This window comes from Podarcis liolepis (genome assembly GCF_965112155.1).
Source record: "Podarcis liolepis genome assembly, chromosome: Z".
Classification (NCBI taxonomy): domain Eukaryota; kingdom Metazoa; phylum Chordata; class Lepidosauria; order Squamata; family Lacertidae; genus Podarcis; species Podarcis liolepis.
In genome coordinates, this window is record NC_139570.1 from 49,615,373 (window position 1) to 49,737,268 (window position 121,896).

At 47.0% G+C, this 121,896-nt stretch overlaps 5 protein-coding genes and 1 long non-coding RNA gene across 24 annotated transcripts in view; 2 read left to right on the forward strand and 4 right to left on the reverse strand.

Moving 5' to 3' along the window:
- RC3H2 (ring finger and CCCH-type domains 2) overlaps positions 1 to 5,379 on the reverse strand; it is a 49,694-nt gene extending 44,315 nt beyond the window's left edge. For 2 of the 4 annotated variants that reach the window (XM_083485760.1, XM_083485758.1), the window contains exon 1: positions 5,257 to 5,379. The gene's annotated coding sequence lies outside the window, so the exon portion shown is untranslated. The remainder of the gene's footprint in view (positions 1 to 5,256) is intronic. The other 2 variants (XM_083485759.1, XM_083485761.1) reach the window with 2 other exon arrangements.
- A 3,670-nt stretch (positions 5,380 to 9,049) lies between these two features.
- ZBTB6 (zinc finger and BTB domain containing 6) lies at positions 9,050 to 18,527 on the reverse strand. Its single transcript, XM_083485976.1, has 2 exons — positions 18,286 to 18,527; positions 9,050 to 13,688 (listed from the first exon to the last, which is right to left on the reverse strand). The coding sequence occupies exon 2, from the start codon at positions 13,676 to 13,678 to the stop codon at positions 12,404 to 12,406; it is 1,275 nt and encodes a 424-aa protein (XP_083342102.1). The 5' UTR covers positions 13,679 to 13,688; positions 18,286 to 18,527; the 3' UTR covers positions 9,050 to 12,403.
- A 3,312-nt stretch (positions 18,528 to 21,839) lies between these two features.
- On the reverse strand, positions 21,840 to 28,859 carry ZBTB26 (zinc finger and BTB domain containing 26). Of its 12 annotated transcripts, none has more exons than XR_014521608.1 (3): positions 28,701 to 28,859; positions 24,879 to 26,337; positions 21,840 to 24,795 (listed from the first exon to the last, which is right to left on the reverse strand). XR_014521608.1 is itself a non-coding variant. In XM_083485943.1 (2 exons), exon 2 carries the CDS (start codon positions 26,325 to 26,327, stop codon positions 24,984 to 24,986), a length of 1,344 nt encoding a protein of 447 aa, XP_083342069.1. In that variant the 5' UTR covers positions 26,328 to 26,337; positions 28,701 to 28,723; the 3' UTR covers positions 21,840 to 24,983. The 12 variants fall into 12 exon arrangements, 7 of the variants coding, with proteins under 7 accessions (XP_083342069.1, XP_083342071.1, XP_083342070.1 ...); XR_014521609.1 differs by lacking the exon at positions 28,701 to 28,859 and adding an exon at positions 28,219 to 28,344; XR_014521610.1 differs by lacking the exon at positions 28,701 to 28,859 and adding an exon at positions 28,214 to 28,315.
- Positions 28,483 to 121,219, forward strand: RABGAP1 (RAB GTPase activating protein 1). 3 transcript variants are annotated; one of them, XM_083485798.1, is made up of 26 exons: positions 28,483 to 28,673; positions 42,362 to 42,562; positions 51,466 to 51,706; positions 52,794 to 52,998; positions 54,720 to 54,894; positions 55,958 to 56,115; positions 57,984 to 58,094; positions 58,885 to 58,951; positions 59,108 to 59,210; positions 61,098 to 61,267; positions 63,378 to 63,552; positions 65,085 to 65,178; positions 69,526 to 69,676; positions 99,772 to 99,885; positions 101,948 to 102,022; positions 106,529 to 106,654; positions 108,158 to 108,301; positions 111,432 to 111,473; positions 112,453 to 112,581; positions 114,341 to 114,433; positions 115,037 to 115,147; positions 116,696 to 116,800; positions 117,253 to 117,336; positions 117,718 to 117,789; positions 118,792 to 118,989; positions 119,275 to 121,219. In XM_083485798.1, the coding sequence occupies exons 2-26, from the start codon at positions 42,413 to 42,415 to the stop codon at positions 119,395 to 119,397; spliced, it is 3,216 nt and encodes a 1,071-aa protein (XP_083341924.1). In that variant the 5' UTR covers positions 28,483 to 28,673; positions 42,362 to 42,412; the 3' UTR covers positions 119,398 to 121,219. The 3 variants fall into 3 exon arrangements, with proteins under 3 accessions (XP_083341924.1, XP_083341925.1, XP_083341926.1); XM_083485799.1 differs by lacking the exon at positions 42,362 to 42,562 and having other exon boundaries at positions 28,511 to 28,673; XM_083485800.1 differs by lacking the exons at positions 28,483 to 28,673; positions 42,362 to 42,562 and adding an exon at positions 49,107 to 49,130.
- Positions 70,944 to 80,935, forward strand: GPR21 (G protein-coupled receptor 21). 2 transcript variants are annotated; one of them, XM_083486001.1, is made up of 2 exons: positions 70,944 to 76,338; positions 78,992 to 80,935. In XM_083486001.1, exon 2 carries the CDS (start codon positions 79,089 to 79,091, stop codon positions 80,145 to 80,147), a length of 1,059 nt encoding a protein of 352 aa, XP_083342127.1. In that variant the 5' UTR covers positions 70,944 to 76,338; positions 78,992 to 79,088; the 3' UTR covers positions 80,148 to 80,935. The 2 variants fall into 2 exon arrangements, with proteins under 2 accessions (XP_083342127.1, XP_083342126.1); XM_083486000.1 differs by lacking the exon at positions 70,944 to 76,338 and adding an exon at positions 76,360 to 78,619.
- Positions 90,698 to 101,086, reverse strand: LOC310698659. 2 transcript variants are annotated; one of them, XR_014521668.1, is made up of 3 exons: positions 100,753 to 101,086; positions 96,451 to 96,571; positions 90,698 to 94,925 (listed from the first exon to the last, which is right to left on the reverse strand). It is a non-coding gene; the product is annotated as an uncharacterized lncRNA (long non-coding RNA). The 2 variants fall into 2 exon arrangements; XR_014521669.1 differs by lacking the exon at positions 100,753 to 101,086 and adding an exon at positions 97,065 to 99,733.
- Positions 121,220 to 121,896: the final 677 nt, after the last annotated feature.

Genomic DNA, 121,896 nt, shown 5'->3' on the forward strand with positions numbered 1-121,896 from the left:
GTCTTGTTTGCAAGACATTTTAAGGATAAAATTGTATCTGCCAGGACTTGGACTCCACTATTGTAGCAGGTCAGTCTCAAGAGGTACCCAGAGTACTGTCCAGTTTTGTTGGACGAATTCTAGCTGACATGGCTTGAGGTTGTGGACAATGTGTTGGTGGATCACTTGACTTCTTGCTCTTGCCCCTCAAAGCTGGTAAAATCTATGGAGGCGGGGTTTGTTAGGCAGGGAGGGGAGGGATTAACGCCTCGTTGCAATATGGAGCAGTCCCCAGGCAACCTGAGATAGGTGGTGTTAAGGTCACTCCTGGTCAATAATCCCTGGACCAGAAAAATATGGACAAAATAGAAGAGTCACTCCTGTCCCTTTCTTGTGCAAGGTTCTCAAGTGTGCGGTCACTAACCAGCAAAAGACAATCTTGGATGGGACTGATTTTCTGGACCATTTCTATTGGAGTTTGTTCCTGCTCTTGGCAGAAAAACTGCCAATATGATGACCTACGTTGGGAGAGATGGGAGTGTCACCCTGTTGATTGTCCTCTCAGTGGCTTTTGATACCATCCATCTTGCTATCCTTTTAGAGTTAAAAATGGGTGGTGCTGCCTTGTGGTGGTACCAGTTGCAGCTGTATGGTTTGCTCCAGAAGGTGGTGTCTTTGGGGGGTGGGTATTGTTTGGTCCCATGGAATCTCCAAGGCAGGTTTCTGCAATGTTCAGTTTTATCCCCCATGCTATTCTACATCATGCTGCTGAATGGAGATATTCAGAGTTTGGGAGTGTGTCATCAGTACTCCAATCCAGTTAAGGCAGAGACACTGTTAGTGGGCAGTTCCTCAGTCTGTATAGGGTGTGTGTGTAACCTGTTAGGATGGGATCACACTTCTGCTGAAGGAGCAGGTACTTAGCTTAGGGGTACTATTGGATCCATCAATGTCACTGCAGACACAAGTGGCTTGCATGGTGAAGAGCACCATCTCTCTGCCCTGTCTGGTGGCCCAGCTGCAACCCCATCTGGATTAGGATCGTCTGGCTTTGGTGGTCTATGATCTAGTAACCTCTAGTTAGATTACTGCATTATATGTTGAGCGGCCTTTGAAGACAGTTTAGAAACTGATGCTTCTGCAAAATTATTGACTACGACCAGCTAGCCCAATGGGGAAGGGTGCTAACAAGCCAAGAGAGGAGGTTGGAAGAACCAGAAGATGACCCCTGACCTGTCACAGAGAACTTGGCACTGCTTCTGCCATTGGCAGCAGACCCACACCCCTGAAAGAAACATGTTCCTTGAAGTGTACCAGTCTCTTAGAGAGTATTATGAGTGTGCTGTGTCTCGCCTTTAAAGGGGTGGGGGCATGATCAGTTGTAATGTCTTCAAAGCTACTGCCTGGTCTTGGACCACTGATGTCATTCTTTAACACTTTAGCTATACAATCTGTTAACTTAACCTGACGTGTACCATTGCAAGCCTTGAATGAGGCTTATTTTCTTACTCGCACATAAGCATTTGAGTGGGAGCCTGGACCATCTTTCTACCTACGAGCCTACCTAGACCCCATGACAATAATCTCAGGTCCTTCTTAGCACACCACCTCCAAAAGAGGTTTGCAGTGAGAGAACAGGCCTTTCCAGTGGTAGCTGGCCCCCAACCCTGCAATCTGCCTGTCACCTGTTATTTTTATGGCACTAGGGGAAGACGTTCTTATTCTCCCATGTATTTAAGCATTGATACTGTGTTGGGTCTTTGGGGGTTTTTCTAGTAGAAACTGGTGCTTACCCTGCTGCTGAATGGGGAAGAGTGGTTTTGTATTCTGACTTATTTTTGTGGGTGAATGCTTCAGTGTAATTTTTAAATACAGTATTTTCTATGGGTTTCTTCAGAACTTCTTTGCAGGAAGCAAAATGCAAATAAGTAAGTAAGTAAATAATAAAAAACATCTGCTTGGCACAGGGCTGGGAAAGACTTGTTTATCATGACATACAAATGCAGCCAGCAAGTGGTATAGAACAGGACACGGAATGGATGCAACCTTTTGTCCTAGAAACCAAAAAATTGCCACTTCTGAGAACAGATAATTCAATTTATTCCACCAAAAGAGCAGCAGCTCAAGGCACACCAAAGCACCACCCTGCTACTTCCATTTATAACTTTGCTTGAACCAAACAAATTTTAAATGAAAATAGTCACATTAGCATTAACATAAAAACATTAGTAACACTTTTTGTATGGCTGTGAGATTGTGCGTGTTAGGGTTAAATTGGGGGAGGATAGTTGGGGATTTTTAATGGTAGTTTAGTATGAAATTTATTCTGTTTAACTCCTTGATTTTTAAATTCTTATTAAATGAATTTTAATTTTTTTATTAAAACGGTGCCAACTTTATTTTAGAAACGTACAAATACATGTCAGAAAAGGAGGGGGAATAAAAAAGAATCAATAAAACTAAGATGGGAAACTGTCAGACTATCTGTCCACACAAGCCAGTATTAACAGACTGACTGGAGCTCTCCAGGGTTTCAGTCAGAGAAGGATCTTTCTCCTTCACCTACTATCTAATCCTTTTAACTGAATATGCTGGGGACTGAACCTGGGACCTTCTGCATGCAAAGGTATGAGCTCTACAAGTAAGCTATGGCCACTTCCTTGAGGACTGCTTCCTTCGAGGTGAAATCTAAATAAATACGTATAGTTATGTATTTCACTTCTCCAACTCTGCTCCCTTCTACATGGGAAGACAGCCGTTCTACCTGAACACTAGCTTGTGAAAAGTCACCTGTGATGGAACTGATATGGCTCAGAAAGTCAAAGGTTATTGGGCACCCCACTGCTGGTGCAAATAACAGAATTCTGAATTACGCAGAGCTCTTCCAAAAGGTAGCGATTAAAAGCTCTTGCTTGCTGAAGAATTTTGTTCCGCTCAGAAGCCTGCTTCCCTCAAAGTCACATAATAATAATAAACATTGCCATAACTATTTTATCTCTCTAGAAATGGTAATGATTGTGTTCAGAACCCTTGATTTCAATCAACTATGCCCCCTTGATGGTTCAAGGCACAGACCATCTCTAAGCAGCTGCAGCAAGCTGAGCTAAATAGCTGGCATCTCTTGACCTATTCTAGCATACATGCTGCATTTTTCTGTGCTGTAAAGTCTAAGCAGTGGAAAGACAAACTGGGCCTTGTTCAGACCACCACGTAGCTAAGCTTCAATACATTTCCACCAGCATTTTGTCTTCAAATTTCCCACAGGATATAAAGATGAAAAGCACTTCTATCATCTTTGAACAGGAGCACAATCAAATTTTAACTCACAAGCTAACTAAGCCCACCACATGTAGGCTTATAAAAAATATTTCTACGCTCACTAGGAGGAAGGTGTGGTGGCAGGAAACTATAATAAAAATAATGGCATTAGGGTGACAAGTTTTGCAAGGATCTAATTTTAAAGCGACCACCTCTGCATACAGAGTACAATGTTAGAAATAATAATTTTGAGAGTTTGAGCAGGTTGCTTGAAATCAGGGGTGGGGAACTTGTGGGGCTCCAAGGCGTTGTTCCACTCTAACTCCCATCATCCCTGACCACTGCTCACATTGGCTGGGACTAGTGCAAGTTCAAGCCCAAAGACACCAGGAGGGCTGCAGATTCTCCATCCCCGATTTAAACTCTCATGAGGACAAGCAGACAAGGAGGCAAATGGTGGCGCCTTTTGCCTAGAATGAAAGGGCTGCTCCGAACACACCAGAATCCCCACATGAAAAACACTTCCATGTGTGAAACAGCATACAATGCACACATAGATCATCACATGTGACATGAACACAATACACATGTAGCCTGGGAAGCAGTGGCATGCGTTGTGTACTGTTTCTTTGATAAAAATTTCCCATGTACAGAAGTTATCATGTCTAAAGCAGTCCTTTGGGGTATTTAGCAACCTGGCTTAACTGTCTGCTCGTGTGCATATACTTGACCCGAACATATTAACATGATGGGCATGCGACCTCACACTTTTTAAAAATCTGAGCTCTTACTGCAGAATCCTGCAGATACATTTTGTGCAACCTGAAAGCTCATACCCAACATTTTAATCATCTGGGGGCAGGGGGTGCTCACATAGTTCTTCTCAAACTTTCCAATAACCAGGGAAAAAAGAAGATGGCAGAACAGGGCTAGGGGATAAGAACATAGCGCCTGTCCTACCATTAGGCAGACTAAGGCAGCCAACCTAGGCAACTGCTTCTGGGTATCAGAAAAGGGCAACAAATTGCTAATTATTTTGTTTGTTGCAATTTCACTGTTAGAAAGAGGGAGAAACAATTTTGGGGATTTCTTCCTCGAGTGCTCCATTGCTCCTGAGTGCTATGCATCAAGATCCAGTGTAGTTAGGGAGAAGAGACATCATCTGCTGCTCTGCCTTGGGAAGCAGAATAACAGGCTAGTCCTGGGAGGGTGAGATGAAACAAAGTGATGTGTTTCAACGGTGTACGACCCCTCTTCTTTTGAGGGAGAAAGTTCCCCTTATTCCTCATACAAACTCTTGCCCCAAGAGAGGAGGGGGGAATTAGTGTGTGTGAGGCACCCACCCAGGGCACCCCACCCCTGTGCAGCCCAGCTATCAATACATAAAGGGTCCCTTGCCAAAGGCCCAACTAGTGCAGCTGCCTGTTTCTCGCAGCAGCTAACCAGAAGGGCTCCTCAGTCCGCAGGCAGGACACAGGAGCACAGCAGCACTCGCCCAGCTCACCACCAGCAACCCATCAGCCCCCAGTGACCACGACCCGTAGGGCAGCCTTGTTCCCGAGAGGGACTGCTGGTGGGGAGCCCAGCCTGTGTGCGCATTGGGAGCGGGGGGCTTCTCTCTTTCTCCCGACCCCACCGACCACCAATACTTTTTTGAAGGGGGAGGGAGAGGGAAATGACATCAAAAACAACAACTCCCCGCGCCCCCCCCTCAAACAATCGCCATTCCCTTTTCTTTCCTTTGGGCTCTGAGTGGGGGGAGGGGGAAGGGTGATGACCCACACTGAATGGAAGCCCCCTCCCCGCACAGCAGCCGGGGGGGGAAACAAACACTGCAGGGGAGTGGGGAGTGGAGGGTCGCCCTTCTTCGCCGCCCCCCCCCCCGCTGGGAACGAGCCACGCCCCCTCCCCTCCCCCCATTTCACCCCCTCGGCCCGCGGGGTGAGAGGGCAGAAGGGGGGCGGGGCCGCCTTCCGCCTCACAGCCGCCGCTGGGCCCCCGCCCTCCCGGGCCCCCTACCTGCAGGAGGGCCCGGGATCTCCTCACACCCCCTCAGGGGCGCACCCCGGAGCAGCCCAGCGGCGGCGGCGGCGACGGCGCCTCCTCATCGCGGTGACAGCCGGGAGCCCCGCCCAGATCGGGCCCGCCCCACCTCTCGCGAGGGTTCGCCTCGCAGCCGCGGCCCCGCCCACCTCCAACCCAAAGTCACGTGGACGGAGGCGCGCTTGCTGGGAACGGAGAGAGAGGATAGGAAGAAGCGTCAGAAGGGCATACCACAGAGATGAAGCGCCCAGATGGGACCGGTAGCGACGATAGATACAGCGCAGCGACGACCGCTCCTCGTTCCAGCTCGCCAGCCGCTTTATAACGCGCGTGCGCCCTGAGCAGAAGTGAGGCCGGCGGGCCGAAGAGGCGACGTGCGCCGCGGCTACGCTTCCTGTAATTCGCGCACGTTCGCACAATCACAGAACGATAGAGCGTTAAAGGGACCCCCGAGGGTCATCTAGCCCACCCCTGCACTTCAGCGCAGTAGAAATATTCGGTCGTGGCTGGTTTTCTTTTTCTTTGCTACTCATTTTGTAACTATACAGTACAATCCTCCCAGGAGTCTTATGGGGATTAAGCGAGGAAGAGGAGAACCATGTATTATTCTACCTTGAGTTCCTCGGAGAATAGAAATAAACGAATAAATTTAGTAACATTTATCATTTCTGTCATACAGCTTTGCTTTTCATCCGTTGCTATAATTGTTCTCTGCGTTTTACATACAGTAAACTAAAAAATGAAACGGGGGGAAAAGCTTTATGAAGAAAACATAGTACTGTATTCCCTCGCCACCCTGTTGTTTTTAAAAGATAAAAGTATTGACAGGCGCCTCCCGCTCATCCTTCAGTGTTTCTCCCCATACATTTGTAGCTCGATTCTGTCTGGAGTGGCAATATAGAAATGAAGAGGGAGAAGATTTGGGGAACACCCACATCATACATTTAAAGCACATGACCCCCCCCCCAAAAAATATAATAATCCTGGGGACAGTAGTATGTTAAGATGGCTGAAAACCATAGCTTCTGTGAGGGTAAAACTACAGTTCCCAGGTTTAGGGAGGGAGGAGTTGTGAGCTTTAAATGGTGCGGATCGGCCTCTGTATTTAAAGCAGGTGGGGAGGAGTGGGAGAAATAAAAGAGGGTAACCCCTGAGGTCCTGAAGTTGGAATACAATAATAATAATTTTTATTTATACCCCTCCCTCCCCGGCTAACACCGGGCTTAGAGCAGCTAACATCAAATGTATAACACATTAATATATCACAATCAGATTGTTGCACTGGATATTTAGTAAAAGCTTAAGATTTCTCTTCACACTAGTGATTGATTTCTAGTAAGACAGCATACTGTTGAAAGGCTATACAGTGGTACCTCTGGTTGTGAATAGGATCCGTTCCGGAGGCCTGTTCGCAACATGAAAGGAACGCAACCGTTGTCTGCGCACGCACAGATTGCGATTTGCCGCTTCTGCACATGTGCGCGACGTCATTTTGCGCATCTGCGCATGCGCGAGCGGCGAAACCCATAAGTACCCCTTTCCGGTACTTCCGAGTCGCCGTGGGACGCAACCTGAAAAAACGTATCATGAAGCAAACGTAACAAGAGGTATGACTGTATATCGAGAGCTACTTGGGTGTTTTGTAGGATCAAGTCCCTACTTTCACTTTTGTTATTTTTGCTATTAGTAGTCTCTCGGTTGTCAGATCTAGACTGGTTACACACCTGTGCACAGTGGTCTTGGGGGAGTGCAACACTACGGTCAGTCTCTTTAGTATTGAGGGAGCTATTTCTGGCCGCCAGAAGCACCAACTCAGCCAGGAGTGACATTACCTTTTCTAGTTTGGTGTTAATTTCCTCCACTTGCAGTTCTTGCAGTCAGCAGACAGTGGTCCGCGAGTATTTCCACATAGAGTGGTGCCCTGTCGGGTAGTAGTTCAAGAGATGGTTCATGGGCGCTCATCTCAGCGTTCTCCCCTGGGTGGTCTCCACCCATTAAAGCGTCCCCACCTATCTAGGAATGAACTCTGTTTGATGTGGTAGGTGCTGGATTCTGGGCTCTTACAAAATCATCCAGTTAACTCTGCTTGCACTTCTGCTATGGGCTCACTTGTGGAGATGAAGCCAATGGCTTCTTTTTCTTAGACATTTTCACAGAGATGCAGCTGCTGCTACTTTCAGCTGTAAATCAGGAAACTCCCAATCCTTCCAGGATTCCAGCGTTTGATCTCCTCTCCTGCTGATAAGTAGTTGGTAGATTGAGTCAAGCTGGAGCTAATTAAGGCTTTCTCTGGGATGTTGCCTAAAACTTTTAGCTTGAACTTTGTGATTAAAATAATTAAGAAAAAGATACCGAGTGATAAAATACTAGAATACTAGTAAAAGCTAATAAAATGCTGATAAAACTAATAAAACCTCCTTTGGGGAGGTTCTCAGGCTGGGTGGAAGGAGAAAGAACTTGCCCATGCAAAGACCACCAAGTGGAAACCCTTACACATATCGTTCTCAATTGTAAACTATATGCTGATCTCCGCCAGCAATTTCTAGATCAGCTCTGTATCCCCAAATGGAAACCAGAGTCGGAGGTCATACATTTTCTGTTACTGGGGAATGATCAGGAGCTAGTGGCTAAATATCTCTATTTGGTTTTTTGTCGTCGAAATACACTGCAGACATCTGATGTCCCTGGAGACCAAGAGATGTGACGATAGACTGCTCTGCCTCCTTCCTTTGAGCAAATGTTTTGTGCCCCTGGGGAAGTGGTAATTCTGTATTGATTTGTTTTGGATGTTTGTATGTGATGCCAATAAAAGGTTTGATAATGATGATGATATTAATATAAAAACAGACAATTTAAAATACATCCTAAAATCAGATCAGGATCAGAATAAAATCCAATCAGATGGCAATTCGCAGATTAGGGTTGGGGACCTTAAATGCTCACCAGGCCCAACTGTTTGTGCTGAACTTATGAGAGCCTGTAGTGGTCTGGAGGCACCAGCCTATATCTGAAATACAGTGGTACCTCGGGATGCGGACAGGATCCGTTCCGGAGCCCCGTTCGTATCCTGAAAGGAACATAAGATGCGACGGTGCGTCTGCGTGTGCGCGGGTCGCATTTTGCCGCTTCCGCGCATGCGTGTGACGTCATTTTGAGTGTCTGCGCATGCGCGAGCGGTGAAACCTGGGAGTAAAGCGCTCCGTTACTTCCGGGTTGCCGCGGAGCGCAACCCAAAAGCACTCAACCTGAAGCACATTCAACCCGAGGTATAACTGTACTATGGTGTGTTTTTTAATTGTCTTCTTAGGGACCTGTATGGATTTGGATACAGCATTATGTGAATAGGAAGAAAAAATATAATTAAAAAGAACATAACTGTTCACTAAGTGCTGTTGAAAATTAATTTATGGTGCTCATACATTTATGAGAAGCAAAATTTTAACACAACACTCATGGCGATTCTTCATATGTAAGTCAAACTGGGATTTGCTTCTTAGCAAGTGCATTTAGGGTTTCAGCTGTAAACTCCCAAGTCTTTTTTTCTTAAGAAATTGGTGCGTTGAAATGACAATATTTATTGAAATGTGAAGCTTATAGATCAGGAGGCACAACTTAAAAAAGCAACATCAAGGAACTTCTAACTAGTTAAGGAAACTGGTATGATTTGTGCAAAAAGGCCTCTCTTCTCTGTGCAAAACTATGTGTTCCAAAAGAGTTCAGCATGGTTTGCAGCCCTTTCAGTTCATTCAAGAGCATCAGAAATATGTCCTTCAGCTGTGGGAAAACTTTATTTTCACTACAAGTCATTTGGAGTGGGATTGGAAATGCAATTCAGCTGGCAAGTCAGCCAAGAAAACAGGATATCAAAGCTGCCATTCCCATAATTATGCCCTGAAGACAAAGACAACTTGTAAAAAATAGCACTTAACACAACTCTTTTACAATGGGCTGGAGAGAGGAAGATAAGCCTTTAAACAGGCAGTAGGACACCACTCAAATACAGACTTTTCTGTTAAGCTAGAGCTTGTAGCATACCAAAAAATTGACATCCAAATTTACAAAAAGCCAAAACCAGCAGAACATATAAGACAGAAAGCCTAGGTCAGTTTAAGGCTGTGAACACACATTATGGGCTGCAGGTGGCGCTGTGGGTTAAATCACAGAGCCTAGGGCTTGCGATCAGAAGTTTTGGAGGTTAGAATCCCCATGTGCTCGGTCCCTGCTCCCTTGCTCAGTCCCTGCTCCTGCCAATCTAGCAGTTCGACTGCTCCCTCGGCCAATAAAGCGAGATGAGCGCCGCAACCCCAGAGTTGGTCACGACTGGACCTAATGGTCAGGGGTCCCTTTACCTTTACACACATTTTATTTTGCATTTCCAGTGTGCTCCCACTGCTGGTTTGGGAAGCAGTGCGTCGTTCTATTTCTTACAAAGTGCTGTGTTTTGATGCATTTCCCCACAAACCAGCTTCAACCCAAATTGAGAAAAAACAACAACTTGTATATGTTATAAGCTGGTAATGTCTACACAGCCTCTGTTACTGTATAAACTGTGTGTATACTATATTTTGTCAGGATAGATGGAGCTGACTAGAAACAAAGGTTGTGGCAAACTTTTACAACAACAGGGGGGAAAGGACATGGCACTTAATAATGCCAAAATTGGCAAGGTGCTACACGACATGATCAAGGCCAGTGCCTCTGCAAGAACACCCCTCATCCAACTTGACCAGTAACAGCAGCCATTGCATCAGATTCCTGTTGGATAAAGCATCGAGGACCCCACAGCAAAGCTATGCGCCATACAAAAGCAAAACCTGCCTCAAAATAGAACCAGATTGGCTGGAAACTTAGGGCATTGTTAGATAATGCACCATAGCGCAAAAACGTGGTTTCAAACCATGGATGCTCAGGGTTTTTGCATTGGCCCACCTCTAACTCACTATCGAATCACACATCATGGCCATAAGCACAGCCTGCACACACAATAAACACAGATCCACGGCTTCCTGGCAACACTGTGGGCGAAAAACATGGTTTCGAAGCACGCATCCTCATGGATCCTCTGGGTTCTGGCATTGGGCCACCCCAAACTAACGATCAAATCACACGTCATGTCCATGGGCACAGCCTGCACCAAAAAAAACACACGGATCCACAGCTTCCTGGCAACTGTACTGTACTGAAAAGACTCAGTGCCCAGACCTCTCACACCAAGCTGCCTCTCATAAAATTAAGATTGTGGGTGACTTGGGTCCCACCAGCACTATGCTTTGCAGCACACTCAAGCACCCTGTGAGGAGGGCAAAATTCCTGTTATAGGAAGTCAGACCATGGGTTCATGCAGCTGAATACGGTCTACACTGACTGGCAGCAGCTGTAAAGGATTTCAGGCAGCAAGTGTCTCTCAGCTCTCCCTGGAGATGCCACCGGGTTTAGAACCTGGGACTTTCTGCATGCAAGTCAGATGATCTACCCCTGATGTAGCCCACTGTACTTCCCCTAAAATGGGGGGGGGGGTGTGTTTCCCTCCACACCCAGAATCACCATTTAACAACATTCTCACTGGCTGCAAACACCAGGTGCTCCCAACATGCGATAGCCCACCAAGTCTAGGGGGAAGAGAGAGAACTTAAGCTGTAGATAGTACCTTCTTTTTTATGACCCAACATACAAAGGTAAGCCAGAGTAACAAATGGTCTAAAGAAACAACAGTGCCATAAATTTCTGGTCTTTTTCACCACCATTTAAATACCAGACCTCTGAGGCCTATTTTCATCAAAGAATTAAACAGCACTTAGGAAATCCACAAGAAAATGAATATATCATATAGAGATAACCTAACCTGTTCACTGAGCGGAAAATGCCAGCACCGACGCACACCAAACCAGTCCACATGTTTCAGCCAGAAGGAGCAGAGCAAAATCTTCAGCTGAAACTGATCTGCTTACAATCACACTCTTGGGCGTCTGATTGGTCCTCCTGATTGCCAGTGGCCTCCCCCAGTTAAAAGTTCTAGCTTCTAAGAGAAACATTAAGCTGTAACCTTCTTTTAAGAAACAACAAAAGATAAAGCGTGAAAGTGGTGTCTCTGCTCCATGCAAACACAAAATCCAACAGCATTCGTTGCAGCTGCACAGTTTTCCTGCCATGAGAGAAATCAGTAACAACCCATTAAATATTTAATTCACAGTTGCCTCCACTAAAACACCAGCGGTCCAAGACTTAATTTTTCTTTCAAGATTTGGGCTCAAGTCGTCTTGCAAAAAGTACTACTACTAGTAATAATAATAATAGCAATAGTAATTAATAATAATAATAATAACATCATAATCACCACCAGCAACCGAAAAAACTAAGTGCTGTGCAAAAGTAAAATAAGTCCCCTAAAGTTTTTTTCTTCACCCCACACATCTGTTCATCCCTTGACAACTCACCCCCCACCCCCGGAAAGGGATGGGGGGGGGGAGAGATGAATTTTGTTCCATTTCCTGTTTGTGTATAGGATGTTCTCATCTCGGATGGGCAACTGGTTCTTCAACAAGCCTCCATGAACATCACCAGCGGAAATGTTGTGCTACATCTAAACACCCATCTTGTAGGGTTGAGATCCAAAAGACAGGTTGACCTCTATACTTGCAAAGCAGCTGACCTTACTGCACACTAGAGGTGCAGTATTACAGTATTATAATATATATTTTTGGAAACCGCCCAGAGTGGCTGGGGAAGCCCAGCCAGATGGGCAGGGTATAAATAATAAATTATTATTATTATTATTATTATTATTATTATTATTATTATTATAGAGATGGAAAACTCCTTTGGCTCAGTGGGCCAGATCTTTACCTCCCCCCACTTCACGGGCCAACTGTGCATTTTGATGGCTGCGGACAGATGGTTGGGTGGTCCCACTTTTGTCAACATTTGGGGTCTACTTTGCAAAGCAGCACCTAGCAGAATTGTACCAGGCGCTCCCACCCATCCACTGATGTCAACCAGTGACTTCGGCAGATGGGCAAGTGGGCGTGGTCTGTGGGAAACAGCCTCGCAGGGTGATGTGGAAAACCCCTCACCTGGTGGGCTGGGGGCTTCCCAAACCTGCTCTACAAACCCTCCCCACCTCCCACTAGTCGTAGTCTATTCTGACTTCCGTAATGGAGTCAAAGGTGGCTTTGTCCATGCTGCTCCTCCCGTGTACAGACGTCAGGTGCTTCTTGAGGGCAGACTTGTGCTTGAAGTCCATGTCACAGCAGTGGCACTTGTAGGGCCGGTCCCCACTGTGGATGTTCAGGTGGTCCTGGAGGGTGCTTTTGGCTGTAAACGTCTTCAGGCAGACCATGCACTGGAAGGGACGGATGCCCATGTGCCCGCGGATGTGCCGGTTCAGGTTCTTCTTCTGCGTGAATGTCTTCCCGCACTGCAGGCACAGGAATAGCTTGTGCATCTTCAGGTGGCGGAGGTAGTTCTCCAGGTGGAGAAATCCCCTGGGGCACTTGGGGCATTGGTGCCGCCATGAGTATGCAGAGTCCCCTGGGCTCTGGAACCCACCTGTGGCCGTTCTGTTGGCTCCTTCCGGATTCTCCCCGCCAAAGTCTTGGAACTGGTCCCTGGGCACTTCTGTGACCCTGCTCTCCACCGTTGAATTGATCAAAGAGTGCTGAGTCTCGGGGAAGTACAAGTTTGATTTGGAGGAGGTACACGGCTGTGGAAACTGCTCACCTTCCACATTAGGAGCGCTGACAGAATCCATTCGGATAATGCAGATTTCGTTGTCTTTATACCCGATCTTGACAGTTGAGATCTCAGGGCTTTTAACGTTCTTTGTTTCTGATAGCAAGCTCTGCTGAAGGTCCCCCTTTTCCAGTTTTATATGATCCTCTGAATTCACAGGGCTGTCTTCAGAAATCTCAATGATTTCACAGTCTTTATCAGGGCAGCCACCACTGCATCCCAGCTCCTTCTCGGAGGAGTGGCACTTCTCAGGGCTGGCCCGGCTGCCCTCCACGGCCGCGTCAATCTCCAGGTACCTGGACAGTGCCTCCGTGCACTTTTCCACAATGTGCACCATCTGCAGGTAACTTGCAGCCGTAAGGTACTTGAGAAGCTCCTTCTTCTTCACCTCCAGAGCCCCCGTGTAGCAGGAGAGGAGCAGCTTCCGGCCTACCTCAGCACTCTGCAAGATGGTGATTCGCACCTGCTTGGACTGGGTGAGCAGGAACTGGTCCCGCATGAACGTGGAGCAAGCGGCGAAGATGACTTTGTGCCCTTGGAACTCGGTGTCGTTGATGTAGATGGAGACATCGCAAAATAGGTTCTGCTGTCTCAGCAGGTTCATCTTCTGCAGCATGGCGCCCCCCTGCTGCTCAAACTGGAAGTGCAGCACATCCGAGTCGGCCGCCATAGTGGTGATTCTGTTTGGGGAAGTGGGGTGGTGGAAACAAAAGAAAAAAGAAAGGTGCATTCCATACAAAGCTCATCAGGTTGTTTATTTTATTTTTATTTATTTATTTATTTATTTATTTATTTATTTATTTATTTATTCATACCCCGCCCATCTGACTGGTCTTCCCCAGCCACTCTGGGCGGCTTCCAACAAAATATTAAAATACCGTAATACATCAAACATTCAAAGCTTCCCTAAACAGGGCTGCCTTCAGATGTCTGGTTGTTCTTGTTCTCTTTGACATCTGGTGGGAGGGCGTTCCACAGGGTGGGCACCACCACCGAGAAGGCCCTCTGCCTGGTTCCCTGTAACTTGGCTTCTCGCAGCGAGGGAACCGCCAGAAGGCCCTCAGCGCTGGACCTCAGTGTCCAGGTAGAACAATGGGTGTGCAGACGCTTATTTGAATATCCTCCACTGCACCCCGACGACAATGGCCTATTTTAGTGGGTCCTACAATATTTGTGACCTGAGGCAGCTGCCTCACTCCATCTCATAGTGGAATCCTGCCAGGAAGCTGAAGGGTGAAATATCCATGACAAACAAAACAAGCAACATCTTCACACAATGCAGAGTTAAAATTATTGAATTCCCTGAGGCTAGATGTGCTGGTGAAGGACGCAGGTGGCGCTGTGGGTTAAACCACAGAGCCTAGGACTTGCTGATCAGAAGGTCAGCGGTTCGAATCCCCACGACGGGGTGAGCTCCCATTGCTCGGTCCCTGCTCCTGCCAACCTAGCGGTTCGAAAGCACGTCAAAGTGCAAGTAGATAAATAGGTAGCGCTCCAGCGGGAAGGTAAACGGCGTTTCCATGCACTGCTCTGGTTTGCCAGAAGCGGCTTAGTCATGCTGGCCACATGACCCGGAAACTGTACGCCGGCTCCCTCGCCAATAAAGCGAGATGAGCGCCACAAGCCCAGAGTCAGCCATGACTGGACCTAATGGTCAGGGGTCCCCTTACCCTTTACCTTTAGATGTGCTGGCAGCCACTTGTTTGCTATTGGGCAAAGTTCAAGGTGTTGGTACTGACATATAAGTTCCTATGCAGCTCAGGACCAGGTTTCTTGAGAGACAACATTGTCCCTCTGTCTACGCACTAGATCACTGCAGTCTGCAGAAGAGCTTCTTCTGTAAGGTCCGAAGACCTCAGAAGCTCACTCCATAGGAATTTGGAGCAGGGCTTTTAGTGTGGCTTCCCCTGTCCCGTGGAAGCGTATTCCTGTTGAGATACAATCAATAACCCACTATGTGCCCATTCCAGAAACAGTCAAAGACATTTTTATTTAGACATGCTTTAGTGGCTGGATAAATGGGTCTTTATCCCAAGTGCCCACCGGTTGCAGCAGTTCTCCACCTGTGGGTTCCCAGATGTTGTTGGACTACAACTCCCATCATCCCTGAGCTCCGGCCTTGCTAGCTAGTGGTGATGGGAGTTGTAGTTCAACAACATCTGGGGACCCACAGGTGGAGAAAGGCTGGTAGGGTTTTAATCTTGTTTTAAATGTATTTGCTGCTTTTGTGTTTTTGACTGTTTTAAATGTGTGTTGTGTGTAAAGCCCTTTGGAACAGTAGTTTAGAATGTGGTTAATTAATTCTAACAGTATTTAGAATGCTTTAAAAGAGTGGTGGCTGACTTTCATCCCAGGGGCTTAGTAAGGCCTCCAAGTGAACGTTTCTAGCAGCAAAAACTCGCCAATTTTGGGAGTGGCAGCAAAAAGAGAAATACAGTAGAAACAGTGTTGGTAGTGGAAAGAGGAGAGGGGTGTGTGTGTGACAGTGTAGAGTGTACACACCCACCGCTGGTATAAGGTCTCACGAGAGTTGGCCAATGGTGGATGCAGCCTTCAAGCCAAAAAAGAAGGCTCTCATTGGCTACTAGTCATGATATGAGAAACAAGTAGCGCTGTGGTCTAAACCACTAAGCCTCTTGGGCTTGCCGATCAGAAGGTCGGCGGTTCGAATTCGCACGATGGGGTGAGCTAGCAGTTTGAAAGCATACCAGTGCAAGTAGATAAATAGGTACTGCTGTGATGGGAAGGTAAACGGCGTTTCTGTGCGCACTGGCTTCCGCCACGGTGTCCTGTTGCACCAGAAGCGGTTTAGTCCTGCTGGCCACGTGATCCGGAAAGCTGTCTGTGGACAAACGCCAGCTCCCTTGGCCTGAAGCAAAATGAACGCCGCACCCCGTAGTTGCCTTTGACTGGACTTAACTGTCCAGGGGTCCTTTACCTTTCTTTTTTTTTTTACTAGTCATGATGGCTATGCGCTGCCTTTAGGATCAGAGGCAATGTGCCCTGGGATACCAGTCACTGAGGGGGGTCAAGAGCAGCAGAGGGCTGTTGTGTTCATGCCCTGCTGTGGGCTCAGGAAGCAGGATACAGAACTAGACAGAGCCCAATGGGACTCTTCTTATTTTATTAAATGACAAGCGGTCCTGTGGCACCCTAAAGACTAACGCATTCATAAGCTTTCGTAGACTACAGTCCACTTCATCAGATAACATGAAAAATCTGTGAGATGCACGGATTGCCACTGCAAATAAGGCTAAACCTTTTGCCTCCTGCCTTTGCAACTGTTTCCAGAGGGATATTCACAACTATCTCTTGCAGAAGAATGCACAAAACAGTACTTTGCAAAATTGCAAAATTCTAGTTGTTTTGGCTTGTAAAGAAAATAAATTAAAACCCTCAACGCAATTTACAAAAAGGGCAAAGGAATGAGATATAAGGAAAAACCGTGAAACAGCTCTTTTATACATTTTAGACATTTAGTCTCGTCAAAAGACAAACTCAGCAGTTCCAGAGTGTAGGTGCTGCCACACTAAAAGATTTCAAATCTGGAATGGGTAAAGTACAGTATTGCACTTTTAACAGACCAGTTCTGCAGATTTAAGCATTCAGTTTGGGATGTATAGCGTGATATATCTATAAGATATATATTCCTCATACCTACGGGACCGCCTCTCCTGGTCTGCCCCACGGAGGACCTTAAGATCCATAAATGGCAACACCCTAGAGGTCCCGAGCCCTAAGGAAGTTAGATTAGCCTCAACCAGAGCCAGGGCCTTTTCAACACTGGCCCCGGCCTGGTGGAACGCTCTGTCTCCTGAGACCAGGGCCCTGCGGGATCTGATTTCTTTCCGCAGGGCCTGTAAGACAGAGTTGTTCCGCCTGGCCTTTGGCTTGTAGTCAATTGGATTCCCTCCCCCTCTTTCATTTTTCCTTTCTCCTCCTGTGATGAGGCTGCATTTTAATGTTTTAATGTTGTATTTTAATCTTGTTTTTAAGTTGTATTCATTCAACTCGTTTTTATTATTGGTTGTTAGTCGCCTGAGCCCGGCCTTGGCTGGGGAGGGTGGGGTATAAATAACAATTATTATTATTATTATTATTAAAGCGATCTCACAGGTAAACTGGTCCCAAACTCTTAAGGGCATTATATACTTAAGGGCATTATATACAAGTAATTTCGTTGTCCCCGAGAGGGGGCAATGACAATAAAGATATTATTATTATTACTAGCAGTTTATTAGTATACATTGAACTTGACCATGCGTTATATATTTAAAACATTCAAGAAAACAGGAATATCAGCCAATAGAGATGGAGTCCTCTGATGCTTTTCATCACTCCAGGTTTCCTCCCTTTGTGCCCCCCACCCCCGCCCCGAACAGATTCATCCCAAGTGCCGGTCTTTGGGATTAGTCACCAAGTTTTGATTTAACCAACATCAAAAGGAAGCGCAGTTCATTTACTCCCCCACTGCTCTAAGCGGGTGTTTGTGTTTGTTTGTGTGTGTGTGTGTGTGTGTGTGTGTGTGTGTGTGTATGTGTATGTGCGCGCATGCTGGAGGTGTAAGTGACTATCAGACTTTGAAGGGCTGGTATAACTGGACCAAGTTCATCAATTTTGTCTATTTAATTAAACTAGTTGACATTCCAATAAATGCACAATTCATTGTGACTATTTTGAACTTTGCTGTGCTACGATCTTCCTTAGTGGGTCATGCAAATAGCTTTTCATAGGGTTGGATAGGAGGCAGTGGGGGTGAGTTCACGGCACTAGGTGTGGTGGAGAACCAAATGGGTTTGGGAACCACTGGCTTAGCAACGGTGCAGCAATATTTAGGGGCGCTTTTAATGTTTGATGTATGACTGTATTTTAATATTTGGTTGGAAGCTGCCCAGAGTGGCTGGGGAAGCCCAGCCAGATGGGCAGGGTATAAATAATAAATCATCATCATCATCATCGTTATATGTGCTTCAGCAGGTGCAGCTAATTTTGCCAGGATGGGGAAGAGGAAAACAAAACAAAACAGCATCGGCAGTCCTTTAAAAATTCCCTCTTCTGCACAACAGCCCTGCTCTCTGCCTCCTGCCTGAGAGGGGTCAGACCAACATTTCCTTCAACGATGGAGATGCAAGCTTATACCAGGAACTCCTTCAGGTGGGACAGCTCCCTTCCAGGCATCCCTTTAAAGCCCTGGGACCTGTCAGCTGAGGCTGCCTTGCACTCTCTGCCACCTCCCCCCCCACCCGCAACACCCCCAATTCCCTGCTCCTTGCTCACCGGTTGCTGCAGTCAGGGGTGTGGAAGAGGTCCAGACTGAATGCTTCCCAGGCAAGGGTGCAGATGGCTCAGGCGAAGGAATAAACTTCCGGCAGTCCCTCCGAGCATCACCTCTTCTCCCACTCTAACCCGGAAAAACATCAGCAGACCCATAGCCTCCCAAAATGCATGCACCTTGTTCCTGATTGGCTGCTCCTGCAACTTTTTCAACCAGCAGGGAGGGAAGAGGTAACAAAAGGCACACCACACACACACACACACCATCCCAGAGGACATCTGCTGACTGCAGCTCTGGATATGTAATTTTTGGCAAGCAGCGCAGAGTCTCTTTCCAATAATGCAGTTCCTTCCCACATTTTCTTATTAATTTCTATCCCTTTTCATATATTTGTATCCCATTCTCCTGTGAATATATGGGACGCAGGTGGCGCTGTGGGTTAAACCACAGAGTCTAGGACTTGCCGATCAGAAGGTTGGTGGTTCCAATCCCCGCAACAGGGTTGCTCAGTCCCTGCTCCTGCCAACCAACAGTTCGAAAGCACATCCAAGTGCAAGTAGATAAATAGGTACCGCTCCGGTGGGAAGATAAACGGCGTTTTCGTGCGCTGCTCTGGTTCGCCAGAAGTGGCTTAGACATGCTGGCCACATGACCTGGAAGCTGTACACCGGCTACCTTGGCCAATAAAGCGAGATGAGCTCCGCACCCCCAAGTCGGTCACGACTGGACCTAATGGTCAGGGGTCCCTTTACCTTTTACTCCTGTGATTGGAACTTAAATGCACCCCCTCACCCCAAATATATGCTTGCCAGTATCCAGACAGCTGCCAGTGCATTCACTATCATTTTATTGTTTATTGTTCGATAGATTTAATCTATCTGCCTCTATGGACAGAGGCAGCAATGCTTCAAAATATCAAGTTGTTTCGTGGGGACAATGGGCAGGGAGAAGGCCCTTCCAGGCTTTCCACAAGCATCTGGGTAGCTACTGTTAAGAACAGGGTGCTGGCCTTGGTGGGCTCTCTGTGGTCTGACCCAGCAGGGGTCTTTTTATGTGCAATAGTATAACTGTGGGATTCATGCTTTATTTTATCTATTTCATTAATAAACTACCTAACACACACACACACACACACATACATATATATATATATATATATATATATATATATATATATATATATATATAAAGCAGCATACTCAGAGTGGCTTTCAACAATTTAACTAATAATACCGCAATATAAAAGCTGAATGCTATGTAAAACTAGGCTTATTTAAATGGGGGGGGGGGCACAGACCCTAAGCAGGGCCATTCCCTGTGAAAGAAAACTAGTCTAAGTGAATGAGACTCTTGCCTCACATTATGGTGGTCTCTAATTTGCAGGCTGAGGATGGGGAAACTGGCTCTTCAAACACTGCTGGGCTCCAGGTCCCGTCAGCCCCAGAGAGCGCCCAATGGCCTCAACCAGAAAGTGCCACGAACAGGCTTTGTTGGGCGGGATGGAGGTCTGCCTAATCTAGGCTGTTGGCCTTCAAATGTTTTGGAGGGAAGCTCCAATCAGCCTCCGCAGCAGGACTGCATGATGCTGGGGCTGACTGTAGTCCCAATCATCTCCCCCCAAAATACTGTTACAGGTTTGGGGGTCAATCTGGATGATACCTAGGGAGTCCCCTGCAGGCCTGTGATCCTGAATCCAGGAGGTTTGCAATCTAGTAGTATGCCAAGCAAGTTTCTTCGTACGATAAGGGTCTTGGTTGACCAACTAAGTCCTGTTATTCACCATATCCAAAGAGGTTGCTGTGCTGCCACAGACCAATGGCTCTGCCATTTCCCCCTCATTTGCCTGGATGCTTTGGGGTTGCGCTTAATGATACCAAGACAACACTGCTTCTGTTCGGAGAGAGCATCTTTCTAATCAGCAGGCCAGAATGGAAAACGACCTGAAGTTAAAATGTGTATTTTTTTTCTACTTTCCTTTTTTTTAAAAAAAGATATTTATTAAGATTTTCAAAGTATTACAAAATAAAAAAAAGAAAAATACAAAATAAAAATAGTTAAAAACAATTCAATCTTTCAATGACTTGTCTTTCATTTGCTTATTTCCCAGACCTCCTCATGCTTTACTTTCCAACGATTCCAAGTACCAGTTTCTGGAAGCCATAAGAGGGGGGGAGAGGGCTCTTGTGCTGCTCAGGTCCTGCTTGCAGGTTTGACCACTATGGTGACAGGATGCTGGACTAAATGGGCTCCCTTTGGCCTGATCCAGCAAGTTATTCTTGACATCCCAGTGCCTCTGATGAGCTGTAAACTCTGGAGAGTCTTTCAGAACTCTCTCCTATAACCTGCTGACCTTTTTCTTTATTTCTAAGACGGCATTATTTTACATTTTGGACAGATGGCTGTGTTTGTGCATCTTTAGATTCTGTCTAAGCTGCCTTGAACATCAATGTCTAAACAAAAGGTAAGGTATAACTTTCAGTGAATATGTAAGATAGACAGATAGAAAGATGATAAAATGGATGTATGGATGGTCTCCTCCCCTCCCCCTGCACTAGTGGTTAGTTATATTAGATTGAGAGGCTTGCAGAATGGATAGAATACACCCCCCCCCCAAGAATTGCACTAGTATGGCATTTGCTGACTGGGTCCCCTCCACTCATTTTAGACTACAACTCCCATCTGCCTCAGGCCACAGCTTTGCCTACATTGCCTCATTCACTTTTAGAACCAGCCCCTTATGTTAGTCCAGTATTATCATTCCCATGTCAACAGGCTGGGGTTGAGAGGGATTAGCCAAAATTCCATCTAGAGCATGCAGTACATGGGGTTCAGAGTACTGTTTAGGGTGACTGGCTGCTTTGTGCATTAGTGCTGGCTGGAGGAGATACATATTTTATAGCAGTAAATGGCTCTAGTGTTTGTGTGAATGGCAGGAGTGGTATTGTGAGTGGTTGCGGTGAGAGTGTGTTTTATGTTAACTTGTATCAGGCTGCCTGCCTAGTGTTTCCCCCCTTCATCTCTAAGTTATATAGACGCAGATAGTATGCATATTCTGTATGTTTGCATTTGGAGTAATCTTAAGGTAAATCACCTAAGCTTGTGATTAGTGTAATTTATGCATTTTGACTTTCCTTACTGTAAGGAAAGCGCTGATACTGGTGAATAACAAGCAATCTGGAAATGTACTGATTAAACAAATAAGGGTCACTTGGTGTGTTTGTGGCTAAGATGAGATTCAAGCAGGCAACCTCAAAGGTCATTAACTTGCAAAGGAGCAAGCAGGCTCCTGATAGTTGCTTTGCAGCCATGTATTTTTCTGTCCCATATCTCATGTCACCTATGTCATCAGCTGTGGGGCAGTAGTTTGTGGGTTGAGGTAAAACGGCCTCAAGGGCCAACTTAGGAGCCCTGCTGGGCTAACTTGGCCCATGGGCCAGAGGCTCCCCACTGCTGATTTAGCCACCCCCCCCCCCCGCTCTCTTGTAATGAATAACATTCTGCTGGGAAACTTCCCCTCCCAACCTTGCAAAGCAGCTCACAATGATCATGGATCACATTTCACATTAGGAGGTGGTGCAGTTGTTTTATTTCGAAGCCACTGTGATGACTTGGCAGACACAATGTCGAGTGGTCTTTTGGTCCTGCATACAAGAGCACATTCACAGATCAAAAGCAGCCTATGTTCTCTCCAGTAGGGGTATTTGCAAAGCTTTTACCCTATGCTAATTCACAAGGGGCCCAACCCACTCGCACTTGCTGACATGGAGAAAAGGGGCGGGGTTATGATGGTTGTGGCTCCACCCACATTTCATCATGAGCCTCCCACCCCACAGTGGAACTCCCATAAGCCCCAGTCAACATTGCCAAAGATCATGGATGAGGGCAGCTGTAGCCCAGGAACATTTGGAGGGCTACAGACCCGCTGCCCTTGTGCTGGACACTTTAAGGAGGATCCAACTGGTAGCTGAAATAGGAGTCACCCCTTCCCCAAATTAATGCTTACAATTCCCTCCTGTCTCACAACAGTGGAAGCAGGAGAGATGAGAAAGTGAGACAAAGACCCTGGTTTGCATGTAAAGCTGAAGAAAACTATGGCTAAGTGTATGAATGGGTGAGTACTCACAGCATAAACAGCCTCAAATGTTCCACCATCTTCCTGCTCTGCTGCATCCTGCCAGAGCTAAACTCCAGGGTGGATACGCTTGACAAACTGCGATCAATAAACTACGAACAAACATTGGCTACAGCTCCTGGCTTGCTTGAAATCAGACACAGCAAACAGCCAATATTAGACCAGAATGCTAAGCCAAACATGGCAAAGCAGCAGCAGGGCTGGTGAGAAGTGAAGCTTGCGAGCTTTTGCTGTGAGTACCTAGACACTCTCTCATTCACATTTAAGTCATAGCTTGGCTTAGTATTACAGTGGTACCTTGGGTTACAGATGCTTCAGGTTACAGACTCTGCTAACCCAGAAATAGGACCTTGGGTTAAGAACTTTGCTTCAGGATGAGAAGAGAAATTGTGTGGCGGTGGCGGCCCCATTAGCTAAAGTGGTGCTTCAGGTTAAGAACAGTTTCAGGTTAAGAACGGACTTCCAGAACGAATTAAGTACTTAACCCGAGGTACCACTGTATGTGTGAACTTGGCCAAAGAGGATGGGAGAACAAACAAGGTGTGTGGGGCGGGAGGGGGGTCTCAGCTTGTGGCACTCTCCTGCTTTTCTTTTTTACTTCTCATGGCACCAAGAATGAGTGGATGTGGCTCCTGTGGTCAGATGCCAGCAGAGGCCCCAGGCGAGGAACAGCGCATGCAGTCCAGGTGAGGCATGGAGGGTGCTCTTCACCCTCCGCGCCTCCTGCCCCCGCCGGGAGAGCGCTTGAGCGCAAAGTGGGGGCAGGAGGTGCAGAAGCGCTGGCCCGCCGGTTGGGGGCCTCCAGCAGTGGATGGGAGAGTGCTTGTGTGCTGCATGAAGCATGGGGAAGGTCATCTTCCCCCTCCCTGGTATGCAGCTCCCGCCACCAGCAGGCTGCAATGGGGATCTATGTGGGGAGGGGGCTGGTTTGTGCCCCCCAAACTGTGCACCTGGGGCACAGCCCCCTCAGCTTTATGAAAAATTGAATGCTATTCCTTCCAGGTCATGGCAGCACGTATCACCCTCCCTTGCAGTTCAGCCTCACAACAGCAGTGAGAGAGACTCCCTCAAGAGAATCCCTGTTCCATTTCCTGCTTCCAGCTCTCAGGCCAGAGTAGTCTGCGAAGAGAATGGTGCAGAGGGACAGGTAGCCCAGGGTCGGCCTGAAAGAGACTCCTATCCTGCTATACAGGCCTGACTGCAGGGTGACACTGATGCTATAACTCACAATAAATAAATATTTAACCATTATTTGACTGCTCAAGCGTTCTTCCCTCCTCACGGGTGTAATCCCAAAGTCAGCTTGGGAGGTAACAATCTGCTAACCACCTTGGGTTCCTGCGCCTTTAAGAGCTCTGATGTCTTGGAGGTGTGGTAGGGGGCCAGTTATGCCAACTCCACCCACCTCGCCACCTGTAACAGGACATCTGAATTACCTCACAAGTGCCTACAGGATTCCAAGCAGCATCCACAATGCAGGGTGAGATACTGGCCCAGGCCCAAGAGCTTGCAGTCAGTGTCATGGAAGGAAGGGCTTGAGGGTGAGGTCAAGGACTGAGGAGGTAAAGGAAACAAAGAGACACTGCAGGTGAGGACAGGAATAGTCAGGTGTGGCAAAGGGAGGCTCCAGGAGCAAGCCTGGAAGCCACACAAAGCAGAAGAGGGGGGAGCCTGGCAGGCCGCTGGACAGAAAAACGGATGCCACTTCCGATGAGAGGAACAACATGAGAGAAAGGCCCAGAAGAAAACAAAGACAACTGGGGCATGCAAGTTTAGCCTTTCTAGTCTAAGCACATACTTTCCACAAAGGGTGGGTTGGGTTGTTGGGGACAGGAACTCAGCCTGGGCAGAGGCACAGAGGCGATTGCCATATTCTGTAGCAGCAGCCTTCACCCATTTTAAATCAGGAAAGCGACTTCACTCACAACAGTCAAACAAGTTTAGGGGTGAAAATGGTCAGCTAGAGGGCAGGAAGAACAGAAGGCAAGTATCCAATGTTAAACAATACAGTTTTAAAAAATCACAGATGGACTAACAAATATTAAGAGCTTATAATTATCCAGTGCTTTCTCCCCATAAGAACTCAAAATCCCCCCTCCCCCCATTGAAAAACATATCTATCACAGGGTATGTCTGTATTTACTCCTTCGGCCCACAAACTGGTAACTGCTTCTTGGAGGTACAATTCAACTACCCTTCAAAAAAAGGGGGCCATCCAGCGCTGCCTTACCTAAATATCAAAGGAGGCAGGCTTATGCCTCTGTTCTTTCCACGCTAGGGACAAAGACACTTGGAGTCACCAAACACATCAAACCACTCTAGGGTCTTCTGAGACTTGCTACAATTTTCAGTTCAGCCCCCACAGCTCATCCAGCAGAGCCTCTTGGGCTGATGTTGTTGTTGTTTAGTCGTTTAGTCATGTCCGACTCTTCGTGACCCCATGGACCAGAGCACACCAGGCACTCCTGTCTTAGGCTGATACCCAAGTCCAAAGCCTGAAGCAGCTCTTCACAGCTCTTCCTGCCCCAAGGCTCACAGAGAGGTGCTCCATCACCCACTTCAACGCGCTCAGGCGCTTTCACTCCGCAAACTGAGCACTGCCTGTGCCAGTTTCCCGGTGTCCAGCACCTGACTGGCCTCGGCCTGCTGGCAGCCTTTTGAGTCTGTGCCTGAGCTGCAGCTGAAGGAGTCAAAATCCACGGCAATGTCCTGGACATTCCTCTCATTGGCGTTGTCAAAGCTGTTCTTGCCATGGAGCTGCTTGAGGTGCTTCCTAAGGACGGGCTTGTGGGCAAAAACCATGTCACAGTAGTTGCATTTGTGGGGCTTGTCCCCACTGTGCAGGTTGAGATGGTCCTGTAAGGAGCACTTCTGCGAGAAGGTCTTCCCACAGATCTTGCACTGGAAGGGCTTGATGCCCGCATGCACCCGCATGTGCCGGTGCAAGTTGCCCTTCTGTGTGAAGGTCTTGCCGCACAGCAGGCACATGAAAAGCTTGTGCATCTTCAAGTGGTTGGCGTAGTTCTCCAGATGCCGGAAAACACGTGTGCACTTGGGGCACTGGTGGTGCCACTGAAGGCCTTTGTCCACCCCCCGGTTGCTGGTGCCAAACATGTCTTTGGAAGCCATGATGAGGCTGTCTCCCCCCATGTACGAGAGGGTGTAGTTGTGGAGTTGGCCTTGCTCCAGGTCACCAGCTCGGTTCTCCACCGTGGAATTGATGAGGGAGTGCTGAGGCTCTGATGAGTGGAGGCTGTTCTGCTGCTCTGAGGAAATAAACTGGTTCTGGTCCTTCTTGCTTCTGACCTCTGCAACCTCCCCAATGGACTCCACCTTCACAATTTGGATGTCGCTATCGTCCATGTCCAGGCTGTCTTCAGAGGGTTGGATGCATGGAGAGTCTGGAAGCAAGGAGTCATCTTCCTCCTCCTCCTCCTTACTCCCCATCCTTGGGCACTCGTTTGGCTCTGAAGAGTCAGTCTGCTGCGGCTGCTTCCCCTCCTCCTTGTTTTCAAGCTGATGTTTCGGCCGGATGAATTTCCACAGGGCCTGTGTGCAGCGCTCCACAATGTGGCTCATCTGAAGAAAACTAGCCGCCGTCAGGTAGTTCACCAACTCCATCTCGGGAAACTCCAGGACACCAGTGTAGCAGGACAGAAGCAGCTGCCTCCCAACCTCCGAACTCTGGAGGATGGAGATTTTCACTTCCTTGGAGTCATTCAGCAGGAACTGATCCCTTAGGAAAGGGGAGCCAGCAGCAAAGACTATTTTGTGGCCGTGAACCTCAAGGTTGTCTATGTGGACCGTGACATCACAGAACTTCTTCTCTTCCCTCAGCTTGTCCATTTTTTGCAGCATGGAGTCCCCATAGTTGTCGAACTGGAAGTGGAGGCTATCAGTTCTCTTGGTCATGTTGACAAACCTGAAAGGGGCAAGTGGATGAATACTGTGAATGCCACAGAAAGAAATAGTTTCAAGACTGTACTAGCTTTAAACCAAAAAAGATTCAGACATCAGAAACACAGTGGCGATCTACGACCACAATCAGAGGCCTGCCACTTTCTTCCCCTGTAGCTCTCGTAATGATCACATCATCACAATAATTACTGTTTTCTCAGTTTCCCTGCTTGTCCCAAACCCAATATTGCTGAAAGAAGTGACTGGACTGTGGAAATCACATTAGCTGTTGGAAAGTACCTTAGAAATTAGGTTATTTGCAGTGCAACCGCGAATGCATTTACTCAGGAATAAGTCTTACTAAGTTCAGTGGAGCTTACCCTCGCATAAGCGTGTACAGGAATCCAGCCTTACAAAGAAACAAAATGGAAAATAAACATAATAATTGTGGGGGGTGGGGAGGTGTTTCTGAGCAATCAAAGCAGCACAGATGCATCATTTCATCCTAAACCTACCAATGACATTAAGCACCGAAAAAGGCAAAGGCATCAACCTCTTCACTGGAGGTTCTGAAAGGGAGGCTGGACAGCCACTTGTCAGGTATTCCTTAGCTGTGATTATTGCACTGCAGGGGGCTGGACTAAATGGCCCTAGATGACACAGCTGGTGTGGGATAGTGCTGAGGCCACAACTCAGAGATAGAGTACCTGCTTTGCACACAGAAGGTACCAGCTGAACCCACTCCTCCCCAGAAAGATACACAGATGCCTTCTTGAAGGTCACCAGCTCCTCACGTGACTGTACTTTGGCTCTTTCAAATTCAACACTGAGAAGAGAGGATCACTACAGTACCTCACTCACAAACATAAGAAGAGCCTGCTGGATAAGGTCAGTGGTCCATCTAATCCAGCAACCTATTCTCACAGTGGCCAACCAGATACCAGAACATGAGCATAAGAACACTCTCCCCTCCCATGGTTTCCAGCAGCTAGTATTCAGAAGCATTATCGCCTCCAATCAAGGAGGTGGAACATAGCTATCCTGCTCAGCAGCCATTGACAGTAGCTTATCTCCTCCATGAATTCAGCTAATTCTCTTTAAAAGCCATCCAAATTAGTGACCATCACTGCCCAGGGGCAAAACACGAGCATAGGAAGAGCCTGCAGGATCAGGCTAGTGGCCAACTCAGTCCAGTCACCTGTCCTCACAGTAGTCAACCCCAAATGCCGAAAAAGGGAAACCCGCAAGCAGGACCCGAGCACAAGGGCTGCAGTCTTCCCTCCTATGGTTCCAGCACCCGGCATTCAGGAGCATTTACTGTCTCAGACCATGACGCAGAACACAGCCATTGTGGTTGACAGCATTATCTCCTCTGTGAATCCGTCCAGCCCCCTTTTAAAGCCACCCAAGTTGGGGTGAAGAAAAGCCCCGCAGGTGAATCAGGTCCAGTGTGTGTGAGGAGGTTATCTAGCCCAGCCGCTGTCCTCACGGCCACCAACCAGATGCCTATTATAGGAAGACCAGAAGCAGCGCTGCTGCAGCAGCACAGCACAAGAGTAGTTCTCCCGTCCACATTAAGCGCGCTGTCAAAACAACCACCACCCTCAAGTCCCACTCCGCGACCCCCACGTCCCCACTCCCTCCTTTTAGCCAAACCACGCCTCTCAAGCTCCGGCTGCATTTACGGAGCAGAAAAACGGCGGCGGACCGCTGTCATGAATGCGGAGGGCGATGGTCAGCTGGGCTCCGCCTCGTAACGCCTCCCCCCCCCCCCGCAATCGGAGCGCTCCTGAGGTGGGACAACCTCCGCCGGGTCTAGTGGCCGCGAGTTCCACCAGCCAACGGCTGGGACGGGAGCAAGCGGGGAGGATCGCCGGCCCCCCACAGACCCCCAGCCTCACCCCACCTCCTCTCCGCCTCCCCCAGGCGGCGCAGCCACGGGGCTGGCCCGAGGGGCGCGGGAAGGACCGCGCGGCCAGCGGAGCTCCTCCGCCACCTCCTCCTCCTCCGCCACCGGAAGCTTGAATCCCCGCAACCCCCCCCCGCAGCCCCACTTCCGGCGCCGCTTCTTTCTTTCCAGAGAGGAGAGGGATAGACGGGTTGCTAAGGAAGAGGACGGGACGGGGGGGCGGGACCGGAAGCCCCGGGAGCCGGAAGTGGCCGGGCGCCCGTCTTCCGGCCGAGCCCCGGTCACGTGACGGCGGAAGGCGGGGAAGGAGGCGGAGGCGGGGGGCGGGATCGAGGTTGCGAGGCGGCCCGACTGAGGCCCGGCGGTGGCGGCGGCGGCGGCTGCGCTGCTGCTGCTGCTCCTGCTCCTCCTCTTCCCGCTGCCCGAGGAGGCAGACGGAGGCCTTCGAGAGGGTAAGCCGGGCGCCGCCCAGCCCGTACCGGAGCGGGGCTGTGGGGCGGGAGGGCGCTGGCCGCCCCTGACAGGATCCGGGGCTGGGCCGGCCGGGGGGGGGGCGGCGGCAGGGAGGGAGGGAGGGAGGGAGAAGCAGCCGCCGCCCTCGCCCTCGGGCGCTGCACCCCCGGGAGGGTCGGCGCTCCTTGTGTGGAAACAGCGGTTGGCCGGGCGCTGAGCCCTCCCTGGTCTCGGGGATCGAGGGGTGGGTGGGGCTGGGGGCCGGCTCTCCATTATTTATTATTATGGGTAGCTATGACATGTATGTGCCGTCCTGCATCCGTTAATCCCAGGGCGGTTCACAGCATGGAAATGAAAGGTTAAAGCACAAAATGCGTAATGACAAGAACAAAACAGACCAGTAACCGCCCCCCCCGCCCCAATTCCAACAAACCCCTTTCCAAGGATATAGCATGTCAGTAAGCTCAAGGCCTGTTGAAGAAGGTTCCTCCCCCCCCCGCACCTAAAGGCGTATAACGATGCTGCCAGGGAGTTTATGGGAGAGCACCCCATAAACGGGGAGCCACCACAGAAAAGGACCGTTCTGTTGTTGCCACCACCCTCTGGACCTCTCGCAGCGGAGGCACAGGTGACAATTGCAGGGTTTGGGTTGATAAATTTGGCCCATGCATAACACTTACAAACGTTTGTCATGTCACCCCTTGGTCACATTTTCTCCAAACTAAATGCTTTCAGGTTCTGCAATCCTTTCTTGCTTGGCTACAACCCCTATGTGGATTCCTGCTGCTGGAGTGTAACAAAATCTTCCTTATATTACTTATTTTAACAATAATTCCTCTTTGTACAGTTGCTTTTTTATGGATCTTCTCAGTAGATACCCGTATAAATGTAGGCATTCATATTATTATTTTGCACCCCTTCGGCTCACCTTCCTATGCGGCGGAACCACCCGCACCTAAATCCTGTGCTGGTAACTCCTATCATTCTTGACCACATTGCTGGGTGGGGCTGATGGGAGTTGGTGTACAGCAATTTATGGAGGACACCAGGTTCTGCATTCCTGACATAAAAGCTACTGCTGTTGTCATGATAATGCTCTCTGGGAGCGGGCACACAAAGAAGGGCCTCATAATTTGGCATACAAATGATGTTAAATAAAAATATAATATTTGCAGTTGTGTTGGGCTCCTGTTGCTCCTGCCAACACCTGGTGTTGCTTTGGTCTTGCATATTCTCTGTGCTGTCTCACCATTCCCAAAGACTCCAGTGTGGTGGAGAGTATGGCATGAGAAGTGGTGAGGCCCAAGTTCAAGTCCCCTTTCAGTCATAAAACACAGTGGGCAACCTTGGGCCAGTCGTTCTCTTTCTCATCCTGACCTACTTCACAGGATTGTTGTGAGCATAAAAGCAGGGGGAGGGGAGTAGGCCCCTGTTTGCTGCCTTGAGCTCCTTGGAGGAAAAGTGAAAGTTAGATTTACAGAATAAACTGGGTTGTTGTTTTTGTTGTTATTGATGATACCGAAAATAATAATCATGACACAGTATTATTAGCAGTGATAACAATATAGTGGCTGTTTGTGTTGTGTTTCCACTAAAAAGTACCTGAGACAAGTGCAGTAAAATTTCCGTAGCTGCGTTTCTTTGTCTCAGGCAATATTTTGGTGTCCATGGTATGAGCCTTCACACGTTTTGGGTTAATAGTCCACAGAACAGCCCTGTAAGTTATGCTGGTTTGAGTAGCTCTGCAGTGTAAGTATGTGTATTGTGGGGAAGACTGAGAGAAAAGTAACCTTCATAAAGGTAGCCAGTGATGCTGCAGCTGGGGTTTTAATTGGGGGCCTTTTTCAGTACAGTGGAACCTCGAGTTGCGGACGTAATCTGTCCTGGAAGCACATCCGCAACTCGAAGCATTCCTATCCAGAAGTGCCACGTCTGCGCAAAGGGCGATTTAGCGTTTCTGTGCATGTGCAAAGCACGATTTAGCGCTTCTGCACATGCACGAGCAGCAAAACCCGGAAGTAACCATTCTGGTACATCCGGATTGCCGCGGGACGCAACTTGAAAAGACATAACTTGAAGCAGACGGAACATGAGGCATTACTGTACAGTAACATCTCTATATGTGTCATATGCATAAAAGGCCCTGAGATGTAGGCTGGTACTGACTACTCATGTAATGGTGAGTTGATAGCTTGAGCTCTTAACTCATGGATCTTCTCAGCTCAGACCCTCATTCTGTACCTTGATTGAGGGGAACCATGGAAGTTAGAAGATTTGGGCTGCTGACCTAGTGTTGTCCCAAATGGAGGAGGAAAAGCTTTGCCAAATCCTTAGGAAAAGCTGATTGAAAAAATATTTATCTTGGATTTTGTATTTATTTATGTAATAAAATTTACACACTGATTTAAAAGCTTCAAAGTGGTTTACAAAAGAGAAAACAGTACACTCGGACCTTGCTTCTCGAATGGCTTAGTTGCCGAACAAATTGGCTCCCGAATGCAGCAAACCCGGAAGTAAGTGTTCGGGTTGGCAGACGTTTTTCGGAAGCCGAATGTCTGATGCAGCTTCTGCTTGAGGGCAGGAAGCTCCTGCAGCCAATCGGAAGCCGTGCCTTGGTTTTTGAATGGTTTTGGGAGTCGAACGGACTCCTGGAATGGATTAAGTTCGAAAACCAAGGTACCACTGTAAAATCAAGAAAAAATTACAACCCCACTTCAGTACATACAAAAGTTAGAATACTAAAGCAAATTAAAATCACCTCAACTTTCTAGGCATCTGGGTGGGCTTTTCTAAACAGGAATGTTTTTAGTAGATGCCAGAAAGAGTACAGTGAAGATGTCTGCTTTATCTCAGTATGCAGGGAGTTTTGAAGCGTAGGGTGCCATGTTTTTCTCTTGTAGGTGAAGACAGAAGAATAGGGAGGTTCTTGAGATGGTTTTCCTTCGTGGTGGTTTGATGTCAACATCTATGGTATTGTTTGCCAACCTGGCATCCTCCACATGTTTTGGATTGCAATTCCCATCAGTCCCAGTCATTGTGGCCATGCTGGCTGGGACTGAAGTGAGTTACAGCCCAAAACATCTGGAGGGCAGCAGGTTGACAAAGACTGGCCTGTGTAGTCTGGTTTCATGCCCCACTCCTCTCTGTTTCTTGGCCCTTCTCCTTTCAGTTACATGGGAGTCCATAAAATTTATCTGAAGGTGTTTTAGAGCTGATCTGCTTCAAATGAAACAACACCATGATGGTAGCCAGGTCTGTGGGATGAAGCACTCATGCTTGCTTCTATAGTTTCTGTAGGGTGTTCGCTTACAAAGCTAGGATGGGGTGGAGAGGGGTGTGTGTGTGTTGCTGGGCTGTTGACAATCTGATTGCTGTAGGAGGGAGAAGTGAAGCTGCAAGGGTGTGTGCACCCCAGAAGTGCCTGGGCTGTGTTAGGAATACAAAGGCTTTATCCATGCAAGTGTGTGTGAGGGGATAAACTTAGCCAGCACAAGATTAGTACTAGTTTGGCAACAATATTGTGTGGTTGGGGAAAGAACGAGGTTTTTCTGACTTTTACAAGAGGGGGTGGTGAAAAACAGTAAACTTGTTGTCTTTTACTTCTGTATATATCTGATTTGGCATTTGGTGTTTCTTTTGGAAGAAGTTTTAAGAGAGGAACTGAACCGGAATTAGAACCGGAATTAGTATCTGAAGAAGTGTGCATGCACACGAAAGCTCTTACCAAGAACTAACTTAGTTGGTCTTTAAGGCGCTACTGGAAGGAATTTTTTATTTTGACTATGGCAGACCAACACGGCTACCTATCTGTAACCGGAATTAGAACAGTACACATACACAAGACGCACACTGCAAAGGCGTGGGGGAGGGAGGGAGAATGAAAATCAGTTGACACCACAGCCATCTGCCTGCCACTGCCCCACCCCCTGAGGCATTTGCTATGCTGGCTTAGTTGGATGAGCATGTTATGCTTAGAATTACCTGATTGCAGGCTGCAACTCCTTTGATAAAGGACTGGGAGTGTTTGTGTAGCTTGAGCACCAGCTTCTTGGTCTCACAATACAGTGTACATAACTAAGAGCGCTACAGCATAATACTGGAAAGAAATTGGTTGTGATGGCAGGGCGAGGCAGAACTCATGGACCACAATCCAGCCAAACCCAAGCATTTTAGACTTGCATTTTTTTTCAGTGGAGGAGTTAAGCACAATGACCAGTCTGTCCCCAGTGAGATCAAGGGGACATAAAAAGTGCTCAACTTTGGCCTTGTTATATGCCTGCCTGCCTGCCTGCTTGCTCACCCCCATTGCAAAATCTTTTAAAAAGGGTGTGTTTAATGTGGTTTTCAAAGGTTAACAAAAGAACAGGGAAATTCTAGAACATTTGACATTTCACAATGGTTCAAGAAATTGCAAAAAACTAAAAACTGACTGTGCAACTAAAAAAGAATAAAAGGGAGGTTGGATATTTGGTCTTGTTTGTAGATGAAGTATGATAGCAAATGTGTATACACTGATGTGTCTCAGGAGCTCCATGTCTGTTGGTATGCGTTGAAACTGATTGCTTTTTGAAGTTCATACACAATAAGGCTTTGACAATTTTCAGCATAGTCTGATGATCACTAATTCCTTAGACCACAGTTTCCCAAATTTGGGTTTCCAGCTGTTTTTGGACCACAACTCCCACCATCACTAGCTAGCAGGACCAACGGTCAGGGATGATGGGAACTGTAGTCCAAAAAGTCTGGGGACTGAAGTTTGGGAAGCCCTGCCTTAGATTATTGAAAGCTTCAACTGTGACCCAGAGTTTCTGAGAAGTAATTGGCATCCAGAGAATTACTGTTTGTTTATAATACTTGTATCCTGTTTTATAGCCTTGAGTGAAGGTTATAAAAAACAAATAAATGTAATGTAGCCTTGCTTTCTCCTGATTTATGCCCCAGACAGTCTTCAGCAGTGTGTGTCAATGAAATTCTTGTATCACTGTTTTGAAGTGGCCTGCCCTAGGAAATACTTTTAGTTTGAAACACCAACCAGAGTCCAAAGAGTTGTCAATTTTTTTTAGGTCCATCTCTGGAGCGGAGCCTGTAGTTCATCATCAGTTTATTTGTATGCAGTTTTTCCACAGTGGACCTGAAAGTGGCTCACAACATACCAAATGAACAATAATTATAACTCAAAAAACCCCATTAAGAACAATTAGGGACAACTATAATATTAATGAACACAAAAAATCAAGCCATACAGAAGTGCTGTAAGTAACCTAACCTAATTTAGCATCTTAAAATTAAACAAGAAAGAACTTCAAGCTTTTCCTGCCCGGTGTTGTTGGGCTATAACTCCCACTTTCCTTGGGTAGCATACCTGTGGGGGTTGCAGTCCAAAATCACCTGGAGTCCACCAGGTTTGGAAAGGGTGCCATATATAGTGTGCATATATAGTTATATATATTGCTGTGTATTGAGTTATGTAGTGCTACAACCCTTTAGGATGTTGGGGTTCTCATTCCCTGCTGAAACCAAATGGAATCTTAGTAGTTGAACAGAATTGCAAGGTCTTCAGGACAGGGACCTATAATCTTGGTTGCACTCAAGCAGAGGTAGCCAGTTTGTTCCCTCCAGAAGTTGGTGGACTACATTTCTAATAATCCATGACTATTGGACATGCTGATAGGAGTTGTGGTCCACAAAATCTGGAAGGTATCATTCGCCTGGAACTGTCTAAATAAATGGCAACAATGATGATCACACACCCCTCTCCCACAAAAACTGCTTGTTTTATTGTCATATATGTAGGTTATATCCAAATATTGTCTCCCATGTATTTTTCTGCTTCTCAACATGAGGCCTAGAATACACATTAAGAAGAGAATGTCAAATTCTCTGGGATCTTTGACTGCCACCATATTTGGCCACTATCTTCTGTTGTCGATGACACTGTTGTGGCCATGTAGTGAACCCCCCCCCAACAAAAAAAGTTGGAAGAGAGCCTAATAGTAGCACTTGGGCTACTTACTAATCCTCAAGATTTTAAGATTAAAGTCTAATTGGTCTGAATGCCCGTATTTGTACTTAGTTTCCCATTGAGTCAGCCTTGTATTTACCGTATTTTTTGCACCATAACACTCACTTTTTTCCTCCTAAAAAGTAAGGGGAAATGTCTGTGCGTGTTATGGAGGGAATGCCTATGGGTGGCATGCCTACGGATTTTCCTCCTCTAAAAACTACATGCGTGTTATGGTCGGGAGCGTGTTATAGAGCGAAAAATACGGTATATGCTCCCTTTGAGACAGCACAGAGCTTTATACAGGTGGGTAAGTGGACTAGCAGGGGAAAGATGAGATGTCAAGCCCCTCTTTACATCTAGCATGGCAAGCAAGAAGGTGAGAAGCCCCCTTTCTCTACATCCAGTAGAGAAATGCAAGAGGGATCTTCTCCCTTCTTGGGCAGTCTCTAGCCAGCTAGTAAATTAAATAAATATCTTGCCTATTATGAAGAGTATTTCAAGGTGGCTTACAGTAGAATCCATTGAAAATACAAAGATAAAATAATAAATCTAGAAGCATTTCAAAACTCTGTTTAACTAGAATAGTTCTGACAAGTGGCTGGTATACTTGATAGCAAAGGCCTCAGTAAACAGGTAAGTTTTCAGCATGTGCCAAAAACTGCGTGATCGCTTATTGTTGTTGTTTACTTACAAGACTGGATAGGGAAATCTGAATTTCTCTCCTGGGTGGCTGAAGCATGCCATTTCCCCTTTCAAAATGACTTGCAAAGGTTCTGGGGGCTGAATTCTTAGCACAGAATCTTTGTGTGTTTGTGGCTTCTCAGATTGAGTGGTGGATCCTCTTTCTTGTTCAGCAAGAAATCTTTATTCTCCAGCTGAAGGGTGATTGGGCAGTGTGAAAAGCAAACTTTTATTTTTATTTTTTATTTAATAAAAAAAGATGCTTTACTGCTTCTTTGGTGTACCACTTTTCTTGGATAAAAAGGAACAAAACTATTGTGCTGATTACTCACATTGAAGGATGGCTGCAACTGTGCTGGGCCAGACTTTACTGCTGGGCTGAAGAGGCATTATATTTCTATGGTATATGCAAAAAATGTTAGACCTACCTTTGAAGCTGAAGTTTATTGGTATTGGCACAGAAGATGACCTGTCCCAAAGATGGTGTAACTACCTGTGGAAACAATGACCTGTCTTGCCAGCTGTTGAGAAAATAAACTTGTTGAGGGAGAGAGCCTTGGTGGGCCAAATGCTGTCTGTCCTTTTGTATTCTCCCTTTAAAGGAGGACTCAGAAAAATCTTTGAATCAAGATCTCTGGCCTGGGTTTTAATAGATGGAATGCTATTGTTGGATATTGTACCTTCTGACAGATTTCTGGTCCTGCCAATGTGGTATATCTCAAATTGTCAAGGAACCGGTTTTTATTCCTCCTTTACGTAGCTGCTGAAATCAGAAAATCTGCCTGGGGAGAGGAATTAAAAACCTCAAAAGCAGGAACTTTTGGAGAAGGCAGCGTTCCATAGTCTTATCTGGCTGGCTGCTTCTGGCTGCTTGCTTCTTTTGTGATCTCCAAAAAGCCTGGGAGAAATCCCAAGCTTCAAGGGGTATAAAAATAATTTGGTATCACCAGCTTCTTCTTGCCGATGCAGTGCTATGAAATCTAGACCTCTGTTATTTATTGGAAGGGGCACAGGAAGGGTGTTTTTCTTGAGAAGCCCTCCTTTCTTTGGGGTGCAGCTATTTGAGGGTGCAAGATCGTGTGGGTGGATGTTTGCCCTAGTTTTGAACTTGTGTCAGCCTCCAGAAATTATTCTAAGGAACAACTGCTGTATTTGGTTTAGCTCTCTTGGTTTGGATTAGCTGCAAGTCTGTTATCAGTAAGGTAGCTGGAGTGTTGAGTACAGTGGTACCTCGGGATGCGAACGGGATCCGTTCCAGAGTCCCGTTCGCATCCTGAAGCAAACGTAAGAAGTGACGGTGCATCTGTGCATGCGTGAGTCGCATTTTGCCGCTTCTGTGCATGCGCGTGACGTCATTTTGAGCGTTTGCGCATGCGCGAGTGGCGAAACCCGGAAGTAACGTGCTTCGTTACTTCCAGGTTGCTGCGGAGCGCAACTCGAACACACTCAACCTGAGGTATGACTGTACAGTAGTACCTCTGGTCACGTACTTAATTCGTTCCGGAGGTCTGTTCTTAACCTGAAACTGTTCTTAACCTGAGGTACCACTTTAGCTAATGGGGCCTCCCGCTGCTGCTGCACCACCTCATCTTGAGGTAAAGTTCTTAACCCAAAGTACTGTTTCTGGGTTAGCGGAGTCTGTAACCTGAAGCGTCTGTAACTCGTGGTACCACTGTACTCCTGGCCCCTCCCTCTCGCAGGCAGGAGCAAAATGAAAAGGCGAATACATTTAGCTTGCTGAATTGGACTATTCTTGGGGCAAGGTTTGTATATGAATGTGTGCCTTATATATGTATGCACACACATGGAAATGAAGCTTTTATTCGGCCAGTGGCGAGGCATGTCCCTGGCTACTTCTGGGGCCCATCCCCTCCCTTTCCCATTTGATTCATGTATGTGAATAAAGGACAAGCGGATTTTCTCTGTCCAAGGAGGAAAATGTAGTTAAATGTTAAAACATCTGAAAACTGGAATCCCTCCCAACCCTTAGCTCTCTGAGTGGTCTGGAAATACCATAACTTGTTTAGATCTTCTTAGGAAGAGACATGGCAATTGTCTCTTGCGAGTTTTTTTTTCCTTACTAAATTTGTCTTGGGCTGCATCTGTGATTGTGCCAAACTCCACTTTTCTGGGAGGTCTGAAGTTATCTTAATTATTTGGCGTATACTCTTGTGGTCTTGCTTAAAATCTCATTTTCACATTCCTCTGGGAGTCAGAGTGCCATGGACTACATGAGCAGCAGACCTCAGCTTTCTAAGTGTTGCAGAAATACTGTGATGATTTTTAATACGCATGCATGGGATGCAAAGTGTGCTGAGCCGTGGAAGTAGCTGCAGTGAAAAATCCTCCCCATTTCTGAGTTCCTAGATAATGAAACCAGAGGTTTGTGAAGTGGATGAATCCCAGGTGAGGCCACAGCAGGAAGAAGTTCTTTGAAAAGAGAGAGCCTAGGGTCCTGGCTCTGGGCCTTCCTACTTGAAGGGAGCAATGGAGATGGCCTCCCCCAAACTGAGAAAGCCTTTCCCACTCCCCACATGCCAGCTTAGTTTGTCCAATTTTCTGTAATTACTCCCTTCCCTCCTTTTTTGAATTTTTGCCTAAATGTGGAAGACGGCCAAGTCTGAAAGAGGCAGGAAGGAGCCGGTTGTGCCAGCTCAATTTTGTATTGGTTTTTTGAAGTGCTGCCTGCCTTATAATGTGTCAGCCAATTGATGCATCAATACACAGTGTATTGTCTGCATTGAACTGCAGCAGCAATTTCAAGCAGTGGATATTCCAAACTCTACCTGGAGGTGCTGGGGTGTGTGGTTAGGCCATTTGGCCTGTGGTGAAGGTGGAATGCTCAGGAGAGCTTTTCACTACTCATTTCTTCCCTAGCTGCTGCAGAATGGCCCTGCAGTGCTGCCAGCTGGACCTTCCGACCCAGTGGTTGCTGTCACCACCAACCCCAAAAGCAAAGGAGGGAAACTGGGAACTGCCAATTAATTGTTAAATCCTGGGATGCTGGACCAGTGCAATTTACACAGAGCACAAGGCCCACTCTCCAGCCCTCTGCTTCTCTCTGAGAATAGGGTAAATTCTACTCTAGTCTTAGACTTCCAATAGTGTGGAACCCAATGCAGTCTAGGTGTGGTGTGGATTCCCAAACCCTGAGGGCGGCAATCACTCGTCCAATTGTGAAATTTTATTAGAAATATCTCTTATTAGAAATAACAGATAACGGAAAAGCAGGCAACAGGTCAAGCAGAATAATACACAATAAACTGTAGTTAATTTACTGCAACATGGTATTGCTAGTCCATTTAGCTGAGGATGGTGAAGCTTCCTGTTGGAAGCCCTGGACTGGATTCCCATCAGCGAGATTAGGAACAAAATGCAACGGCAGCTCGGCCTTTAAAGGCTCCCCTGCAGCTGGAGGCCATGTCTTCTGGCTCATTCTGATCAGTGAAAGCCAGAGTCAATCAGGTAGATCACATCTCCCAAGCAGCCCCTCTGAGCACTCTTCTGCCTTTGATAAAGCTGGAGGGAGACGCATGATAACTAGGGATGGGCGATGTAGCAATACATTGTCCAAAATTGGTTTGAAGTCCACATTGTGATAACAGTTTCATAATACCTCGTGTTGCGTTTGCTTCAGGCTGAGCGTTTTCAGGTTGTGTCCCGCGGCGACCCGGAAGTACCGGAAAGGGTTACTTCTGGGTTTCACCACTTGCACATGCGCAGACGCGCAAAATGACATCACATGCATGCGCAGAAGCAGCGAATCGCCAGACATGCAGATGCAGGTTGCATTCTGCTCATGTTGCGAACGGGCATCCGGAATGGATCCTGTTCGCAACCATAGGTACCACTGTATTCAACTAGGAGATAGATCGCAAAAAAAAGTAAAAAATTGTGATGTGGGATAAAGGGTGAAGCTGGTCATCACTCCTCTCATTATTCCTGCCGCCCCTGTTGCTGTGTACTATAACAAAACAGTTGTAAAAACATGTTAAATGTAAATAAAAATGTATCGGTTTTACACCCCTATGTAGTAGCAGTTGTCAGGACATTGCCCTGTTCGCTTCTACCTAGTTCCATCCTTATTTCAGACATTGTGCCATATTGGTATATCACAATGCTTAGCTGCTGATGTATCACAGTGTTGACCACCAGGCATCGCTCTGCCCTAGTGATAGCCCAGCTTAGAGAAGTGGTGGGGCAGGGGACCGGGGTCCTGCGTCACATGGCCCATCTAGCTCAGTGCTGTTTACTTTCCAGGGCCTTGGGCGGAGTGCCATTCCAGTGCCACGTTATTGGGTCATTCAGCTTGGGGGTGGGAAGCATTTTTCAGCTTGAGGACCTTATTTCCTCGTTGGAGAAACTTCTGAACAAGCCACGCCAGTGGTGGCCAGTGGCCAGAGGCAAATATTTGGTATATCAATAGATGCGAATCCTAACCTTGTATTATTATCATTATTAAAATTTGTATACTGCCCAACATCCATAGATTTCAGGGCGGTTCACAACATAAAATTACAATCTAAAAAACACAAAAGACAGAAATCATTATCATCATCATACCCCGCCCATCTGGCTGTGTTTTCCGAGCTACTCTGGATGGCTTCAAGCAATATACAGTGGTACCTTGGTTTTAGAACAGCTTAGTTTATGAACTCCTGCCAATCTAGCAGTTCGAAAGCACGTCAAAGTGCAAGTAGACAAATAGGTACCGCTCCGGCGGGAAGGTAAAGGGCGTTTCCGTGCGCTGCTCTGGTTCTCCAGAAGCGGCTTTGTCATTATGGCCACATGTCCTGGAAGCTGTCTGCAGACAAACACCGGCTCCCTCGGCCTATAGAGTGAGATGAGCGCACAACCCCAGAGTCGGTCACGACTGGACCTAATGGTCAAGGGTACCTTTACCTTAGTTTATGAACAACTTGGAAATAGAATGCTGCAAACCCGGAAGTAGATGTTCTGGTTTGTGAACTTCGCCTTGGAAGCTGAACATGTTTAGCTTCCTGTTGAGTGTGTTCCATTTGTAAACTGAGTCCCCCGCTGCTAATCAGAGGCTTCCTGTTGAGTCTCTCGGCTGTTGAGTCCTGAGCACCCACACAACATAGAGGTGATATTTGGAGCTTTTGTTTTCGCTATTTTTTGCGTTTTTGTTTGTGTGGCTTTTTCGTTTTTGTGACTGTGACTTGTTCTTCGTTTTATGGGACTAACTTGTGACTGTGGCTTGTGACTTCGTTTTTGTGACTTGTTTTGGTCACTGTGCGGGAACCCAGTTCAGCTACTGATTGATTGATTGTGTGACTGCAGAAATGGATAAAAGCCCCTGTCTTATTTATTTTATAGTACAGTACTTTGATTATTGCTTTCATTTTATGGATCAATGGTCTCGTTAGATAGTAAAATTCATGTTAAATTGCTGTTTTAGGGGTTGTTTTTAAAAGTCTGGAATGGATTAATCCATTTTGCATTACTTTCTATGGGAAAGCACACCTTGGTTTTAGAGCACTTTGGTTTTGGAACAGAATTCCAGAACGGATTAAGTTTGGGAACCAAGGTACCACTGTATAAAAACATAATAAAACATCAAACATTAAAAACTTCCTGATACAAGGCTGCCTTCAAATGTCTTCTAAAAGTTTTGTTGTTTATATGTTTGACACCTGAAGGGAGGGTGTTCCACAGGGAGGGGGTCCACTGCCGAGAAGGCCCGCTGCCTGCTTCCCTATAACTCTTGCAGTGAGGGATAAATAAATAAAAATAGGAACAAAAACAAACCAAAAATCCTCCCTCCCACAACACATTTAAAAGCGCATCGAATGCCAATCAGCTAAAGGCCTTATTGAAGAGGAATGTTTTTGTCTGGTGCCTAAAGGTGTATAATGAATCCTCCAGCCAAACCTCCCTGGGGAGAGCGTTCCATAAATGGGGGGCCACTGCAGAAAAGGCCCATTGTGTTGCTGCCCCCCTCCCGGCCTTGTGGCTATGTTTTCAATCAAACAAAAGCCAGCAGTTTCTACACACGCCCTGAGTGCCTCTTCTCACCCACCATCCATGCAAGCAAGAGGTTGCATTCTAGCCAAGGAAAGGGAAGAGGGCATGGAGCTGGGACAGTGAGGGGTGTGGCCTGCAGCAAGTCCTGAGGTCTACTTGGGGCTTATTGGTCTGAAGTTCCTCTGATATAGATGAAGATGCCAGTAATCTAACCTGGGACTTTTTGCATGGAGTGCGTTATTCCAGGGAGCTGAATTCCATCTCTAGCATGAGGATGAATGGTGCCATTTCTCTTTTAGCAAGCAGAATGGCGGAGGCAACTTGGGAATGTGCTTTATTAAAAACCCATGTGGAGGTTGGGGCAGTGAAGTGGGTGATATCAGCTCTGTCTTGGTTTCAGCACTGTAACTAAAGATAAGGAAAGGCCTTGTGGGCTGCATTCCTCTCCCCTCTCTGCCCCCTTGGAAGATCTGTGTCAGTGCCTTGTGCTGAAATGATGAGGTGTGCCAACCTCTGCCCCAGTTCCTGCTTCAGGGCCATTTCTTAAGGTTTAGGGCAGTAGGGGGGAAGTTGTGGGCCCTCCAGATGTTCACCAGCCCCACTCAGCATGGTCCAGTGGGAAGGGATGATGGGAGTGGTGAGCCAACAACATCTGGAGGGCCATCGGTTTTCCACCCCTGGTTTGTGGCATTTTGCTGTATTTTTAAACCACATAAAATAATAGAAAATATCCGAACAGTTTCCTGTAAAAATACGCCAACAATAAAAAGGAAATAGTATTTAATGTAATTATTTTAACTTGGATAAAAACGTGCTGTTTGCTGCTTTGGGGGCCTTTTTGGCTGAAAAAGTGGTGTATAAATAAACTGTAGCGATAAGTGGTGACTTGGCTCAGCAGCATCTTGAGGTGTGCGGGTTCTTAACACTGTGCAGCTGTGCAGAATTTAAGAACATCTCAAGGCATGACTTTCTAGGAGCAGCTTAGTAATAAACATACTTATTTTATTTGTTTTTCAGGTACTTGTAATACAAGCCCATCCATGAGTCAAGCTTCCTTTTTTTAAAGTCATGGATGACAAGGCCTCTGTTGGAAAAATCAGTGTGTCTTCAGACTCGGTATCCACTCTTAACAGCGAAGATTTTGTCTTGATTTCCAGGCAAGGGGATGAAACACCATCCACCAATAATGGTAGTGATGATGAAAAGACAGGCCTGAAGGTAAGAGCCTGTAGTTCAAGTCTGATCAGACAGTGATGGGAGTTCAGTATTGGGGGAATGGGGGAAGAAGGGAAGGTATATCTGCACAGCACGGTCACGCTGTTCCATTTGTCAGCAGTTATTTGCTGGAACTGGCTTCTGCAATCCCAAATTAAATCTGAAACATTTTTACACCGCTCTTCAACTGAAAAGGGCTCCCAGGGTGGCTTGCAAAGATCAATGATAAGACAAATCTTTGCCTTCAGACTTGCAGTATAAAAGGCATGATACAAAATGAAAAACATTTGGGAAGGAGGAGGAGGAGGAGGAAAGCAAACCTGGGCATTAGGTGAGTGCTAAGTACTTTGTAACTAAGATCTATTGCTAGGCTGGATAACTTTTCAGTCAAAGTGCTTCATTCCCTTGTGGGCACAGTGGTGATGGGCAGAACAAAAACCAGACACTGCCAGAGGTCAGTATGTTATATTCCATCCATTCAGAAACCAGAGGTTTGTATGTGCGCACGTACCCTCTCACACCTTATCACTCCATCTAGGCAAGCAAGAGAGATTATCACAGCTGAAGCACACATTCCAGCCAGATGAAAGCATTTGAGGAAGGCCAGTGAGGAGTGCAGCCTGGGAATGAAGTATGGCCTGCTCACATGAATCATTTCCTCTTTTAGGTATAGGTACCTGCAGTGGCTCTCTCTAGAGCACTGCTTCTGCCCTCTCCCCATTTAAATTACATGGCTTGGCTGCTGCTTCTGACCATATTCTTTAACTGTGCACTGAACCATACCAGGGAAGGGGTGCTGAGTGGTTGGGGAGTGTTGTCCCAGTGCCACAGATCATGAGTGTCCAGAATTCTTCTGTGTTGTTGTTCCAGTATTTGAACTGTGTTTATTAAATGTTTGGTTGATTACGTAGTGTGGCTGATAAAGCCAAGCTTGCAGCCCACCTGATTTAGTGCAGATTGTTTCAATGTGATGTGGTTTGTTGGGAAGCCCGGCAACATTGAGCTTGGTGCAAGACACTGAATGATTTCCTCCAGCCCAGTGCCTGGATGCTTCCTGTTTCTCCAATTAGTTTACATCTGCTCCAGAGTCTAAAGAATAGGCTTCTTCCCAAAGGTATTGTGTTCCTTGTTTAAAAAGTAGGGGCCTGGCCCAGCTCTGCTCTTGAGCAAGCTTTTGAAAAACAATTCGAGGTCACAGTAATTACCAAACGGAATTATCTAATCTGGAACTCCACACTGTGTTACATTAGAGTGTTTATCACAGGCCAAGGTTAGATACAGTGCTTAATGACTTGGATGGCTTTGAACCTTATCTTGTCTTGGCTGTGGTATTTGAGTGAGTTTGTTGTGTTTGAGTGATTGCTGTCTGGATGCTGAAGGGAAGCAGGGCAGCCTCAGATGGGTGTGGGGGAAGCCCAAGCCACGTGGAGCCTGTTAGGTTTCCTCTCATAGTTTTGGCCTCTCTTACTTCACTGAAGAAGTGCATAACTGTGCATGGAAAGAAGGCTCTCCATGCTGGGCAGAGAGAAAACACGCCCTGAAATACAGAGTGTGAGTGTTGAAAAATAGTGATGTGGGTTTTCTGGGGCGGGGGTTGGATTGTATGCAGGGGGAGGGGGAATCTGCGCAAATTAGGTTAATTTGCATTGGAAAATTGTCAACTTGCCTTGGAAGACTTTCTGATGCCATACAGTGATGTAGTTTAGCATATTTATTTCACTTGTATTTAGCAAATGAGTATCCTGTGGTTTTTTTTTTGTCCCAATACACCATAAATATTTGACCTGAAATGCTTTGAAACTTCTAAGCATGCCTAATACAGTGGTGCCTCGGGTTAAGTACTTAATTCATTCCGGAGGTCCGTACTTAACCTGAAACTGTTCTTAACCTGAAGCACCACTTTAGCTAATGGGGCCTCCTGTTGCTGCCGCGCTGCCGGAACATTATTTCTGTTCTCATCCTGAAGCAAAGTTCTTAACCTGAAGCACTATTTCTGGGTTAGCGGAGTCTGTAACCTGAAGCGTATGTTAACTGAAGTGTATGTAACCTGAGGTACCACAATATTGGGTTTTCAGTTGGCATCCATTCATTCTTCTCAATGAACTTATGAAATATAAAATTTTACCAGTGGCTTTTTTGGTGTATGTGTAAACACATTTACTGCCGTCTCACCATTGGGAATGCTGTTGAACAAGGCTTGAGCTCTGATCATAAATGCTAGCACTGCCTTGAATGCCGCTCTTGACACTCACTTCCTATTGCCATGCCTCTTCCAAGGGAGTAATTATTACAGGGTGAGATTGGTTTTTATTTTTTACCTTCTTAAAGTTGTAGAGCCTGGAAAGAGCTTGCAGTGCTCAAGCACAGCTAGAAATTCTAGGGCACATCCATGGCATGAGCTTACGCTGGTTCCACGGTTGTGGCTTCTCACTGGGAGGATGCGGAAGTTGCATTGCTGGAATGGGAGAAGTGATGGGCTACCACAGAGCAAGGATGAGACCTGTGGTAAACAGTGGTCAAAACTGTGAATTTTAATTATTGACCACTATTGCAGGGGCTGAGCCCCATTTATGTTTGTGGTGCCCAGTTAAGAATTGCTATTAAAAATGTTATATTAACAATGTGTCACTGACACATTAGTTCATGTGTTTCGAAAAAATAAATGGAAAGGGTGACTGAATTATGTTGTGGCGCCTGTAACCTAGGTTTCAGGAGCCATCTGGTGAATATCTTATGTACCTGAGTTTCTAACACTGACAGCAGCTCTCCCCACATGTGATTCCTGGCAACCAGCATTCAGAATCACACGGCCGCCTCCTTGAGTTTACTTGAGTGTGTGTTTGCACATGTTGGGGGCTGGGGGACCATTGCTCAGTCCCTGACAGCATCTCTGGTTAGAAGGGTTAGGATCTGCCTCAGAGCCTTGAGAGACCCTGCCTCTCACAATACTTTCCTAGGTGGTCAAGTAGTTGGTCTCTGTATGATGCAGCTTCCTACATTATGTGAGCAGTGATCGGGCTGGGAGGTGTCTGATTGAGCGCGCACATCTTTTAACATGCGTTGTTTTGGGAGAGCCACATGCGTTGTTCTGGGAGAGTTCTGTGCTTGCTTTCGCCCCTCATTTGCCTACACATTGGGGGGGCATGCTAATCAGGGGTTGAAGTGATTTGAAAGACTTGACAGCACCCGGCAAAATAAGGGCCTCTTGCCAACATGCTTTGATCCTGGCACTAGTTGCTGGAAACCACAGGAGGGAAGAGTGCTTTTGTGATTTCTTGTGGGTTTCCCACAATCATCTGGTTGGCTACTGTGAGAACAGGATGCTGGACTAAAGGGGTCATTGTCCTGTTCCAGCAGCCTCTTATGCTCTTGCATTACCAGCAACCCAGCTTTTCATACCAAAGTGGGTTTCAAGAGTACTTCAACCCTGAACCCACAGGCTGCACACAGCCAGGCATCATGTGAGTTTTTTAACTGGAGCAGGTCCAGTAGCGACCACATGGAGATCTTTGGATGCCAGGTTGGCAGCTGATATCTCCATCTGGCTAGCCTCTCCAGCTTTCTTAAGCAGGTAAGCAGAAGAGCTTATTTACTGCATTTATATCCCACCATATTCTGCAAGGAGTACATGGTTCACCCCCTCGTCAGTTAATTCGTACAACAACCCTGTGAGGTGGGTTTAGAGGCTGTGACTAGCCCAAGGTCACGACTTGAGTGGGGATTTGATCTCCCAGGTCCTGGTCCGACACTCGATAACCCCTACACCTTGGTGGCTTCCTAGAGCACTTCTGCTAAGGGGCAGCTATATAGATTAAGTAGGTAAATAACTATGGAGAAAACAAAATGTCACTTAGAGAAGGATCCAGGGTGGATAAAAATCAATGATTTTTTAAAGAAACATAAATCAGATCTTTTTATTTAAATCAATTTTTTTAAAAAAATGCTTTTGGAGGAAAAATCTTTTAAAAGATAGTTTTCTATTTAAGTTACATTATAGTCCAAAGGCTATTCATCAGGAAATAAGGATTTGTTTAAGTTTCTCATGTGTGCTGAAACTAAGTTTTTTTAATTTTAAAAAAATTGTTTAACCACATCAGTTAACAAAGATGGATATGTATGCTTTACAGTACAGTATGTTACAGTATTGTCTTAGTTAAATAAATGGTTTAAATTGTTATTAAGGAAGTGATTATTTTTCTCATTCCAGTAAAGTACAGCGGAAAGGGTGTCCAAATGTAAACAGTTAACTTATTAAACCTCACTATAATTTCATAATTATTGGTCTATGTATTTCTAATAGTATAACCAAATCAGTAATTTTTGATATAACTGTAAAAACTACTCTGAAATTTTTTTATTCCAAAAATGAAACCTTCATCTGGTTGTAAATATTAAGATTATACTAGCAAGAATGAGTCTTTCTGTAAAAAAATGATTTAAATCAAGTCTTACTGGCTAGTGATTTAAATCGTGATTTAAATAAATTTAATTTAAATCGAATCCACCCTGGAAGGATCCAAAATATTTTCCTTGAAGCTTGAATTTGTTTTCTGCTGGATTGTTTTATTTGATGTTTTAATATGTTGTAAACCACTTTGAGATGTTTCTTTAAAATATAAAGTGGTATATAAATGAAATGAATAATAATAATAACAATAACAATAAATTTCACAGTTTAAAAAAGGTACCTAGACATTCTGCTGTGGTGACCGTAACTTAGGTTCAAGGTGCCATTTGGCAATTAGCTTATATGTCTGAGTTTCTAACTCTGGCTGCATATTGCCTTGCTGCATGTGGGGCTGGGGCAGAGGGTGCAAAGCCACCCCACTAACCCTTGTGCTGCCTTCCTAAAGCTGGATAAGCAAGGCTCTGGCCTTTGGGAAAGATGTAATAGGCTCTGGCAGGGTCCTAGAGCTCTCCCATCTTCTTCCCAAAGCTGGGAAAGCACTAACTTTGCTTTGGAAAGGAGACAGGAGGACTTTAAGACCCTGCCAGAGGTCTTCTCTCATACCTCACACCTTCTCAAAGCCCAGTGACTTGCTTGGATGTGAGGGTCACATGTTGCTTAGGTCCACCCAAAAGTTCCTGAGTTAGAGGGAAGCAAGTTTGTTACCTATGGTGGGCCAAATTCCGCTTTATCATTGGCAGCCAAAGACCCAAGAATGGGGCTGCAGTCACCTACAGTGTACATAGCAATGACTAACAACCTGGTTCCTGTAATGTTAATGGGTGATGATGAACCCGCTGGCTGGCATGCTGACGCACTCCTTGCTTCCCAATGTCTACTTGTATCCCTTCATATATTACACTGGGATGAGGAACCTCCAGCCTTCCAGCTGTTGCTGGACAGAACTCCCAACATCCTTGACTATTGGCCATGCTATTAAGTCCTACTATATTTGTTTCTCTTGTTCTGGAAACCAGCAAGTCTCTCCAGCTGAAATGCCCCCTGTGCATATGGTCTTTTACGCAGTTGAATATCCTCAAAGATCTCCTCTCCCTCCTTTTGGATTTAGACTTTTTAAGGGCAGGTTATTTGTGGATGCCTCTTCATTCTGTCTGCTGGAGTCTTCTCTGTGCACAGAAACCTAGGCAATAGCCTTCTAATGTCAAAGTGCTTCAGACTGAGTCAGACCATGGGGCGTTGGTCACCACTCAAGGGGTGGGGAACCTTAGGCCCAGGGCAGAATCCAGTCCTGACGGCTGCCAGGACCGTCTTCGCAGTTTCCACAGACCATGCCCCTCACTAGCCTTGCTCTGTATCCTCCTTGGGCTCTTTTGCCTGGCTGGAATTGGCCTTTGAACTGTGAGGAAGCCTCTAGCTTGCCTGGGTGGAGAGGTGTGTGCAAATCCCTAGCTGCTGCTGCTGCTGCTGCATGGTTGGAATGTAGCCTACATTTCAAAGGCAAGAGTCACATGCATTGCTCTGCCTGCGTTTGATTCTGGCTTCCAGAAGGTTCCCTATAAATGAAGTGCAGCCCTTGGGTTGAAAAAGATTCTGTTCCCCTCATCTCCCCTGTCCACAGTTTCCAGGATCTTGGGCAAAGGTCTATCTATCCTCTCCACCTGCTTTCTGATTATTTTAACTGGTGATGCCAGGGACTCACAATGGCACCCTCTTTGGTACACAAAGCGACTGCTCTGCCTCTGAGTCTACAGCTTTTCTCCAAAGGCTCGTTCTCTTCTGATGCAAATTACAGGGCAAAGCTACCTGCTGTCTAATTTAGCTCAACAGGCTTAACCAGATTTCAGGCCATCTTGGTTTGTCCTTGTACCGATACATGAAAGACTTCCTTCCAAGTGGAGATAGTAATGTTCCATGTGGCTATGGCCTCGGTCACATTGAATCTGTGAGCCAGGATTGGCCAGCTTTGTGGCTCTGGAGGTTGCCTCCTGTCCTGGAGATGGAAGTGAATGTGAATATGTGGCATCTCCACACCTACCATTTCAGTAGTTTACTCCCACGTTGACAGGGCAGGAAAACTCCTGTTTTGTGTACTGTTTGCACTTCCACTTCACTATTGGAGGCTTAAGTGACTGGTGTTCTTTGCTGGAAGGAAGCAGCCATCAGGTAAGTGAGGTGGAGAGTAGATGGAGGGGGGTGCTTTTAAAAGGTGGCTGTACCCAGTTATTTCTCCTGGGGAAGATGGGAGTGCTTGCATTCTGAATCATTTCCTTCAACTTCTCATTTGAACATCTTGGAGGAAGCAGCCATAAGATGCGTCTGGCCACAAACTACCTCTGGCCAAGTGTCAGCTCTGTGACTCTCCCCTTTCAGTTTTCAGTGGAAGCTAGCTGGCTGGAAAGTGGCCAAGGTACACAGGGGGAGAGGGGTGTTTGTGGCCAGGCAGTGGTGGAGAACCATGGCACAGGATGGGAGGGAGAAGTGGGGGCTCAGAGGCAGGGTGGTTTTGGCAGGGTAGTGTAGTGGCTAGGGTGTCAGACTAGAACCTTGGAGACCAGATTTGAATCCCAAGTCAGTCATGAAGCTCACTGGGTGACTTTGGACTTGTCAGTGCTTCTCAGCCTAAGCTATTTCACTGTGAGCAATAAATGAGGAGAGGGGGAACCATATGAGCCACCTTGAGCTCCGTGGAGAAAATGCTAGGGTTATAAATTCAGTCAGTAATGCCAAGGGAGCTACATGGTCCCTGTCTGTGAGGGAGAAGCAGGAGCAAGGAGCTGCATAGAATCACAGAATCATAGAGTTGGAATAGACCACAAGGGCCATCAAGTTGCTGCCAATGAGTGTGGTGGAGCCTCCTTCTTTGGAGGTCTTTAAGCAGAGGCTTGACAACCATATGTCAGGAATGCTCTGATGGTGTTTCCTGCTTGGCAGGGGGTTGGACTCGATGGCCCTTGTGGTCTTTCCCAACTCTATGATTCTATGATTCTATGAGTCCAACCCCCTGCCAAGCAGGAAACACCATCAGAGCACTCCTGACATATGGTTGTCAAGCCTCTGCTTAAAGACCTCCAAAGAAGGAGACTGCACCACACTCCTTGGCAGCAAATTCCACTGTCGAACAGCTCTTACTGTCAGGAAGTTCTTCCTAATGTTTAGGTGGAATCTTCTTTCTTGTAGTTTGGATCCATTGCTCCGTGTCCGCTTCTCTGGAGCAGCAGAAAACAACCTTTCTCCCTCCTCTATGTGACATCCTTTTATATATTTGAACATGGCTATCATATCACCCCTTAACCTCCTCTTCTCCAGGCTAAACATGCCCAGCTCCCTTAACCGTTCCTCATAAGACATTGTTTCCAGGCCTTTGACCATTTTGGTTGCCCTCCTCTGGACACGTTCCAGTTTGTCAGTGTCCTTCTTGAACTGTGGTGCCCAGAACTGGACACAGTACTCCAGGTGAGGTCTGACCAGAGCAGAATAGACCTCACCTGGAGTACTGTGTCCAGTTCTGGGCATACCATACGGCTTTGGCTTTAGTGCTTAATAGTAATCAACATTTTTATCCCAGTCTTCCTCCAATGGAATCAGTGACATGGTGCCTCATTTTACCCTCACAACTACTCTGTGCAGCAAGTCAGACTTGAGAGGCATTAACTAGTTGAAGGTCACCCAGCATGTTTGACCAGAGGCTTGGGCCCTGCCTCTAAGTCTGAAAGGCTAAACACCAGCACTGCTGCCTTATGCAGCAGGCTGTGGGAAGACTTCTGAGTGGGCGCCTCTTTGCATTCTTTCTCCTTAGTAAATACTATATTATTCCATTGTTTTGACACAAATGCGTTTGGGATGGTCAGATGCTACTTGATCTAGGTGTAATTTCACAGGCTGGGACTTGTCAGCAGGCAGGCATTTTAGTTAAATTGGTAAATGTGGAAGGATTAGGTGGGGAATAGAAAGCCATGGTAGAAATAGGTATGTTGCTGACCACAAGGGCAGCCCTGGCAGCTTGGGTGTCTGGGAGAAGTTGCCTTCATCTATGAGTTGTGAAGGTGCTGCAGCCTCTTCCCAGTCTGCTTTAACCACTGTGAAATGCTCAGCCACGCTGTTCCCAGCTCCTTGCTGTCATTAATGCCCATCGGAATTCCACTACTGTTGTTGCTCTTGATTCTGTGTCTCTACTGTGCAGTTTGCATATTCAGAAGTCTGTAGGGCTGCTCCTGTGCTTTTGTGCTGGAGAGAGCAGTGCAGCATTTTCTTGGCCAAACCTGTTGCATCTCCAGAAGAACGAGATCTTAGTATGCTTATGTATTGTTTTCATGAACATTGGAGATACCCAATGAAACCTTCTAGTGATATCAGTGTCTCTTGAGAGAGTTGAGCAAATGCAATGTTATTTGAACTGCTTTTAACCTCTGTTTAGCCTCCTGTAGTGAATGTGTGTCTGGTCTCAGTCAAGCCCCCATCTCTCCTCTTTTGGCTCACCCTTTGCCACTTGCTTTCACAGATTATAGGGAATGGGAGTGAGCAGCAACTGCAGAAAGAGCTTGAAGACGTCCTAATGGATCCCCCCATGGAAGACCCATCAAATGACCGAGAACACGAGGAGGAGGACAGCCATCATGATGGAGGAGAGGGAGATGAGCCAGTCCTCCTCGAGGCTTCCGCATCCTCCACAATTAACCCTGTGTCTGTGGCGGGACCCCAGAAACCTGATATGAGCTTGCCAGTGAAGCCAGCGCAGGGAGGTGAGAGAAATTTGGGGCAGGTGGGTGGGAAATGAGAGGGTGCAACCGGGTTGTGAGAACCCTCTGAAAGAAAGAGAAGGAAGCACAGATGCAGAGCAAATCTGGGGTGAGTTTCTGAAAGTCATTTCTTAAAACACTCATATTGTGCCTTCCTGTCAAAATGACACTCAAGGCAGCTAATGAACAATTAGCTTGGGCAATAATTGAGAAAGCCAGCAGAAACACTCAAGGCAGCTGACAAATGTCAAGGGACAGCAGCTGGTCAACTAACTTCATGCAAAGGCCTTCTCTTTTGTATCTACCCTCTGAGGTTCAGATGGTGAAGGCAGGGGACATGGGGGACTTTTCAGTGGCATCCACAATATACAATTCCCTGCTCTGTAAGAGACCTGTCCACTTCATAGGGAGTGTTTTACAAGGCAGGTCAAAATGGGCTTGTTCAAGCCTGTCTTTTATGAAACTGGGACCGGTGACTCTTCCTGGTCCTCCCTGGTGTTCGTTGCTTGGTTCTGATATTTTGGTTAGATATTTTGGTTGGGAGCTGCCCTAGGGGGTAGGCTTAAAGGATGGAAAGTGCAGAATATAAATGTGTTCTTAAGTCTTAACCTGCACAACAGTAATGCCTAGGAACTTGACGATCTTCTTGAGGTTGAACCCTGCCAGATACAGCCTTTTGCACTTCTATGGTGCTTTCTTGGAGAGGAGCAGAATATGCACAGCCTTTGTGTATCCTGAGCAAAGACTGGCCAGGGGGCTTCATTGTCCTTCCTAGCTGTTCTCTTCAGAACTGGTTTTTCCAATCATGGCTGGTCTTTCACAACCATTCCCTAAAGGGTGGGTTGCTTTTTAAGGGGGAAGGGGCCAATTTCAATCATTGATATCACTAAAGCTTCCCGTTGGCACCCCTGCTTAATGGTGCAGATCCAAACTCTGCAAATCAGATAGGGTGCAAATAGTCATATCTGAGAGTCAGATTGGTTACACAGGAGAGACTCATTTTAACTTAATGTGAGTGGTAGAGGATACTGATCCAGTTTAGCAATTTGATACACAAATTAACGGACTCCGCTTTTCTGCTGTTTTGTAGATTCCGAGGAGTCAAGTCCTTTTACTCCAGTTGCTGATGAGGACAGCGTTGTCTTCAGCAAGCTCACTTACTTGGGCTGTGCCTCGGTCAATGCTCCCAGGAGCGAGGTGGAGGCCCTGAGGATGATGTCCATCTTGCGAAGCCAGTGTGAGATTTCCGTGGACGTGACTCTTTCGGTTCCTAATGTGTCGGAGGGAACTGTGAGGTACTTCCCCACCTGTGGTGTGGCATTGGGGGGGGGGGCCTCTGTAGGTCCACCTGTCGTTGGCAGTGGTGTTTTTTAGGACCTGCTTTGTATACTGTGGCAATAGTTTCTAAGTTGCCTCATGGTTACTATGGGGCAACACCAAGACAATCTTCTGAAAAGTGTCTCCTTTGATAAACTGGTTGTAAATTGTGGCTGTTTATTTTCTTTTTTTAAAGTTTCATTTATTTCTGTGCTGTTTGTCCACAGTGCTAAAGCAGTTTATCAAAGTACAAAACGTTGGGGGGGGGGAGATGGGGGGACGGCACACAACTTGCTATGGAACATGTCAAGGCATTCAAATAAGACAAAAAACATTTCAGGAAACATAGGATAAATGCCAGTACAGCAAGCCCACAACTTACGCAGGGGTTACATTCTTGACATTATGCCTAAAGCCAAAATCACGTATAGTCAAAACACTTCAAGGTGAAATGGTGGGTGGGATTGCAAACATCTTTCCCCCCAGTACCCAGCCCCTTTTTAATTTTTATAAATTATTTTCTGAAGCTTGTAAAGCTGAATGTACACAAGTTAAATGTGCGAACGTTGCGGGCTTACTGTATTGCAAAGAAATGAATCTAGATACAAGTACAGTGCAAAATCTTAAGTTAATGGGCAAAATAAATAAATAAAGCCAACCCGTACTGTAAGTAAGTGTGTGGTCTTGCTTCACTCCACGGTGACCGCAGCAGCCTGACTTAGATGCAGTTCAGTTGGGCTAGGGATCTTCTCACCAGGCTAGATGGTTCACCGCCAACTCTCTGGTCTCCATAGGCATTTGCCAGCAGCAGAAAGGCAGGTGGGTGGTGGGGAAGTCGGTGAAGGGAAGTTCGCTCCTCCAGCCTCCCAGGTGTTCTGGTGGCTAGTGCTGGCTTTTCTGTGCTAGCACTGATTTTATTATTTTTCAGATGACAGGCGTTAAACTCAAACAAGAAATCTATAAAAGGGAGAATTGAGGCATAATTATTGTCTAGTCTGCTCCTGCAAGTTCTGATTTATGTGGACGGAAGATTTTAATATCAGCAAAAGAACAAAACTCTTTTTAAAATTATCTGTAATGTCCAGTGGAAGGAATTCAGTGTAGCACTATGGCAGTTATTCCAGCAGAGCAAGCAATTCAGCTTACCCCATGCTGTTCTGAGGGTTCTCCTACCCCCGAAGCCAATTTGGGGGGGGGGGGGAGATAGGGAAAGTCATGCTGCCTTAGTGGAAGTCTTTGCTAGTGGGTTTGAGGGCCTAATGATGTCCTCTCTGCCCTCCAATCAGTGAACCTGGGATTTACAAATATAATACTCTTGGGATGGTACAGAGTGATTCAAGAGAGTTGGGAATAAATTCATATTTTCAAAGCCATCCCATAGATCATGATGGGCGTCAAGTATGAACAGTCCTCCATCAGGGAAACATGTTTCTTTGAAAACCACCTTTGCTTCCTTTAAGGAGAGCTGTAAAAGCATTCAGTAAGAAAGAAAGCAGAAACACAGAAGGTGCACTTCTGAATATGAGCTAAGTTGCTCAATTTAGATCCTTTTTTAGCCTATTAGAAAAGATTTTGCTCACTTAAATTGACCAGTTAATTAGTTGAAGATTGGATCCATCATTAAACTACTTGCAGCCTGTCTGTCTTCAAGGTAAAGCATTTGCAGCTCACACCTTCATTTCCCCCTTTTTCTCTGTAGGCTGCTAGAACCCCCAACAAACACCGAAATAGCCAACTATCCCATTTACAAGATCCTGTTCTGTGTGCGGGGACACGACGGGACTCCAGAAAGCGACTGCTTCGCTTTCACTGAAAGCCATTACAACTCAGAGCTCTTCAGAATTCATGTCTTTCGGTGTGAAATCCAAGAAGCTGTAAGTTCAGCATCTGCTCAGCCTTTGTTGATGCTCCTGCCTTGCATGTGGAAGATCCCAGGCTTTGTCCCTGGCATCTCCAGAGAGATCCCGTACTCAAAACCCTGGAGAGTCGCTGCCAGTCAGCGTGGACAATACTGAGCTGGAAGGATCAGTGGTCTGACTCAGTATTAAGGCCTAGATTTCATTTATTAATTAAATTTATGTCCTCCTCTTCCTGCCAAAGTAGGAATCTCCTTCGTATAATGTCAGTACCTTCTTAATGATCCTTGGTAACCCTGATGATGCAGATCTTCTGCTTCCAGCCATTTATTTGTGCTGACAGTTTAGCATCATACTATGCTTCAGTTAATCTGGGCTGCGCTCATTAAACTCTGACTGTGATCAGGTCTTTCTTCTCTGCGTTGATAACGAGCAGTGTTGCTGAGAAGGATTTCAAGATATGCACTTGCAAGATGGAATAATTTGTTAGATTTTGGCACAAATTTCAGATTTGGCTCATAGTCACAGACTTGGGCTGCAGCCTTGTGTACACTTAACACAGTAGGACTTACTTCTGAAAGGCCATGCATAGAATTGCACTGTTAAAGGAAGCCATGGCAGAGGTGTTCCATTCAGACACCAAATTCAAAGAGTGAGGCCGAGCAACTGAAGGGAGTTTGGAGAATCCTAATGAAAGCTGAAAAGCATATCCTATCAAAACAAACAGAGTGGGTGTAATGTAGCAGTTATAAGAGTCGCCTTCAACCTGGTGTGCTTCAGAGGTTCTGGACTACAATTTCTGCCATGCCTGGCCATTAACCTCTGCTAGGTGGAGCTGGTGGAGATGTAGTCCAGAGCCTCTGGAAGGCACCAGGTTGGGGGAAACTACATTAGAGTGTCTCACCAGCCCTGTGTTGAAACCCTCATTAACTTCAAAAGTGCACAGGATAGCTGCTAAGCCACTCACGAACTCACTCCACCCTCAGAAATAACAAAAGAGCAGTTTCCCTACAAAAGAGCTGCTCCCCACTAGGAATCCCAGCTGCTGACTTTCTTTCTCTCTGACTCTTCTTGTCCACAGGTGAGTCGGATCCTGTACAGTTTTGCCACCGCCTTCCGCCGCTCTGCCAAACAAACCCCGCTTGCTGCTCCCTCTGCTCCGCAGACACCAGACAGTGACATATTTACTTTCTCAGTTTCTCTGGAAATAAAAGAAGATGATGGGAAAGGATATTTCAGGTGTGCTTTCCCCACTTCCTCTCCAGAACCCTTTTAAACATGAAATATGGTCCAAGTTATTTTTAGCTGGATTTTAAAATGCTTTTTAAAGAATTGTTTTGTGTTGCTTGAAATGGTCTTTATGTGGATATAGTCTGATTTTATTGTGTTAACCTTTTAAAAATGGTATATTTTATTTTTTTTGAATGATGCAGGGGGTGTGGTTAATGAGGGGTCAGTAAATGGGAAGCTAAAATGGGTGATAGCTGACTAAGGCATTCCCAGAGTAGACCCATTCAAATAAATAGGGACTCCGTTGGCTACCACCCAATAAAGATGAAGTAAACGTGAAGCACATTCTCCGAAATCAGGTATGGGAGTTTTATGTGCTGTTATCTTCCGGTTTGGACTTTGTTCAGTAGTGGCCCTTTTTGTTAAGAAGGGAAGAGCCACCGTGCAGCTGGATCAGGGGGGCTGGATCCTGGCCCTGACAGGGCAACACTCTGGGGCAGAAGTTCAGGACCCCTCCCAGCAGAAGGAGCAGGAAGGCCCCACGAAGGCACCAGGGCTGGCCAACCACATTTTTAAAGTGAAGTAATATACATTAGTATCTAAAGAGGAGGGCCTCCTAAGACCACAACGGGGAGCTGTGCCCCTCCAGGTCTCCCTTGAGACCCTAAGAAGAGCCTTGTTGGAAGGGGAAATATAAAAATAAGAGAGAAGGTAAAAAAGTGCTTATAGAAATGCTAAGATTAAAGTAAATATATATGGAAGTCAGGAAGAGGGGCGGGAGGAGGTCGATGCTCTGATAAGATGCTCCGGTAAGAGTTTATTGATGTATGTATGGATACTGTGATTACAAAAATTTAAAATGTAATAAAAATTATTAATTAATTTTTTTTTTTTAAAAAAGCAGAAGAGCCTTGCTGTATCAGGCCAGTGGCCCATCTTCTCCAGCCTCCTTCCCTCAAAGTGGGTTTTTTGTGTGCGTAAGGTTTTTTCCCCATTGGATACATGCTGGAGATACTGGTCTCTTGACTTTGTGGCATTTGAGCGCCCATTGCCAAGCCCAGAAAACTTAAGACCTGTATCCTTAGCATGCTTTATCTAGTGACCACCCTTTTTTCCTTCTGATGTGCGCTGCCTTTGAAGTCATAGAGCTCTGAGGCCACCTGCTGTTCATTCTTGTCATAGCAGCTCTACATGTGTCAAACAGACTGGTGGCTGAGTAAAAAAGATTGCCTTTTAAAAATCTTGGTGCCTCTTTTAAAAGAGAGTGCTGTGCGTATTGTTGATAGGAAGCTACATTCTAGTACATCTTAGGTTTTTTGTTTTTGTTTTTTTAAAAAAACCCCAGTCTTCAATTATCACCTCAGCTAAATCTTAGATCTTCTCACCCCGTTCTCAGGCTTCCAGTTCCTTATGTTTTCATTCCTCTACACTCTACTGTTTGTTCTCCAATATTGGTTGGAACACTTATTTCCTACCATCCTTCCGTACCCTGCCACAATCAGACTCTAAAAAGCCTTTTCAAGCCTAATTATTGTTGTGGTGTGTGTCCTGGAGATTTATTCTTGCCTCCCTAGCTGCTGTTTTCCATTAAGACTACCCACCACCTTCAGTATGCTTGAAAGAAACTATAAGCACTGATTCCCCCCCCCTCCAGCCTTATTTCAGGTGTGGGATGGAGAGCAAGAGAGAGGTGTGTGTGATTGCAAATGTTGGTGATTCCTGTTTTAGGGCATGCTGTTGTCCTTGTCGAATCACCAACTCTCTTAGATTTCTGGACTCACCAGGCTGTGAAAACTGTCACTTGCCTACTGATTCTGTTCTCAAATTTGTGACTACAAATAAGAGGACCGTGTGAACATTTCCCTTTTTGACCACAGTGCTGTGCCCAAAGACAAGGACCGGCAGTGCTTTAAACTGCGCCAAGGCATCGACAAGAAGATCGTCATTTACGTACAACAGACAACCAACAAAGAACTGGCAATTGAAAGGTAACTTTGTGTCTGTTTCCTCTGAAGAGCTTTGGTGGGCAGGCAGGAAGGGGCATCTTTGGTGGTGGCCCCACACCCATGGAATTCTCCCCCAAGTAAGATCAGACAGGCCCCCTCCCTGCTGCCCCCATCATTCAGCCCCCACACTGAGGTTCCCTCACTGCAAGAAGTTACAGGGAACCAGGCAGAAGGCCTTCTTGGTAGTGGTGCCCTCCCTGTGGAATGCCCTCCCATCAGATGTCAAGGAGATAAAGAACTACACAACTTTTAGAAGACACCTGAAGGCAGCTCTGTATAAGGAAGTTTTTAAATGTTTGATGCTTTATTGCTGTCTGTTGGAAGCCACCCAGAGAGGTTGGGGGAACCCAGTCAGATAGGTGGGGTACAAATTGAAATGCTGCTGACATTTATTCTTACTGTGCTTGGTGGATTGTAGGGGGTTTTGTGTGTGCTGGCATTTTTAAGGTTTGGAGTTGTGTTAAGTTTTGAATGGTGTCTTTTGTATTGTGTTCACCGCTTTGTGATGAGACTCTCTTGAAAAGCATGATAAAATCTATAAAATAAGTGCTTGTAAAGTACTATTGAGCTGAAAATCTCCTCTAACCCTGCTGCCCAGTTCCTCATTTCAATTCTTCTCAAAGAGCTGAAGGGGCAGTTGTTAAACAGTTTAGTACATACTGTGGTTTTCCTCCACCAAAGTGCCCCATAAAATCTGACTACCTTTTTCAGAACTACAGTTCCGCATGGAAATGGTTGCTAGAGGTTGGCTTTTTTTCTTTTTAAATCACAGGTGTTTTGGGCTCCTCCTTAGCCCCGGGAAGGATGTGCAGAGTGGCAATATGCACCTGTTGGATCTGGTAAGGTGCCCTTCAGTTTCCAGAGATTTCCCCCTCAAATAGCCCTACTAAATGACATGATGCTTGTGTGTTTCCAGTGATTCCAAGTGTATTTTGTGATCTGATCTAGCAGAGCGTATGGGCTTTGTTTTAACTCACACTATTCTGTGGTTTTAGGAGTCTATGGGCAAAAGCTCTGATGGGAAGTCTTATGTCATCACTGGGAGCTGGAACACAAAGTCTCCACACTTCCATAAACTGAATGAAGAAACACCGAAAGGTTTGTGATCAGTGACTTTTCTGTTTGGGTCAGATTGCTTGAGATGTGTAAGTTGTTTCCTGTATATTTTTCTAGATATGTGTGCAATGATCAGTGGCCAATCCCAGATAGTCGAATGTAGGGAATCTTTTTCCTATCAAGGACCTCATTCTGTCTGGGGTCATCTGTTCAGAGCCACATACTGACAGTGGGTGGAGCCGGAGACTTAAGTTTTCTGGATAAACTAACCTTGAAATAAGAGTGCCTTTTATCAGTTTTTACCATGGCTGCTTCACATTAGAATTGCTAGTCCCCTGCAGGTCTTGGTGGGTGTAAGCTCCACTGAGTTGGATTGGAGTACACTCAAAGAAGCATACAGAGGATTTCTTGTTAGTACTTTAGTGGACCGATACAATTACTGTTCTGCGAAGCAAGTGAAATTAATTCCTTTCTGACTTTAGTTAAAGCCTACTTGTTTGTTGTCATGCTTTTATAAAATCAGGAAGAATAGGAAGGAGGGAACTTGGATGGGATGGAAGAATGGGGTAACTTCAGAAGCGTTTGAGGGCCACAAAAAAGTGAAATCAAGGAGTGCACCTGGTCCCAAGTCAGCAAGTTGCCAACCTGTTTTTTGTCAAGCTGAGATGGCGTTGAGTCAGGGTGTGTGTGTGTGTGGCATGGAGACGTAATTGACGTCTCTGTGTTCTAACCCTTCAAGCCAGACTCTGGAAGACAGTTCAGGTGGGAGCAATGGCAGGAGGATAGCACCAAATTCTGGGAAATGTAATTCCCCTTGCTGGGAGATCACTTTGTTTCTGGACTCCATTCAAAATACTGGCTGTGAGCTACAACATTGCCTGGTTTATGGAGTGCTCTTTTGGGAGGAAATGTACCAGGTTCTCTGTCATAGGCTAGTTAAGGTGGGGGTGAGGAACCTCCAGGCCTCAAGCCAATCTTGGCCCACCAAGATGAGGCTTGGTCTGCAAGACCTTTTCCTACAAACCACACCTACCTGTCCCTCAGCTGAAGTGACTCATGATGGACAGGAAGGTGGGGTTCAATTCTGCTTTGGCTGTGCAGGCAGGGACTTGCAGCCCAAAGTAGGATCTAGCCCTCCACTTGTCAGCTGAAGAGCAGGGGCTAAATCCTGCTCAGTTTTGGCTGCTCATGCTGGTTCTCTGCTGAGAACAGGCACACACAGTCAAGGCACTTTGATTTTTTTTAATGAATATCAATTAAAAAAAATTTTTTTATTAATAGATAAATAAGGCAAGCAAAAAGAAGCAGAAACAGTGCTGGAAAAATCCCCTCCATTGCCTTTGCTTGCCAAATGCTTTGCAAACTTCACTCCCTGCCCCACTTTCAAGATTGAAATGAGATAGGGGAGAGGCCTGAAAAAGCCTTTGCAAATTGTCTCCCTCTTCCCTTTTAAATTCCCAATCTCAGGGACTTTAAAGGGAAGGGAGAGGATGCTTACAGAAACCTTTAAAAGCCTCTTTCTGTCCACTCCCCTTTCCTTTCAATCTCTGTCTGATATTAAATGGGATGGGGAGACGTGCAAATGTTTTCAGATCACAGTAAAAGTGATTTTAACAGGTGGGGAAAATGTGAGGTATTTTATATGTCATAATAATAATAATAATAATAATAATTATTATTATTATTATTATTATTATTATTATTATTATTATTATTATTATTTACTACAACAACAACTTTCAGCTACAGTGCTGTTCACCCTTAACCTGGGAATAACCCCGCTTGGTCACCATGGTATGGCTGTACCTGGGGTTTGGCTACATGTGTCTTGGACACACTGGCATGGTCGATTTGGGCCATAGGCACAGGGCAAGGGCTGTGTTGAATGGCCGGAGGGGAAACACCAGCTTCCCTGCTTCCTCTCCGTAGACAAAGTGCTGTTCCTGACCACGGCTGTCGACTTGGTGATCACTGAGGTGCAGGAGCCTGTGCGGTTCCTCCTGGAGACCAAAGTCCGTGTGTGCCCTGCCAGTGAGAGGCTCTTCTGGCCTTTCAGCAAGCGGAGCTCCACAGAGAACTTCTTCCTGAAGCTGAAGCAGGTAACGCTTGTGGGTCCCATCCTTAGTGGTGTGGATATTGTGGGGTGGGCCCTTTCGTTCCTTCCCTAACTCTGCGGTCCTTTGAGTTATGTTTGTCTGGGACTCTGGTCTCGCATGGAGGAGAAAGCTAAACTTTTGGACCTGGTGCCGTTTGAGGGCTTGAGCCCAGCCCTTGTGCAGGCAGTACTTCCCACCTATCGCTGGGAGGGTTGGGAGAGGCTGGGCTTATGCATCTTTTCCCTTCTCACACAGCCCAGGGATGGGCAGAGTTGCTTCCTGCCTTGGAATGCTAAGTGGGGCTGCAGCCTTCTCTGGGCTGCTTGGGTGTCCTGGTGTGTCACTTAAAAGTTCAGAGTTCAAGTGATGGGAAATGACTTTCTGGAGATAGTTGGCTAGCCAGTGTGCAGTGTCCATTGGAGCCTCAGTCTCTCTCTGCCCTCCTCCTCCCTCCCTCCCTCCCTCATAAACCCCAAGGATGACAGCGATCCCAGACAATAACCTACCTATCTACCACACAGGATTGCTCTGAGGATGAAATGGGGAGGAAGAGCACCATGTGCGCCACCTTGAGCTCATTGGGGGGAAAGGCGGGATGTGGATCAAATAAGTAGTACGGGTGGCATCTGATTGACACGCAACCCCTGACACACACATCCTTTTCAGCCCCGGAAAGGGGTGCGGAATGGGCTTACACACGACTGCTGACACGCATAGTGACCCAGAATACAACCCCACACAAATGGGGAGTTGCTTGTAAATCAAAGGAAGATGATTGCAGCACATTTGAGGTTCCACTGGAGAAGTGGAACTTCATGCCTTGGCACATTGGGCAGGGCTGTGTGGGAAGTCTTTGAGGTTATGTTCTCCTCTCTTGAAGGTGAAATGTGGAGAAGTTTGAACAATTGCTTCTCTTGGCTATAAATATTTCTCGGCCCTAAAAGCATAAGCCTTGTTAATTTAAGGAAGTTTATCTTACTGAGCTAATTCTGTTGGCTCTTGTCTCGCTCCACCCACTCTCATTGTGAGGCTTGTTATCTCATTAGTCTTGGCTTGTTCTCAGCCCCAATCCGACTCCTGACAAGGACCAGGCTCACCTTGGGTGTTGTGGGCGGAGGGGGGGCACTGCTTTGTTTTGGGGTGTTTCTTTTGAAGAGGTGCTAGAGAGATTTTGCCTGATAAACCTTCCAAGAGAACCTGATTCTTACAGACATCTGAGCAGCCATGCTGGAAGTGGTTAAGGGTGTATGCTTATCTTTTTTACCAGTGGCGGCAGCCTGGTGAAAAGAATAACTCACTTTCCCCAGAAAAAACGAAGCCTGAGCTTAATTTTTGGAAATGGTTTCTGTTGGGGAGGGGGAACCATCTTGGACCTGGTTGTAAGGCAGGAACTCTGAACAGTGAATCAGAAGTTGAAATGAAAATATTTTAATTTTATTTATTTATTATTACCTTTTTATCCCACCAAGGAGTTCAAAGGGGCATATATGGTTCTCTGCCTCCTCATTTATCCTCACACCCAACCCTATAAGGTAGGTTAGGCTGAGAGACCTGGCTAGCTGAAGGTCGCCCACTGAGCTCTGTAGCTGAGTGAGGACTTGCACCCTCATCTCCCAGGTCCTAGTCCCAACACTTGAACCACCAGAAGCATCTCAGCCTCCCCCAGAAGGTCCATAGGTCTTGCCTTGCTGCCTTATAGAAGGCAGTTGGAATCCCCCCCTTCCCAAGCATTAAGGAGCCAGAACATAGCGGAATCTGTATCTGGGGCAGTTGTCTGAATTCTACATACCTCCCTCTTCTCCCCCTCCCCCATTCCTGCCCTCTTGCTCCTATGCATCAAGGCCATCTGAGAGGAAGAGCAAAGCGCTTTAACATAAAGTTTTGCCGTTTTGGCCACAGAGCAAAGGGCCTTTGGCAGATGTCTCTCTGGAATCCGGAAAGACTAACCAAAATTATTTTCTTTATCCCTCCTCTGTGGTTGTTGAACAGGAATAATTTCTTCCTCCTGTGCCTTCTCACAGATATATACAGAAAGTTGCTTGCGAGTCTGCCTAGGCATTTCTTGTCAAGCTCTTCCACAGTGCTGAAACCTAATCTGCCCTGTATCCTTCAGATAAAGCAGAAGGACCGGAAGAACAGCACAGACACACTCTATGAAGTCATATGCCTGGAGAGCGAGTCAGAAAGGGAGAGGAGAAAAACCACCGCGAGCCCAGTGCTCCGCCTGCCACAGTCCGGTTCTCAGGGCTCCATGATCCCATCCCCTCCAGAGGATGATGAAGAGGAAGGTAAGAAGGGACTAGCTGGGTCCCTCCGAAGCAGAGCAAGGAGATAGCTTTGTCAAGACTGCCTCTTGCTGTGAATCAGCTAAAGGGAAGGTTACAAACGTGTTATGTGTTTGGGCCTGGGCGATGTATTGCTATATCACCCAGGACTGATTTGAGGGCCAGATCGTGACGGCGTCTTCACCTGGAAGTACATCATGGGGGGGGGGGGCTTGCTGGCTGGCACCTAACCTTCATTCTCCAGCTGCCTCCTTCCTCCCTGCGCCAGGTGCTGGTGGCTGCGGTTTCATCCCAGCACCTCGCAGGTCTGGGGCCGATGCTCCTTCCTATCAACATGGTGATGTATCACTATATCGCGATGTTTAGCTGGTGATACATTGTGATGTTGAACACCTGATATTGCACAGCCCTATATGTGTTTTTACTGAAGGCTTCAAAGCTGAAGGTAACTGTAGATACTACTACTGTTCATCTACAGCAGCTTTAAAAAACCTGGGTGCCTTCCATAGGCTTGGGGCTACTGCAACTTCAGTCCAAAACATCTGGAGAGCACCAGGTTGGGCAAGGCTGCATTCAGTCAACTTAATCTACTTTTCCTTTTCCTCTACCACACTAGCATTCCCCATGCTTTCATGAAGCCAAGAGTCGTATTTGGCAGATACCTATCTAGCTGTCATCCCTGCATTGCAGAGGGTTGGACTACAGGACCTTTGAGGACCTTTCCAACTCTATAATTCTATGATTTTATGCCCCGTTTAGCTGTTGGCCGTGGTGGAGGATGAAGTACCAGGCCCTTGCTCACAATCCTAAGTGATCAGCTAAGAACTCTTCCTGGTGCTTTCAGTGCAGGCCTTTGTTCTGGGCTGGCAAGTGGTGGTGGGGCTAGGAGGGGCATAGGCAGTGTGTGTGTGTGTGTGCACCTGATGGTCAGAGTGGTGGTCAGATCATATTTATGGACTTTCAGTTTCTGCTCTCTAGTATGTGTGGTTAATTGACCACGACTGTAGAGCATGAGTGGGGAACCTCAGGCTTGGTGGCTGAATTGAACCCTCCAGGTCTCTGTCCAGCCCTCAGGGCTCCCCACGGGCTGCGTCCTGCTCAGGTGCTTTTGCCCCTTGCTTCCAGGGATAGAGGTTTGTGTGAGCCTGTTTTGATGAGTGTGTAGAAACCTCTGACTTGCATGGCTGCAATGCAGCATACAGTATAAAAGAAGAGCCAAATATGTTGCTGCACCCACTCTCTTTATGGCTCGCAGACCTAGAAGGCTACACAGGAGAGAAAGAGAGCTGCCTTCTGCCTGGAAAGGGCTTCCTATGCCCAGCGTCTTTTCCTGCTCCGCGGCATAAAATAGGGATGTGTTGTTTCCCCCTCTTCTGGCTTGGGCTGAGCCACCCTGCTGTCTGTGCCGTGTTTGCACAGGTTAAGCCTGATCCAACAGGTGCAGCGCATCCTAGTATTTCCTTCTAAATGGAGGTCAGAAATGGTGCTTCTTGCTCTCATGTCCCCTTCTTCTGTGCGGGTTTTGTGTCTTACAGATAACGATGAGCCTCTCCTGAGCGGTTCTGGAGACGTTTCCAAAGAGTGTGCAGAGAAAATCCTTGAGACATGGGGAGACCTCTTGTCCAAATGGTAAGCAGGTTCACCCCTCTATTGTGAACCAATCTGTTTGAAGAAGCTTATGGTTGAGAGTAAGACAGGCAAGACAATGACAAAGAGGCAGGCAGGTAAGAGCACTGGAGGCTGGATCCATTCTGTCCTAGCCGGCTTGTGCTTCTTGCTACCTGATATGCTCCTTGAAGACTGCTGTGCAAGAGAGGTCAACTTCCACCCACTGCCACTTCCCACACGTGGTAGACATGCCAGCTAAGAGTGGAAGGCTTACCTGGGCTGCTGCAGACTCCTCCTGCCAGCATCCTTGCCTGGAAGTCCTTCTGCCATGAGCCCTGCCAGCCAGTCCTCATTCATCAGCCTCTGTTGAATGGATCTTCTGTGCCCATTTGCATGCCTTAGAACTGCTCCCCTCAATTTATGAGCATGGGGCACTTGGATGTTGATGCCTTCCAAACTGCCTCAGAAGGTGGTGGATTCTCCTTCATTGGAAGTTTTTAAAGGGAGGTTGCCTGGCTGTGTGTCATGGAGGCTTTAGCGGAAATTCAGAGGGTTGCAATAGATGATTCACAGGGTCCCTTCCAACTCTTCAGATATGTGATTCTACTTACATGCACACCATTTTTTTCTGTGAACCTACCTGCCAAATATGTTCCAATGTGGGCCTGGTCCCCGTCCCCCCTTCAGAATACAGTGGTGCCTCGCAAGATGAAATTAATTCGTTCCGCGAGTTTTTTCGTCTAGCGAATTTTTCGTCTTGCGAAGCACGGTGTCGGAAAAGTTTTGGAAAAGCTTCAAAAATCACCAAAAACCTCAAAAAAGGCTACCACACCGCGTTCTATGAGTTGCTCCTCAAAGTCAAGTCGCAACTGTATTAATGGTGTTAAGAAAAAGGAAACAAACTTGCAAGACGTTTTTGTCTTGCGAAGCAAGCCCATAGGGAAATTCGTCTTGTGAAGCAGCTCAAAAACCGCAAAACCCTTTCGTGTAGCGAGTTTTTCGTCTTGCGAGGCATTCGTCTTGCGGGGCACCGCTGTACATGAATGTGCTTCCTCCACATTTCTAAAACGATAGATCTGTCATCCTTTTTAAAAAGAGCATGGATTTGTTTAATTATTATTTTTTAAAAAAAACATTTATATACAAAAATATGTTACAGTGGTTTATAACAATAAAAAACATAAAACCAAACAATAACATCTTGAAAAGTTTAAAAGAATTTAAAAGCAAAAAGAAACCAGCAGATCTTATTTGCCTGCATAGGTCTTGTGGAATAGAAAAGTTTTCTTTTTTTAAAAAAAAATAAAATTATTTTCCATTTTAACAATCCAATCAAATCACATTAAATATTCCAGATTATACAAATACATATCATATAGTCCAAATATTCCACCAAATTATAAATTTTTATTGGGACTTCCCATGATTCAAGTTCGGTGGGGCTCTGATCATCTTATATCTTTACTGCCTTGAGTTTCCAAAAGTTCCTTTAAATCTTCCTGTTGTTACCCTTCCTTCTTTCTTTGCCTCTGAGTTGTTTCCACAGGCGAGTTGAAGTAAGCAATGATGTGCTTCTGTGTGAAATTGGTGGAGTAGAAAAGTTTTCAGCAGGCCTTTAAAAGTTGGCACAGAAGGCTCCTGCAGAATCAAGAGGAGCAGGGTGTTCCTCATGACTGGGCTGATGACACTAAAGGCTCAGTTTCTTCTTGTTGTGAAATGAGCCTCACCAACTCAGGGAATGGCCAAAGATTCTCCTGCAGCTGATCTCAGTGATTGAGCTGGGATAGAAGGGTTCAGGCGATTCCTGAGCTGTGCTGGACCCTAGTTGTTCAGGACTTTGCAAATCAATTCAAGTACCTTGAACCTGGGTCAGTAACACGTGGGCAGCGAGTGCAGCCATTAACCATGGTGTTCACATGTTCTTGAGGAGAAGCTCCCATCAGCAATCTGGCTGCAGCATTCTGCACTAGCTGGAGCTTCTGAACCAGACCCAAGGGCAGCCCCACATATAGAACACATTACAGTAATCTAGTCCCAAGGTTACCAGTGCGTGGACTGCAGTGGTCAGACTATCTCTGTCCTGGAACAGGTGTAGTTGGCGAACCAGATGAAGCTGGTAAAAGGCACTCCTAGTCACAGAGGACACCTAGGTCCCAGTGGTAAAGGTGTAACCAGGAGTACCTTCAAACTATGCACTTGCTCCATCAGAGGGGATGCAGCCCCATTCAGAACAAGTAACTTGCCAATTTCCAGAATGTGAGTGGGAACCACCCACTCAAATAACCTTTGTGGGTTAAACCACAGAGCCTAGGACTTGCCGATCAGAAGGTCGGCGGTTCGAATCCCCGCGACGGTCCCTGCTCCTGCCAACCTAGCAGTTTGAAAGCACATCAAAGTGCAAGTAGATAAATAGGTACTTCTCTGGCAGGAAGGTAAACGGCGTTTCCGTGTGCTGCTCTGGTTTGCCAGAAGCGTCTTAGTCATGCTGGGCACATGACCCAGAAGCTGTACGCCAGCTCCCTCGGCCAATAAAGCGAGATGAGCGCCACAACCCCAGAGTTGGTCACGACTGGACCTAATGGTCAGGGGTCCCCTTTACCTTTACCTTTACTATCTGGACACTGATCCAAAGTGTTCACAGCCTCTCCCGGTTCAGATGTTGCAGAGAAGTAGAGCTGTATATCATCAGAATACTGGTTGCCCCAAAACTCCTAATGGCATCTCCCAAGAGCTTCACATAGATATTAAATAGCACTGATTCAGTTCTACTCTCTGGACATGAATTTGATGTGAATGGAACCACTGTAATACAGTACCTTCGATGCCCATCTCACTAAGTCTGTCCAGGAGGATACAGTGGTCAGTGATATCAAAAGCCACAGAGATCAAGCCACCCAGAGTGGCTGGGGCAATCCAGTCGGATAGGCACTATATAATTTAATTAATTAATTAATTAATTAATTAATTGTCAGAAGTAACAGGGTCACACTCCCATGTCCCTGTCATGATAAAGGTCCTCCATCAGGGCAACCAAGACTGATTCAGTTCTGAAACCAAGTCTGAACTCAGATGGTAGTGGATTTAGATAATCGTTCTATTGCAGGAATGCCTGTAGTTGCTCTCCATCACCCTGTAGTTGTTATACTCCGTTGGGTCTAGGGTTGGCTTTTTGAGGCGTAGATACACGTCTGCCTCTTTTAGGGCAGTGGGCACCACTCTTATCACACAAGGATGCATTTATCGCACCTTTGACCCGTCCACTCACCCCAGCCCAGCTAGTTTTAATAAGCCAGGATGGACAAGGATCACTTCATGTGTCCTGTCCATATTCCCAGACCACATCAATTGGAAATGATCTCACAACACCGAGCTTGATGTTGCATTGAACACCTGGTCAGGTACTCTCACAGCAGCAGTATCTAAATCACTGTAGAGCTGAGCAACTTTATCCTTGAAGTGTTTAGCTATCTGGATACAGCTAGTTACTGTGTGCTCCAGAGATCCACCTCCTGGTCAGGAGTAAGCAACCTCCAGACCACACAGAACAGCTCTGCTGGGCGGCTTCCCAAGGATGCAATGGAGGCAGTGAAATGGGATCTCTTTGCTGCCCTCACTGCCCCATGGTAGGCCTGATTATGATCTTGAACAAATGCTCAGCTAGCTCCTAAGTGAGATTTGTGCCTCTTATGCTCCAACCCTCTTCCAGTCTGCCTCATTGACCTCAACTCCTCCATGTACCAAGCCGTGAAACAGACCCCACAGGGCTAGAGAGGGTACTCAGAAGTGATGAGTCTCACCATTCCACAGTGGAACTAAGACCTCAACAGGAACACCCCCTCTGTCCACAGGGAAATTCCCCAGAGGTGTCAAGAATCCACCAAATTCCATCTGTTTCTGGTGGCAGACCATCCTAACTGGTCTCCCACCCTTGTAAGGGGGGACAGACATAGCAAGTCCAAACCTCACCAGGAAGTCATCTGACTCTGACAATGGGGTGATAATCAAACACACACCATTCCCAGACCACCCCCTCCCCACGTGGATCAAAGGCTACTTCTGTGCATTGGACCGATAACTGTGTGAGACAGATTCAGGTAGGTAGCCGTGTTGGTCTGACACAGTTGAAATATATATTAAAAAATTGCCCAGTAGTACCCTAGAGACCAACTAAGTTTGTTCTTGGTATAAGCTTTCATGTGCATGAACACTTCTTCAGATACTGAGACAGGCCCATGGTTGCATCATGGACCTGAGGCATCATCAATGTGGATGTTGTGGGTGTTGGAGTCGCCCAAAACCATTCAGTCCAGGGTCTGTATCCTGCACACCCTTCCTGGTCTGATGTCTGGTCTCCTTCCTCTCTTCCAGGCACTTGAATCTGAGTGTGCGACCAAAAACCTTGTCCACGCTGGTGAGAAGCGGAGTCCCTGAAGCTCTCCGGGGGGAGGTTTGGCAGCTGCTTGCGGGATGTCACAACAACGACCACCTGGTGGAGAAGTACCGGATCCTCATCACAAAGGTAGGCCAATGGAACTGTCTGTGCTTGGGGGGAGGGGAGAGAATGGTTTAGTCCGATAGCAACTTCAGGAGATTCCTCTGCCTGACACGTTCATCTTTTTGGCACTGATGGCTTTCAGTCTGTTTCTGTGGAATCCTGGAGCCATCTCTGAAGGTTATTGGAGGCTCCTCAGTAAGATCACCAGTAATGGCAGATGCTTCCTTGAGGGGGCACTGACTCACTGCCGCCGCTCCCCTGTTAATGTACAGCTGTGGCAGAGCTGTGAATGCACTCTAAGGCAGCAGTGGGGTTTGTTTATGTCATAACATTTATAGACTGCTTGACTGTAAAGAAAAAATGTTAAAGCGGCCCACAAAAAGAATAAAACAGTTATCAGTAAAATCAGTTAAAAACAGCTATTTAAATCTTTCAAATAATAACTGAAATAACAAGTTAAAGGACTTGTCAGCATTCTGTGTATCTGGATAGGCTTGCCTGAACAGAAATGTTTTCAGCAGGCACTAAAAAGTGTATAAACAGTGCCACCTGGCTGACGTTAATAGTCAGGGAGTTTCAAGTGTGGAAACTGCCTTACCAAAAGACTCTCATAAGTGCAGAACTAGTATTATGTGGCACATGTAACAGTTCCAGTTCCACAGATTGAAGAGGGGTTGGGAGCAGGGGCACTGCTATGCAGTGGGTCCACTCCTTCCTCCTGGGCTGTGTCTAGAAAGTGGTGTTGAGGCAGGAGTGTTCAGACCCCTGGGTGCTCACTTGGGCTCTGTCCTCTCCCCCATGCTTTTTAACATCTATATGAAGCTGCTGGGCGAGATCATCAGCGGGGTTGGGCTGGGTGTTCATCAGTATGTGGATGATACCCAGCTCTACCTCTCTTTTAAATCAGAACCAGTGAAGGCGGTGAATGTGCTGTGTGAATGTCTGAAGGTGGGTGGAGGATGGTTAATGGATTGAGGTTGAATCTTGGCAAGACAGAAGTACTATTTGGGGGGGATAGGGGAGGGCAGGTGTGGGGGACTCCTTGGTGCTGAATGGCATAACTGAGCCCATGTAAGACCAGGTGCACAGCCTAGGAGTCATTTTGGGCTCACAGCTGTCCATGGAGGTGCTCTGGTTATCTCCTGGTTGGACTACTGCAACATGCTCTACGTAGGGCTACCTTTGATGGTGACTTGGAAACTACAACTAATCCAGAATGCAGCAGCTCGACTGGAGACTGGGAGTGGCTGCCAGGAGCATATAACACCAGTCCTGAAAGACCTACATTCAAAGTGTCAGTGCTGACCTTTAAAGCCCTAATTGACCTTGGCCCTGTATCCCTGAAGAAGCATCTCCACCCTCATCATTCAGTCCAGACACTCAGGTCCAGACACCTCCTAGGGTCTTCTGACGGTTCCCTCACTGCAAGAAGTGAAGTTACAGGGAAGTTACAGTTGGCTGTGGTGCCCTCCCTGCGGAATGCCCTCCCATCAGATGTTAATGAGATAAAGAACTATACCACTTTTAGGGTATAGGTGGGTTTTTGGGGGATAGGTTTTTTAGGGAGGTGGGTGGTCATCTCAGTCTAAACCACTGAGTGTCTTGTGCTTGTCGATCAGAAGGTCAGCGGTTCGAATCCCCACGACGGGGTGAGCTCCCATTGCTCTGTCCAGCTTCTGCCAACCTAGCAGTTTGAAAGCACGTCAGTACAAGTAGGTAAATAGGTACCGCTGCGGCAGGAAGATAAACACGTTTCCGTGTGCTCTGGCTTCCCTCACGAAATCCCATTGCACCAGAAGCGGTTTAGTCATGCTGGCTACATGACGCAGAAAGCTGTCTGCAGACAAACGCCAGCTTCCTTGGCTTGAAGCGAAATGAGCGCGGCACCCCATGGTTGCCTTTGACATGACTTAACCGTCCAGGGTTCCTTTACCACTTTTAAAAGATATCTGAAGGCAGCCCTGTATTGGGAGTTTTTTTAATGTTTGATGTTTTATTATGTTTTTATACGTGCTGGAAGCTGCCCAGAGTGGCTGGGGCAACCTGGTCAGATGGGTGGGGTATAAATAATATAATAAATCAGTTAAGTGGTTGAGTGGGCATATATGTGGTAAAGTGAACTACAACCCTCATCAATCCCAGCCAGCATGTACCAGGGTTGGCAATGGTTGGTCTGTAATCAGACACGTATGTGGAACATGGCTTTATTGAAAGCTGAATGGAGCCTGCATTTTCAGAGGCAGAATGTACATGGAGTAGCAGGTGGCTGTGGGCAAAAGGCTGTTGCTTGTAAGTATCCCTGAAGCTTCCAGCAGCCCACCATAGGAAGCAGGATGTTGACCAGGTGCACCGTTTGGTCTGCTGCGTCCTGTGCTTTGTTCATGCCTAGCAGCCTCCTCCAACCTGGGCGATGCTAGTTGAGACTGTGGGGAGTTGTAGTTCAAAACATCTGGTTGAGGAAGGCTGCTGCCTAAGGTCATAATCTTGTGGTGAAGGGCTTGGGTGCATGGGAAAACTGTAGGTCACCACTCATTATGGTGCCAACCTTTGTAGAAACACAAATACGGCTTTACCATTTAAAAAAATTGTTTCCTCCTTTCTTTTGTTGTTTAAGCAACAGCCTCTGTTGCTTCTTTTTTTCTGCCACTGGCTTGGATGTGCTCACTGAGAGTGTCAGTCAGCAAAATTAGCTCAGTGGGTTTTTAAAATGCAGCTTGTTTGCATTTATTTATAATGCATTGCATATATTATATTGCATCAACTTCTGGCAGTGCTCTTTTCATCTTCATTGTTCCTTATGAAAACATTTAGCCAAAGCCAATAAAAGTACAGTTGAATTGGGTCCTAGGTCTGTGACTTAATCCTTGGGGAAGAGTATTTGGGCAGATAGATGGTGGCCTGGTTTTGTGGAGGGCATCAAATTAGTATAATGAATGATAGATGCTATTATCTACCAGGTTGGGAACTGGGTGGGCAGAAATCTGGGATTGCTCAGCAGAAGTAATGAAATCTGTTTGAAAGCTGCCGAGAAGATGGTTGTAATCTCACTGATCTTTCCGTATTAAAACTGGTGCTAATCCATTTTCTTTATGTCTTGCTACAGCCTTGCATTTAACAGCTAACCTGGTAGCCTTAGATGACCAGGAATTTCACGCAGGCGAGTGAGTGGGCTGGCAGAAGAGGAACAGACTCTTCCATCCCTCATCCACCAGCCTACTTGGTGTCCATGCTGGGAGTGTAAAAACTGTGATGCATTTGTCAGCGCAGCACTGTGGCAATGAGTTTTAATGTCAACAGACATTTGCAAGATGTATTCTGAGTCTAAATTTGTGGCAGTTGTGTGCCTTAAAGCCACCCACATTTCACGCTGGGGCTCTTGCCAGCTGTGCAGCACAGAAACCTGTCAAATGAATGTGATATTTGAGGTGGAATGAAAGAAGGAGACAGGTGCATGCAAGCCCCCCGCCCCCTTTGTGGTAACTAGCATGGTAAAGGGTACTGAAGAAGCAGGGAATATAGGAAAGCTCTCCAGTTGGCGGCATTAGCAGCTTCTGCTGGGTTGCTTGGAAGAAGGTTGTGATGCAGCTTTGAAAGAAGAGTATGATTATTTGGAACGGGGAAACAGTAATTGCATTTGGGTTCCAGGGAATCTGCCTGGCCTGCTCAGAACCAGACGGAGACAGTGTTACTCACCCACATGCTTGCATCGTGGTATTAATGTGTGGGGTCTGCATAGGAGATTCACTTAATCTTCCTATACCTGTTGATCCTACCTGTAAATCATGCTCTCCCCATCCCACAAGCACACATACTAGTGGAATGCCACAAACACAGAGTTTCAAACCCATAGTTTTCTTTGCAAGGCACTGCTCCTTGCTTGCTGCTGGAGCTTATATGTTCTGTGCCAGACCTGCATCTCCTTCCAGTTTCCTCAGGCCAAGTCCTTCCGTTGCTGTCTGCCTTTTGAGACTGGTGCAGTGGGACTTGCTGTCTGAACTGGCTCACAGTATTGATTTAGCTGCCTCCTAGAACAGGCATAGGCAAACTCGGCCCTCCAGATGTTTTTGGCCTACAACTCCCATGATCCCTAGCTAGCAGGACCAGTGATGAGGGATGATGGGAACTGTAGTCCCAAAACATCTGGAGGGCTGAGTTTGCCTATGCCTGTCCTAGATCTTCTCGATTGGGCCACCTGTTACGCTACCCACCTGCTTCTCTTCCCCTTTCTCCCAATAGCCACCACCAGTTTTCCAGATAATATCACCTCCCAGGCTGGTCTTCAATCAGAATTCTGTCAAAAATGCCAGTTTTGGTGGATTAGGAGTTTGCTAGGCAGACAAGCAAGCAAGAAGTCTGATTGCTGTGGTTCTGTTCCCTCCTGCCCAAAAGCAGTTGATACTCTCACATGCCTACTTTTTTGCTATCCTGAAACAGCACCTCTCCACTCTTCTCCAACATCCTGACTGTGCTTGATTTGCAGGAGATTTATCTTTCTCTCCATGCTGTTGCTCTCCTGGTCTTTGGGGGGGGGGGCATCAGGAGGAGAACTGGTTTTCTGCAGACTCATTTGCATTTTGAGTAACAATGCTCTCAGAATTTTGGGTGAGCTTGGTGTAGAATTTGCATTCACTTGGGAAACAGTGAATACAGCCTGAGAAGAAAAAGAAATGCCACTGGCTTTCTGGATGCCAGCTTCCAATTCTCAGGAAGTTAAATAGCAACTTAAATGGCCCCTTTCAAAATCTTCAGGTTCCTATCCCCCAAATTTTGTGACTTTAAAAACACAGGAAGAAGCTTCCTTTCTAGTGTGCCAGACCAGGTTCTGCCTCCACAGGAGGCAGCAATGCTTCAGTTGCTGGAAACCACAGGAGGAGAGAGGGCTCTTGTGCTCCAACCTTTCTTGCAGGATCTTGCTTCCAGCCATCTGGCTGCCCACTGTGAGAACAGGATGCTGAACTAGATTAGCCATTGGCCTGACCCACCAGGTTATTCTTATGTTCTTTATTTCAATCTATCTCCATATTGTTTATGCTGACTGGCAGTGACTCTCCAGGGTTCCAAACACGGTTCTTTCCCAACTCTACCTGGTGATGCCTGGAATCGAACCTGCGACCATCTGCTTGCAAGCCAGATGCTCTGCCACTGAGCTATAGACCTTTCCCAACTTCTTTTTCCCTTGCTTTTAAAGGCTATATGCCAAGAAACCCAGAAGGATGTTGTAGAAGCCAAGATATGCACTTTCTAGCCTAGCTTGGTCCTGTGGGTCTCTCCCTCCTTTGAGAGGGTGGGGGCAAAGGACCAGGGTCTGATTTTTCTCCCTGGGAATTTTGATCTCTTGCTTTACTTTGATAGCTAGACCAGCACCCATCCTTCTGTCACTATACATTTTTATTTTTAAACAGGCTGATTTTTTTGTGTTGATTCTTTTTAGAGGCTGCACTGAGCCACAAATGGCTGTTTGGCTTCTCCTTCCGCATGAGTAGCTGCTCCACTGACCCAGCAAGCTGCTGCTTTAGCTTGTGCTGGCTCAGCAAAGGGGGAGCAACAAATGAGGAGATCCATAATGCAACCCTGATGGACTCGCCTAGTTTTCCTGGAAGGTTAATGAACTGCTGTCAGGCTTGGAGTCGAGAGGAGTCCTTTGGGCACATAAGAGGAGCCTGCAAAAGCAGACCACTGGCCCATACAACATCCTCCCGTTTTCACAGTGGCCACCCAGGTGTCTCTGGGAAACCAACAAGCAGGATTTGAGCACAGGAGCAATCCCTCATCCTGTAGCTTCCGGTTGAGCTCTGCAGAACAAAACAGAAACACTGAATGCATCAAATGTGGGAAGCCTCTTTCTGGTGGCATACTGGCTATTTTCACTGTGACACCCGGGAGATACTGAGTAAATGCAACTGCAAAAGGAGCTGGTGGAGTGTCTGAAAGACCTGTCGGTTGGAATATCTCTGAAAACCAACTCCCTTTCTTAGCTAGGACTCAAAACCTTTGTTTCAGAAGTTTGCCCTTGATGACTTTTGCCCCTCTGTCCTCACTGGTAGGTCTATGCCCCGCATGACCGAAGGCCCTTACATTAACACATCCATCTGTGTTGGCAGCAGCTGCTGCTGCTCTGGAACCATTTCCCCAGCAGATGTCTCCGGAGCGAATAGAACTGGATGAAGTGAGAGCTGCTGCAGTAAATCTTCTGGCCCTTTTGCCTTTCCATTCAACTAGTTAGAAAGTTTTCCAGGAGAATACATATCCAGGCATGTGTCAAATAATTCTGGCTGTCATTTCACAACAGCAGAGATTGGGATTGGCACTTCATCTCCCCACAGGCAGGTGGGTATTGTCCCAAAAGCTGTGCTGACACCTATTTACAGAACTCTCTGTGGATTAAATAATTTGAGTTCTGGCTTCCATTCCTCCCAGTACAGTTCAAACCACTAGTTATAGAATACAGTCGTACATTGGAAGTTGAACGCCTTGCGAATTGAAGGTTTTGGTTCCTGAGCGCCGCAAACTCAGAAGTGATTGTTCCGGTTTGCGAACATTCTTTGGAACCCAAACATCCGACACAGGTTCCACGGCTTCCGATTGACTGCGGAAGTTTCCCGCAGCCAATTGGAAGCAATGCTTTGCTTTCCGAATGTTTTGGAAGTCAAACGGATTTCTGAAACGGATTCCATTTGACTTCCGAGGTATGACTGTAGTAGAATTGTAGAGTTGGAAGGGACCCTGAGGGTCACCTAGTCCAAGCCCCTGGAATGCAGTAATCACAACTAAAGAATCCCTGACAAGTGGCCATCCAGCCTCCCTTTTAAAACCTCCAGGGAAGGAAAGTCCACAGCCTTCCAAGACTGTTTCACTGTTGAACCATCAAAAAGTTCTTCCTAATGTTTAGTCACAATATGCCTTCCTGTCATTTGAATCCATTGGTTTGGGTCCTGTCCTCTGGAGCAGAAGAAAACAGGCTTGCTCCATCTTCCATGTGACAGCCCTTTAGATATTTGAAGATGGCTATCATGTTTCCTCTCACTCTCCTGTTTTCCTAAACACACCCCACTCCCTCAACCATTCCTCATAAGCAGGGCTGTCTTTACCCAGGGGTGCAGGGCACCCAGGCGCTGAATTCTGGGGAGGCCCTACCGCTGGAGCCGCCTAAGCTCTTAACTATCTACCTGTTATGAAAAAATAAGTAATTTTGATCAAGCTGACATTCAAAGCTGGCCTCCCCCCGGCCGCTTTCTCCTCCCCAGAGTTCCTCCCTGCATGGAGAGGCGTTGCTCTCTTGCCCACCATCAGCATGGCTGCTGCGTCCCTCTTCTTCTTCTCCTTCCTCCTCCTGGGGAGCTTTTAAAAGTGCCTGTATGTGAAGCTGCGTCCCTTTGCGGAGCTTGGGCGCCCGGTTCTTGAGGGGCAACAGCAGCAATGCTTGGAAGGGCAGGCTGCCGCCATGGCCTTGCCTGCAACCACGGAGAAGTATATCTTGGGTGTAGACGTGGGCAGTCTAAATTGGGGGGCACTGGGCGGATCTTTGCACCCCAGCGGCGCATATGCTAAAGACAGCGCTGCTCATAAGGCTTGTTTTCCAGGACCTTTATTACCTATAAAGAGTTTGTTTGTGAACCTGCTAGCCTCAATTTCGGCTGTTGTATGTGTCACTGAAGCAAGGTTGTGGCTTCTGTGAGAAACGTTTAAAAGTTGGCTTTGTGTCCTGGCCTGTTCGTGATCCACAAGCCATAGTTTCCCCATTTGGACATAACAGGAAACTATGGCTTAACTGTGGCTTCCTGGCTGGTTTATTCATTCACACAAAGGAAGGAGCGAAGTGCTTAAAAGCAGGTGCTTGAAGCTTATTTATATGGTGGCTTATTAAGCTAAGATTTGATCAAGGGATTGCAGCCATTGTGTTTGCTTCTATAGAGGCTTTGATGCTATCCTCTGAGGGACGCTCTTGCACAGTTCCTACTTACTGTAAGTCAGATACCTTTCAGTTGTGTCTTCCCCATAATGTCCAGATCACTATCATTTAGTGCTGATTTTGTATAGGACCTGTTAAGAGCATGGCAGAGCGTAATTGCCAAGCTTAAACATCTCAGTGGACATGGGAGTGTGCCAGCTGGGTTGGGTTCAGATGGTTTAAACCACGTGGAGAGTGTGTCTTGGGAGAGAGAGCGCACTTTGGGATGTGTGAAGCATGCCGTCTGCCCCGCCCCCTCGCAGCCCACTCCCATGCGTCTAACTCAGAAGGGCATATTAGGATTTTTGCTGCACATCTTAGGTGAAGAAGGACAGCTTTGGGAAAAACAACAACTTAATGCCTTGGTGATCCGCCAAGGAAAGACGCGTTGCAAACCTGTAAGGGAACCGGACCTCTGAGCGCACCTCCGAGAGGCCCTTCAGAAGTACTAAGCGGGTGGGCTTGGCTCCTGGCAGACTCAGCCGCGGCCCCTCTTTGCTAAAGGGCGGGGCGCTCCTCTTTGGAGATGAGGGGGCGCACCGGCGATCGAGCCAAGAAACGAGGGCGCGCGCGCCTTTGCTGCGGCTACCCGGGCGCGGAAGGGAGGCTCTTGGCTGCGCCCCCACCCCTCCTGTCGCCGCCGCCGCCTGGATCGTCTTCCTTTGTCCGCCCCCTCCCTCGCACCTGGGTTCCTCCCCCTGCGCCGCGCAGGCTCTTCTACGGCCGGCAGCTGCTCTGCCTGGCTGGGCGCATCAAAAGCAGCCGCTGCCGCGTCCCTCTGCGTCTGCTCCCGGCGCTCGCTTCGCCTTTGTCCCTCTCGGCTGCAGGTAGGCAGGAGGGCAGCTCAGCCTAGCCCAGCCGTGGGGGAGGGGGAGAGACCCACAGGCCGGACCCTCTCTTCTTCTTCTTCCTCTTTCCTCACTCCTGCATCGGCGGAGAGGTGCGGGATCCGGCGCGGCGGCGGCGCCCATTCTCCATCCGGCTGCGGAGAGGCTAGCCGAAGTCCTTCAGCGTTGTGGGTGAGGAGGCCGGCTTGTACGCGTCCTGAAGCTGTGGGAGGGGGGATGCTGTAAAGGCACCCCTCCCTCCTTTCCTTTTCATCTAGCACCCGCCCTCGCGTGGCTATTGCTGGATCCCCCCCCCCATTGCACAAGCAAGCGAGCTTCCCTCCATCCCCTTTCTCTATCGCCCCCCCCCTTCCACGCATCTGTGCGTGGTGTGTTGCTGAGCTGCCAGCAGAGAGAGAGAGGAGGAGGAGGAGGAGGGGGCGGTGGCTGTGGAGGCTGCAGCCCAAAGAGCTGGTGTTTCCAGGAGGGAGCCACTGCGGACAATGCCCAGCAGCTCCAAGGAGCTTCTGCATCCCTCTCCATCTCCTGTTTGGGCTTTGACAGGGTGGCACATGTGGCAGCCGCAATGACAGCAGAAGCAGCCAGGCAGCATCCACCATCAGTGGCAGCAGAGTGAGGGGGTTTCTGCCACCAATGCAAGATGAATGCCTCTCTCGATGGTAGCAACCACAGCAGCAGCAGGCCCTTCTGCCTCCTGGCTGCCGGCTATCCGGAGGCCTTGGACATCTGCCTGCTGGAGCTGATCGTCATTGTCTTCCTCACCGTCCTCATAATCTCGGGCAACATTGTGGTCATCTTCGTCTTCCACTGTGCACCACTGCTGAACCACCACACGACAAGCTACTTCATCCAGACCATGGCCTACGCTGACCTCCTGGTGGGTGTGAGCTGCCTGGTGCCTTCACTCTCCCTGCTGCACTACCGGGTCACCTTCTTGCCGGAGTCTGTGATCTGCAAAGCCTTTGGCTACGTGGTCTCCGTGCTCAAGAGCGTCTCCATGACCTCCCTGGCCTGCATCAGCGTGGACAGGTACATCGCCATCACCAAGCCGCTGTCCTACAACACCCTGGTCACCCCCTGCCGCCTCCGGGTTTGCATCCTGTTCATCTGGCTGTACTCGGGCGCTGTGTTCCTCCCGGCTTTCTTTGACTGGGGAAAGCCCGGCTACCACGGGGATGTTTTTCAGTGGTGTGCTGACTCCTGGGACACCTGGGCCATCTTCACCCTCTTCATCATCATCATGCTGTACGCGCCGGCAGCCTTCGTGGTCTGCTTCACCTACTTCAGCATCTTCCGCATTTGCCAGCAGCACACAAAAGAGATCAATGAGAGGCGTGTGCGGTTCAGCTCCCAAGAAGGGGAAGCGGCTGATGCCCAGCCATGCCCAGACAAGCGCTACGCCATGGTTCTCCTGCGCATCACCAGCGTCTTCTACATCCTCTGGCTCCCCTACATAATCTACTTTCTCTTGGAGAGCTCTTCTGTCTACCACAGCCGAGCAGCCTCCTTCCTGACCACCTGGCTTGCCATCAGCAACAGCTTCTGCAACTGTGTCATCTACAGCCTGTCCAACAGCGTCTTTCAGAAAGGCTTGAAGCGCCTCTCTGGCGCTGTTTGTGTCTCTTGCGCCAGGCACCGGGCGCCAAAGGAGTCCTCCGCCTCGAGGAGCAAAAGACCTTCAAATGGGTGTCATGCGTAAGATACAGATTGCTCCGACAAAAAACAACAACAACAACAGAAAATAGATTAAAGATATTGCCAGGTTTGCAAAAAAACTGACAAGAACACACAATTTTTCTCTGAGAAATGCTGCTGAAGAACTGGAGATTTCCACAAGCATGTCTGTTTTAGTGTTTCACTTTACAAATGTCCTTGTGTGAGGCGGGTTTGGTGACCTGGCACCTGTGTTTCCAAAACTGAGCGCTCCTCCTCCTCCTCCCCTTTCTCTCCTGTCTGGAGTGCCTGCCAGTGGTGGGCATGCAAGACCTCTGGCAAAAGAGACTAAGAACTTTAGTAGTTCTTCCTTTAAAGCTTGGGCATTTTCGGAGAGCTTTGATCTTGCGTGTCAATGTGGGAATGTGTAAATGGTCTGATGGTATACTCTCTGATTATTTGCTTTTGTTTTTCTGTGCAAATGCCAAAGTATATTTCAGAATTCTTAACATAAGGGGCCAAAGTATAGTCTCCCTGACTCCCCCCCCAACCCCATTTCCCCCATAGTCCTATAAACAAATAATGTAAACACTTAAACCTTTGATTTTGTCGTGTGATACAGCCACACCACATGTGATTAATCAGTATTCTGACCTCCCCCGATGCTTTTTCCAAAAACTTCTCATCCTGAGTGCCCTGTTAGAATGCTCATATGTGATTTACAGTACAGTGTTTGCATTTTTATTTTTTAAAAAATGTTTGTGTAGTAATTGGGATGACTTTGAAGCAGACAAAATTTAGCAGTTGAATAAAGTATTTTCTTTTTCTAAGTAAGTGGAGAAAATATTTTGACCATCCCTATTGCTCTGGATATGTAGGCGGCAGCTTGAGAATAGAACAAAGGCATTCTCATTGGAAACCAATGTGTGCTCAATTTTTGTTGTTATTTTAAGGAAATTTCTTTTTAAAAAACTTTCCTTTTAAACTTTCTTTTTAAATATTGAATTCCTCTAATACTTTACATACAGCTTTAGTAGCAAAACGAAAGTGAAGCATTAGACTCCTAAATAACTTGTATTTTCAAGAAAGGTGCAATATTTTGGATTTCCAGTTGGGAAACTGGGAACCCCTTCCTCCTGTTAGGGTAGGTGGGATTGATACCTGTTCAAAAACCCCAGGAGCCAACTGCATTTCTGCTTTACCAAATGGAAAGAGGAGTTGGGCTCCCTGAACTTGCCTGGGGTGTCCTGTATGCCCCCATTTGAGGAAAGCAGAGCAATCTCTAAGCAGATCAGTGTTCTGGGTACAGCGCTCTCTGTTGTCCCTATCACACCCCTGGCACTGCCTTGGCATGATAAGTTTCTTTTGTGGGAGAAATATACAGAGAGCAGACTGCTAGTCACGATGGCTATAAAGTACATTTCTGATCACAATTCAAAGTTGGTGCTGACTTTTAAAGCCCTAAACGGCCTCGGTCCAGTATACCTGAAGGAGCATCTCCACTCCCATCATTCTGCCCGGACGCTGAGGTCCAGCTCCGAGGGCCTTCTGGCGGTTCCGTCCCTGCGAGAAGTGAGGTTACAGGGAACCAGGCAGAGGTCCTTCTCGGTGGTGGCACCTGCCCTGTGAAACACCCTCCTGTCAGATGTCAAGGAAATAAACAACTACCGTGGTACCTCTGGTTACAAACTTAATTTGTTCCGGAGGTCCATTCTTAACCTGAAACCGTTCTTAAGCTGGGGTACCACTTTAGCTAATGGGGCCTCCCGCTGCTGCCCCTGCATCATTTCTGTTCTCATCCTGAGGTAAAGTTCTTAACCTGAGGAACTACCGGGTTAGCGGAGTCTGTAACCCGTGGTGTTTGTAACCCAAGGTGTTTGTAACCCGAGGTACCACTGTATCTGACTTTTATAAGACATCTGAAGGCAGCCCTGTTTTGTGAAGTTTTTAATGTTTATTGTGTTTTTAATATTCTGTTGGGAGCCACCCAGAGTGGCTGGGGAAATCCAGCCAGATGGGCAGAGTATTATTATTATTATTATTATTATTATTATTATTAATAATAATAATAATAATAATAATAATAATAAATTATTGTTATTGTTATGAATCTCCCAGTTCAAAGCCAGTCGACCTTTGAATACCAGTTATCAGAGGGGAGCAACAGAGCAGGAGGGCTGTTTTCATGCCTGCCTTGTGGGCTTCCCACTGTTGGAAATGGCAATGTGGTGCTTTGGGCTGATTCAACAAGGCTCTCCTATTAATTTCTTTTCCTTGTCTAGTGGAGGGACAGGTAGGCATGCAGAACATGAACTCTCACTGTGTGGCTGCAGGTGACCTGCTCTCTTCCACTCACTGGGCTTACTGGTTATGCTCCCCACTTTTTCAAGCTTATCTTCCCCGGTCATATTTTGGTGAGTTTGAAAACAGAGACAGGGAACCTGTGGCCCCCCCAGAAGCTGTTGGACTCCCATCAGCCCCACCCAGAGTGACCAGTGCTCAGGATGAGAGGGGTTTGTAGTCCAGCAGGATCTGAAAGGCCCCCCTTTAAAAAAAAAAAAAACTTCTGAGACAGCTGCCACTGGGACTTAGCCCAGTTCCTATTGTCTGGAGCTGGTAACTTTTTTGTTTGCATGCCTGGTAGAGAACTTGTTTTTGTAGGTGCCTCCGCCGCAGCTGGGTCCTGACCAGTGTTTCATATATTTTAGCCAGTGTGCTGTTTTTTTTAGAGCTAGATATAAATGCTGAAGCTGCTGCATGATGATATCTTCTGAAGAAGACGAGGACAGCTGTCCCGAAGTGAGCGTTCATCATGTTTGTGGGCTCTTTGCAGTCTGCTTCTTGACACAGATTTTCAATGAAGGCCTGCTTTTCCAGGTGCCTAAGAGCAAGCGGGAGGTGCGGGAGGCGGTGGAGGACAGGGGTGCCTGGCGTTCTCTGGTCCATGGGGTCACGAAGAGTCAGACACAACTAAACGACTAAACAACAACAACAACAAGAACAAGAACAGCAGCAGCCAGCCTGCACCCTCCAGACACTCCCATCATCCCTGACCATTGGCAGTGCTGTGTGGGGCTGGTTGGGAACTGTTGTCCCAAACCTGGTGAGTCCCACATTTGCTACCCCTGTTCTAGAGAGAGATCTTTGGATAAACTTTTTCACTTCTTGGAGACATGCCTTTCTCTTGCATGCTGTGTGCACCCATCCACCCATTCTGTAGCTCTCTTTATTTCAGGAATGTGGGGAGGCTTTAAAGAACAGCGGGGGGGGGGGGAGCAATTTCCATTAAAGAGAAACCCCTTTTTCCTCCTCAAGCTAAGGCTACTGGTGTTGCCCATCAGCTGATGGGTGACTGGGGGTGTGCCCTTCTCCAGCAGTGGAACCACTGGGAGCCCTCTTTAAGCGCCTGCTCCATCCTTTAAAGCCCTACCTTTACCTGCCCAATACCTTATGTCAGGGATGATGGCAGATGTATTTGTGCGTTCACCAGAATGACTTGGCTAGCCAAATGGGAAGGCTCTGGCAGCTCCGTTTCATCTGTGGGCCAGAAGTTCCTCTTGCTGGATTAAGCTGTGGCCAGACATAAGACCCTGTGTCTCTGACCTTCTGTCCCCAAATGAACTCACCCATCTTTACTGTACTATAATGCTGTGGGTTATGATAAATAGAAACTGTTGTTGTATCATAACTCTTTTGCCACTGATCTAAGCTCCTGTGATGCCACAGAATGTTCACGAGTGTTTTGCAGTTTATTAAAGAGAGGGGCCAGCTCATAAAAAGTGCCTTTTTGATGGGAGGTAGACTTCAGCCAAACTGAAGAGGGGGCGGGGAGCCTTAAATAGCGTATTTAAGAAAGGCAGGAAGGCACATCAGGAAGTGGCTGGAACGAGTAGTCTTGAGATGTGAGGTCACCCTAGGTAGCATAGAAGTACTTGGGACAACCTCATGACTGGTCCATTGGGCAAGACTGGATCTAGACACATCAGAGAAGCGTTTCAGTTAAACTCATTGTAAACTTTGTATGACAAATCGGGTTGGCAAAAACCAAACTTCACAGCGCCATCTGGTGTCACAGTGTTATAATGCACATACAGCACATATAAAGTGCTTTTTCTTTGCTAATGTAGCTGAGTCCCCAAAGGTTGACCTGCTTCTGTGGGATCTTCAACGTGTTACTCTTGTTTTGTCCACTGCTGCTGCTCGTACTACTACACATACTCTTCTTTTAGTTTGACCACATGCACACACACCCCTTGGAAAGTGTACTTTGCTTTTCTGCGTTTGCTGTTTGATAGATTACACATCTCCAGCATCACTTCTCTTACTCTGTTTATTTCCTGAAATAATAATTATAATTATTATCAACATTTATTTATATAGCATCATCAATGCATATGGCTCCATACACAATTATAGTGAGAAATTCTGCTCTGAAGTGTGTACTGTCTAAAATCTTATATGCTGCTTGACTGAGCGGGGATGAGGGGAACAACCCTCAAAGTACAATTGGTAGTGTTTTATATCAGCCTCCCCCAACCTGGTGTCTTCCTGATGTTTTAAACTACAACTCCCATCAGCTCCAACCAGTTTTTGTTCAGGTTACTCTGTTTTCAAAGCAACAGAATCCCTCCAACCTCTTCTGAATTACTTGAAAACTGTGAGCATGTTCCTTTCCCCTTCCATCAGCTTTCGTCAGTGCCAAGGGCCTCGCTGTAGAACATGAGGTCTGTTTTTTATTACCCTGTTCTGAAACCCTTTTTTTTCCAGGGCTGCTTGAACTCTACAATAAAATAACTTTAAAATCCTTTGCTCCAGGTGACCCAGATTCTGCACCAAGGAAAGCCAGATATTTTTGCTTGTGCAGAGTTTTTATTTTGTGTAACTGATTCTGCAGTATTTGCTGTTTTGAATAACTCTAGGGCAGGAAGAAGGAGCTATGTAGGGTGTACAGTACTCAGACCCCCTCGTCTTACTTAGCCCTCCCCCCAAAACTATTGCCCAAACACTCTCGTCTGTCTTAGCAGCTAGGAAGGAGGGCAGTTCTTTCTCTGACCCAGTTTGCATGTAGTACTAAACATAGGCATGGTTCAGTTCAGACAAGCACACATGAGAGTTCACAGAGTGAATATGACAGCCTTCAAGCTGTTGCTTGACTGAAGAAATCTTACAGTTTTTAAAATGTGTGCATAGTTGCACACTCTTGAAATAACTGAGGACCTGGCTACTTTCAGGGCTGCCTCCTCCCATCCTATCCTGCCTTTCTGCTTTGTTCAACTAGGATGGCCCTTTTTTGAGGTGTGATTGGCAGGAATGTGTGAAAAGGCTTTTTCTCTTGCAGTGATTAAGCTGTGGAACTCCTTGCCCTGAGATGGGCATCCACCTGGCTTCCTCTCTGCTGGCGTCCTGATGCCTTTGGCCTGGCCTTTTGCTGAAAGGTCTTACACCTTCTCTCCTCTCTCTCCTCTCTCTCCTGTTGTTGAACTGCTTTACTTTCAAGTGTGGGGTTTAAAACTTTTTGTTGTTGTTGTTAGTCACCTTGGGTGCTCCAGCTTGAAAGGCAAAGGTGAGATATAAATGGATTTTAATGAATAAATCACGTGGAGGAAAAACCTAGTTCTGGAGAGCATCCCTTAGTTTTTGATGGTGCTTACCTGTATTGTCAGAGGCATTTTCAAAGAGGCATTTTCAAAGAAGAACCCCATAGAAGTGAGGTTATTATTCTACAATGGCGCTTGCCATCTTGCCATTTTCACAAGCTGACAGTATTTTAAAATAATTTAAAACATTTAAAAGAGATTCTTCTGACTAGTTTAAATTGGGGGCGGGGCACCTTTTTAGGTGGCAAAATGGTTTCTTTAATCAACAAAATATGACAGAACTTGAGTAGGGTTGTCTTGTGGTACATGCAGGATAAATTACATGCAGAATGAATGTAGATGGAAAAGGTAAACAGCATTTCCGTGCGCTCTGGTTTCCGTCACGGGGTTCCGTTGCACCAGAAGCCGTTTAGTCCTGCTGGCCACATGACCCAGAAAGTTGTCTGTGGACAAACACCGGCTCCCTTGGCCTGAAAGCGAGATGAACGCTGCAACCCCATAGTCACCTTTGACTGGACTTAACCGTCCAGGGATTCTTTACCTTTTTACCTTTACCTAGATGGAAAATCCATGGGGTCACAAAGAGTCAGACACGACGAAACGACTAAACAACAAGATGGAAAATGAAAATCCTTCACTTGCCCTCACTTGCTATGTCTTTTTAAGTGGAAGAGATCAGTTTGCTTGGGGGAGGCCCCTCCCTTCAGGCCCCTCCCTTCATGACTGTTGAACTCTTCTGGAGGGAGGTGTTTTTGCAGAATCGACCAATTGGCAGGAAGTGGTCTGGGGACCTTTTTTGGGGGGGAGAGGCCCCACCTCTCTCCAGAAGAGCCCAGTAGGCATGCTTACTGCCCCAGAAGGTGGGGCCCCTCCCTGGCTATCTGGCCAACTCCCCCTTGAGAGAAGAGGAGTCTTCCTGTTCTGGCTTGGATTGCTTTTGCCTCCTCAGGGCTGGGTCTGGTGAATGACACAACCTTAATATGGCATTGGCCTTTTGTGCCATATCTAATTTAATTGCTTTGTTTTGGACATGTGGCTTTTGCAGACATATAAATGTGTTCTCAGATTGCTCTGCAGCCTGGGGGCTCACATTCCGCAGTGGGAGGCTTTTTAATATGCCAGTTATTAACTGTTCCTTGGCAGGCCTTCGTGAAGGAACATGCAGTGGCTGTGAAGGGTTCAGATGCAGTGAACTAGGACTCCCTAGAATAATTTTGATTCTGTCTGCTGACACTGAAGGAGTAAGCCAGACGTGAGTTCAGATTCCCCACTTCGCCATAGAGCTCAGTGCAGATGCTGGATCACCCTATATGACTCCAACCAGGGCTGGGGAACCTGCTACCTTCTATTGTTGCTGGACTCTGGTTCCCATCAGCCCCATCCAGCCCCATTCTCAGGGATGATGGATGCTGTAGCCCAGCAACACTTGCAGCTTCCCCACCCTCCACCCAAGTCAAACGGCCTGTGGGGGGGGGGAGTGTTTATACCACACCACTAGCGCTCATGGCACTTTTGGAGGCACTATATGTAGGCAAGATTCCTGCTGTAATGATAGAACTTGAGTCTATAGGAAATTTCCTCATGCTGAGTCATCCGGCCATTGGTTCATTTTGTCTTCACTGGCTGGCAACAGCTCTCCTGGGTTTCAGACTAGAGTCTTTTCCCAATCTGAAGATGCCAGGGGTTTCACCTGGGACCTCTTCTGCATGCAGGCCATGTGCTCTGCTGTTGAACAACGGCCCCTTCTCTTGCTACTCTACAAGCATACTCCCATAAGCTCTTCGAAAGAAATATGTGATGCAAATAGAACAAATGCTTAAAAGTTAAGGCTGCAGCAGTGAGTTTAATCAGTGGTTCCAGATTTTCTGATCTAGGTCAGCTCCCATATTTTCCTTTTGTGGACCATTCACTGTGGGTCTCAGCAAACCTCCCTCACACCAGCACCTTTGTGAAAACCAGTTTTAGTATGTTATGAAAATCACAAGCCTTAGGCTAGGCCATTGACAAAAGAGTTGTTTTAGCTTGTCAATTCCTAGAGCAAAAATAGCACACAGCACCATTGCCATATTACTAAAATCTCAGGTCTTAGACCAGGGCCCCCTTGGTCCATTTAGCAAATTGTTTTCATCTGTGTTGTCAGGGGCACAGAATCAATTATTGACTCTTCTGCAGCTGTTCCTTGGGCTGCCTGAATGGAGGTTGTGAACCGCAGTATGAGAACCCCTGACCTAGATTAACTTAAAATCAATTTTAAAAAAGAGGTCTCTTTGTTAATCTGGCAACATATAAACATACAATGGAAGTATTTTTTTAAGCTCCAAAGGCCACCACCAGAGGTTCTCCACACGCCCAATTTGCCCTTTCATTCTAAGGTGTTACTGCTTCCTGGAACCTGTGGCCTTCCAGAAATTGCTATAGATCCAGTCTCCCACCATCTCTGCCCATTGAACACGCCAGCTACAGCCGATGGCAGGTGGGATTCTAGCAACACCTGGGAGTGTTCCCCACCCCTGCTCTGCGTCATGTGCAGGCATCACACTTTTGGTGGCCAGGAGCTGCTTTGTAAAGGAGAACTGTGGAGGCTTGTAAGATTCTGCAGCGAGTGGTGGGATTGTGTTGCTGCAAAACTGGTTGGCTCAGGAATGGAGGCATCCTCAGGTTTGGTGCTTGAGAGATCTGCTGGAGATCAGTGGGTTGTTTCTGAGGGAGCATCCTTATACCAGGGGACCTCTTCCATAAGGTGAGCCTGGGAGAGGCATGGATTCTTTGTTCTTCTTGGATCACATCGGGGATTCTGCAGATCTGAGTGCTGAACGTCTCAGCTTTGAGCCTCCATGTTGATGCCTTGTGCTGTAAGCAGAGTCAGTCCCTTCAAAACGTCGGGGGAGAATCAGAAATGCAGCCTAGTTAAATAAAACGAGGGTTTAGTCATGTAAAGGAATGACAAATGCGAGCAGATAATGTATTTCTCTTTGTTCTCAGTTTTGTACGTGTCATAAGTAATGACAGCTTGACAGAAACCAGCATTTTCATTTATGAGCTTATTTATTTTAGGGAAAATGGAAAGCGGAGGAGGGGTAGTGGAGAGGAGAATCAGGAGGTCCGGAATAAACCCTGGAACTAAGGAAGGCCAAAATTTCCAAAAGGAAGAGCTGCCTCAGTGGGTTGGCAGGAGCATTAAGGCAGTGAAAACAAACTTCTTTCGGTATATTTATAGTGCCAGTAGTTTTTCTGTGCTTAATCTTTTAGTGTTTGACAATAATTGTATGCCTTTGATCTTTCACTGTCCCTCGGTGCCCAGTTACTAAAAAGCAGGTGAGGGCTTCAACATTTCTGAACAATTTTTGTTATTTTGTTGTTTTTTTCTTGAGCAGGAAACAATCTGACATGCGAGGAAGCTTCTTTTACAATGGGACCTGTACTGATTGGCTGGAAAGCAACAGGTACCTTGCCTACAAAAAGGCCTGTGTGCTCTATCTAGTGTAAAGGTAAAGGTAAAGGGACCCCTGACCATTAGGTCCAGTCGTGGCCGACTCTGGGGTTGCGCGCTCATCTCGCTCTATAGGCCAAGGGAGCCGGCGTTTGTCCGCAGAGAGCTTTCGGGTCATGTGGCCAGCATGACCAAGCCGCTTCTGGCGAACCAGAGCACACACGGAAACACCGTTTACCTTCCCGCCAGAGCGGTCCCTATTTATCTACTTGCACTTTGATGTGCTTTCGAACTGCTAGGTTGGTAGGAGCAGGGACCGAGCAACGGGAGCTCACCCCATCACGGGGATTCGAACCGCCAACCTTCTGATCGGCAAGTCCTAGGCTCTGTGGTTTAACCCACAGCGCCACCCGCATCCCCTCTATCTAGCATTGGCATAGGCAAACTCAGCCCTCCAGATGTTTTGGGACTACAACTCCCATCAATCCCTGGAGTTGTACAGAACATCTGGAGGGCTGAGTTGCCTATGCCTGATGTAGCAGGCTGCTTTGTGGGATTGGCAGTTAAGAACCTAAGAAGAGCTTGCTGCTTCAGGCCAAAGGGGCCCCATCTAAATCCAACATCCTGTTCCGACAGTGGCCAACCACTATTAGGAAACCCACCTGAGCGCAAGAGCAATATTCTCCCCTCCTGTGGTTTTCAGAAACTGGTACTAAGGAGCACCTGTGCCCCTAACTCTGGAGGCGGAACACAGGCATCATGACTAGCAGCCATTGGTAGCCCCCTCCTCCATGAATGTGTCTCACTGCCTGCATGGCACTTCTGCACCCTTTTTAAAAGCTTCAAGAAGGAAAACTGTGCTCTCCACGAATACATGCTCCTTCTCACCAGGTGCAGTGTGGGATAGGTTTTGCTCAGAACGAAGTACAGTGGGTGCTCGGGTTGCGAATGTGATCCATGCGGGAGGCACGTTTGCAACCCGCAGCGTTCGCAACCCACAGCAGTGCGTCTGCGCACGCGCGGGTTGCAATTCGGCGCTTCTGTGCATACACAAAGTGCAATTTAGTGTTACTGCGCATGCGCGAAAACCCGGAAGTAACCCGTACCAGTACTTCCTGGTTCAGCACGGTGCGCAACCCGAAAACATGCAACCTGAAGCGTCTGTAACCTGAGGTATGACTGTAGTGAGTTTGTTGAATCTAAGTAGGCCAGAGAAGATTATGCCTTAACTCAGGGGTCAGCAAACCTTTTCAGCAGGAGGCTGGTCCAAAGTCTCTCCGACCTTGTGGGGGGCTGGACTAGATTTTGAAAAAAATATATGAATGAATTCCTATGCCCCACAAATAACGCAGAGATGCATTTTAAATAAAAGCACACATTCTGCTCATGTAAAAACACGCTGATTCCTGGACCATCCGTGGGCCGGATTTAGAAGGTGATTGGGCTGGATCTGGCCCCTTGGCCTTAGTTTGCCTACCCATGCGCTAACTGTAGGTGGTTCTTAAGGTGCCACAAGATTCTTGTTTATTTTAGCTGCAACAGGCTAGCATGGCTACCTCCCTCACATTGTACGTGTTCTCTCTAACCACAAACAAGCCATGTTTTCCTCCAGTGACTCAAGAGGGTATACGCTGTCAAGTTGCATAACGGCTGAATTCTTTAATATGCTAATAGTGACATGCTTGTTCAATCCGCCTCTCAACATATGCTGATGCATTTTTGCATCATTCAGGTGTACTTTATTTTAGATGACAGATTTCTAACATTTAGAAAATAATATTCTCAACCAGCTCTAGCAAAACTGCTGCTGTCGCTTCAGGTTTGGAATTAGGAATAAGTTAGTGCTTGTGAGCTAGATTTCGGGGCCACATAATGCAAACATTTGTGACAGGGAAGGGCCCTCGCTCGTTGGGTAGAGAACTTGCTCTGCATGCAGAAGCCCCTATGTTCCATCCCCAGCATCTCCAGGTAGGGCTAGGAACGTCACCTGCTTGCAACTCTGCCTGTCAGTGTATCCAATACTGAGGTAAGTGGACCAAGGGTGTGATTCCGTGTAAAGCTGTGTACTTAGGTATATATGAGCTGCCTTGGTAGCAGGGAAACTTTGAAGCCAAATTGCATGCAGATGGGTGCAAGTCCCAATAGGAAATATTTGGACAGTCTGGGGATTCTTGGCTTCTCACTCAGAGGTGATGCTGCTGTAGTATCTTAAGATGACCTCTGAAAAAAGTGGCTGAAACAATAGATTTTGGGGCCAAGTGTAAAACAGCCATTAATAAACAGCCAGGAGTAATATGAAGACTTTGAATATTGACAGGACTAGGGCAGAATGGAGGCAATGTAGCCAAAGCAACAAATTAATATTGTAAGTACACACATGCATACAACACATGTAAAGGTAAAGGGGCCCCTGACCATTAGGTCCAGTCGTGACCGACTCTGGGGTTGCGGCGCTCATCTCGCTTTATTGGCCAAGGGAGCCGGTGTACAGCTTCCGGGTCATGTGGCCAGCATGACTAAGCCGCTTCTGGCGAGCCAGAGCAGCGCACGGAAACGCCATTTACCTTCCCGCCAGAGCAGTACCTATTTATCTACTTGCACTTTGACGTGCTTTCGAACTGCTAGGTTGGCAGGAGCAGGGACTGAGCAATGGGAGCTCAACCCGTCGCAGGGATTTGAACCACCGACCTTCTGATCGGCAAGTCCTAGGCTCTGTGGTTTAACCCACAGCGCCACCCACATGTACACGTATGTTATGTCATCTATATACACAAAAGCACAGGCTTTTCAGGTCTTTGTCCCAAAGTCCTTACAATCTACGAGCAGATAACAAGTGAAACATGAAAGGAAGTGAAGGGAAAGGGAGGTAGGGCTGAACAGACAGGATATGTGATTCATTCATTCCTGGGAGCCTGTGGTGCAGTGGGTCAGTGGATCTGGCTGTTAACCAGGAGGCTGGTGCTTCGAGCTCACCCAGGGACTGCTGTGGGCAGGGTTTCTGCATTGCAGGAGGTTGGACTAGATGGGTCCTTCTGGGTCTCTTCTGATTTTTTGATTCAGATGCACATGCATAGACTTTGTTACAGGAGAGGCAAATGCCCTTTGATGAGAGTTAACACTTGAAACCATTTTCAAACATTAAAATATAGTGAAGCATGCCTGATGATGGCATCTAGTTGTTTTTGTTTATTTTTAAAAATGCAGTTGTTTGCTGTAGCTTTTGTCTTGCTAGAGCGGAGTTTTCCAAACTCTTCATGTTGGTGACACACTTTTTAGACACACATCTTTTTGTGACACAGTAGTTCAGTTTTACTAGGAAACCTGTGGGCTGCCTGCTCATTTTCCAGCCCCGAGGAGTGTTTGCGTGACACACCTGCACAGTGCAGGTGACACACTAACGTCATGACACACAGTTTGGAAAGCCCTTTGCTAGAGTGTAATGAGATCTTGTGCTGGAAGAGAGAAGATGGCACCTTCATCACAGTCTGTTCTGTGTTGTAAAGCACTTAAAAGCTATTGCCCTCTTGCGAGCCTAATATGATCACATGGAGTGAGAGCCATATTTGCTGCACTCCTCCTGGAGAGGGTAATATGATGCTGTTGTTTAGCACTGAATTGTACCAAGCACTTTATGTGCCTCTTGTTTTTCCTTTTTACAACCACTCAAATGAGGTGGGCTAGCCTGGTGATGTCCATCATGCTTGTGCGTCCACTAAGAAATCCACCAACCAGAGCCGGGTGCAAAATGCATTTACCTGGAATCAAATAATAGCAAGCAAGAGATTTGTTTTCAATATCAGAGCAGAATTGAGCTCACAGTGCTTTCTCACAAAAGCCCAGTCCTGACTTGCTTCATGTCAGATGCCTAGTCATTTTGCTGCTATTGTTTGACAAGCAAGAGCCATGAATTATTGTTGATCTATTGCAAGTCATCAGGATCTACAGTACTAATAGATTCGGACCTACATTCTGCCCACCCTTGGACAAGGCTCAGCGAGGTGACTTGGCTTTGATTCTCCTGTGCTGAACCCAAGTTTTCTATTTGCACACATCTGATGAGTTGAGTGACAGTTTCGCCAAAATTTTGTTTACCTGTCCTCTTGGCATCTTGCCCATGCAGCATTTTTAAAGGCATTTTGAAAGCATTCCCATATTAATGGCTAGACATCCAGGGCACAGCCTGTTATGATCCATTGTTTGTTTTGGAGGCATACCACTGCTTCAAAAAAGTGTGGCTAGTTGTATTTGTGGAGTCTGAGCAAGCGATGGCTTCGGAAAAAGGGTTCTCAGCATACATTATATTCATCCTAGAAGCATGCCGTTCTAGGAAATGGTTGCAATCAGTTTTTGTGTCAGTTTTCATTTTTGCATACAGAGACTCTCCTCAGTGTCCCTTGATTTGAAAATGCTGGTTCTCATTTAAAATAAACACACCCTCGTATTTCCCCCCTTTTGTGGGGTGCTGACTTTGTGCCTGTTTGCATTGCGGGATAAGCTATTTGGGTGTGTGGGTGTGTATTCATTCTTTTCCCTCACCCCCACCCATTTTCTTTCTCGTATGTTCAGAGAGAAGTTTTTGCCTGCCATGTTTTTGCCTCAGGCACGAAAACAGTGTCTGGGCATTTCTGTCAAAGCTGCACTAGATCCGCATGTGACTGTAGCATACAGCTTTTTAAATTTATATATATATATATATTTACCAAGTGCCTATTTATGATTTTCCTGTGGGAAACTTGATCCCTAAAAGGAAATGAGTGCAGCTGGGGATCACTTGGGGGATTCACTCTTATTTTTAGAATCAGATTTATTGCCATATTTGGCCTGAAACAATGTCACACTGGAAGCTTATTGTAGCGTGAACGCTCAGTCATTCTCACCTGATCTCAATTGGACCTGGGCTCAAGGTAATCAGTGGAACCTGGACAAAAGGATGAGTAATAACAAATGTTTGTTGACTCAGGAATCCTGAATTTCCCATAAACAATTTCTGGTGATGAGGGAGATTGAGCTTTGCAGGATGAAAACCTTTTTCAAAAAAATAATAATTCCCATAACTCCAAGACAGAATGAAGAGATAGACATTTGATTGATTTATTTTCTCCTCCCCTCCCCTCCCCTCCCCTCCCCTCCCCAAGGCGATAACAAGCAATTCAGAAGGAGAAATATACAGTGATACCCCAACATATCCCACAACCAAAGCACTTCCCATTTGGTCCTTGACATGGAAGCCAGCAGAATTTTTTTTGTTTGCCATTAATTTGTTTTTATTAGAGATTTTCTTGGGTTACAGAAGTACATACCTTGTCTCTATTTTCAGATCATAAAGTCCTTTTTACATATCAGTTATGTTTGATGTGAGACTTCAATGTTGTATACAGCACAAATTTTTGAAGCCTTCCAACACCAGCAGAGGAGAGGAGGTTCTCTTGAGCATGCTCCATTCGTGGTAGTGCTTTTGAGCCACTCTCATTTTCACTAGGGTTGTGTGCAGGATGAGTTCCCAGGAAGCATTTCCGCCACCACAAACCCAGTCTGCCTTTAAGACTCTCCATGGGATTTAGTTTTAAGGTCGGAGCAGCCATAATAAAGCCCCCCCCCCCATTGGCACGTGGATGGTCAACCCAGCCATTAAGCGTTGGAATGACTACAGTATCAGGGCTGGGGCACCTGTGGTGGCCCCTCCAGGTGTTGCTGGACTCCATCGCCCATCATCTTCATCCTCCTTCATCCTTGACCATTGGCCGTGCTGGCTGCTCCAAGCAGGACAACATAACCTGAAGGGCCACAGGTTCCTCTGCTGTTGGGCAAAAAACAGAATTGGATTACTCAGTGGATCTGACCAAGGTCTCTCTAATCCTCTCTAATGGCAAAGAATAGATGGAGGTAGCCCTTCTCTGTTGTTTATTCCTCTGCTCATGCATATGGTAGCCAGTGATATGCTACCACTTTAACATGGAGGTTCCATTTAGCCATCGCTGCTTAGATATTAGCAAGCCCACCTGCATTCTCCATGGATTTATTTTAAATAAATTTGTCAGATGTCAAGGGAATAAACAACTATCTGACTTTTAGAAGGCATCTGAAGGCAGCCCTGTTTAGGGAAGTTTTTAATGTTTGGTGTTTTATTGCATTTTTAATATTTTGTTGGAAGCTGCCCAGTGTGGCTGGGGAAACCCAGCCAGATGGGTAGGGTATAAATAATTTATTATTATTATTATCCCTTTCCAAAATTAAAAAGCAGTTTAAGACAGGGGTAGGCAATGTGGTGCCCTCCAAAGGATTCGGCTCAGTTATCATCTGGAAAGTGCCACGTTGGCTGCTTATGATCTAAGCCAATACCCATGACCACCACACTACGTTGCAGTGACTTCTGTAAGTTGGCTTTGGATGAATGCACATTCTCCTCTGTCAAGCCAGTCTTGCGCTGATCTCTGGGTGGCTGCTGTTCCAAGAAGGAATGGGGATCCTTACAAATCTGTCCTCCTCAAAGGTTTAAGGGGCCCAAGTATTCTCCTGTGTAGTGAAGAACCCAGTTCTGCTCTGTGCTGCTTCCCACCCATTAATCCCACGAAATTTCCTTGCCCTCCCTCCTCCCCATAAGACATATTTAAGGCTTCATTAACCATTCATTTATTTGATTTATACCCTGCCCCTCCTCTGAGTGCAGGGTGGCACCCCACTCCACACGTTATTAATCCTCACAACAACCCTGTGAGGTGGGTAAGACTGAGAGTGCATGACTAGCCCAGGGCCACACCTTCATGGCCTTGTGTGGGGATTTGAACTCTGGTTGCCCAGATCACAGTCTGGCGCTCTAGCCACTGCGCCACACAGGCTCTCAACAGTTTAGGCCCCCAGTTTCTGTCACGAAGCCCACAGAGTGATTGCAAGCTAGTCAGGCTCTCTCAGTTTTGCCTTCCATACAGGGGTCATATCCCCATTAAGGTGATGGGGGTACTGTCAGTGTGCCCTCAGCCAGCATTGGGGGGGGGCTGCCTACTTGCCTTCTTACAAGCATCCCAGGGGGGTACAGCCAGCTGTGTGGGACATCAGAGGAGAGGGTGGGCATAAAACTGGAATTAGTTGGCCATTGGTTTTGGCTCCAGCTACTTACTTTTGCCCTCCCTTCTCTGCATTCTTGTTATCCCACTCTCTGCTCTTAAAGTCCCAAGGCTACAATGATTGAAACACAATATTAAAAAGTCCTTTAAGAGATCTTAAAACCACAGAAATAAGGTGGGGCCTAAAAAATACACCAGGCTGAATGGGCACCAGCACCAATGGGATCTGGGGACCAGGGGGTGGGGTGCAATCTAGCCTACCTGCAATTTTGAGCCCCTTGGAAGAAATACATCATCATTTACTTTGCCATAGCCCAGGAGTTGGCAAACTTTTTCAGCAGGGAGCTGGTCCACAGTCTCTCCGACCTTGTGGGGGGCTGGACTAGATTTTGAAAAATATATACGAATGAATTCCTATGCCCCACAAATAACCGAGAGATGCATTTTAAATAAAAGGACACATTCTGCTCATGTAAAAACACCAGGCAGGCCCCACAAATAACCGAGAGATGCATTTTAAATAAAAGGACACATTCTGCTCATGTAAAAACACCAGGCAGGCCCCACAAATAACCCAGAGATGCATTTTAAATAAAAGGACACATTCTACTCATGTAAAAGCACGCTGATTGCCGGACCGTCCACGGGCCGGATCTGGCCCCTGGGCCTTAGTTTGCCTACCCATGCCATAGCCAAAGAACAGGAACTGTTGGAGAAAACATGTGTTGAGAATGATTTTTGTTTGAAGATTTTCCTCTTTTATTTGAATGCACGTGCAGTCAGTTTCAGATAATTTGGCATTATAACATGCATCTTACTTAGGCCCTTCCTCTTCTTTTAGCCTCTAGCCCCCCCCCCCCCCCAATATATGGTACCTTTCTGAGCCTGGCTGTCCCTGGAAAACTGCTGAGATGGCTCCGGTGCCAGCCGCCCTTCATTCTCACAGCGGAGAATGCTCTGCTCTCCCACCTATGCCATTCCTGCCCTCTTCCTGCCATTTATCGCCATCTGTTTTCAATCCTAGGGTGTGCGCGCACACTTCCAAGCGCTTCCCTTTGCCTTGCCCCCACTCCCACACCAGAAGCCTGAGAAATGACCCAGACATCCATTCTTCACAGAAAGGTATAAAAATAGGAGCTGGAGAAGGGGCTCACACAATAGATGTGACTGCATTCTGTTTGTACCACCAAAACACACATTTCAAAATGTTATCATTTCCGTACATTTCCCACCCCCCTTCCTTTCACTCCCTAAACAGAATGTTCCAGTAAAAGGGTAGTGGTTCCAAAATCCTTCGGCCAAGTCTTGGTGCCACTACACATTTAGGAGAGAGAAGCATGTCGCTCTTGCGTATAACACCCACGGCCCAATGTTGTGTAGTGGTTGCAGTGGCAGACTAGGACCTGGGAGACCAGGGTTCAAGCCCCACACTCAGCCATGAAGCTCACTGGGTGACCTGGGGGCTGGTCACTGCCTCTTTCAGCCTAATCTATCTCACAGGGTTGGGGGGGGGAATAAATGGAGAGGGGGAGAATTGTGTACGCCACTTTGTGCTCCATGGAGGAAAAAATGGGAGATAAATGCAATAAATCAATGAATCGCAGCAACCCAGTCATCTCAAACTCATCCCCCCTGAACAGGTTGGTGTCTCACTTAATAGTATTGCGTCTTTTTTCTAGAGGGGTTTTCTGTGCCCCCGCCTGCCAGTACCATTCGAAAGCTACCACAATTCGCTTCTGCTTAAAGTAAGACATTGGGGATATGAGATTGTTGACAATAACTGTGGTTGTCCTTTTGCAAGCTTTGCTTACCTGGTTCTGTGCTTCAATCAAACTCCACCTTAAAGATTCAGATACACAGTAATTGCATTGTTAGGGTGTTAATTGAGAGCAGGGTATCGGAAAGTCCACAAATATTGTTTGGTTTTTAATTTGGCAAGGCTAGGGAGGCATAATGCTTGGGGAGGGGGGTGGGTTTCCACCATGTTCAAATTTCCCATCAAGCACGACACTTGTAAGCACACTTAAATAAATAAGTTCAGGACCAGATTGGCAGATCTGCACAGAATTTTTTGCAGAATTCATTTTTCTTCTTATAGTGGGGTTTTTTTGGGGGGGAGGGGGGAGTTCTGAAGAGCAGTGCAAGTGCAAACATCCCTGATTCAGCTGCCTGCATTTCCAGCTAAAGGGGTCAGGTAATAAGTGATGGGGAAATTATCTTCCTGCCTGGAGAGCTATTGCCAGTCAGAGTAAACAGCACTAGTCTAGAGGGGCAAACAGTTTAGCCAGGTATAGGCTCCCTATGCTGGCACGACCCATCAGCAGAAATCCTGCTCGCCTCCCTACTGGTCTGTTATTTTACCAAACGTTGCCTATGTTGTTTCTTCAACCTTGGAAGACTAGAAGCTTCATTTGAACAAAAAGTTAGTAGGGAGTTTTTCTGGTCAGAATTCTGCAAGGCATTGTGGCTCTTGTAGCTACGGCCAGTGCAGTTTTGAGTTCAATGAAATGGCCACGACTCTGCCTGCAAGTGCCAGCTGAGCCCATTGGAGAAGGAGGACAGGCGGCTTGTGCAAAGTAGTCACCACCCATCACCTGTCAGGCTCAGAACCTGGAGAATAATGTTGTGCTTTGGGCTTCGAGAGTCTGCAGTGAAACTAGAGCCTCTGTGTGAATCCGTGCAGAGCTGATGATGGAAGCTGCTCACCGTGCAGACATAACAGGTTGTTGGATGGTATAAAATGTACAAGGTGTGTGAACGACTCTGAGATCTACAGATGAAGGGCGGTATACAAATCTAATAAACAGTGATAATAATTACTGGTGGGATGCTCTCTGGGGAGTTGGAGGGAGGTGAGAGAATAGCTCAGTGGTAGAGCATCTCCATTGCAATTCCTGACTGAGGGAGATCCCTGCATGAAACTCTGCAGGGCCATTGCTGCCAGTCAGTACTGAGCCAGATGGATCGATGATCTGACTCAGTGTGTGGCACCCTCCTATGTTCCTACAACTTCCTGGGTGAAAGAGGTAAGAAACTTGGTTAACCTTCCATAAACTATGCACAGGAAGTGGGAGTCTGTTTTCTTTCATCGATTTAAATGTGGCACTCTGACTGCAAGGGAAGGTGATTCTTTTCTCCCCTTCTCCCACAACTGGTTCCATTGAGTAGTCTGCATAAATCTTGATACTAAGCAGGACCAGGAAACCTCAATAGCTGGTCCTGAGTAGCCTGTGACTGGAGCTGGAATTGTACCCAGAAAGGGGTGGGTGGGGGGAATCTGGCACCTTGAGCTTTTATTTTCTCCCCCTTGACTCCTACTAATGCTTAAGGTCACCCTTTGCCTCCTGTAGATTCCTCCTCTGCACTGGATTTCCATGTAGAAATGAAGAATCTTAATGAGAGTGTGAATTGACAGCGCCTTTCTCTTACATGTGCCCTCTCACTTTAAAATTGGAAAATGCTATCTCTGATTCACACTCCTGCCCCCGTCCCCAGCGTCTTATTGTAGCTGCAACCACACCCACAATTCTGGGGCTTAACAGTCTCTCCCCCCCCCCAATTTCTCTCTCCTTGGCTTTGCAGGAGTCTCCCCAGGACAGTGCCATCACACGCGACATCAACCGGACGTTCCCTGCCCATGACTACTTCAAGGACACTGGGGGCGATGGCCAGGACTCCCTGTACAAAATATGCAAGGTACCCTGACCGGGATGCTGTCTTGGCTCACTTGTGGACCAGGATGGTGGAGCGTCCTTGTGGGAGTAAATGTGCTAGGCCAGGTTAGCCCTGGGTTCTTCGTCGTGAAAGCACCTACAAGTGTGAGATGTAGTGTTGATAATAGAATTATGGGGTTGGGACCCCCAAAGGTCCTCTAGCCCAGCCTCCTTCATTACAAGTATCACAGCTAAATACCAGCAGGTGGCCTTCCAATCTCTGGTTATAAACCTCCATCGAGGGAGAATCTGTCACCTTCTGAGGTAGCCTATTCCATGTCAAACACCTTTTACCATCAGAAAGTTCTTCCTATCTTTTGGTTGGGATTTCATTTCTTGTCATTAGAATTCATTGTCTTGGGTCCCACCCTCTGGAGCAGCAGAAAACAAGCGTATTCTGTCTTCCATGTGGCAGCCCTTCAGATATTTGAAGATGGCTGTCTTATCCCCTCTCAGTCTTCTCTTCTCCAGGCTAAACACCCCCAGCAAAAAGGTTGTTGAAACATATTGCCTGTTGTGCCTGCTAATTTAGCCTTACTGGGATTGTAGTCCAGAATTATCCAGAGGGCACAAGTTTGTGCTCGTGGATGCCTGGGCAAATCAGCCTTTTGCCTCAAAGGGCATTCCCAGATCAACTGGAGCGGCTGCTGTATTTCTTTTTTTGTGGCAGAGAGCAAAGGAAGTCTCAGCAAAAGGATCTTTGCTCCTCTCTAACACTCTGGAAAATTATTCAGCTCCTCATTTGCATTATAAGGCAAACCACAAACACATTCAAGCCACTCATTAAAATGCGGGAGGCAATTAGCAGGTTAAAATAAAAAATGTCCGCACTCTGGTTTGATCCCTTTACCTTGCTTGACCGGAGGATCCGGCTCTTTGAACCTGGCATTTAGAAAGCTGCCATTGCTGCCTGCTCCTCCTCCAGAGACTGTTTGGCCTGGGGAAGCAGCTTGGCTTCCTGGCCACCTCCTAAGCTCTCTGACAAAGCACACCATTAAAAAGGATGAGCTCTGCGTGGGACGCGGACCAAGGACTGGCGCAAGCAGCTTCCTATCCGCTCCCTGTCTATAATTGATATTCAAATCAAAGACTTAACGGCGCAGCTTGAAAGATTTGTTTTTGTGTTATTATCCCTGCATAAAATACTTCGGGTCTCAAACATGCTCTGGCTTATTTTGGGAGAGTTGGATGTGCACGCCAGATCCCCACGGTGTGCATTTATGCTTCAGCCCCACCCCCACCCTTGCAGCTCAGGGAACCAAGACCCTGGCCCAGGACTTAGCTTTCCACTCTCTCTCTCTAAAATGCCATCAAGGTGAAATTATGCCCCTCTTGCTAGGTGTCCTGGGCTCCCTGCCTGCAAAAGGCCGGGGAGCCTAAGGCTTTGGTGGGCAGATCCCCTGCAGACGTTTCGCTTTTCTGGTGACTCTTGTGAAATCCTGGTCAGGATAAGCACCCCCTTGCCCCAAATTGCCTCCTTAGCAGCCTTCACTGACTTGCTCCAAGTTCCCTTTGTCAGCCCTTTCTGTGCTGAGGGACAAAGTAAGCTATTCCACGTGCAGACAGATTGTGTGATTGGAACAAGGTTGGTTCTCTGGATGGCTGAGACGGAGGCAGCCCTTGTTTTCAGCCAGAAGGTAGTGACCTTCATAACCTGTTCCCTGCCACAGCAACACTCCTTCTGTGCAACAAGCAGCCTCCGTGCCATAATATACAGAGGCATACTGAAGCTGGGAGGCTGTTTTGAATGGAGCAGGGGTGGTTGTGGCCAAGCCAGTGGTGGTGGTGTAGTGGTTATAGTGTCAGACTAGGACCTGGGAGACCAGGGTTCAAATCCCCCCCACTCGGCCATGAAGCACACTAGGTTCCCTTGGGCCAATCACTTCCTCTCAATCTAACCTACCTCTCAGGTTGTTGGGATAAAGTGGGGAGAAGAACTATGAGCTCCTTGGAGGCAATGCAGGCTATAAATGCAAGCAAGCAATCATTCAGGTGGGGCATCTTGTGTTGTTGAAGTCTTGACCGTTTCCTGATTCTTCTTCCAGGCCTATTCTGTCTACGATGAAGAGATTGGCTACTGCCAGGGCCAGTCATTCCTTGCTGCTGTGCTGCTTCTACACGTGAGTTCCTCTTTGCTACCTGAGAGAGGGCCCTGTGCAAGAACGTTCCAAAGCGTGGGGTGGGAGGTCCTCTGCGGCACTCAGGCACAACCCAATCTCCCTTTGCTCTGCCTTCCCCGCCTCCCTCCCTGCCCAAGACCTGTTTAATTAATCAGAATCTGTGAGCACTTTGAACCTGGCAGGAGGATGGGCAAATGTTCCTGAGTGTTTAGGCGACCCTGGTATGTGACCCATCCATGTATGTTCTGTGTCTTGTATTGGTTTCCTTGAATGTAATGTCACCCTTCGTTCCCTTTCCCTCTTTTAAATGTCTAAATCGCCTTTGATGCTGTTTGCTGAAACATACATTAAGGCCTGCTTACATGCCCACAAACCAAAGGTTGCAGCAGTTACCTAACCAACAACTAGCAATGAATCACTGCAAGTCTAGTGATTTTTATGTCATCAAAACCAGGACAATATTTTATCCTATAATTTATATGTATATGTAATTAATTGTACATATAATTTATATGTAAGAACAGATGGAAGAGCTCTGTTGGATCAGGTTGTTAACATATCCAAACTCCATCCAGGCTGCCTGTTGGTTTCTTGTTGTTCTTTGTGCTATTGAGCAGTAATGCAGGTGGATCCATTGTGAAGATCCCAAAACTTCTTCACGTCCAGAAACAGTTGCTCCATACATGGTTGCTGTCTCTTCTAGAGATGTTACAGAACTGAAATTTTTCATTCTTCATACATGCTAATAGTGAACTTGGGTGCAGAGCTAGGGCAGATTTGCAGCCCAAATTGAGATAGGGAGAATGCTTGCTGGTAGGGAGGAGCAGCCCAAGGTTTGTAGAAGTAGGAAAAGGAAAAACACATAGCGGGGGGAAATAAACTTTTAAAATAGTCCTATAAGGCCTGAGCATGCTCGTTGGCTGCAGAATCCGGGTGGTAGGTGTCAGGCTCCAGGGAATCCGATCCCCCCATGGTAGGCTGCCAGGGATAGATAACAAGGAGAGTTCTTACCAAGTCTTTTATTCAGTATTCACAGAGAGAGGCTTAGAAAAGCTGCCTCTTGTAGTAATGGCGTTGCTCCCAGTGAAACCCCACCCCCTCCATCTCTCCCATTATATGCCATCCCTACGTTGGCTGGTCTGTGCTTTCTGCCTCTGAGCTTTCTGTTCTCCTACTTTCAATGCCCACCGGGTTCGGGGGGGGGTGTCTGGAATGCTTTCTAAATACACTGAGTCTGTCCGCTGCCTCTCCCCTGGTGCTGCTGCTTCTTCCTGTTCCTCTCCCAATATTTCCCAGCTTCTCCCTTCTGCAGCCTCTGAGCTGTGACCTCCTGCAACCCACTGTTGTAAATCTCTACTGTCTTCCTCTTCTCTGGAAGGTTCAGGCTGAGGAGGTGGTGTCCACTATTCCTCCTCCTCTTCTGCCCAGTCCCTGACAGTAGGATGGGCAGTCAGGAAATCTGTTGGTGTTTGAATGGAGTATCCTGGCAAAGGGCATGGCTGGCTGGTTGGCACCCTGAGCACAAGCACTCCACAGTGCAGCATTTTGGTACAGGTCCAAGTTTCATAAATCCTGTGCATTTACCAGGAAGATGGGTGGCATGTGTTTTTTTCCTGCTTTTGTCAGTTGGAGAGTCAAGTCAGGTTACCAGGCTGCTCAGTTCGAAGTCTACCTGGGACCAGCTTGGGCTCTGGGCCACAGGTTTCTTCTGGTGCCTGAGTGGACTGATTTCCACATCTCCCCAGTGGCCTCTGACTAAATGAGCTTTGTAGAAAGGCTTGAAGGGAGGCTACAGTCTGTTGCAGGTGTCAAATAAAAGCTGGTGGGGGGGCGGGCTTTGTAGTTTAAGATGACCACCCACTCCCAAGGCTGAATGTCTTTTCTTTCCCTCTCTTAACACATCAGAGGTTATGTGGGCCTTTGAGGGGCGAACTGGTCTGTGCGGAGTCCACCACGGGGAAATCTTGGACAATCTATTCAAAAGGAGTTGTCTGGATGACCCCTTCGGGTACTGGTTGCAAGTTTCCTCTTGCTCCTTGGAAACAGCCAACTCAGAATACCAGCAGGGATGCCTGCCCTGTCTCGCTTCGTTTTCCTGGCTGTCCACCCCACTCCATCAGTTGCTGAGCATTTTTTGCAGCTACTTCTCTCCGACACCCTTAATTCCCTTTCTGCTGCTAAAAGTTATTTTTAAACCACATTCATGTTGTTGGTTCTCTTTCTCTGCTCTCTCCCTGCTTCCTCAAACTAGCTGTCTCTGCTGTCAGTTACTGAATGACACTCTGCAGAGCTCCCAGGCCCATTTGTTGTTCTGATCCACAGCAGGCTCCGTTTTCTTTTTTTAAAATATCCCACCCCCACCCCCCAGCAACCCTTCAGCTTATTTGAATGATGGCTGTACCATCTTCTCATACTAAATATAAAGAGACTTGGTGTGTCTCTGAAAACCAGACTTCCTGTCAGTTTGAGAGGAAAGTACCCCCCCCCCCAATGACACAAGAAAGTTGTAGGGAGATATTCTGAACACCAGTCATAAGGGTGGTTTTGTTGTAATTGAACAGCAGCTCCCAATATTCACAGTGAAAACTTGAGACCTCGCAGAATAATGAATTTAGTGGTTCTTCGCCTCGCCACAGGCAATGCAGGCATTAGCTGTGCAATTCATAAGAAATGAAGATGAAATTGCGCTTAAATTGGATCTTAGAATTGCTTCTGAGGTTGCTTTTGGAAGATTGTGATGGGTTTTTAAGAGCTTAAATCCCAGTCTGGAGATGTAAGCCTTTGAATTGTGATTCCTGCTTGTCTTTAAGAGAGGGCAGCCTGCAGAGCAACAGAAGCTGAAAATGTCATTCAAAATGGGTGGCTTTCCTGGGATAGAGGTCTTGGACTTCCGTAAGTGCACCTCTCAAATGTTCATGAGGTGTGCATGAGCCTTCCTGGCGCATTCTTCAAAAGCACCACAAACTCCCTCTTTGCAACAGTTTTATTTCCCCCTCAGTAGGGACGCGATTGGCACTGTGATCTAAACCACTGAGTCTTTGGGCTTGCTGATTGGAAAGTCGGCAGTTCAGAACCGCGTCACCGGGCTTTGTCCCAGTTTCTGCCAACCTAGCAGTTTGAGAGCATGCCATTGCAAGTAGATAAAATAGGTATCGCTGTGGCAGGAAGGTAAACAGCGTTTCCATGCGCTCTCGCTTCCATCAGTGTTCCATTGTGCCAGAAGTGGTTTAGTCCTGCTGGCCACACGACCTGGAAAGCTGTTAGTGGACAAACACTGGCTCCCTCAGCCTATAAGCGAGATGAGCGCCGCAACCCCATAGTCGCCGTTGACTGGACTTAACTGTCCAGAGATCCTTTACCTTTTTTTTTTAACCTATTCCCCCCTTAACTTGTAAAAGGCCCAGTTGACCTAGCCCAGAACATGAACCTTCATTACTGTGGAAAAAGAGGGTGAGTTTTTGAGCAAGGGAAGATGACAGACTTTTCCAGAACGCCCTGGGTAAGAATACCCACTTAAGACTGGCATGGTGTGGATAAGGCTACCAGTGGGTTCTAGCCATGATTGCTGTGCTCCACTTTCGCTGTTGGAGGCAGGATGGCTCCGAATATCAGGTGCAGGGCTCTTCCGGTCCTAAGAGTAGATATGACACCATCAGTTTACTCCTCATTTTCTGCTGAACTGCTGCTAAACCTTCCCTTGCTGTCATTTTCTCACACAACCTGTGGTGGTTTACGGTTCATTGGTGGCAGAAAGAATGAGCAATAATCTGCCCTTTCCTTGTGGGAGTAGAGTAGGGCCACATTCACACCATACATTTAAAGCACACCTTTACCACTTTTAAACAGTCATGGCTTCCTCAAAGTAATTACAGAAGCTGTGGCTTGCTAAAGGTGGTGAGAGTTGTTAGGAGACCCTGCATTCCAGAGCTACAATTCTCAGAGTTCCCTGGGAAGAGGGCTTGATTGTTAAACTATTCTGGGAGCATTAGCCCTGTGAGAAAAATGGGGGTCTTCTAATAGCTCTCGACATCCCTAACAAACTGTAGCTCCCAGAATGGATGATTAAAGTGGTATAGTTAGGACTGCCATGCATCTGAAATTTCCCAGCAGTGCCTGGGTGGGATAGCTTAAATGTCCAGGAAAATCCAGACTTCCATGTTGGAAGTGTAGATTTTGGAAATTTTCATTAAAAGTAGCTCAAAAAGTCCTTTTCTTTCTTTTCTTTCTTTTTTGTGATCTGGCAAAAAAAGTTTAGCAATTTTGAAGAAAAAAAACTAAGCAACTTTTGTGTTTGGATTTTCACTTTTTGAAATATGGCAACCCCTAGGTATAGTGCTTTAAAAATAAGGTGTAAATGTGGCCCACGTTTGGCTGCCAATAAAGTAAGGTGGTTCTCTCAACATACTGGTAGGAAAGACTGAAGGAAGAAGTTAGATTATCATGCTTAGCTCCCCACCCCACACCCTTTTAAAAATGACAGCCGGTTTTGTTCTTTGTCTTTGACAGATGCCTGAAGAACAGGCGTTTAGTGTTCTGGTCAAAATCATGTTTGACTACGGACTCAGGGAGCTTTTCAAACAGAATTTTGAAGATTTGCACTGCAAGTTTTATCAGTTGGAGCGACTCATGCAGGTAAGTGGTGCTGTCTGTCCCCGGAGACCGAGATTTGACAGGGGGCGGGGTTTCATCCGAGAGAGTGATGCTCTTTGCAAGGTGAAGTCCAGAGGTGATGCTAACAGTGGTGGCCTGGCTGAGGGGTGGCCACATGGCCTTTAATCATGAGACAAGCTGTGCCCCATTCTTCCCTTGGCCATTTTCTACTTCCCACGACTATCGCAACGGCGTGTGTAGCACAGTGGCAGGGAGAGTGGGGTGGCTGCTGTGATCCTCATTACTGGACTCCAGCTCCCATCATCCCTGCCTACTGACCATGCTGGGAGTTGGAGTGCAGCACAGCTTCCCCCAGCCCTGGAATAGCATGCCTTTATTCTCTCCCCTTCAATTTCTTTCTTTTTTCTTTTTAAATTGTTGTTCTTCTACCAAGTGTACTTGAAGCATCTTGTGAATTGTTCAAAAGAGCCACACACTATATATTTAATGCAATATTGAATGAATGAATGAATGAATGAATAACAATAGAGGAGAAGCAGTGGAATTTAATAATAATAATAATAATAATAATAATAATAATAATAATAATAATAATAATAATTGATACGACAACCCAAGAATTCATTAAGTGAAAATGCTTAGTCAGATTTGTATTGTCCATTAGGCAAAGACCATTGGAATACTAGTCACCAAAAACAGTAATAAGAATCCAAGAACAAATTAAAACATAGATTGTCAAAATTTAAGATTGCAAAGTTCCTCAGTTTAGGTTTAGGTTTTGTAAAAAAGATCCCCTTGGCAGTTGTTTTTGCTAAAAAAAGGGGGGGCCTGTAATTTTATTTTTTACTAAAGTTACCCTATAGGTAACAGACTTGTCTACATTTGTGCCAGCAGCCGTCTGATTGATCCCTTAGAAAAAGAATTTATTTGCTCCACATCTGAAAGCTGCTGGAGGTGCAGCTGGGGTGGGGAAGCACACGCGGGAGGCCGTTCCACAGTTTTGATGCCACACTGGAGTAGCCCCCCCCCAACCACGTGTCCACCCACCACATCTCCAGCGATGAAGGAATTCGCGGCAGGGCCTCTGATTAGCACTTTACAGTTTGAGCAGGCTCACATGCCTGAATCCCCGTGTTTCTAGAATGCCAGACGAGTGAAAAGTTCCTTGCCAGGTCATTTGCAGTAGCCTTCAGCAGCTGGCTGCCCTTGGGCATCTTGGCATTTCAGCAGGCCATTGGGGTCATTGGGGGGGCGGGGCGGGACACTGGGTCTTGCCCCTCCCCTGCTGCCACCATTAATGCTCCTGAATGGGTGTTTTTTGAAGCTAGTTGCTGCCCAAGGGCATTGATGTCCAGGAGACCTAAACGTTCCAAATTACGTTAATGGGAAACTTAAATGTTCTGTGGTGGATTATGAGTCCGTTGTGCGCTTCCATCTTAAACAGCATCTTGCAGGTGAGAAGATGGTTGTGTTACTTATTTATTGCTATTTGGGGCAAACTTTTGTCTTTTTCTTCTCTTTTAGGAGTACATTCCTGACCTCTACAACCACTTTCTGGACATCAGCCTTGAAGCACACATGTATGCATCCCAGTGGTTCCTCACACTGTTCACAGCAAAATTCCCCCTTTATATGGTCTTCCACATCATTGACCTGCTGCTGTGTGAGGTAAGGGCGATCGCCTTTGACAAATTCCAGTAATCCCAGCCCTTCACATGGGTATATTTAGTTATAAACTAAACACACGAGAGTTCCTCTTCCTTGTAAGCAAGCAAAAATAAAAGGGTGGAGAGAAGGATGGTATATATAAACAGTTTCACAATCATGTTCATTTTCATAGATGTTTTTCCAGCCTTCTGTAGACATGGCATCATGTCTTCCAGCCAGCGCATTAGATGTTGATCTCCCATTTCTTAGAATCCACCTATTGTGTGCCTGTGTGTGATCTGGGCATTGAGTCGCTGGCAAAGGAGGTCAGCTTTGTCCCCCTTAATCTCTGAATGGCTGCGTGCAAGAAGCTGGTGCTGGAGGAAGGAAATGATTCAGCAGCTTCAAGAAAGTTTTGGGCATAAATGACCGGGTTAAGTTATGGGCAGAATGTGGTGCCAAGAAGAGCTTGCTAAAAGCTTGCTTTTATTGTTGCTTATAGTTCTCAGGTGGCGCAATGGGTCAGTCATTCTTGCTGTTAACCGGAAGGTTGGTGGTTCGAGCCCACCCAGGGATGGCTGTGGGCAGGACTCCTGCCTTGCAGGGGGTTGGACTAGATGACCCTCAGAGGTCCCTTCCATCTCTATGATTCTATTACCATTATGGTTGTATCAGCTGCAGAAAAGAATATACATGCTAATACAATATTTAAAGAAACGACATCAACCAAAATATATTGTTACATTAAAATATATAGTAAAAATAAATGAGGTAAAAATAAATAAATACAAAAGGTTAAAAGGAACTAATGCATTAAAATAACCTCCATTTCTAAATGCTGCAACACAACAAGAAGAGTGCTGAGGACTGCTATGCTGTTGACAAACATGCTTGATGGTAGAAAAGTCTTTTTAGTTTGAGGCTGTTTTTCACCTTGCTCTTTAGTCATATAGAGGTCCCAAGGAAACTCACAATTCATATTAAAAAAAGAGCCCTCCCTGCCATCAGGCTTACAATATAAAAGGACACGACACACAAGGAAGATGCACTGTGAGGGAGGAGGAAATCAGCAAGCTTAGGTTAGACGTCTTAGTTACTTGGGAGAAGAGACCCACAGGTCTTTTCCCTGTGGGACCCATGGCCAATTGCTTGGGCAAGGTCTTTCCATGCCACTTTCTAGTACGTGCTGTTCTTGTTTGGGTTCATTGTTGTCATAATGTGCTAGGAATATCCATAAAGCCGGGGAGAGATTGCAGCTCAGTTGCATCTCCAGTTACAGCGATGGGAGAGATCTTTGCTTGAGAGCCACTGCCAGCCTGGGCAGACGATGCCAGTCTATCTGACACGGGAGAGGATGCCTTTGTGGACTGTTTGCCCCCTGCCTGCTGGCCTATCCCTGGCTTTGTGCTACTACACCCAACCCAGGGACTGTTGCTCATTCCACCCTCAACAAACCACAGTCTGTAAGCCAAGAGAAAACCTTGCCTGCAGATTGTGGTTCCTTAGCAGTGAAACAACACCTAGCCCATGGTTTGGTCATAGCGCTGATTTAAATATTTGAAAGTCATTGGCGATTCATGCTGTTCCATTTGGGGCACCTTCTTAGGGACCAGCCTGCCATAGCAGGAGAAGGGATTGTGCTTGACTCCAGCTCCTGTCAGCCCAGCCTGCAAGGCCTTTGGCCAGGAATGAAGGGGGTTGCAGTGCAGCAGCATCTGGAGGGCATCGTAAGGGTGGGCCTTGATCTAGACTATTTGGCCATGTTCGGAGGGTTCCCCTAGATTCCCTTCCCTAAAGAAACACTGGATTGTGCAAGGGGCATCCGTGGGGGCTGAAGGTTCAGACCTGGATAATCTATGAACTTTCCCCAGTCTTCGATGAACTTTTGGTCTTTGGTGTATCTGATTTTCCCAGTTAATTTATCCAATTCCGCATAGATTATAGTTCATAGATTATCTGAAAAACATATGTGGCGTGAACACAACGCTAGTGGGATTTCAAGAGGCACTGTAAAACCAGAGAAGTATTGTTAATATGAAATAGGGGGAGCAGGGAAGTATAACGGCAATACGAAAGAAGGGAATGTGTAACTAAAGTTATAAATACAGATGATTGTCAGAGACGCTGAAGGAAGTTCAAAACAGAGATAATTTGTTGTATTTTGGATAAAAATGTATAACTATGGAAAATCAATAAAATTTATTTTTTTAAAAAAAGAAGGTTCAGACCTGGAAGGAGAACTTAAAAGTGGAATTCAATGCAGTGTAGTGTTCTTGTTCGAGAGATTTAGAGGGTTCCTCCAAACCTTGCAGCAAAATTGACGAAACATGTCTGAATCACATTTGTGAGGGAGCAGTGAACAGAGCACATTTTAGCCAGGCAGCAGCAGCAGTGGTGGCGGGAATGGCTTCCTGGGAGGCAGTTTTAATAATTTGTGTACTCGCTTGCTAATTAGCAACATTCATTAATTCTCAGTGGACTTTCCCCCTCGGAAAATGGCACAGTTCTGCTGTGCCCCCTTTTACTGAGAGATCGTTCTGTTCCTTTCCCAGCTGGGGTCTGTGCTCCTCGGTGTGTGTGTGTGTGTGTGTGTGTGTGTGTGTGTGTGTGTGTGATGGGGTGGAGAGTGGTGCACCCTGCTGAAAATAGCAGCTATCAGCTCTGCTCTGGCCTGTCTCTTCTGAGCTGCCAGAGGAACTGTCTGCCCATTTTCAGCTTTTCGTTTTCAACCATGAAGGATAGGAACCCTTTCCTGAAATCAAAGCAGTTCAGGTGGAGGCTGCATCCCATGATCTAGTTGTGTAAATGTCTAGGCACTCTTCTTTCTCTCTTCTCTGCCCACAATTACAAGAAAAATATATGCAGACTTGCTGGTGGAGCTTGTGTTCTAGGAAGCTGTACAGCAGCAATGAGCTGTTGAGTCTTCTGGGTACATTTAGCTTACATCCTCACCCCCTGCAGTAAGATGACGCTTAGTAGAGGATATCAAGGCTTTGGAGCAGGGAGAAAGACCTGTCTGTTTAACAGACTATAAATCAGAATGGGTTCTGGGGCTGATAGTTCTCGTCCAGAACAGACTTGGCAGAGACTGCTCCGAATGTTGGTTTTGTCTCTCACTACTTGCTTTTCTTTCTTGTTTTTTTCCCTGCAGGGCATCAGTGTTATATTCAATGTTGCCCTTGGGTTGTTAAAAGTGAGTATCCAGCCCCTCTGTTCCGCTTCACACGATTTGTGCCGAAAGCCCTGCAGTGAATGTCTGCACTGTAGAAATCCTTAAGCTGTCCTGCAGAATTATCTTACAGTTTTTAAAAGCAGGGTCTAAAAGAAAGAACTTGGCAAGAGAATGACTAGTGGGTGCTGGCTCCAGTGGAGTGAGTTTTACAATGGGGCTCTTGCTGAACACCTTGGGGCTCTCTCCCCACCCATGGGGCCATGTTTGCAATGTAGAAAAAAGCGCTGGGGTAAATAGACATTATTTTTTTAAAAAGAAGGAAGGAAGGAGCCGGGATCCAATAACTCCCCACTGGTAGTCGGGACAGACTGTGAGCAACCTTCCCTCCTGCCCACCTTGGACGGGAGTGTCTGACTCTCTTTGTCTTCCCTGGGGTGGGGTGGAGTGGGGAAGGATGAACCGTACTTTGCTAGGAAGGACCTAGCAGAATGAGGCTTTCCTCCCACTCAGTGCCTGCATTTTGCCACTAGCGTGGGTGGATAAGGAGAGCAGGGAGGCTGTTCTTGCTTCAGAACTTCCTGCCATTGTCAAAACTTTCAGTTTTAAACTGTCTGCGACAATCCAGACATCCTGTCCCTTAACCTTACTAGCCTTCCCTCCATCCTGTCTTCCATCACAAAGGACTCCTGCCCCACAGCAGCCTGCACCAAGGTGCTGCCCTCAGGGTGCATGGGACCGCAAACTTCACTGGCCCCAGCCAGCAGGGGGGGGGGGGTTGTGATCTGGCACTGGGCTGCAGACAGCCACACAGGAAAACAGAAATGTGTTGTGTTGTGGGGGTTTTGTGTTTTGTTTTCAATAAAGCGGAGTTAAATATCATTTCCAAGTTCTTCCCTAAGGAAGAAATGAAGCTACTTTTGCCACCACTTTTCTTGGTTACAGGATGTGGGTGCCACACAATTTCATTTTCCAGAAACCCTTTTTCTCTGCACTTTCTCAGACAACTAGGGACGACTTGCTGCTGACTGACTTCGAGGGTGCTCTGAAGTTCTTTCGCGTGCAGCTGCCCAAGCGATATCGCTCTGAGGAGAATGCCAAGAGGCTGATGGAGTTGGCTTGCAGCATGAAGGTATGTGAGTGGAACCACCGGCCCTTGCGGGGTTGCATTTAAGTGGAGCCTTGCTATGAAATACTCGGGGGTGGGGGTGGGAGGGCGAATATGCCCCTCATGCACTGCCAGCAGCGATGCCTCCTGTTCTGGCTGTGACTGGAGACTTTCCAGACAGTTAAATAGCTGCTGTAAAGTGGAGGGAGGAAGACTTGCACTGCCAGAGGGAGCCTTGGTGGAGCTTCTGCATCAGTGCCAGTAGAGGGAGCAAGAGGACAGGTTTTGTGCCGCTCCAACATCCCTTGTCTGACCAAACTGCGGGAGGCAGTGGAAGATAGGAGTGCCTGGCGTGCTCTGATCCATGGGGTCACGAAGAGTCGGACACGACTAAACGACTAAACAACAACAACAACATCCCTTAACAAAACTGTTGGTATCCTTCCTGGGCAGCCTCTGGCACCAGCCTGGGCCCTCCAGATGTTCTAGACTGGGGCTGATGGCAGCTGTAGTCCAGAACATCTAGAGGAGAGCCCCAGGCTGGTCTGGAGGCTGATCTTTTTGCAAATCGTGCTCCCCATCCCCTTCTGATTGACAGTCTTGCCTGTTGTTGTCCTTTCCGTTCATCTCTCACAGTGATAATTGCCTTTTTGTAGGGTGAGCTGATTGGCCTTTCAGCCAGCCTCAAAATAAACTTACTTCATTGGGATGGGGGACAGGTGGGAGCCCCAGGTTTGCTAGCTGGCTTGCCCACTCACAGGGATAAGAGGTTGGAGTGTGTTTGCTTCACTTTTCCCTTTCCCTTCCTGCATTTACTTCCCACCTTTTCTCCACGAAGCTCAAGGTGGCATATGTGGCTCCTCCCCATCTCATTTAATCCCCAAAACAACATTCCTGTGAGGTAGGTTAGGCTGAGAGGCAGTGACTGGCCCAGGGCCATGGCCAAGGGGGGTTTGAACCCTGGTTAGACACTCTGCTACACCACACTGTTTGTTTTGCGGAGCAAATATACTTCTTAATCCAAGTCAAAAAAATAAATCCAAGGCTTTAGATTTGTGTGATAACATTTCAGCAGTTAGAAAAGCAGGGCACTGGGTAGTGTGTTTTCTTAAGTGTCAGGGAATGTTAAAAAACTGCCAGGTTGCATAAAAGAGGGGGTCTCCAGAAAGTCCGTGCCACAATAGATATGGACTTAGCACAAGTTAAAATGTACAGGTTAATAAATGCTACCTGAGCCCCACTCCCAGCTTGAAGCCCCCTCCTTATTGAGAAGCCAACCATGATATGTTCCAGCACTCGCTTGAGGTGAAAACATGAAAGATTGTTCTGGGGGAAATGTCTGTGTTTGTGATGCAATGGCGAGGGAAGAGGAGACCTGCTCCATGGAGCTTGGATCAGTGTGTGTGTGTGTGTGTGTGTGTGTGTGTGTGTGTGTGACATTTGCTGAAGATGCTTTGAGGTGCTCTAAGAGTTATGTGATGGGGGCACTGTCCTTCTGAAGTCACAGCCTCTGTCCCTCTCCCGACACGCACAACTCCTCCACACATGTACTGATAAGAATTCATTTATCCTCTCTACTGTGTCCAGTGACAAACTCTGTAAATTGGAAGGGTGCCTAACTGTAAGCTTCCTAAGCAAGAGACTCCCAGCCAAATAAATCATCAGAGTTCCGTTTTGTTTTTATAAAAAGGCTCCAGCGGATATCTTGAGTTAAAAGAAGCAAAAGCACAGCTTCCCCACATGTCTTGACTGAGATGCTCTTGATTCTCTCCCCCACCCCTAGATTAGCCAAAAGAAGCTGAAGAAATATGAACGGGAGTACCATGCCATGAGAGAGCAGCAGGCTCAGCAGGAAGACCCCATAGAAAGATTTGAGGTAATTTATGTTATTCTGTCATGTTGGGGGCCAGCCTTAGACCAGATAACCACACGTGTCTCACTGTTGTATCGTGTAGGGACCACAGAGCAGGGATGGTCTCAGGCAATCCTTTCTGAGAAGGCAAATCCATAACCAGGGGCACTACCACTGAAAAAGTCCTGCCCCTGCTGGCTATATGCAGCATTTGATTCCAGCCTTGTAATTCAGTCTGCAAAAGTCAGTCTCCTGCCTGCTTACACACCCCATGTCTTTGTTGGTGGGCAAGCTGTTGGTGGCCTCCATAAAAAAGACATAAGGAAGCTCCTTAGCCCCCTATTTGCAGTGCCAAGTTCCAGGCAGCTACAATGAATGTTTAATTGCAGGGTTTAGGGTGGAGGATACCCTCTGGGGTGACCACTCTGGGGGCAGTTGTTTGGGGGCACCTAGAGGCTACTGCCTTGAAAATAAGGAAGCCTCTTGTGGAGCAGGGACACTCATCCCTTGGGTGAAGCATTGGTAGCCTTCTAGGAACTTAATCCAGTGTCTTCTGAGGTGGGGTCACTTAATGAGTCATTGATTCAGGAACTTGCTATCTTTTTACTCTTTTTTGCCTCTATCCAGCGAGACAACCGGCGCCTGCAGGAAGCGAACATGAGGCTGGAGCAGGAGAATGATGACCTGGCCCACGAGCTGGTGACAAGCAAGATCGCCCTGAGGAAGGACTTGGACAATGTAAGAGCCAGAGGCCTTACCTGGCCATTCGCTGCCCTTCGGTCTGTTTGGCCGCCATTCTCTCGGTGCCCCTGAGGACAGAGCCCGTCTTTTGTGAAGGGCTGTAGCCCAGCGACAGAGCATCTGCTTTCCATGCAGAAGGTCCTGGGTTCAACTCCTGGTGTCCCCCAAATAGGGATTTGGCTTAAGGCAGCTTCCTGGGTTTTGCCCTTTGAGAATCCATTCCCTGCCTCCAACCTTCTCAGCCCAGTTGACTTGAGAGCAGAGCCCCATGACCAACATAAACTGGCTTTATCCCTAGTCACTTGCGCCTGAGTGTCCTGGGGAGGGTTGCTGTGTGACAAAACAGTTGCGGGAGCTGGGTACGTTTAGCCTGTAGAAGACAGAGATGTGATAGGTAAAGGTAAAAGTGACAGGATAACAGAGGTCCCATGGAAGATGGAGGAGGCTTGTTTTCTCCTGCTCTGGAGGTGGGACCCGAACTAGCAGATTGAAATGACAAGGAGATTCTGACCATGCTGCGTTGGCATAGGCAATACGGCCATGAATCGTAGCAGCTGAAGACTTCTGGGCCCCTGGTTGGGGAAGCTTGCTCTGATGAGGCAAAGCATTTCCTTTTTTGCAACTATCCAGGCTTCCTTCTTTTCTTTTTACTTTCTACCAGTTTGGCAGCAGGTCTTTGGATCCTGCCCAGCCTTTCCTGTGCCTTATCACAAATAGCCATGCACTCTCTATTGGGTCATGTAAAATGGCACCAGTCGACTTGGTTTAGCCAGGTTCTCATGTTAGGACAAGGCAGGAATGTTCCCAAAACAGTGATGGTGGATAAGTCTGCCATCTTCTCAGAGAGCAGTTGACTCAGGAAGAAACTGGGAAGATTTGTTCTGTGCAGCTCCTCCTAGCCAGCCTGTTTCTTCTGGCACTTACTGGTTTTAAAAGACCTCTGAACCTCTCTGTATTCACATAATCCCAGAACATTGTGTGGGAGGAGGAAACAAATGTAGGTTACCTGTCAGGTGAAAACACTGGAGGGGTGGATGTGCACAATGGATCCCTTCTCAATGTCACCACCCTGTCCCTGGGAGGTCCTCATCCTGGAAAATAGCAGGAGAGGCAGATGTTGGAAATGACACTCGCTGTGCTTGTAAAGCAAGCAAGCTTTCTGCTTCTCCTTTTGTCTGGATTCCCGGTTGAAAAGGCAGTGCCTTCAGCGCAAACCCTTGTTTCAGTATCGTGGGGTGTCAGCTTACATGCCCCCCACCTCGGCCTCTCTCCCCCTTTTGTATATGGAGTGGGTTTGCTGCTTTCTGAATGGTCTCAGATATTACCAAGGCTTTATTCTAAATTTAATGTGGAAGACCCAGCCTCAAATCTCAAGTGCCTGCCCATGTATACACCCACTTCTCCACAACTTTTTATTTGCTATTTGCAGAATTGCTGCTTTCTGCTAGGAATGTTTTTTGTTTTTTTTTAAATAAAAATAAATAAAACATGACCGGAGATGGACTCTGTGACATCTTGGCTCTCCCATGTTTGGCTTTCCCACAGGCAGAGGAGAAGGCGGATGCCTTGAACAAGGAGCTGCTGATGACCAAGCAAAAGCTGATAGATGCTGAAGATGAAAAGAGGCGGCTGGAGGAGGAGTCGGCTCAGGTTTGGGCCATGGGGCAAGGAGGTGGGGATGGTTAGGCTGCTCTCCCTCCACTCCGCCAGTGGGAGGGAGAGCAGGCACGGCAAGGGCAGAACCGCCGGTACTAAAGTCCGGCAGCCTCTCTGGGTGGCTTTTCTGTGGTTCTGCCCTTGCCAAACCCAGCTGGATTCCAGATACCTGGGGGGAGAGGAAGGTCTTGTGCCAAAAAGACATCTAGAGTAGGCAGTTTTTCAGGGCACCACCACCAAAAAGGCCTGTCCCTTGGTGCTGCCATCCCCTCCCCAAGCATATTCAGAAGGAGGGCCCATGTGGAAGACCTTCAGGCTTGGGGGTGGGTGGGGAAGGTACATACAACTCAGATGTGAAAAGTTACTATGCATCTTTGCTTGTAAGCAGAATGAGAGCTGTTTGCTTTTTTGCACAGCCCTGATCCCTCCTGGTCTTCCTTTTGCAGCTGAAGGAGATGTGTCGCCGGGAACTGGACAAGGCGGAGTCCGAGATCAAGAAGAACAGTTCCATCATTGGGGACTACAAGCAGGTGAATGCAGGGGTCTTCCAGGTTGCTGGCTGCAAGGGGAAGCCTTCTGTCTTGCTGCAGATGGATGCAACTCTCAAGAAGGCCTCATGAAGGCTGCTCCACCCTGATGCCCTCCAGGGGGTGATGGACTTCAGCTGAGGCTGATGGGAGTTGTATTCCATCTAGACCAGGGGGCTGGGATATCCTTGCACATGAGCAGAAGAGGAGAGGCCACAATGGGTAAATGGAATCTCTCTCTGCAATGGCTGTGCATATCGCTTCATATCTGTCTTTTGGACAAGTCCTAACCATGGCTTTCTCAAGGCCTTTAGCCGGCCATTTGGGAAGCCAGGACCAAGGACTTGAATGGGCTCAGCTGAAGTTCTCTGTCTGTTTTGGTAGATCTGTTCCCAACTGAGCGAGAGACTGGAGAAGCAGCAGACAGCAAATAAAGCTGAGATTGAGAAGATTCGGGTAAGGAGGGCAAAGCACTGGTTGGGTTTAGCACTAGGCTGAAGGCAGCTTGAATCCCTTGGAGGACATGTGAGCTGAGGGCTGTGGTGCTCAGGTCCTGCCTTCAGACTTCGCATTTGGGCATCTGGTTGCTGAGCCAGATGGGGTCCTTGGCCTGATCCATGCTGCTACAGGCTCTTTTGGCATCCTCTTGAAACAACCCCTGCGCCATTTTAGGATTGGGCCATTTCTGGGATTCCTCCTTAAAAGCGTAATAATGTGTTGGAGGTCACCCCTGTTGCTTTTCAGTGGTGCTCATCCTGATATGAAAAGGGTGACTCTGAAGCCTCTCATCTCCCTGGGGACCTTCTGCTCCGGATGCCTACCCCTCTTTGAATGTGTGAGCAATTTGGACCTTGAATTACATATTACAATTGCAGCCTGCCTTTCCTCCCGCGAGCTCAAGGCAGCACACATGGTTCTTCTCTCTCCCACACCCTGAACTTTTATCCTCACAACATCCCTTTGAGGTAGTTTCAGCTGAGAGGCAGTGACTGCTAACCCATGGTAACCTCAGTTAGCTTCATGGGTACACGGTGATTTAGACTAGGGTCTAGCCTGACACTCTAACCCCCACAACCATACCAGCCATATGGGAGTCAAGGTGTGTTTGTGTGTGTGATGGAATAGTTCTTGCACTGGGGAAACTGCACTGGCAGCTGGAGTGGCTTTCCTCTCCAACAGGCAGAAATTTACCCCTTCCCAACTGAGTCATTCCAGAAGCAGAAAAGTTAGAAAGTCCCGTGATCGTTAAGTTTAAAGCTGCATCGGTTTGGTGTCCATAGCATCTGTTGGCTACTAAAGGTTGCCTCTGGGCAAAACTGCTGCTTTGGACCCAGGCTCCTGCCGCTAGCTTTGGGGGGCAAATTATGGGCATGCCAGGGGCAGGTTGGCACACAGGCTGCAGTGGGAACCCTGCTCCTGTGGGTGGGGAAGCTCACGGCCTGATCTCCTTGGCTTCAGCAAAAGGTTGATGACTGTGAGCGCTGCCGGGAGTTCTTCAACAAGGAGGGGCGGGTGAAGGTGGCCAGCGTTGCCCGGGAGGGCTCTGAGGAGGACACAGATGAGGAGAAGGAGGCGCTGAAGAACCAGCTGCGGGAGATGGAGCTGGAGCTCGCCCAGACCAAGCTGCAGCTGGTGGAGGCAGAGTGTAAAATCCAGGTAGGTCACATTGGGGGCAGTGGGAATGGGGCGGTGCACCAAGCCAGTGCCCCTGCCTTCCTGCAAGGGTGAGTGGCTGTGTCCAAAATGAAATCCCCATTCTTAAGCTGGAAACTCCTGAGTTCTTCTCTGAAAAATGGTTTCTGGAAACAAGACGACGTAGAGCTGGTGTGAATTTTGTACCCCCTGCTTAGGTTTGTTCAAGTGGGGTTGGGGAGGGAGTGGGGGTGGTTGTGTGCACAGAAATTGGGAGTTCTGTGACTCTCCTTTCCTGTTGCCTTTCAGGATCTGGAGCACGACTTGGGGCAGGCGCTGAATGAGGTGCAGGCCTCCCGGAAGACCTGGTTCAACCGAACACTGAGCTCCATAAAGACAGTGACAGGCGTTCAAGGGAAAGAGACGTGCTGAAGGGGCGGCCTCCTCCCGCGGCCCACGTTCCCCCTTGGGACACCTTCTGCCTTCCGTTGCTGCCTCGGCCAGTTGCCGGTGCTGCTGCCATGTGGGAGAGAGAGGACCAGAATGTACATAGACTCTAGAAACACACAGCGCATGTTGGGGCTTTCCGCAGGTCAGTGGCCCAAGCTCTCTGCGAGGCTACCGTTGCGAGGCTCAGCGCAGGATCTTCATACTACTGATTATTTAACCAGGGGGTGTAGCTGTAGACTGGAAGCTCTTTTCAGAGGGGCAGGGAGGGGGACACACATACACAAAAACACTCCATTCTACAGTCTGGCTGGAGGCATTTCGCAGGCCCAGGTACGAGAATTTACCAAAACCCCAGACTTACTAAGTTTACAGATACAAGAACTTTTTTTTTACAGTTATAACTCTTTAAAAGAACAAAAGGGAAAAAATACTATTTCCAACAAGTTACTCCAGTGCCAGAGACCATACCCCCCCCCCCGCCTTAGTGGGGGAAGAAGCATTTGCATGGTTACCTTTTGGAGCAGGTTCGCCCCGCCCCCCCTCAAGTGTGTGAACACACCTCCCTGTGTCTCTTCCTTTGTCCACCATTTAGTTATTGTGTCACTAATCAATTCTATGCAAGTGGGTTGGAGGAGGGGGAGTGTCATCATTGTCTTTTCAAAGTACCTGTCGCTATTGGAGTCCTCCTCGTCTCCGAGCTATTTAACTTCTACCGTGGTCCGTTCCACATGCGGTTCATCTTCCAGAGCCATATATAACACATACCTGTATCATTTCAGTGGGCAGGACCTCTGGACTGAGTTAAGCTAAACTTGGGCCCTAATGAAGTCTGCGAGGCTTTTAACTCGCGCCTAACTTTGTCTCATTGACTTGGGTGGAATCTTCAGATGCTACTTAGCTTAGTTTGGATCCAGCCCATTTGTGAACCAGAAGCTTCATCCTTTTAACTTAACAAGCATTAAGACTGTCTGTCTGTTTAACCAGCCTCCCTTGCACTTTCTGGAGAGCTGCTCTGCCTCTGCGGGAGCTTTTATCCTTTATCCTTTATGGTTTTGCACATGGATGGGAAGAGGACAACACAAAATAAAGGGGTGGGGAGGGAAGGAGGGATCACTGCACTGGCTGCGCTGTTGCTGTGTGTAATGTTTCGCCATCTTTGCCTGGGCCTCTCCCAGGCAAGGTGTTTCGTGGCTCCAATGGCTGGCTGGGTTTTCCTTGTTCGTGTGCACCATTCCCGCTGCCACCATCCCTTCCCTTTCCCTCCACGCTTCCTGTAACTACACCGGTAGGTCCTAGGTCTGCTTGGATTTCTGAGCGCTTAGACTACCCCGAGACGTCTCACCAGAAAAGCTGTAGAATGGAGGTTTTGCACCTTTGTAATTTCTTCTTTTTTAATTTATACTGGTTTGTGCTACGCTGAAATGAAATAGCTATTGTATCAGCGGATAAACTTTTCTTGTGTGCAGCGTGTTTTGAGTATAAGCTGGTTACAATAAGAGGCACTGGTTTGTATATAAAGATAATTTGTATTTCTACGTTATCATTTTTTTTGTTGTTGACCAGACTAATGCTAGCTAATGCAGCCTGAGACTACCAGAGGCAAAAAGACCTTGCGGTGCCCAGGAGTTCATAATTTCTCTTCCCCTTAAAACTGTGTACATGAATATCTCGTATTGTTTTAATAATACCAAAAAATAACTGTAACTCCATCATTAATAGATGTGTGGACATTGTAGTAGAAGAGTAGTTTGCAGAGTATAGATCTTTGAATTGATATATAAACTAGTAAAATTGTATTACTATTTTCTTGTTGTCTTTCACTTTTAATGGAAATGTCATCTGGTCAATTTGTCTCTGCTGGGGCAGTAAGAAAGTTAAGAAAAGGTTGGGGCGTTAGGAAGTGGCCTTCTACACTCAGAGCAGCAGCACTCCAGCGTTTCAGACAAGAGCACCTTCCTGTGCTTTACGTGTAGGGAATGAGCCCAGTGCTTTCTGCACACAAAGCAGGTGCTCTGCTGTTGAGCTTTGGCGTTCTTGGTTCCTGGAACCCACCCTCTCCAGCATCAAAGCTGTGTGCTGATCTGGGAAGAACATCACTCACAGTAAACACATCCATCAAAAGCCCCCTTGCACTGACCCACAGCACCTCGCTTGCACGGAAGCTCCCTCCTTGTTTCACATAGGAAGCCCTGCTGGATGGGGCCATGGGCTGTGTGTGTGTGTGAGAGAGAGAGAGAGAGAGCGCGTGTCTGTGTGCCTAAGCCTAAAATGACCTCAGGCTCTTGGCATGGGCAGCACCTTTGAGACCTGTGCTAAAAGTTCCCACTTTCCTTAGCCCTGGGAAACACACTTTTGGATGCACGGCTTGCTGTGTCTGGAAGCCTTGGGGGGGGCAGGCACATGTTTTCCATTTAGTTATTGACTAAAAGAACATTGGTTAAAATGTTCTCCAGCGCTGTTTGGCCTGCAGGACACAGTACT

Excerpts from the sequence above, each read along its gene's own strand:
- ZBTB6 (XM_083485976.1), bottom strand. The coding sequence starts at position 13,678 with ATGGCGGCCGACTCGGATGTGCTGCACTTCCAGTTTGAGCAGCAGGGG.
- ZBTB26 (XM_083485942.1), bottom strand. The coding sequence starts at position 26,811 with ATGATGCATCTGTGCTGCTTTGATTGCTCAGAAACACCTCCCCACCCC. Across the intron at positions 26,338-26,692 it reads CTGTACACGCTTATGCGAGG|GTTTGTCAACATGACCAAGA; the intron begins GTAAGCTCCACT and ends TGCCCCTTTCAG.
- RABGAP1 (XM_083485798.1), top strand. The coding sequence starts at position 42,413 with ATGGATGACAAGGCCTCTGTTGGAAAAATCAGTGTGTCTTCAGACTCG. Across the intron at positions 51,707-52,793 it reads AGTGAAGCCAGCGCAGGGAG|ATTCCGAGGAGTCAAGTCCT; the intron begins GTGAGAGAAATT and ends GCTGTTTTGTAG. Across the intron at positions 52,999-54,719 it reads GTGTCGGAGGGAACTGTGAG|GCTGCTAGAACCCCCAACAA; the intron begins GTACTTCCCCAC and ends TTTTCTCTGTAG.
- GPR21 (XM_083486001.1), top strand. The coding sequence starts at position 79,089 with ATGAATGCCTCTCTCGATGGTAGCAACCACAGCAGCAGCAGGCCCTTC.